The sequence below is a fragment of the Stegodyphus dumicola genome, chromosome 1, assembly GCF_044657685.1.
Source record: "Stegodyphus dumicola isolate Sdum_Otavi_A_Nest chromosome 1, ASM4465768v1".
Taxonomy (NCBI): domain Eukaryota; kingdom Metazoa; phylum Arthropoda; class Arachnida; order Araneae; family Eresidae; genus Stegodyphus; species Stegodyphus dumicola.
The window spans coordinates 241,993,685-242,137,863 of NC_140768.1; the positions used below are offsets into that span (position 1 = coordinate 241,993,685).

General features: G+C 32.4%; 1 protein-coding gene across 1 annotated transcript; it reads left to right on the forward strand.

The window, feature by feature from the left end:
• Positions 1-3,048: 3,048 nt before the first annotated feature.
• On the forward strand, positions 3,049-101,012 carry LOC118202709 (acetoacetyl-CoA synthetase-like). The gene is made up of 18 exons (XM_085826851.1): positions 3,049-3,277; positions 27,186-27,317; positions 30,129-30,232; positions 35,266-35,383; positions 40,143-40,253; positions 46,613-46,710; positions 47,676-47,790; positions 49,520-49,601; positions 55,242-55,395; positions 58,932-59,009; positions 64,055-64,247; positions 65,935-66,057; positions 72,276-72,389; positions 73,840-73,965; positions 84,141-84,210; positions 89,309-89,367; positions 92,023-92,225; positions 100,327-101,012. The coding sequence occupies exons 1-18, from the start codon at positions 3,214-3,216 to the stop codon at positions 100,471-100,473; spliced, it is 2,091 nt and encodes a 696-aa protein (XP_085682977.1). The 5' UTR covers positions 3,049-3,213; the 3' UTR covers positions 100,474-101,012.
• The last annotated feature ends 43,167 nt before the right edge of the window (positions 101,013-144,179 follow it).

Genomic DNA, 144,179 nt, shown 5'->3' on the forward strand with positions numbered 1-144,179 from the left:
TTATTTTCAACGATTGTAACACTAATCATAACTATGGATCATCCATAATAACACTCCTGTCATTAATGTCATTCAAACAATTAAATTAAGACAATTAAATTAACAAACAATTAAATTCAAACAATTAAATTAACATACAGAACATTAACTGCTATGACTTTGAAAACTTATATACCTCACTTCCTCTAGAAGAAATCTATACTAGTCTACTAGGTCTGCCTAAGCTCTTACCTGATATGCTCACGATTATGAATCTTAACAAATGGAGAAAATACCTAAAATGCACACTTTTTCATAACTACATCAAATTTCAAAATCAACTTTTTAAACAAGTCAGAGGTCTTCCAATGGAATCCCATTCCAGTACCTCGCTCTATAATATCTTTTTATTTATCAAAGAATTTAACTTCCAAAAAAATCTACAACCACAAGAATTAAATTACTACAAGCACACTCACAGATATATTGATGACCTTATTACAATCAATATTTTTAATAAAATTGAACACTACGAGATTTACGCAAATTGTCTTACACTTAATAAAACTAATAATTCAGAAAATAGCGTAGTCTACCTAGATCTTCAAATCATTAACTACAAAAAAATTTTAATTTTTGACAAAACAAGAAACTTCAATTTCATTACTAATAAATTAATAAATTGGAATTCCAACATATCCAAAAAAGTTATTTACAATACAATAATAAACCAAATACAACGAATTAAAAATATCTGCACAGATACGATAGATGTATAACGCGAAATTTTGCTCCTTATTAAAATTCTCAAAAATAATCTAATACCCAATCAATTTATTAACCATTGGCTTAAAAGAGCAGGCGTTAAATACTCACTCTAAATCATTTAACTAATAGGGATATGATAATTTGTTCCTAAACCTGAGAAGGCGGTATAAGTTGGATGACTATCAGTTGAAGGATTTGTACATAGTGTAATTACAAAGCTGCATATAATGTAAAAAGCTAAATGTCTTCAGACTTATGCTGTTACTAAAAAAATGGGCATATTTCATAATCTCTAGTCTGTCAAATAGCTCTTTGACAGTGAAAATTCTTTTTTTCCTTTTCTTAATTTCTTAATCGTTACGACACGACAATTAGCCAGATATTAATTAATTTTCATTCACTAGTATTTTAAAAAAATTAACAGACGTTTTCACTCAAATAAGAGCTCCACACCATACGTCCCTCAAGAATTCCTAGTCCCTCCTACTACCATAAATTACTTCGCACAAGGCTTACCGACTGATATAACTCAAACCCCCGCTGCCGATAAAGAATTTCGGAAACACAACACTTCTGAGTCAGACGCGAAGAAAACACTTTGCCCACTTCCCACTAGAAAGAATGTAAGTTAATTAATGCCTTTTCTGGCCTTTTAGATCTTCATGTACATTCCCTTTTCTTATGATATATTTTTTAAATTAAAATTTTTATTTTTTATCGATTTGGTTTTGCAAAGATTGCATTATATTTCTTATATTTTGTAATTTTCTAATGTTTATTTCAACTACTTTGAATTCTATTTCATAATGCCAATTTCCAATGTTTAATTTTTAAAAATAGTTTTGAATTAAAATGCATTACCACGAGGGTGTCGGGGGACAATTACTCGAGCAATATCAATTTTACTGCAGAAATTGCTCTTCACTCAAAATTGAATTAGCTAAAATGTTTAATCGGAATGAGTTCTTTTTTTATCTGCATTGGTTCTTAATCCCTTCTATTCACGGAAATATTTGGCCTAGCTTGAATTGCCAGTTTGGCATCGCCTTATTACTCGAGTAAAGGACGAAACACCTTCGTATTTATTTCTTAATTATTGTTCATTGAACGGGAGTTGGTTTGTTCCCCTTGAAAAGTCAACTAATTTCCGATCAATGGTAATGATTACTTGCATTTAATTTAATTAATTGCTTATTTATTATTTTTAATTTATTTCTTTTTACAATTGAAATTTTGTTATTCATGATTTAATTCAAGTCCCCGTTAAACATTTTTAACAATTTACATTCAAGGTACTTTAAAGCAATTTTCGAAATTGAACTTACTATCTATGGATTCACTCTTTTAAGATAATTCTGCTAAAATTAATCTTAGGAGATAATATAATCAATATTTCTTTAGTAAATAAATTATTATTAACTTACTTTACAGCAATTGTGCAAGTAGTAGAATAACTCCATTTCGCACCAAGTGAATTTAAGATTATATATATATATAGCTTAAATAAATATGATATATACATATATATATATAGCTTAAATAAATATGATATATACATATATATATATAGCTTAAATAAATATGATATATACATATATATATCTTTGCATAAAATGGTAAGAGAATTTCGTGGAAATCCCAGCTAGGGAACTTAGTTAACTTACTTCCTGTAAAAGCATCTGCATAATGCTAACGGAAAAAAATATTTTGGGATTTTAAGCACTTAAACATAGGACACAAGCTTCACCAAAGTTTAATATGCTTGTGTGCCTCTTCGTGAAGTAATAAGAGAATAGGCTATTAACCACTACCGATAACTTAATTACTTTTTAAACACACAATTGAATTATGCAAATGCTAGCAAAAATTATTTCCGAGTTTTAAGCACCTAATAATAGCAAATACGCTACACTAAATTTTAATATAAAGCTAGAGAATCAAATTTTCTATAATCCATATTTTATAGAATTTAGAGACAAACAGTTTCAAATGCGCGAGTCTAACTGCAAAGAGAAAGGTATAGGTAAGACAAATCCATGGTCCCTTTTCTTAGAAATGCAATAGCCACGTCCGCCCACCCTTCTCCCAGACTGAAAAGAGAAAACAAAATATAGCTTAATCTGATGGTGTGAATGTATTCTATAGCAGTGGGTTTTCCACTAAAAATAAAATAACCAAAACAAATACACCATTTCTCGCAATCTCTACGTTAGTGGTGAAAGCGAAGTCATTTCATTGTCGCGATCAAGGGACCGTAACTAAATACAGAATTTCGCGACTCCCAAGAAGCAAGTGGAAGGGGGGATGTAGAGATTAACGCAAAGCGTTGCAAAAAGAGCTTAAAGATCAGAGCTGTGAAACTGATTTTATCATTCGCCGCGGTGATCTAGTCCAAGACACTTGAGTTCTCTCTCTTGATCTTCTTACCCTCACATCGCATCTCGGATTACAAAGGAGCACAACAGGATGCCGGGGTCTATAGCTCGCACCAACTCCTACGAAAATGGACACGTTAGTGAGACATTAAAAGGTAAGCAGTAATAGATCATACAGGAGATAAAAATAGCTAGGAAGAAAATGTGATAAAACAGCTGAAAACGGCATGTAATAGCAATAGTATTTAACTGAAGGAAAAGTCCATATCAACTCATAAATTTAATTATATATTAAATTTTCAGACAAACCTCTTCTGCTGAGTAAAACCAAATAAATAATTGAGGATTAATATAAGCATTTTTAAATAAGTTAAAAATTAAAAATTTGTATGTAATACTATAACCAGTAATTAGAAATACTTTATTACTAATATTTACATAAATTTTTATGAAATATATTGTTTCAATATAATGTTTTACACTTATTAGTGATGTATTATTATAATGGGAAAAATACAGAAATTAAATAATGCTATAAATTATTAAGAAATGTGTTTCTATTTTCAAATTTATCAGTTTAGTTACATGATAATCAACTCACTGATATAAACGAAAGGAAAAATTAAATGATCTTATGTCTGTCAACTAGAAACACTGAGAATAGATAATTTATATTTCTGAGTAAATAGTTAATGCTGTGGAAGGGTAATGAAATTTGATGCATCAATCATGACGTGAGAAACAAACGCTAAACTATAAAGAAGTTTTTATCTTCTAAATGCAAAATGTTTGCATGATAAGCATGAAAAGAAAGGCTAGACTCTAGACGTTTTTATCTTTTAAATGAAAAAATCTTTTTATGATTGCATGCGTTTCCTTCCTACGTCTGAGCAAACTGAAAAACAAATCATAATACATATTGATTTAATTAGCTCGCGTGCAGGAAAATTAACTTTGCAGATATGATTTGAAATGTTCTTTCTGTCTAATAAGAGTTTTACAACACGTTACACAGAAAAAAATCCAAATTTTATAGTTCATGAAAAAAGAAATAATTTCTGTAATCAAATGATGTTAAATGTAAACGATTGCAACGTAATGTTAAATACAACAAATAAAAAAGTTCGTGTTAAAGTTATAGAGTACATGTAAGAAAGAGGTGTACATTACATCTCAAATATAACATCAAAATGCATTAAATGCTAAATATAAGCTATATCACCCTTAAAGCGCGCTTTCTTGCTTAATTAAAATTTAATAGTTGATAAGGTTAGTAAAATGTTATAATCTGAAATACGAACGCATAACATCTTCAAAGGGGAGAAAATTTGCCCATATCTACTTGGTATCATGTAACAAAAGCTTTAAATTTTCACATCCTTTTTAATACTACTTAAATTACCATATTTGCACCAAATATTAGCTATTCAGTTACGCAAATGATAGGGAATTCCGACTTCGATACGGACTTCGTTGCCAATAAACATATATTGTCTTCTCAGGCAACAAATTCGAACTTGAAATACTTAAATCCAACGCAGAAAATTAAATTTCCCAAACCTCAAACGAAAAACTCACTAAAATTGCAACTGTAAGATGTTAGGCAATGATCAAATACAAAACATAAATTCTTACAGCTATGAAAGCTACATTTCTAAGCAAATATATAAGTAATAATAAAAATATTGACTACTAGTTATAAAGGAAATTTGAGAAAAAATTATTTTCTGGTAACGGAGTGTTGTGAAATTAAATTATAATCAAGACGGGAATGATGTACTCTATAAAACCATTTTGACTTTGTATAAAACTGAGCCATCTTGAAATTAGAAAAATAAATATTGTTACGAATTTGGTATTTAAAAAGCTAATGTTAGTTCAATTATAAATTAAATGGTTTTATTTCTCGCGCAGTGCAGCGCGTGACGAATATTAAAAAAAAGCTAAGCCGGAAAAATTAAAAATACAAGAGCGCGTGCGTTAAATAAATAAATATCTCTTTTTGATTTCGAGAAAGTACTGGAAAATTCTAGCGCGTGATTTTAAAAGCTTATAAAAGGAGGAAAACATCTCAGTTTGTAGTAGTTGCTTAGTTTGTTGTTGTTTAGAAAACTACTGTTGTTGATTGTAGCGAATTCGCGGATTAGCGTTCTTTAGCTGTTTTGAATTACGTTCTATTGACATTTGAGTAGTTAAAAGAAAACTACTGTGAGATATTGTAATACTGCATGATAATTTGAGAAAATTTAAGCATTTTTGTTGTGATAATAATAAATTTTTGTTCATTTTTCATCGGACTTGTGCATTCATTTCATAACGAACCCGTACGCACGCAACAATTTTTGGTGTCAGGAGTGGGGTTTGAATGCCAATAACAAGAGCGATGGAAGAACAATTGAGACAGCTCATTAGTGCTTTTGCTGCATTCCAAGAAAAGATGGAAGCTGGCCAAGCATCATTTAAGGAAGAAATGAAATTGGGCCAGGAATCCGTTAAGGACGAAATGAAAGCCGTTCAAGCTGGTCAAGAAGAAATGAAAAGAGAAATTACTTGCATAATAGAAAATAAATTTGAAGCTATGGAAGGCAGAATTGACGCAGTTGAAAATAAAGTTGGACATATTGAAGAAAGAGTTTCTTCGGTGAAAGAAGAAATAGAAGAAAGAGTTTCTTCTGTAAAAGAACAAATTGATGAGAGAGTTTCTGCAGTTGCCAAAGAAATGGATACTTTAAAGAAATTCGTAGCGTCAGCAGGGAGCAGGAGTGATGATTTTAAATTCTTACCAATGCCTGCTCGTCCACCTCTGAAGCTATCCACATATTATGGGAAGACCTCCTGGCAGGTGTATAAGACACAATTTTCTATCGTGGCGGATGCGAATGGATGGGATTCCCAAGCTAAGGCCTGTCATCTCGCCGCTTCTCTAAGAGCCGACGCAGCGGATATCCTTCAGACTCTTCCCGAAAACAAAAGGTTAGATTTCGAAGCTCTGTCCGGCGCCTTGGAGTTGCGCTTTGGGGAGAAGTGTTTAAAAGACTACAGCAGGCTCCAATTAAAATCTCGTCAACAGAAGCCTACCGAAACACTTCAGGAGCTCGCCGCGGATGTTGAAAGGCTGTCCCATCTCGCCTTTTCGGAATGCCCGACAGAAACAAGGGAAATCCTGTCCTTGCAATACTTTATCGACGGCATCCGAGATACTGAAATACAGAAAGCTCTACGAATGGCGGATGTAAAAGATTTAAAAAGTGCTCTAGTGTACGCCATGAAATTTGAGGCAGCCCAGCAAGCCACTCGTCGAGACCGCTACCCAGTTAGAGCTGTGCGAGTCCATGAGCCAGTGGATCAACTGATGGCTCGTTTAGATGATTTAGCCAGACAAGTCGAAGATTTGATACGGAGTAGGAGCGAGAAGAAAGTGGCTCTAAGGTGTTGGAGATGTGGTAGTGAAGGTCACCTAAGGCGGAATTGCAGAACACCCCAGGGTACGGAATATAAAGCAGATGATTTTACCAGACAAGTCAGTGGCTTGAGACGGAACAGAAGTGAAAAGAAACTAATTCTAAAGTGCTGGAACTGCGGAGTTGAAGGCCACATACGAAGAAAGTGCAGACCCCGAGGTACGGAAAATAAGACCATTTCCCAGCAACAACGCAGTAAACAAATTAGTGACCATATCGAGGAACGGAGGTTGCCAGATAGTGAAAAACCTTGTTTTAAAGCTCTTAAAATTTATACAGTGAGTGGCAACAATAACGGACTGTCCATCAATATATCGATGGAGTTCCTTGCAGTATGATCATTGACACAGGAGCTAATGTTACCATCATTAGGAAAGATTTAGCTGAACAGTTTAAAGATAAACTTATTTGGACGCCATCCTGTGTTACCCTTCAGACTGCGTCTGGTGACAAGATCGACATAACTGGGAAGTTAAACGTAAACATCACGTTTGGAAGTGCCGCCTACCATCACACGGCATATGTGGCGGATATTACAGATCCATGCATACTCGGATTGGACTTTTTAAGGAAATACAATTTTTCCTTAGACTTGAAAAACAACAAACTGCTTTCAGGATCTGAAGACATGACTATCCATCCTAAGAAGGGATCCTCACCTGGAAATGCCGACGCTTTGTCCGAAAGAACCAGCTCGAGAAACAGTCGAAATCATGCTAGGGTCGAAAAGAAACACCAGACTACCAGCTATTCTCCATCTCAGATGCTCTTCGGTCGAGACCTTCGTCTGCCTTGTGACCGCCTGTTTCATCGCCGTACGGATGCGCCTTCATCGCCTGAGGAACACATCCAAGATGTCAATGCCCGTTTTGAAGTGATGCACCGTTCCGCACGAAAGCGAGTGAACTTGGCGACGGAGAAAGTGAAGACCAGATACAACACGAGAGCTGCTGGACATAGATCCAACGAAGGAGACAAGGTGTGGTTGTGGAACCCGATTCGACGAAAAGGAGTCAGGCCTGATTTACAGTCACCTTGGGATGGTTCGCACACAATCCTAAACAGGCTAAATGACGTCATGGTTCGGATCCGTGAGTCTTCGAACTCTTACGACAGGTTAACTCATTACTATGGCCATAGTACGTAATGTAAATAATTGTAAATAGTATCAGACCATGGTCCTTTTTGTTTATAAATGTGTATTTAGTATTTGATTTGTATTTAGTATTTGTTTTGTATTTAGTATTTGATAGCATTTGATTTGTTTTATGTATTGCATTTATTGTTCATGTTGTTTATTATAGTAATGTAATGCTTATTAATGCATTTATGCCACAGTTGTAAGTTTAGCTTCCTGTCCAGGGATTGTACTGCCCGGGACGTGCAGTCCTTGGGAAGGGGGCAGTGTTACGAATTTGGTATTTAAAAAGCTAATGTTAGTTCAATTATAAATTAAATGGTTTTATTTCTCGCGCAGTGCAGCGCGTGACGAATATTAAAAGAAAGCTAAGCCGGAAAAATTAAAAATACAAGAGCGCGTGCGTTAAATAAATAAATATCTCTTTTTGATTTCGAGAAAGTACTGGAAAATTCTAGCGCGTGATTTTAAAAGCTTATAAAAGGAGGAAAACATCTCAGTTTGTAGTAGTTGCTTAGTTTGTTGTTGTTTAGAAAACTACTGTTGTTGATTGTAGCGAATTCGCGGATTAGCGTTCTTTAGCTGTTTTGAATTACGTTCTATTGACATTTGAGTAGTTAAAAGAAAACTACTGTGAGATATTGTAATACTGCATGATAATTTGAGAAAATTTAAGCATTTTTGTTGTGATAATAATAAATTTTTGTTCACTTTTCATCGGACTTGTGCATTCATTTCATAACGAACCCGTACGCACGCAACAATATTATTTTTTCATGGCAAAATTTTTAAAACTCGTCAGTAAAATTTTAAACACCAAAATTCTTTTAACCGAAGGTCACATTTCAGGACCATAAGAGCAGCTATGGGTGAAAACCAAAGGCTTAAATTTGGGAAGAAAAAAAAACAAATATTCTGTTCCATTACTACACAATTCACTTTGTACTATATTGCTTTTGAAATTAAATTTTAATTAATTTAAAATACAGTAAATTCTTTTGGGATGCAGTTGATACTATAAATTTCTTTGGGAGCTTATTAGTTCATTTGTTGTATAATTTTGTAACACATGACGAAAAAGCCAAGACATAGACGTAGAATAGAATAGACGTAGAGATTATAAATATTTAAAAAACATTTTAGATGCTTAAATTTTCTAGAAAATACAGCACTTTTTTAATTTTGAGATTATTCTATAAATGAACAAAAATTCTATAAATAAATAAATATTCTTTATTTTAAAAGGCAACTCTGTACCTGACTAAAGTAATTAAAGATTCTAAATATTCTTACCAATGATCACATCCAAAAATATGAAATTCATTTAATCTTTGCACTCCGTTGAAAACGTCTGACATTGAACAATTCCGATTGCTTGTATTTTTAACATTGAACTGATTTATAAAGATTTCCGCCAATGGCCGAAAGGTTAAGACCGCTAAAAAATAAGAGGTCAACCCGCGTTGCATCCTAGGGACTAGCTGCTGAATGAATTTCGTGCTTTTTCCCATACTAATAGGTTTTCTATTCATTTCGTGGTTATTTCCGTGAAGACAAAGAATTTTCTACAGCTTTTACTTGGAAATTCCTTCACGAAAGCATCTTTACCTTTAGGCAGGTAGGCCTCATGTGCTTTGCCATATTCAAATAAACTAATCTTCGAAAGTAGTTTAGGAAAGGTAACTTCTCTCGTTTTTTCCCTTAAAAAATGGAAGAATTACATCATTATTAGAAAAGGCTCTGTGCTTTCAGAACAGCGTGCGCTTATTTATCTCCTTCTGAAAAAAAAAAACGAGACAAAACAATATTTTTATTTCTATAATATTCACATTAATATTTGACATTCATTGAGTTATTTTTTCTTTTCACTTTTAAATCAAAAATAATAGCATACTAATTTAAATAATTTTATGCTTCTATTAAATTACTAGAACTTACATTAGAACATTTATGTAATGCTTACTCGTCTTTTGCTCATTTATCTAAAGAATCAAAAGGATTTGTAGAATAAGAACAAGTGTTTCCCTTATTGATAAGTTAGGAAACGCATTATCATGTCAATCAATCAACAGAACGCACTTTCAGCCTTCTTAAAAAAAGTAAGAAACACTAATCTCATAATCTTGTTTATCTGAAAAAAAGAGGGGAATAAAATTTCTCTTTCAATACGAAATGCTCGTTTCAAGGTCAAGATAAATGCTGTTATCGATATGTGGTTTAAATTAATGCTATATTTATTATATTTAATAATATAACAATAATAACGTATCCGACGGAGATCTTAATAACATTTCTCCATACCGATACAAATGTATACCATTAATTCAGAGCGCTTGCTTTGGTATTCCTAAGAACCAGATGTGTTTTGCCCCGGACTTAAAATTTGAAATTTGGCAGAGCATTATAATAATAATGTTAATTATCGCAAACTGATGAGCATGTATACGTATCTTCATCTCTGAAGCAAACATTTTTTGCAGTATGTTGCTTTATATTGAGAAATAAAATGCTTCAGTGCAAGATGAAGAGGTGAGAAATAACTTCATAATAAGACGTTAGTTTTCTACCCGCATTTGCAAGGAATCGCCTCACAACAGTATGACGTTATGCAGACGCTGGTACGTATTTCAAAAACTGATTTAAAAGGTAAAAATCTGCAGGTGTTCGCCGAAAGCATCGCGATCAAAAAACGTCGCAGAGAAAACAATGCAAGACAAAATCCTCGTGGAATAAAACATCATCGGAGAAAATAAAGCAAAGAGAAAATATCGCAGTTCTAAAACATCGTGGTACAAAATATCGTCGTCGAAAATACAGCGGCTCAAAAACTTCGCAGTTTAAAAATACTGAGATAAAAAATAAAGTACCTACAAACCATCGCATGCCGATAACATCGCAGATATGCGTTTTTCAGACTTTAATAACTGTAAAAGAATGCCCGCATAATGATTTGTGAGCGCAAGATGGAAAGAAGGATAATTTTTACTTTCATATTTTTATTAACTAATAAATATTTGTTGAAAATGTAAACTGGAAACTTAAACATAGAAAATAAATTCAACTTATAGCACGTAATAGAATTTTAAACTGACAAAGTTAATTAACAAATGCCATTAATAAATTATTTTTTTATAAAATTTTACTGGTAATTTTTCATGAAAAGTATAATCTAAAAGAGAATAGAAAAAGTAAGATAAGTAACTGCATGACTATCTATGAAAAAATTGCTAAGTTAATTATTAGAGATTATTTTCTTCACTTTTGGTAATCTGATACTCTTAAAGTGAAAATTATTTCTTGTTCTGTTTTTTAAAAATTAATTAATTAATAAAAATATGAAAGTAAAAATTATCCTTCTTTCCATCTTGCGCTCATAAATCATTATGCGTAAATTATTATTTACAATGATTTGTTGGTACTTTATTTTTTACCACGGTATTTTCGTCGGCGATGTTTTTAAATTGCTAAGTTTTTAAACCGCTTTATTTTCGACGACGATATTCTGTATCACGACGTTTTAGAACTCCGATGTTTTCTCTTTGCTTTATTTTATATCACGATGTTTTGTATCACTACTACGTTTTCACTTTCCGTTGTTTTCTTCGCGATGTTTTTGCCGCGATATTTTCGGCTGTAACCAGTCTACGTCATGGTGCCAGATTTAAAGTTAGGGCCCATTTTGTGATACTACTGTGCAAGTAGAATATTTATTTGCCTTGTCATGTCTAGCAGTGAAACAAAACTCTTTTTGCATAGCGGTGCACAAGCATAACTTTAAAAAAAAAAAAAAAAAAGTTGCTTTCTACAGGAAAGAAATGAACTTTTTTAAGGTTACAGACACCTTCACCGCAACGGCGCACTCTTATAAAAGTTCATATCCTTCCAAAGAATTTTAGAATTTCAAAAAGGTACCAAAAACTTTATGCAGGCATGCTATTATGAAGAATCACTACAATTTATATCAATTGTAGCCTGATTTTCTTGATTGAATTAAGAGTTTCAAAAGACACTCGAACGCTGTGCGGACCATGCTGCCCGTGGTTACGTAGTTCTGAGGCAGAAGGCTCTTTGGCTTGTCGCCAGGCCTGTAAGATTGCATCTGCTTCAAAACATTCGTCATGTATTTGTTCTACTGAGCGAAATATTCAGTTCAACACATTTCGTAAGGCGACAAGGAAATTAGAAGTATTCGACTATTATTTATGCAATATGTGTCAAGGACAGAAGATTTAAATTTACGAAAGAAATTAGTTGCGTCATTAAAATAGAATCCCTAAACTTGATTAACATCCAGCCAAAAACTCGAAGGGCGGGGTGAATGCTACCAGATGTTCGAATGTTTTATGCTTAGCAGCAGGGCCCTATTTCTTGAGACGCAAAAAGGAAATTTGCCCCGAGCCTTGAGCGCCTCCAAAGCTTCTAACAGTATGTTAAATGCGTACAATTTTGCATATTTTTCAATTCTATGTTTTAAAAACCTTAAATTAGAAGAGGAAGGAAATGTTAAAATTATGTATGTTAACCCTGATTGCGGTACTTATGGACCCGGGTTGGAATCCCGGAGAAGGCATGGTTGTAACTGTCCATCCTTCATAGGAGCAAACGTGGTCATCTAACTAGGTGCTTCCACAATAAAATGGCCCTTACCACCGTCTCTTGTAGTGGCGCAAGGCTAATGACTATTAAATAAAGGACCTGGCCGTTTAAAAGATAATTATGCTTTCTTCCTTATTTTTAACGTTTTATTCATATACCTGATTATCAAATTGATAAAAAAATTAATATCATGAATTTTGTCCTCTCTCTATAAGGCTATTAAGTTTTGCACTAAAATCAATCAGAATTCCTCAGACTATTCATTTTTTGTGTTTGTTTTCCATTTCTTTCAAAAAGACCAAGAAACCGGTTTGAAACGTAACTTTATATTTTATTAAATTATGGAAACAAAATGTACAGACCGGTGATTTTCTTAAATAACTTTCAATAAAGTAAATATTGAATTATAAAAGTACTTCATGAAATATTTTAATGAGTGTTATTATATGAAATATATTTTTTATTAATGACATCTACTATACTGAAAAAAATAACAGGTGGTGGAAAATCCTTCTAGCAGATTTGCACCGGGCTCGATTTTGCAAATCGGACCCTGCTTGCGAAACACAAAAACAAAAATTCATTTTTGTCTTAAAAAGATGGGAAAATCAGAATGATGGATGGGAAAGATGGGAAAATCAGGATTTACAGCTGCAAAATTTATGAGACATTTAGAGGAAGAAAAAAGATTTAAATGTGTGTTGAATTGATTAATTTCAAAATATTGCATAAATCATTAATCAATATTTTTAATGATTTATGCAATATGTATTTATTTTTTAATCAATAAAATATTTAATCATATCAATCATACCAATCAATTTTTCATCATTAAAAATTAATTAATTTTTTAAATCAATTTTAAATTATTAATCATTTTTAAAGATTACGCAATATTTATTTCTTTCACAAATCCTTATGCAATATTTTCAATGATTTATGCAATAAATCATTATGTAAAAAATCATTTAAAGAGTAATAATATTTTGAAAAAGTATTAAACCAAAGTGTATTTATAAATATCAGCCTTTGCTCTTTTTGTTTTTGTCCTCAGAAGACTGAAATCCGAATACTGGAAAAAAATTACTTTCATGCCTTTATAAAATACTTATATATGACCATTTTCGATTACGTACTGCATTCGAAATTTGAAAGTCAACGCAAAATAATTATAAATATTTTATCATAAAGATAGATAGATGAAATATAAGGTGTGAGATATTTTAGAGCAAAGCAACACTTGTAGTGTCATAGATTCAGTAATAGGAATGATGCAGGGATTGAATAAACCGTTTTCTTCTAGAAATTCCTGCTGGTAGACACATGCAGTTTCAACTTCAAAACATGCTGTTTAGTAGACGCGTCCTCAAAACAAGCAGTTTGAAGATGCTAAAATGACTAGTGACATTTTAAAAGATAATTAGCCCATCCAGCTAACAACTGCAAGATCCAAGGCTCAAAGACCAATAAGGTTACAGTTAGCTTTCAACATGTCTTGTCTCCGGAAAACTTATCAAAGGTTATAGAATTCTATCAGTCGTAAGCGTTACTTAATACAGAGGTGTTTTTTAAATAGACTGAACTCGATTCGATGTTTAATGATGTCATAGCTTTAAGAAGCGTTTATTTTATTGCACTCAAGAATGTTAATGTGCTCTAAAATAAATGTAACAAATCTCCATAAGAAGCAAATTAGAAAAAAATATTGTAAATTATGTTATTATTTTAATAAAACTCTATTTTAATCAATAAAGTACATCTCCTAAAATCAAGCGTGTTTATAAAAGGACCTCACAATAGCCTTTAACCTAAGGTAAAGCCTAAGTTCCGTTAATAGTTAGTTATTGGAGTCAGTGACTTAACTGGAAGACAATACCTTATTACGGAATACTAGTCAAACTCCGCAGCAATACGGAGCAACTACAGAGGAGGAATCTATTTATTTATAAAAGATAAATTGACGCATTTCTTCGCGACTATCTCTGAGTTGCCTTGATCAACAATTTGCCTCCATAGGAAAAATTCTCGCCGCAACGTTCATTCATCTGAAAAATTATTTTCTTCGATCTCGCTGATACATTGGGCCTAAAACGCACTAACTCTCTGGCACAGAAACAGAGGTTGTTATCATCACGTGTTTTGAAAGCAATGATGGCTCACACTGATTACATGACATTGGAAATTATTTTGACTTTACTTCTATTTTTATCTCCTTAATATTCAATACAGTTTTCATCTACCCCATAATATTTGATTACGATTTGAAAAGCAAATTATAGCAGATTTATAACATATTACTTTTAAACTAAAAAATGGTATATATATATATATATTACTATCGCATTTCTTAGCTTTTTATAATACCATTAACTATATATTAACCCATTATACCCTTTTGGCCTATTTTAAATTACGTTTTTATTCACTTAACTCAGAGAGAAATGTTTTAAAAAAAGTATCGCCTGTTTCCAGTTCTTCGTGTTTTGCAGAAAAGCGCTTTCACAGAACATTTCGGGTCATGTTGCGAAGTGCTTAGTTATTAGGTTTAGTTATTATGCAACGCATCTCAATTAGAACGAAACTTGTGTGTTATTTTTTAAAGTTAACACATTTTAAAGTTAATACGTATAAAATTTTAACTTACTTTAGAATATTACTGAATTAGTTCCCTTTTCAATGTGCATATTTAAACTGCCGCATTTTTGGTCTATCTTATGAAAAATCTTCTGTTGACATAATGAGTTTAAGGTAAATTCTGTCAACTAGTTCAAAATTCAACAGAGTTTACCTAGAAGAGGTTCTTCAGTTTCATTTTTCATTAAAATACTTAATTTTAATTTCCGAAAATTTTTTGATAACTCTGGCTTAGGCTACGTCAGAAGCATTATTCAGTTTATAAGCAAAACTAATTTTTTGATTGAACAAAGGAATTAACATCTTTTTTACATTAGCTGGTAGCTAAATCCAGCCAAAACAAATAAAACGCCCTTGCAGATCGTCCGTTAACTTGGACTCGAGCTCCGGTCACACCATCAGTGTTCAGTGACTTTAGCGCTCCGCCAACGAGCGATTGTGTTCAGAGAATATTGGCTAATGCACAAGAACTTTAAAAAGTTTGTAACTGTTGATAAACATAAGATCAACCAAATCGGCACTGAATACCTAAAGCAGGGCACCAGTAAGAACTTATTATGCAGGAGTGCTTACCATATTTTCAAATTCCAAGCAATTGCATTAGTCCTAAAGTAGATATACCAACAACTTCCCTGAATAGAAAATAACGAGAAGGAAATTAGCGTTAATTAAGAATTATTTTTATTGAAATAAAAAGAAAAAGTTTGCAAATTAAACTTCCAGTTCAAAGTAATAAGTGTGTGTATTTAATTATGGCATAGCACACTAGGGCTATCTGCCTAAGGGGAGGGATGCCTTCGTGGAGGACTTTCTAAGGGAAACTGGCTCGTATACACGTTACACATGGGGAAAACCACGAAAACACCCCTGCAGCCAGCCCGTTCGCGGGATTCGAACCTCGGACCGAACTACCAGTGTTCAGCGACCTTACCGCTCGGCCGCTGGTGGGCTCAAAGTAATAAGAAACCCAAGCTTAAATTAGATTCATTAAAATTACTTATTGTCTCTAAACAGTAAGCTGACCGGATGATATCATGCAATAAAAACACCTAGAAATTACTTGCAGCATCCTGCAAAATACTGATTATCGTGAAGAAGAAACAGATCTAAAAGTTTCGAAGATTTTTAGGAAAAAAATGTTCAGATCAGTTTGTTAAACACTATTTTGGCATGTCTGTGAATTCCAGGAATAAAATTACGTCTTCCAACGACTGCATATTTATGAAACTAAATAATCGCTAAATATAGGGTGTTGCATAACTGAAGTTATAATTTAAATAATGATCAGCATATTTTCTTTCAACATTATTTAATTTTTATCCTTGTTAATATTAAACTGTTTACAAAAACAAACTTTTAATATGATTTAAAAATAATATCTGAAAATGGCAGTCATTGTTAGTGTCAATTAGACAGGGAATTCTATCCAGGAAATTCTTTATAACTCGTATTAGAATTTCGCCCCTAATGCTTGATTTGCTAATCGAAAATTGCGACTAAATTGTTATGTAGTCCATGGCTTATTTGCATTCAACTTTCCTTTTGAGTAGTTCCAAAGAAAAAAAAAAAGGTATTATGTCATTAAATTTGGCAATTGCGATGGACAGTTAAAATTCAAGTTGGAAATATGCGACTGCCAGAACTTTCCTTCAAGGAAGCCATTGCCTAAACGCAGTGTTGGAGAGACATTAGATTATTTGAAGCAGGAGAGATGGGAAATGAGCAATGCCCTCCCCAGAACTCGAACCACCGACCTCCCTAATATGCGCCAAGCGTGCTGACCTTACACCACGAAGGCATGCTAAAAAGGCGGGCGAATTACCTTATAATGTATGCTGACATTGTTGAACAAATCAGTAAATTGTTGGACGGCTCAAGAGCTTCCTCGTATGAAAGAAGTTGCTATATGCTCGTTTTGTTAATATATTAGAAAGTTGATCTTCAAAGTGAAAATGAACAATGTTCGTTCTTTATTTGAACGAGACGTTTGGACTACCTGCTTTTTAAAAGTCCAAAAGCTAAAAAATACATTGGTGACAGATAAGGAGAGTTAGTAGTTTTTATTTAGTAGTTATCTACGCCCTTGATACGTGTTCCTTGTTCTATTTTTTCAAGAAATTAACTATACATTTTGACGTGTCTCTACTTGCTTTGTCTTGACGCAATTCTACTGATTGATCACACTGTGTGTAAAGAGAAGGTATTTCATATTAGAAAATTAGATATAAAATATGTTTTGTTAATATGTGGAGGTGATTTTAATATTTTTCTCCACTCTCTTTATTTTTAATTTGCCGTCATATGAAAAAACAGCAACAATCATAAATCTCTTAGAAAAACTTTCTTTAGACACCTTGAGCCATGTTTGAAGATTTTTTCTCGTCTTTGATGATATTAAATGGATCATTTTTATTGCAGTCGCTTAGGTACACCCAAGATTCATCTATTGTGACAACAGTTTTCCATTTTTGCCCGGATAAATGTTTCTCATAAAGAATTCTGCAGCGCGTTCTGCGTTCGGCGATATATCGTGGAGAAAGATGATGCGCATTATATGTTTTTGCCTTTTTAAGATTCAAATCAGCATTAATCACTTTGTTTACAGCTGACGCTGAAATGTTTAATAATTTTGTAACTGTCCTTTAACTTGGCGGATGTTCTTTTGACATTAAAGCTCTTACTAATTCAGAAGGCAAACAACAAAAATTTTTTGTTGTTTGTCTTCTGAATTAGTTCTGAATTCGGCGTGTTATTGTGTCTTAATTATTAAAGCTCTTACTTTTGCAACATTCAAAACATTTTATTTTTTTCCTTCGATACGTAATTTGGAACAATTTTTCCACTTGAAGCTAAATTTTGACGCTTTTCTCCTTCGTTGTTGACAACATTGCCTACCACAGCTTTAAATGTCGGAAAAACCATGGCCTTCACAACGTATTTTAATAACTAGATAACGAAAAAATTTCTTCGGAAAAAACACAAACATGGCCTTCCATCCATTGCTTCTTTAAAAGTGACATTTTACATGAAAACCAAACATTCAAGTAGCAGATGATAATTTATACTTTAAAAGTTATAGTTGCAGTTAAAAACAATTCCAAGCAGAAGATTTTTTTACGGCAAATCAAAATCGTCAAAAAGTGTACGAACATCCTCTGTAATATCATGGATGATCTCTTTAGACATACCACACCAAAGTTTAAGAAAGTGAAAATTGTAAGATTAACGATTCATCATTTCTTTTCCGCTATTCATTGGTATTCCAGAGTATAGCTTGATATGTCAAGATTATTTATTGAGTCATGTTCTCAGGTAATTGCTTAAAACCTATAGTCACCAGATTATAATCCCAAAGAACATTTATGACAAAAACGTGAAAATCGGATTTTAAAACAAACTATCACATCCACAAGGATTTAATATGTAAATCAAAAGAAGAATTCGACGAAATTTCTTCATCTAAGGTTGAAAAACTTAACCAAAGAACAAAAAATTAATCTAGCGTAAAAGACACATGCAATAAGTTGCTAACCAGCCCGATATATGAAATAATACCGCAGAAAACGCAACAGAATATTACCTACGCCTTCTTTATCTTATGTTTTTGTATTTTATTATTATTTTTCATTTCAAGTGACATCTACGTGACTGTAATTTCATCAAATAGTTATGACTGAAGGTATTAACTGCATGATTAAAATTCGAAAATGAAAATAATCTTGTCTTTAATTAATTTTTTACTGTTTTCATAAAGTTTACGTCATCGAAAAAAGTCGGAAATGAAGACGAATATATATTCATCATTCTTTATATTTATCATTACAATTTGTTTACTATTTTTATGAAGTTTACGTCATCGAGTACAACAGTTTTGGAGTGGCCTTATCTAGTAGACTTACGAAATCATAACAGAAACAATGTAACTCCTAAAGAACATTCTTAGATTCATTTTAATTAACTCGTTATTTCTAATGTGAAATCTCTCCTGCATTTCTGTTGTTTCGTTTACTTCGCCAGTAAACGCAGATTAAAATGGTCTAAATGATGAATGAGAATCTAAGCTTGGAAACAGGGCTTTGGCATCTTAGGCACTGAATGTCTGACTTTGTTTTATCCTGCTGGAGTTCTGCAATTCTCGTGAATTAGTTTTCGCTTTGTAGTTACATGAAAATGTGGAGCACATGACCTATATTCCTAGTCTTTAATACTTGTATACATAATAGCTCTATTATTGTTTCTCAAGGCACAAGCATTGGAAGCTATGTTTTTGGCAATCTCTTGAATAGTATTTTAAGCTGGAATGCTCGTAAATATTTGCTTGCTATTTATGCGTTTATTGTCGTCAGTCCGCCTTGATGACTGCGTGTTAAAATGAAAAGTCATCGTGTAGTCTAAGAATGGTCATTCAGTATTTAGATTAGATGTAATTTATATGAAACTTTATATTGTTTTAACTCTGAAAGTAACTACTTATCACTAAATCATAATAATAACAATACGGCTCCTATAAATTAAAATTTGTATACACGAAGAATGATGTATGATTTCTATTCAATGTTTCGCTAATCCTAATGATTAGCGATCCCTCTTTTGAGTTTCAATCAAATATTTAAGCTACTGTTGTCTATATTCAAACACGATGGTGCTGGTTTTCCTTTTTCGTAATTTTAAATTTTAATAAAATGTTTTTTTATTTAATTTAAATTTGATTGCATTCCATTAAAAATACGTTAAGGATCTCAATAAAATTTTTCTTTACGTCCCCGTAACAGAAACAATATAATTCTTTTTAACTTTATCTGTTAGTTGCTTACACGAAGATTAATTTATGATATCTTTTTGGCGCTTTCGTGTTCTTGCTAATTACTTAAGCATATTCCATCATCTGCGTTCAAATATGCTCATAACTTTTTTTAAATTTTGAGTAAATTGTTAAAACTTACTTTATTCCATTTTAAATTTTACTTTTAAGAAATATGTACAATATATTTCTAAAGGCTTCTTTTCCTTGGAGATAATATGTAATATTGTATTGGAACTCAATTTATTACTCATTAACAAAAGTTTATCTACAAGTATTCCTAACTGGGACATTTATAGAAAATTATTTCAATTACTTTTACTTCAAATATTTTAAAATTTGTTTATTTAAATTTTTAGTTGAGCAAGTCACCTTGTTGCCACGTGGTAGGGAAGCCGAGTTCCATATCCTTGGGACAGGCTTCAAATCACAAAGAAGGCACGGAAGTTTGTACTTAATTTGTGATCACGTTTTTCCACGTCTATTTTGATACCATTCATTGAATAAGAGCATTAAGCGATGAGAAAAAATATCCTTCAAAACAGCAATGGAATTTAACTAATTTAATATAAATGCAACAAGAAATACAAAAATAAGTACTTTCACAGAATTTTAGTTAGAAAACCCAAAAATTTATTTATAAACCGTTCATAATATCTTAAATACAAGAGTTCATTTATGAACTGTTTTTGGAAATTATTTGACCGATTTTTACATCTACTCGGAGGGCGTCCCTTGTTTACTGGCAGAGAACAAGCAAAAGTAAAATTTGAAATAAGGAAGAAAAAGCAACCCTAAGTTTGGCGTAGAGGATTTCAGGAGGCTTTCTTTGTATTTTTTCCTTTCACCTGAAGAACAGGAGTGTAAATATCTGCAGAATTGTTTTTGCAAGAAAGTGCCTAAAATCAAAATCAGGCTGTTTGGCGATGTAATTCCTTACTTGTAGACGATATTTTTCTGATTCTTGGCAATTTTTATAATCCATTTTGGCCTTATTTGACTACTTCAGTTCAATTAAAAAAAAATTATTCGATAGTACTTTGAAAGTATTAAACGAAATGTTTATCACAATAAGTGACATATTTTGGTATATAAATGGGCAGTATTTCGGTAATCCGATAACACTATCCGAATGATAACATTAACAGCGATCACATTAAGTAGCGTTTACTATAACTGCATAGTATTTCTGTGGTATAGGCAGGGCCGGATTAACGTATAAGCTACGCAAGCTATAGCTGGGGCCCTAAGATATAGTGAAAAATTGAAATATAAAATAATTAAAATTAAAAAATTAAAATATAATATAAATAGTATTGAAATACATTACAACAGACTTATAAAGGGTCCCATATCTCAAACAGCTTAGGTCCTTATCAAGTCTAAATCTGGCTCTGTGTATAGGGTCTTTAAATTTCTGTCGAGTAGAAAATCTTCTCAATTGGTGGAAAGCGAATGGGAGTGTAATACCTTGTATTTGTCCACCACGGAATTCTCCTTCAAGAATGGTATGTAAAATTTTACTAGGATCTATAAGGTGTCCAAAGTCTAAGCCAACGATAAGGCGGAACGTCGTTTCTTCGTCACCATAAAATTTTTGGACTTGATCTGGTGTTACAATCATTTAAGTAAAACACATAACAACTACTTGAGTACAGCTCATTCTTAAAATAATCTCTTTAATATAAAAAATAAGTATATTTTTACTTTTGTTGTTACTGTTGTCTTGTCCATGTATTTCATGAAAGAATGGTTGCCAGGGCCTCAAGGATGTTGGACTTTTCTTCCACCCCAGTTTTGAAGGAGAGCACCTCAGAGGGTGGTCCGAGGTTCTCCCACCCCTCTCCTTTACCTCCAAAACCACATGAGGGGACTTTCGGCTCGTCATATATTTAGAAGTCCCCCCCCCCCCACGCCGGAAAGGCACTATACATTTACAAACACCCATGCCTTCTCCGAGATTCGCGCTCGGTCTATTCAATACCGCAGTAGGCTTCCCTGATCAGTTTACCGTGCGAGCCGCATTTTTACTTTTTATTTATCAAAAGTAAAAGTTCGGGATCGTTTTTGAATTTGCTTACAGGAAAAAATGGAATGAAGTTCAATTAAACATTTAAAAAATTACTTGTTTATTTTATTTTATTTTATTTTCTAATTCTTATAATTTACGAACATGCAGTATAAATTAGTTCATTTGTCAACGTGTTAGCACGAGCTAGAAACCGGTTTAAAAAAAGGGAGGGGATTCTTCAAGAGCTGTGATTCTTCTCGAACTAGATGACTAGAAGATAATACCTCTTTCTGTAAACGAATTTCGAGAAAGTTAAATTCCATTAATTTAAACTGAATTTTAATTTTAATTTCTTTCCACTTAGTGACATCCATGGTTTGTTTGTTTTTAAAATTTTCTGTCATATCTGAATTCTTGGGAAATTTATAAAATCTTTTACCATTTCAGTCTAGTATATATAGGTTAAATTTAACTCGCTTTTATTTAGATTTTAGAAACTTATATAATATTAGGATTTAGAAATTTACAGATCTTTAGCCAATGTAATCTCGTATGCATATTGCAAACTAACTCTACGCATGGATGGCTTTTAATCTGGCATACTAATGCATTGTCTAGAATATGTGAAATATATAAAAAGATCTATGGAATTTAGTATCGAGCAACTTAAATGTAATGTATTCATAAAAATTATAAATTAACCTCATAAACAATCACCTTAATATTGAGGACTATTATTAATGTATTATATGTATTAGCAGTAATGTTTTCACTATTTTAATATTTCAGCCGTTCATACGTACCATTAATTCAAATAAAAACATTCGAAATTACACAAAATTTAAATTCCCATTTGCTGTGTACATAAACTATATGCCTTTTGTGAAGGATAAACGCGAAGATCTATCTTATTCAATCAGAAAAATATAAGATTATGTATAAACAGCATTATGGTTTAAATAATTGATAATTTTTTCTTTCAATATTATTTATTTATTGAAGTCTCCTAATACTGAATATAATTTATGAAAATAAGTTTACATTGTGTTAAAAAATAATATTATAACTAATAACGGCTATTATTGGTCTGGACTTAAAGTGTTCTCTCGTGAGAATTTTCCAAAATACATATCAGAATTTCGGGTTGTAACTCTTGAATTGTTCGTCGAATATTGATTTTAAGCTGTTATATGGTTCATGCGCTATATGCATATAGCTTTCCTTTTAAACAGCCCCAAATAAAACAATCTGCGGTCCTTAAAACTAGAAATTGTGGGGGCCAATTAAAATTCAAAAGATACTTACGTATTAATGCAACCACCTTGGCGTAATTTGACGACATTTTACAGAGTTTCTGTTGCGTACATTGGTTCTTCCCATGGATACAATGAAACCTTATTTTCCCATGAACAGAAACCTTATTTTCCCATGAACAGAAACCTTATTTTTTGCTTACGTTAAAAACAAATAAATAACAGAAATGCATAAATTGGCAGCACGTACAGCCTCGGAATCATCAGGATCGTCTGAGAATGGTTAAACGAAAATTAAATGGCTAATACGTACATTGAAGTGTACAAACGTATTGAAGTAAACAAACATTGCAAAATGGCGACGTATCTTGACTGAAGAATTTTATGAGCATGGTTGCCAAAGTTCTGCACATTCTAAAAATTTAGAGACTTCTACTAAGTTGGTTTCGATAAAATGCAAGTACCATTCGAAAATCTGGGATTGGACCTATGATTGCCAAAAATTTCCCTTAATGCAGCCATTGTTTGGCTTTGTAAATATTGAATCAATCGGAACACTGTACGCATTCCGCGCATAAAAGACTCTATAGTATGTTTGTTGTACCAAAAATCATAGAATGTTATTCTCAAAGTAAAATTCAACAGCTTTCTTCTTTACTTTCCATTATAAAATCTCTAACTGTTGGTTATACATTCCTAAAAGGAAAAAATACAATACAAGAAAACGTTTTTTCAACTATTTAACTTAACAACTATTTATGAACACTCTAAACTTCGTCAAAATATAATGCATGGACACCTATTCTTTCATTGGTTCTCTTCCTGCTTTTACAAAACGAAAGTACAGATCATCTTAATCAATGTAAGTAAAATATTTAATAATAAATTTGTTTTATTAATGAATTTAAATAATTATTATAGTAGAGCTATAAAATATCTATTTTAAGTTTTAATTTTAAAAAGTCTGCATTTCATTAATCTTCTTATCAGATGAATGGTTGAAAGAATCTGTTCATAATGTGCAACGGCGCTAACAAGTAAATCCCTTGTTAAAGGTTTCAAATTCCAACAGATGTTTATGCAATCTATACATAGCACCCCTGTGACCTAATTATGAGCCCCCGTAACATTGGGGACAGTCGGTCAAGTGAGAGAATTTCTGAGGGCCAGACTTTTTGGCAGTCTGGCAGAACATACATTTTGTCTCCTAATTTGCTTAACATGCAAAGCAAGTAATCCATTAGATCATTAACCGTTTAAACTTCAGCGTCCGGTTGTTGTGACTTTTTTTATTATTATTTTTCTGTTCTCAGTGCCGTGAAAGTTAATTCTACTCTTAATGTTGTCACCCAGCTTCTAACGAATCGGAGGATTTGGATAAAATCCTTTCAGTCTGGATGTATTTAAAATGTAACGCTTCATTGCATCTGTCTAATTGACACGCCGTAGCAATGGCCGTTCAGTGGAGGAGAAACGTAATCGGTCGTGATTACTAAAATAACACCATTATTTGTGAAATGAAAATTTCTGGTTATTGTACATCAGCATGGTCCTTCACCTTTCATGAAAGCGACATGTGTTTTCTAAATTCGAACGCTTCATTGCTTTTATTTGTAACTAAAACGCACGTGAGAGTCATGGCTGTTGAGTGGAGTGAAAAGTTTATACATCGTTGTATATACTATAATGATGCAATTTCTGGTGAAACGTAGGTTTCTTTATTGTTAATTTTCATTGTCATGAACAGTCAGAGAATTTCATGACGAATTCACTATTTCATGATTAATCACAGAAAGCACTACATGTTTTTTAAATCAGCTCTCTGCATATAACGTAGTTCATCTTAGTTACGACTATTTTTTTTTCGTCATAGAAGGAAAAAATTATGAAGGGCTGCAATGAAAATCAATGAGCACATCTTTAACGTAACACTGTGACAAAGACTATTAATAACATAGCTTGTTATCAAATAATAATTATAATAACTATTAATAATATATCTTATTATCAAGGAGATTGTTAATAACATATCTGTTATCGAAGAGTAGTGTAATTATCATTTATAAATAACAGTCAAGTAACTATTTATGCATCTAATTTCTCCAGTACAAGGTGGTTTCATACATTTGATATAACACGGAGAGAAATATTACTCCTTTTTCTTACGATTTATTTTTACTTAACGCTGTTTAAACTTTTTAAAAATTCACTTTCTAAACAATTTTTAAAAATTCTAAGACTTAGTCAATTCTAAGAAAATATTCGTACTCAAAAGACTTTAAAATTTAATTAATAATAAAAGCAAAATTTTGCTTACGATTTGATTTTTTGAATTAGCTTGGATATTAGATTCAAATTGTGTGTATAAAAATCCCAACGGAAAATTGCACTGGTATAACATATCTTGTTATTTATATTCCTACATAAAAATATTTTTCGTCGTCAAGAACGGGAAAATGCGTTTTTTACGACATTCGTTTGAAATCATGTGTACTAATAACAAAATTTTTAAATGATAATAAGATCATTACTGGAATATTTCATATCCGTATTTTAAACAATTCATCAAACATAAGCTTGGTTATTTTTTAAATGCATAGCCTTCCACAGAAGTATCCTTTTTTATGATGAAACAACTGACTATCGTGATTCCATCATGGAATCGTGATAGTCAGTTGTCTCATGATTATATGTCAGATATCATGATCATGATTATGTCAGATATCATAATTCCATGATATCATGATTTTCTAAGAAGTCGAGTATTGACTCTCTTAATTAGACTCCTCTATTTAATCCAGGTAATAGGTGTTAAAAGCCATGATATCATGATTTTCTAAGAAGTTGAGTATTGACTCTCTTAATTAGACTCCTCTATTTAATCCAGGTAATAGGTGTTAAAATCTAGCCCATAATTAATGCCATAATTTAAGTAATGAATAAAAATATTTATTTCAACATTACTTATTTTTGCGTTTTTAATATTAAACACAGTTTATATAAATATGTTTACATTACGTTTTAGATATATCATTTAGGAAATGCTAATCATTTTTAGTGTCGATTGGATGTGCTCTATTCCTGGAATTATTCAAAACTCTTGTGAGAATTTCGAATTCTTAGTCTTGAATTACTCTTCGAATATTGGCGAAGCTGTTGTAGGAATAGTGGCTTGTTTCATATGCATTTCTCTTTAAGCAGCCTTAAAGCGAAAAATCTGTGGCTGTTAAATCTGGCGATCGCGCTTGTCAGTTAAATTTTGGAAAACGAGAAATTCTACGATTGCTAAAAATTCCCTTCAAGGGAACCATTGCTTGTCTCTGAAATTATAGAATCTATCCAGTAAATTATTTTAGCACTATGTGCATTCCAGTTGTTAAAGATATTGTGGTATTATCATTACGTAAAGTAATGCAGGTTTGGTTTTCAAATTAAAATGCAACAATTTTGGCCCTTGTTTGTTGGTGAATCTTTCCATCATAAAATCTACACAGCTATGGCTATACAGTCCTAAAATGTAAAAGAAAAATACAGTATGAGAAACATGTTATTCATTAATTAAATTATAAGACTAATTATCCGCTATCGTATGCTAATACTCGTATGATGGTGCAAATTCACTCATGGCACTCGAACTAAATGGGTGTTGGATGATGATTCTCCTCATCCAGGATTTGGCGATTGGGTCCGCTAAAAAAAAACAGTCGCCCCTTAAAAGGGGGAGTATAATTCTCCCGCCTTCTTAGCGAGCCTTCGTAGTGTAGTGGTCAGCACACTCAGCACGTAATTGAGAGGACCGCGGTTCGATTCCTGGCAAAGGCGTTGCTAATTTTTCATCTTGCCTGCTTCCAAAAATACCTAATGTCTCTACAACTCCTAAAACATTCAGTCAATAGACAGCTTTTTGCATCAAGAAGCAAAATCAGGAGGGTTACAAAATCGATAAGTTTTTGTATAAATCCTTCGGCAGTTTAAACGTATTATTATATATATTCGACAGATATTCACTAAAGTATATTTTCGAAATACTCAGCGTAAGATCTCATATTGTAATAGACCGTTATATTATTTTTATTAAAACCACAAATCTTTCGTTTTTATATAAATTTTTAAAATTATGTGTAAAATAATGAAATTTTTTTATTAAATAATGTTATATTTTAACACAGTGACAACAGGAAAAAATGGCCTCATAGATGCAATGAAAGCACGACCCACACTGGTATGGAACAAGAAGGTTCCAAACACAGGAATGGAAAAATTTCGAAGACTGATCGAAACGAAATATGATCTTCGTTTTGGTAAGTAAAATTCAATATGTTTTTACCCTAAGAAAAACTTTAATATGGAATATTAAAACAATATCATGCATGTTATTACAGACAAAACTTTTCTTTTATTTATTATTATTGTTAAATTTTTGAATTGAATAAACCTTTTTAGAGTTCTTACATCTATTTCGAAATTTTTATGCTGTTAATGAATATAAAAATTTTTTTCCTACTAAATATTATTCTTCAGTCTTTGCCCAATTCATATAAATGTTGGTAACTTTTCACAGATCTTTTTCTTTAAACAAATAGAGAACTAAACACATAAAAACCTTATTCCAGATAGCCGTCATATACAGTCGTACATTTTTACAAAATTTAACAATAATCAGAAGGCAGAATAAATTGCGGAATTTTTTAAAACTAATACATTAATAATTTCACCTAACTTTTCAACTGCTGAAACGTTTTTGCTCCTAAAGAAGTGGAACCTATCTCTCATTACCCTCGAAATCGTTAAGGCTTTGTTCAAAATGTACGCGACTCTAATATTGCTGTTTTGCCCAATTTAAAATTTAATTTTAGAGAGTAATAATTTGTTTTAAAGCAATTTATTAAAACTAAGGGATATGTATGTGATGACTTCGTGGTTTAATAAGGCACCCTTTAGCAAGACGAAACGAACATTTATTAAAAATATAGTTCAAAGCATAATAAATAAACTCAGAGCAGTACGTCGCTCTTACACCATAGCGAAACCTACTACCTTCCTCTTCCGAGGCTAACATGCAACTCTCTTAAAATACATTAACCCTTCTTGGAGAGAAGCTACATGCGCCAAGCACGCTCTGTTGATCGCCAAACAGTCGCCAGATATCACAATGTATTTGATGAAAGCCTAAGAAGTTTTTATAAAACAGACATCTACCTATTTTTATCTGCGAGTGAGAACCTCGAAATTTTTGCCAGGATAAATATGATTTTCAATTCAACAGAATCAATTTAATAAATCTTTTAGACATTTATTTGTTAACTATATAAATCATTCTTTACACTTTCAAGCTAGGATGCTGCTGCTTTTAGCGATTCGATCAAGCAGGTATTAACTGCAAAGATGAACACCTAAGTAAGACAAATTAAGATGTTTATTGAGATTTATGATTGATAGGCATGCAAACCTAAAATTACAACTCAAAGTATTAGCTACAATTTTCAGAGCCTAAACATATGATTTCATCATAGGCAAAATATTATTTCACTTTAATGTGTTCGAAATTCAAATAAAGCTTGAAACTAAAATTCACTCATCACTTGAGTTTACAACTAATCTTTATAAGGAATTTCTCCCTCCTTCTTAGCATGCCATCGTGTTGTAGTGATCAGCACACTCGGCGCGTATTTGAGAGGTGCGTGGTTCGAGTCACGGCGAGGGCATTGCGCATTTTTTCATGTCTCCTGCTTCAAAATAACCTAATGTCTCTACGACCTTATTGCTTTTACATTTTTTTTTTTTTTTTTACCATTCACTGTTTAAAACTAATCTTATCGATTTTACGGACTGTTTCTCATCACTAACTTTGACTAACTAACATTAGCTTATGTCTTTTACACTTTGTGTCTCACTGGTCATATTTCACAAATATTTTTATATTTTGATTCTCACTCATTTTGTCTTTTAACAACTAATTTTTAACTTACTACAGCTTTTACGTTTTTGTTTCTCCCACTAATGTTTTACAGCCAATTTAAACCTACCTTTTATAAAGGAGGTGTCGCCAGGGCCGGCGCTAGGCATTTTGCAGTCTGATGCAATCTCAATATCTGCTGCTCATTCCCTACCTAAAATTCTAAATATTATTGCCATTCCTAAATTTTGTTGCTGAGTTTTTCTTGTTTCTCTTAATTCTAAAAATTTTGCCGGCCTTAAATTCCGCCACCCGCTGCAGCCGCGCAGGTTCGTCAGTTCTAGTGGTAGCCTGGGGGCCACAATATTTGGGTAACCATTCATTGCAGTCAGAAGCAACTGCAGAGCTTGTTAATGGGCTCTTTGAACCTAATGGGCAGGTCTCGCAACTGGCTGTTGTTCTACATTCAGAAACAACGCCCTCTGTGCTAATAAAACTTAATTTATATGCTCTGAACAAGGTGGAATTAAAAGGGAAAAGTAAATGACAACGATGCATTAAATTAAATCTAGTTAGCTAAGCTAAAACTTTATAATTTAAAGTGGTAGATTATTGTAGGGATTACAGTTAAACTTATCCGCCTAAATCTGTAATACATGCTCAGAAATAAACTGGAAAAATTTCAGACAAGTTTTTCTAGCTTCCAATTTGTTCTGAAAACTTTCTTAACTTTATTTTAAACTCATACATTTAAATTAAACGGTAAGTATTAGGTGGCCTTCTTGTTTCTATATAACATAAAATAACATAGCCTTCTCTTTGACCAGAATAGCCATTGACATTTTATGGCCTTTCAACATTTTGTGATAGGACGCGTCACATTTTACCCTAGACGGAGCAGTTAGTACTCAGAACTTTCGCATATGAGGTACTGGAAGTCTTAATATTGTGCATGAACGGTTTTTGCATCCTGATTATATTACTATGTGGTGTAGTTTTACTGCTGATTTTATTCTTGGTTCTTTTCTCTTTGAGAATAACATATTTATCCTTAGAGGTGATCTACATTATGATTTTTTTGAATTGTTTACATTTTTTATTTTCTGATGTAATTTTTTTCTTCTTTGATCTTCTGAAAGGTTATCTAACTGACATATTTAATTTTCCATATATCATTAGGCTATACTAGTATTGCATATGACGTTGTTTCTTGCAGGTTCTTACTGGGAATTTCACAAATGGTCCGTAGAGAATTATATAGATTTTTGGGAAGAAGTATGGAACTATTTTGGAGTGATAGCTTCCAAGCCTTATGATGAGGTGATATATAATTTTTAGCTTACTAAATAATATAAAACGCTTTTATTCTTAGTGCATACATGTGAAGCAGGGTAAAAAAGTATTTTAAATATATTAATAGAAACGCAGGGTAGCTCTAATTAAAGTTGGCCTATTTAAACCTATGTAGAATCGTTCTAGAAGATCTGGTTCATTGAAAAATAGGTTTACATGTTATATGGACCATGGAGAAAAGAAATCTGCGATAAAAATTAATAGTTCAAATTTTGGCTGACAGATGGCGCTTTTCATGCGATGCCGAAGGGGTATTATGCAAATATGGAGTGTTTCAAAACCCAGTATTCAATGTCGTAAAATTATTCTTTACTATACCTATAGAAAAGAAAGATCGAGCTTTACTAACCAAGTTGTTTTATTAGAACGGCAAAGTAATTTTTCAACTACACTGAAAGAATATCGCAGCGTAGTAGGCTTTGCAGAGTTTGAAAAAAATGATTACTAAGTTTGAATAAACTGGGGAGTTTTGTGTCCACGAGGAAGAAGACGGAAACGGATTTCAAATAAAACTGTAGGAGAAGTCACTTCTTCAACAGTACGAAAAGTTCCGAGATCCATTTCAAACGGGTAATCATACAACATTCAAGTTATGCAAAAGTTGCATCATATAGACACAGGAAAAAGCACTGATTTTGCTAAACTTTATGTAATGCGTTTTACTTGAGCTAATTTAACGCTGAAAAGTAAGAGTTCCATTGAAGCCACCGGCGGTGGCAGAACTTGTAGTGTTGGCTGGAGTCACAATTTCACCACGACTCGAGGACGCCGGAAGGTTGTTGGTTTTCTAGATAGTGTGTGGGGCTAATACCTACTTACTTAGGGTACGTATTAGGTGGCCTCTTTATTTATACATAACATAAAATAACATAACCTTCTTTTTGACCAGAATAGCCATTGACATTTCATGGCCTTTCAACATTTTGTGATAGGACGCGTCGCATTTTACCCTAGACGGAGCAGTTAATACTCGGAACTTTCGCATATGAGGTACCCATTTCGGAACCATTACTCTCTCTTAATACTGTGCATGGACGGTTTTTGTATGATTATAACATTACTAGGTGGTGTAGTTTTACTGTTGATTTTATTCTTGGTTCTTTTTTCTTTGAGAATAACACTCCTCAAGACGCTCAAAGGTGTTCCATCACGGTTGCCTATTTCTGCGAACATCTTCAGCAACAAGTCCTTGTCTTATAACAATGAGAACGTTTAGAGATTGTCTTTATGAAAGACTGTGTACCACCTCACATTGCATAACCAGTGACGGCACTGCTTTTTGCCGCTTTGGAGATGATAGGATAATTTCAATTTCAAGAAGTTATCCGACTGCTTGGCCTCCTCTTTCTCCAGATCTGAAGCATTATAACTTCTGGTTGCATGGATTCCTGAAGGATCGTGTCTACGGAGGAAGCAAACGCATAGCACATCATGATGCTGCAGCTGATCGAGAAATCCTTCGCGCTACCGCTGAATACGCTGTAACAGGCATTGAGTGCGTGATTGACATATACGGAATGTACATTGAACAAATGCTGTAATCAAATGTAAGTTTTATACTTCCAATTTGTGTTTTTGCTCTTCTTGGGATCCTTCTTACTTTGGCGGTCAAAATTTGAACTATTATTTTTTATTGAAGTTTTTGATTCTCCACGGAACGTATCATATTACAAGTTTCAACGAAATAGGTCTACCAGAACTGGCTCTACGAAGTTCTAAATAGGGTAACTTTAGTTACACCCACCCTGTACATTATATGTTCTTAATACAAATACAGTATTAATGAATTTAAATACATTAATAAAAGACATTAATAGAAAATGTATAAACATGGTTGAAAACGCTTCTTTCATTTTAATATAATCCCAATTGCTTTCTTTGTCAATCCTTCATAAAAATTTGACTTTGTGTAGGTATGGGCAAACAGTCTCATTGCCTGCATTGAAAATTGCGCGCCAGCATCTTCATTACGAGTGAACCCATAAATCTGATGCTAGATCTGAAGCCTTGCTCAATGATGCTTCTTAACCAGCCCCTCTCAAAGAAGAATTCCCGGATGACTGCTACCTCCCCAGCATGGCACATGTGCCTTGATAAACCCTCGGTTTGGTATACTTGGCAGAAAGCGAACTTTGCTTGCTTCTTGTTGAAGCATTTGCATGTAAAGTCATTGGATATGAAAGATTCAAATATTCGTAAAATTCGCAGCGGTTGTTAACGTTTATCATTCAGGATTTGGCAGCATTATACTTTATTTACAAACGAATTTGTACGCTTTACATTCTACTCTATTCTGTGTTATTATTTTGAATACGAGTCAGACTGACTACGCACGTGGTTAGTGAACTAACTTATTTAGGGTTTTTATGATACAGTAAGGTTTTTTTTTTTTTTTTTTTTTTTTTTGCTGACTTTCATTTAGCAATAAAAAGAAAATTCCGAACTGCTAATAGGAATACAGATGAGTTTATGCGCTTTAAAGAAAATTATTTTTTCTTGCGATATCATGGGGATGATTTTTAGCCTTCAGAATGTTTTTCTGTTGCATCTACATGTCCACATTCCTGAATAATAGTTTACAAATCAGTCATGGTTGGTAAATGGATTATGGCAAAGGACGCTATCGCTATCTTGCCTTAAGAAGGATGCTTTCGTAAAATATTACTTAAGCATAACGGGATCAGAATTATGCGACAGATGAAGAAAATCACAAAATAAGAAACGCAAAACTGAAACTGAACCGAAATACTGGTAATAAAGGTTCTTATGCATTACATTATAAGCAACTCTGTCTTTCAAAGTCAAGGGAGACAGTTGATCCTATTAATCTAGCTGTACAAAAAATTGGATTATTCGGATTATGACAAAGCCCACAAGGGCTACTTACTAAGAAAATGGATGCTTTTATGACTGACCTTTTTAAGGGAATCTCGCTCGAATTCACATTATGCATGGGCGAAACTGCGAAAAGCACTCACGCAGTCAACCCATTAGTCGGAGCTTGAGCATAAGTCGACGACTAATAATTATTCAGCAGTTTTAACCACTCGACCCGTGGTTGAGCCGATTTATTTTAATCAATTGTGCTGTCGTCAAAGAACTTAATTGTTTACTAGGAGTTCAGCGACATGTTTTGCGAAGAAAACCATGAAACGCCCCAAGTTGCAGTCTGTTTGCCAAGATTTGAACCCAGTCCAACTACCGGTGGTCAGCGTTTTTCCCTATTGTTCCCAATTGTTCCCAGATAGGCAATTGCTTTCGGATTTAATCAATATACTTTGCTGCTTGGTAAAGGTATACAATCTGACAATACTCGAGACGATACTAGTTTCAAAGGGCCCCCCCCCGAAAAAAAAGATCGAAAATGTGTAATTCACTTAATTTTAATTCCATAAGTAATATTGTAGGGTACTGCTATATAGAAGCTTAACTCATTGTCCTTCAGACCCTACCAGACTGACAAGCGAGTTACCACACTAGTCCGAATTAAGATGACAAAGTCTTGAAGTGAAAATAATCTATTGGATTCTTTATATTAACAGAAAGAACTACTTTTGCTACAAAATATACCTCCGTTATTTGCATGTATTTAAAATAACAAGAACAACATGAATTAAAATTCAGGTTGCGTAGTCTGAACCTACCCGCCAAATAGTCTACTTAAGCTGGCTCAAGTAATATTACTGACACGCTTTTAACGCTAGCAAAATGGCTGAAGCCAGAATAAGTATTCTAGAACTAATTTGCTCTAGAATAAATACTCTAGAATTAATTTGCATTCTGGTGAGAACTATTCAACGAAGAACTTATTTTAAATAATAATAATTGGTTTATAAACATAAAATCCTACAATATATTATATCAATATTTCCCAAACTGGGGGCTTGAGATAAATTTTAGTGAATCGTGGTAAGATCTGAACTGGCCATTATTGCAATATTTTCTATTGAATTATTTTTCTTCCTCGTTTGTGAGTACCTATGCGCAAATGAGTCGTGATGCTTAAAAGTTTGGGAAACAGTATATTGTATGAGTAGAAAAGCCATCCGTTAAAAGAAGTCATACAAAGTATTATTAATAAATGAAAGCAATGAAAAAAGAACCCGTAGAATATATAATTGTTCCATTTTATACAGTTCGTTTATAGGCTATTTCCTGACGCCAAAACAGATTTTAATAATGAAATTATTTTACTTTAAATGATATATCAAGGGTTTAAGTCATCATAATCACTCCATAAAGAAGTACATTGCTCTCGACTCGAACTTAACTTTTAACATTTGGAAATTTTTATCTAATTTTAATAATCACCTAGCTAATTTCCTATTTTTCAATCCTCTCAAAACTGAAGGAAAGTGTAGAAACTGCGAAGGCGAATGGCTTGTGGATTGCATACGGCTGGCTTCCGGCTACACATATGTAGGCAATTCACCAAAAATTAATACGATTATAATATATTACTATCCCATAACTCATTAAAGAATAACAAAATTATTTTTCGAATTTTCTGCAAAGCTCGAAAAACAATACCATTCCACCAGAAGAGCTTACTTAGTAAGGACCAACCTCAAAACCCTTTTTTGCTCATCAGGTAGAAAAAAAAAATTAGTTTTCATGTGTAATAGCCGGAAGTATCAAAGCCAAAAAGAAATTTAATCAACCAGTTACTGAACCTTAGCATCCATGTATATACTAAAACTGTGAATGATTTAGAGTCTCAAATTACTTTTGTGCTGAGACCTGTAGGCAGCGCAAATAAACTTTTGTTATGTTACTTAGTTGTAATTCCAAAAATATTATAGTTTATTTTATATGCTTTCGGTTTTTTTTTTCTTGTATATGCTAAGTTAGAATAGGATGAAAAGTAACTCGGCAGTCTATTGAATGCAAATAAAGTGTAACTGGAAAATAACTTATATATACATCCTGAATATATATTCATAGCAAAGTTTGGATGACAGAATAGTGTTTAATACTTTGTTTTATTTTTTTGGAAACAGGTGTTGATAAAAACAGGACCTGGTTTTTTGGATAACGAATGGTTCAGTGGAGCACTCTTCAATTTCGCAGAAAATATTCTTCGAATCCGAGATAACAGAGTCGCTCTTATATGGGCAGGTAAATAATTCTGTGTTATGTTTTTAGTAATGTTTTGTTTTCATTTTCAGCGTACAAGTTTATTCATCTATCAGCAAACGTTGGTTAACAGAAGAATATTACAGTTCGTTTATAGGTTCGTTTTTCTGTTACAGAAGAATATTTGACGCGTTATTTTCTTATTACATTAACTACCGGGTATTTTTAAAACATTCTTTAAAAAATTTTCTTTTGTCGTTGTTGTTGTTACTTTATTTTATTACTCAAAAAATTCTCAATCGATCGGTACTTCTAGCAGTATACTTTTGTGAAATTCAGTTTCTTTAAAGTTGTATACAGCTACTTAAATCTCTCATATCTTTTTACTTGCCTTATTTGTAGCTATCTTCACACAGCAGCTTGACAAAAATGCTATTAAGCCAGAATTTACATGGTAAATTTAAAAGTATAATATAAATCATTTATATTAATACATTATAAAATCATAATTTTAATCACATAAAATACCATAATGGCTTATTATATTTTTTAAGATTAAAAGTTTTTCTGTGCATGACAAATGTTGAGACAAGGCAAGCGTAGTCAAAGTTTGAGGTTCTATAAAAGAAACGCACATTCAGAAGAACTGCTCTTAATAGAATTAGATCTAAATTCTTCAATGTTAAAGTAATCTTCTTCAATAAAGCTAAATTTCATTTATTTAAAACACGAGATAAAATTGCAGGATAAAAAACCTACAGAGCACGCATTTTGTCTTATACAGTATTCTAAATTAAATGATTGCTGTCGCAAAATCAAATTTGCGTTTAATTACAGTTCATCAAATTTTTGAATTTATAAAATCAAATTTCATCTATTGACTATTCTGCATATGAAATAGTTGCGGAAACGTTAAGAATGAATAGCGCAATAATATTTGTTGATTCATTTTATGAAGAACATATCTCAGAAAACGTACAGATCGGAAAATCGTTTAGGAATGACCGGTCTTAATTAAGCAGGTGCTGGGCTAAGGGGGAAAATACATAGCCTAAAATAGAAAAATACTTTCCGTTTCAAAATTTCTGAAAATTAAAGTGAAGAATTTTTTATAACGGTTTTAACACTGTGGATGGTATAGTTCTGAAAATAAAAATTTTATATTACCTGCTTAGAGCAATTCTTCCGATTAGTAAAATGTCCAGTGTGCATTAATAAAATTTAAAATTATAAAACTATTGTGCTATTACGTAAAACTTTAATGTTTACTATATTTTAATAGTTCTTGCATTGGCATATATATGTAATAAACTGAAAAATATCATCGTTAACTGTGCAAATGTTGAAACATACTATAGGAATACTTGAAGCTATGTAGATACGTTGTGGTTGTGGATTCATAAAGAATCAGCCTGCAGATATGGCAAATTTAAATACCCGTTTCTGTTTTGTTGATCAAACTTTCCAATAAGCCAACAAAAATAACTGAGTCGCAATAAACAGGCCTGTTACGTAATTTATTATATTTTTGAAGAGAACAAGGGTATATGAATCGACATATTTAATCAGATTAGTTTATGTATTTTAATTTTATTAATGTATGTAAACATATGTAGTCCTTGTGACAGAAATTAAGTAATAACGGAGGATATCAGCATATGATTATTAACTGGCATGGCCATACCAGTGTTAGTAGAACTACACTGGTGTGCAAAACTTAAGCAACAGGTGTTCCTTTTGGCATAACTCTACTAGAAATCATCTGAGAGACATGAAATTCAGAATTAAGACACATCATTTTGTATTTAAACGATGACGAAAGCATAATTGCTCTAAAAATGAATACAATGCATATAGTATGGAATCAAACAAAAACAGGCTTTATTGAACTCATAGTATCGTTACACATGATTGTCTGTACAAGAGGAAAAACAACAAGCAAGAGTTCCTTAGTATGGGATATGCCCTTCCCTTACTGCAATGGTTGCTTCGAACGGTCTCTCCGTACTCAGCACCAGATTTTCCAACAGATCTTGAGGTAAGAGTGCCCATTCCTCAATCAGCATCTGTTTCAGTTGTTGGGTGTTCCCCGGAGGCTGTAATCGTGTCACGAGCGTCTCCCCAAAGCATCCCACACATGTTCTATGCGTTTTAAATCAAGGGATCACGCTGGCCAATCCATTCGAGTGATATCTTCACTTTTCAGTAGCTTCTGAACAACAAGAGTCCAGTGTGGCCGTGCATCGTCATCCATAAAAACGAAGTCTGCTCCAATGGCACCTCGGAACAGACGCACATGGGAAAGGATCACCTCCTGACGATAGCGATCTCCGGTTACAGAACTTCTGTCGAAAACGTGGAGCTCCGTCCGCCCGTTCAGCATAATGCCTCTCCAGACGAGATCTTCAGGACACCGTAACGGTCTCTTTCCGTAATGTTACTGAGATTAAACCATGTACCTACCTCCCGACCTCCAATCAAATCTCCAAATCAATTTGTGTTGAGAATCGCTTGTAACACTAAAACGATTCTCATCGGTAAGGAGGATACGACTCCATTGATGAGATGCCCAGTTTTTGCGCTCCTTGCACCACTCACTGTAAACGGTGATGTTGATGGCCAACTTTCAAAGGGATGCAGCGTTCAGAACGGCAGGCGCGTAGGCCACATTTGTGAAGGTGTTTGGACACAGTAAACCAGGACAATTGTCGCCCGTTGCTGTTCACAGTTGTTGAGCTGTGGCGCTGTGGCGCTTGCTGACTGGTTTCGGACACTTTTCGTCTGCAGGACTATATATCGGTTATTTACTGCAGTTGATTTCTTGGGACGGCCACCACCAACTTTTCTAATAGCTTTACCTATGTTATGGAAGGCTTTCTAAACTCGCGAAACGCCACTTTGTTGATTCCGAACTCTTCAGCTATACTGGTCACACTTCGCCCCTACTCCAGATTTTCGATCATTCTTCCACGTGTGAAGTCATTCAGATCATTTCTTCTAACCAATTATTTCACGAAAGAACTCCTTACACTTGCAGCAAACGTCTTTAATTGCAACTCCATCCTTCCTTTTATGGTAATCTCGAGTTGAGCGCGCCGACCGTACGCGTTTTGCGTACGCTCACGTAGCCTGTGACCTTTTTTTCTTGACATTTGCGTACGCATGACCTTTCTACTGAATTCTATGTTCACTGTGAACGCAAGAACCTCTTTTCTACAATTTCATGGCTATCTGATTAAAATTTACATTGTTGCTTAAATTTTGTACACCAGTGTATTACAGTAGAAGAAATTTCAAAATCAGGTTGTGACTTACATTACCCCCCTAAAAGAAAAATTGCATCTAGTTTCAATTTAATAGCTAACCCTTTTCTTTTCATACATTCATTCTCTTAAAACGGCAGACCCCGGACACATGACATAAGAAGAATAAGATACAGTTAGAATGATCAACACAGCTTAAACAGGACGACAAGCACCTGTCGGAGAAGAAAAAAAATGGCAACGAATATTCCACATAAAACTACGAAACCTTTTATTCTTAACTACCTAAAGCATATAGAATATTTTAGAAACTGTAGCTTTTAGTATATAAAACCGCAGCTATTAATGATATATGGGTTAATGGAAGTGATATCTAGCTCAGAAACGAAGATTGTGGGTTTGACTACCATATAAGGCTTGCTGTATGTGCGTGTTGTCTTTTTTTCTCCTTTTGTGGGTGTGGTATCCATTGCCTACTCTGGCGCACCTTTGCCAACTTTTTTGGTAATGCATTGGAAAGATATAAAATGGTGGTCTGTGTATAAGCGAACCGCACATTTCCTTCAATGAAATTTTCAACTGTACACACTGATTTGTATTTCTCAGTGTCACCTTCAGTTTTCAGGCAGATTATACATAAGTGAATTGTAAGAGAAATGTAAGTAAGTAAATAACACAAGTGACTACTATGAATGCGACAAGCAAATATTACTCAGGAACTCTGCAAATATGTGAACAATACATATGATGTAGTACTTTAATATACCCAGTTTATATTATTCAGTATAATGCAGCTGAATAACTTCTTATATCCAAGTTACCACTGACTTCTAGATTAAACATTCTCTGTAAACTCAGAATCACAATGCATAAAAAATTGCTAAATCCTCATTCAGCACAGTCAGAGTCTTGACAGGGTTTCTTTAATAACCATAAGTCACAAATATCCATCTTCCGGAGTAACTTTATAAATTCCGCTACAAATTTTAATATTTCATAGATATTTTTGGCTGGGCCTAGCGACAATAGAATGCTCCACCAACTGATTTGGAAAGATGGTTATTCTTGATGAATGGTTAAGAAGCAAGTGTTGAGCTATTGAATAGAAAACGTAGCAGTACGCAGAGCACAATTTTATTGGTAACGGAGGTTTTCACATTTGTAAAATATCAGAAAAGAATTTGAAATTTATAATTGAGTAATATGCAAAGAAATAGAAACTGTAGTCTTTATATTCCTTTAATTTTTAATGGTATTGATGCTTCACATTTTTTTTCTTCAGTCTGTATAAAATGTTACAATTTCTTTATGAATATATGTGTGTAATATATAATTCCAGGAAGATATTAAATCTTCGTTTCCCTCCTAGAAGTGTTGGGAAATGAAGAGAGTGTAACTCCAAGATATCACTGATTAAAAGATTTCTTGATAATTTTCTTTTCTCCAATATGTATAAAAATTGTAATTTGTTTAGCAATGTATTTGTTTATTAATCAGTGTAACGAAGGAACTAAAAATGATCCATTTCCTTTTCCTAGATGAACTGGGAAACGAAGAAACTATTACTTTCGCTGAGATGTTCGAAGAAGTGAAGTTGTACGCCGCAGCTTTCAGGAAGCACGGTTTAAGGAAAGGAGATAGAGTAGCTTGTGAGTACTAAAAGTTCTTTTAAATATGGAAATGATATTTACGGCATGCATTTCATAAGACATCCTTATCGCGCAAGATCTAGATCAGCGATTCTCAACCGGTGGTACGCAAGAGAAAAATATATGGTACGCAAAGAAACAAGGTATTTTTAAATATTAACTTCAAAAATCTAGTGAAGGAAAAGTACAATTGATAGAAATTTCCTGCGATCGAACTCGAACTAAAGATTTCAAAAATAACACACTCGTTAACTTTTGGTTGAATCGAAAAAAGAATTTAAAGGCGTCTCATATAAAGCTATTAATTTTTCATTGCCTTTTTGCACAACCTATTTCAGTGAACAAGGTTTTCTTCGATGTTTTATTTGAAAAATAAATACAGAACAAAATTAAAACAGGATTATAATTTTAATTAGCTAAATGAAATAAGTCCAAGCATAAAGAAAATTATCTTTCTTAAACAGACCCGAATTTCTCATTAAATTTTTGAATTTAAGTATTATAGCGTAAATTTTGATAATTAAACTGGCAATTACTTTTAATCTAACATTTTTTATGTGTTCATATTTAAAATAGCCAATAAATTGTGCAAAGGCAAAACATGTATTTTTAAAAAATATTTCTATTGAGAATTTGAAAAATAATCATTGTAAAATGTAGTGGTGGTACTAAAGTTTTTCAGTTTTTGTTTAGACGGTACGCGTTATTCAAAAGGTTGAGAACCGCTGGTCTAGATGATAAATTTGTAATGGTATTACAACTAGAATTTACGTTTTGAACATAGTTGTTGATTTGCAGAAAGAAAGGTATTGTCCCTGTATGTCGATAAACCAAAAAAAATGTATTATCACTGCATTAAAGTACTGTCGTGTCCATTAGCACAAACATATCACAGTGTCATACCAACTATAAATATAGCTGCAGGTTTGAAGATACTTGATAAATACTCCTTACTTCTTCATAAGGTCAACAAAATGTCAAGAACTTTTCGGAACAAGGTCAAGATATATGTAAGCAACGACTGTAATATAAAAACGTCCTTGCCTTTGTTTATGTTCCCATCAAAAATAACAACTATGTGTAAAATTTTCAAAAAGGTAACTAAGGGCCTGTAGGATATTCGCCTGGATCAGAAGCATCTCGGGACATAACCGGTATCACTTTAAAGGCCCTGTATCCGATATGAAATGTCCTGTTCTGTAACTGCCGTTCTGACGAAAACACAATAGCTTTATTGAAAATTTTATGCATCCGGAAATTCTGAAGGAGAAGTAAATAAATGCTGTAACTTCTTTTCCGCATATCTTCCGTAAATTGTGAAGGAGAAGTAAGTAAATGCTGTAATTTCTTTTCCGCATATCTTACGCAATCGATCATTTTTGAGAGTGTCTTTCAACCGCGCTAAATGTTCGTTCTTGAAGCTGAAGGTCAGTCGTAAAACTCTTCGTTTCTGTTCCGTTCATCTAATCATAGATTTACTCATTACAAGTGCTGCTTGAATTAAACTGAGCGATGATAGTTGAACTTTTCAGTCTTTAAACCACTGAAAGTTGTAATTTTAGTGTCCGTAATATTGCTAAAAAGGCAAGTATTAATAAGGTAGATATAAGCTTAATAGAGCTTTAGAGCTTAACAGAGCTTTTAGAGCTTGGACAAGCTACATTCAGTTTTAGAGCTCTAAAAACATTGTTACTGTTGCTGTTACTCATGTTCACTTGGCTGACAGTAACATCAGGCCAAGCAAGCAAGGAGCGCAAGATTACGTCTGCCGTTGGCACCAGCCTTGAACACCTAACAGGTGGCAGGGCTGACTGGCCAGTTTCCCTCAGAAAGTCCAGTTCCCCTTAGAAAGTCCTCCACGAAAGCATCTCTCCCATTAGCAGATAGCCCTCGAGGCATTGCTGTAATCACATGAACCAAACCGAACCATTGCGTCGATGTGTTTCAACATACTTCAGTCACCTTCTTTGAAGAACTAAAATAGGTTATTCCAAATATCAGTAACTAAAATTGAATAACTGAAATTATTTAGATAATTAATTTAAAACTAGCTTTGTTTTAACAAATTATCGAAGCAGCAAAGATGTGAAGCTATCTGTACGAAGTTATATGCAGCATTAATACACAGGATTACTGAGAACATTATTTCCTGAAATACTGATTTCAGTTATTTTATAATGTTTCTTAAAATTAAATATAGAAATTAGTGTAAACATTTCCAACACTTGAGAGGGATGTATTTTGTAAAACACAAAATTTGATAGTTTGTGTGATCACGAAACAAAAAAATTGCAGCTATTGAAATAGAAATTATACACTTTAAATTTAAAAATTATCCGCATACTTATTTGTAAAATGCGCGAGGATTAGAGAATGAATTTACATATTATTATTTATAATTGTCAATTATATTATTTGTCAATGATTGCCAACTGATACCAATAGAAATTCAACATTTAGAATCAAATGTATGGCGCAATTGTAAAATTCCTCTTTTGGTGTTTAATCCACGAGATATCTAAAGATTTAATCCAAAACCACTGAAGTTCCCGTTAAAAAAGATATATTTTCTCGATTATAATTTAAAACTTTGTATGTGTGTATTTGTATAAAATCCGTAATTTAAAATTTTGTATTTTTCCTAATGATACGCTGTCTTAATAATTTGAGCGCTATTTAAAATTCACGCATATATATTTCCGCAATGTATTGAGACAAATATGTACTGTACATTCATTTACGGCTTGAATGATTGGAAAGTTTTAATGACTGGTGTTTAGTAATATTATCCTCGTTATAATATTTTCGCCGTCTTTTTGAGAATGTTAACTGCATATACCTCTACATATTTTCCATGCTCCTTTTATTCAAGAAAGTATAATAATTATTTTACACTTAGAAAACTTTGAATTCAAACATTTTGTTTATTATTTTATAAATGGTGTAAATGTTTACCATATATAACTAGACAGAGTGGAGGACAGTATGAAAATTTAGATTTTTGTAATCTCTGCAAAACTGATGTTTAAATTTTTAAAATGTTGAAATAAGAATATTTTCTTTATTGAAATCATTTTTTGGGGTAACTAACTATACGTACATGTCTACGATCAACGATTGCGAAATTAGGAATTTTATGGACACTGTGAATAAAAGATCAGTTATCACCTTTCTGTATTTTACTTAAAAGAAACATTTTGTATTTCCGCTTGAATTTTCCTTTCCGATTCTTAATAAAAAGATTTTAAATAAAAACGATTTTAAATTACTTATTACTTAAATTTTCGACGTATATTTGATGAACAGGGTGGTTATAATTAAACTTCCACTTTGAAATGGTCATAAAAGGAAAATTACTGGACCAAATGTTATCAAACTTGCTAATCTTGCAAAGGAGGTCATGGGAATTTATTTTCCGCGAAGAAAAAATGTCAAAAACTCACCATCAGGGAGGAAATGGCGCTGTATGCAATATTGTTAAACGAAATAAGACATGAAGACATCGGTATAAAATGTATTTAATCGTTTCTGAAACGTTGTTACAAAGCATGCTGAATGTGGCGTCCACCATTTTCCGAAAACAAGTTAAATTGTATTACTGCATTCTCAACAGCAGCTCTTAGCATATCAGGAGGAATGTTACGGACATGTCGGTGTACCGCATCTTTCAATTACGCCAAACTGTTTAGATTATTTGCATAAATCATTTGCTTCTTTCTGCGGTAAGCTAATTACAAGCCATTGCTGTTTTGCCTCACACCACAAACAGCTTCGTTTTAGAAACGATTAAAAACGTTTTAAACCCATATCTTTATGTCTGAATTGTCTTAGGGCTGAATTCAGGCTTCAAAAATCACAAATTAGAGATCTGAAAGAAAACGATTTCCGGAATGCGCACACTTTTGCGAGTGATTTGCGATCTCTCATTTTTCTAATCGCGTTTTCAGGGACGAATTTTTCCATTACACGAATGGCGCACTCGACTTTTAGCGCCTTTAATGCATTTAAATGGTAATTTTGTGTAGGTCAATTTTTCTAAAGGTATACAACATGTTAAACACATACAACAAAAGGTTAATTTAGATTCCGACTACTTTTTTTATTTCATTTAACAATATTGCATATACTGCCATTCCCCTCTGGTGGTCAGTTTTTGAACTTTTTTTTTTCGCGGAAAATAAATTACCATGACTTCCTTTACACAATTACCAAGTTTGATAGCATTTGGTCTAGTAGTTTTCCTTTTATGACCATCTGAAAGAGGAATTTTAATTATATCCACCCTGCATATTCGAACCCATACATAAAATCCTTCCCAGATACAAGCTTTTATAACATTTACCCACATAACACTAAATAAATAAAATTATAATTTCAGTTGACTGAGATACGGCTCGTGTGAATCATCACCCGGAGATTAAACGGATTTTTTTTCTCCTTATGATGTCAGAAATTTTGCGCGTATCAGCAATCGGTTTTATCGCCGAATATTCTATGACCTTGAGATAATTAGTATAAACACTCTCAAGGAAAACATTTTATATGGTGATGTAGTTCAAGACCGATTGATTCATGAAAAGAAAATGAAAAAACTTCAGCGATGCATTTTTACTAAAAATAAATATATGAAATGTCATTACAGCGACATCCAAACTATTTACATGTTATAATGATGTAAGGATTGTAATGTATGGGCCCTCATATAAAACGAAATTACAAACTTCAGCGATACATTTTTACTAAAAATAAATTTGTCAATTCTCATTACAGCTACATTCAGACTATTTACATGTTACATGATGTAAACTATGGGTCCTGATATAAAAAACGAAGTTATCTTTCTTTGAAAACTCATAGCTACATCAAAATTCTTTATATGTTATATAGTGAGCCATACTGGTTCTGGTATAAAACAGCTACACAAATTGCAGACTGATTAAGACCCCTGAATACTGGGAGTCCGATCCCAGGAAAACGGGTTGGCTGTATGTTTGATATCCGTGGCTTTTCGTGTGTAACGTGAATAGGAGCCAGTATCCCTCAGAAAGCCCTCCATTAAGGCGTCCCTTTCCGTAAGCAGATAGCCGTTATGTCCTTGCTATATTTGAATAATCTAACCTAACCTAACTTAGAACGAACTTTTTTCCTTGAGAAGGAAAATTATTAAAAAGCACTTCTATAAATGATATTTCTCAACTTAAAATTTAAAAAGTATAACAACTTTAAAATAAACATCTCTGTCTAGAGGCTGTAGCCAATTGCTTTGGAAATAATATTAATATAAACAAAATTTAAAAACGGGGCGAATTCTACATGTTTTCAGATTAGGATTACATGTTTTCAGATTAGGATTGTTTAGATTACGGTACAACACACGAGAGTTATCTGCTTAAAAGCAAAGCCTTATTTCTCTCCTGCAGTTATATATAATACGCATAATAATAATAATAATGAAATAAACTATTTTTTCTTAAATTCATATTTATAAATATTGTTACTCTATTTTCTTCCTTCACGTTCGTACGGGGAATAACGACGACACTTGACGGAATATCGAAACACACTTTATTTACCAATATTAATCAGGACAGCTCAAAAACACTTTTACATTCGCCGAAAATCTACTATAAACACGCTAGAACAATCAGCGACACAGCCTTCACACTGTCAGGCAATGCAAAGCACCAGAGTACAGCTCCCGACTCTGCTTGGTCGATCTCGGAGCTTCACGTACTCTCGAGACTCTCCACGCTACAACTCGCCATGCACTCGACGACACACAGATCACAGCTCCCGACTCTTCGGTTCAATCGTTCCCTGAGCTTAACACACTCTCTCGACGATGCACTAACCGCGATACACTAAAAGACTCTTCGATGCACTCGACGACCCACTCAGCATTCGCTGCCCGGCTGTCAACTTGATTGACTCTGCACAGACTGATTATCTCGAGACTAACTATCTCGCACTTTAGACGAGGTACTCTCCGCGTTGGCTTGTGTTCGAGAACATTCTGAGCTAAACCGGTAAGAATTCGTTCCAGAAGGTTCTCCATCCGTCCATGGCATATCGCCAATTATGTCTTCAAATGGGCGATTTCTCTCCAAATGTGACAACCTTGCATTCCCTTGCCATTTTTTGGCAACTTTAAACCTGCTTTGCGGGGAAGCTATCTTACCGCCTCTGTACATTTCGTAACAATATGATCATGTATCAATGAAAAACCATATTTTTATAAAGACCATATTTTTTATATTTTTATAAATTTTGTAATATGCGTTAATATAATTATATATTAATGGATTAAATTCTATTCCAGTTACAAAATTAGACAACTATTAACCATTGCTACATTTCAGGTTATATGTCCAACGTAAAGGAAGCTGTCTTTGGACTGCTGGCAGCAACGAGTATTGGTGCCATCTGGGGTGGACCCTTGCCCTTTTATGGAGCAAGAGTAAGTTTGATATTCTTTAAATAAATCTTTCATATGATTTACGTTTAAATTGTGTATATAATGTAAGAGAAAACTTAAAACTTTAAGTAAGATTTAAAATTATAATGAGCATTTACCAAATCAGCTGCTCATTTTTTTTGGATATTTCTTTTTCCCTGAAAACTTTGTAATAAGCAAACATCATACCATATAATTTTCGGTCTTTAATATAAACAACGCCAGACAAAACTTACATTTCGTTAAAAATATTGAAGATAAAAATTTTCATAATATTCTTTTGATAACGTAAGTGGAAAGAAATGAAAAAATTAAGACATTCAATTTGCGTTGCTATAATTATCACACGGTATAGAGATGAAAAGCACCGCAGTTCAATTATAGTTACGCAGTGATATATAAAAATTGATGTATTTCAATAATCCTAATCACAATAATACTGTCACAGTTTTCTAAACTTAACATATGTAGTAATTAATTCCGTTACTATATAACATTAATTCCAGAGGTAAGTGATCATTCCGTCTCGTTATTATTACACACACGTTTTATTTACAATATAAGACATACAAACGCCTTCATCATTATTAGGCTTAACGCCTTCGATCTCCCATCAAAAAGTAAGTTACAGAATATCAACAGAGACGAGACGTTCGGAGCGCCATCTAACGGCGCGAGCAATCAATTTATAACAACATGTGGTTTATTTACTAAGAGAACCAATAATAGCATGTAAAGTAAACAAAATTTACCTACTGAAATTTAAAATGCATGCAAAATCATTTCTAGTTTGAAAACATTAATGAATGTACTCTTCCTCCTCTTATTTTTATTTAGAATATATGATTCGCTATAGTTTTACAAAAGATGTATAGTATTCAAATATGGAAATTCTTCAATAAATTTCCAGTATTCAAGAAAGCACTTTTTATCATCTTAACTTACCGCAATTCAAATTCTCCCTTTAGGCTGCTTCTAACATTATAAAAATGATGGATGCAAAATTTCTGCTTGCTGTTGATCACCATCAAGATTATGGACAACAGTTCAACACATTTGAAAATCTCCAAGACATTGCTGAAAGTAAGCTGCACCTTATTATTAATATTAAAATAACACTGATACATTTTTTGCCATTTTTGAAATAACACAGCACAGTTAAGCCAGTTAAAATGATGGATTTTATCTCTTGTAAAAGCAGGTATGCCAAAGTTTCGAATAAGATAGCTACGAAATTTACTCGTATATCTTCAAATATATATTTTAGATGTATGCAGAACTCCTAACATCTGAATAGCTGGGACCAGAGCCTAAAACGTTTAGTAATCAGTTACCCTTTTTTTCTGAAGGTCAAATATATGTTTGCTATGTTCATCATATTTTATTTTGGTAAAGATTATACGTATCTTTTCTGTTGTTCTATTAACACGTGCCAAAAAATTTTCCACAGAAAGATACATAAGCGAACATTGCCTGTTGTCCACCGTTAAATTAAATGTGTTGTTATAACACTGTTCTTATTTTCTAAATAAAATGTTTTTATATAACATGCCATTTCCTTTCGTTCCTTTTTATTGAAATAACTAAACCCAATAATCATATATTTTTTATGCTTAAAAGAAATTTACCAAAGTCGTTATAGGCTGGTTATCTAAGTATATTTTCTCGTTGGATGTTTGAACATAGCGCATATATATTTTCTCAGAAGATTATTTGCGCGTGTTATTACTTAGTTGAAAAGATGTGATTATACTGTATAACAAAATACAAAGCCTGGATCTTTCCTCGTAATTTATTGGACTAAAATCACTATTTATGAAAATGAAGCCAATAGCCATGTATTTTGAATGCTGTCCGAAACAGTGCTGTTATTTTCAGTATTAAATTGCTTATTTTAAGCTTATTATTTGTATGTGATAAAGTCAATTTTTAATGTTACAGCTATTAACTTTGTGAATCCAATCTGAGAATATTTATAATAGGGCAGTCTCACGGCCTGTTTGTAACAGCGTTTCAGACTTTAGACACTTTTATACACATTAATACTAAGCATGTTGCTTTAAGAGAACGCTTGCTAAACATTTTCATCATTTACCGTTAATTTTTAGCTGTCTTTTTTATATAAATATTTAAACAGTTAGCATTATTTCAAAGTGTTATGAAGAATGAAAACTAATTTAAACTACTCAATACTAAGTGTTTAATATCTTCTAAATGGTTTGATTTTTTAATTTGTCTTTAACTTTTAAAATTAGAAATATATTTTGACTTTTCCTAAATGTTTGCTAATATTTACCATGAAAATGAAATGTCATCCTTATTTTCGAAATTATGAAATTTATTTACTTTCGTAACTGGGAACGGTTTAAATTAATAACTCGAATATATTTCATATATAAACAGTAGATTAACTTTTACTTATATGCAACTAAGAAAAACTAACCATTTTTACTTTTAAAAATGAAGTATCGCAGGTAATTCTCACAAGCATCAGAAAAACAACAAAATTTAAGGAGTTGTACACATAATATGTATACCAGTTTAAAATAAATTGTTAAATAAATGTTTTGGAATACTAAATTAAAAGAAAATTTTAATAACATGAACTTTAAACTTTTCAAGCGCTTATCACACTATGCATTTATATATGAAAAACAACGTTAACATTTTAGCTGTTAAAATATTTATGAACAATGCTTGCATTTTAATGCTTATAATTAAATACTTATTTTAAGTACAGCATTTTAGATAACATTTTCTATTTTTATAAATAAAATCATTCTGAAATGTTAATTTTAATTTTCTGTTTTAGACTGTCCAAGTTTAGAAAAAATTATTATCGTGGCTCTCAAACCAGAAACATTATCCAAAGATATATCTCACATACCTAACAGGTAATTATTTTCAATCTTTTATACACATCCCTATATATTCAGTGTTGTTCTGTTACATTTTAAATATAGTTGCCTGATATCAAATAAATATAAAATTTGAGATAAATTACTAAATTTCTTGCTCTTCTTCAATCTGAACTTAAGTAGGTTCATATCAAATAAGCTAAATTTATTGCTCAATTAAACAAACATCAATTGTGATTTGAATTTTATCACTTTGGCAAAGAACTTAAAATTTTTTTAATACTTAGAATTTTCAAATTTCTAAAACAGTTTTTAGGTAATATTAAAAATCTTTTTCATTTATTGCTTGAAAAATAATAAGACGTTTTTGTCAGTAGTCAATCCATAAGCTGTGAAAGCTATTAATCTAGTAAGCCTTTGATTAAGTGACATGTGAAAATAACAAAATAGTGTTAAAAAAACAGAACAAGAAGGAACCTCTTCCTGCCTTTTATTTGGTTCTTAATTAATCAAAGAGAGAACTGTGTTTTTATTTCAAAGACAAATTAACATTATTTTGTTTAAAATTGTTCATTTTCATAATTAATGTGTTGTTGTTGTTGTGGATTATCTCACTTGTCTGACAGCACCATCAGAACAAGCCCACGAAATTCATCGAGGCAAGTAGAGCAAGATTGCGCCTGTCGTGAGCAAGAATCTTGAGCACTATGCAGGTAACAACACGACTTCACTCAGTTTCCTCCCTGTTTTGATGGAGAACACACAGGCGAAACGTCCGAGGGTCTCCCACCCCTCTTCCCCTACAATCAACCTCTCGAGAGGACTTTCGTGTCGCCATGTATTTAAAGTGCCTCCATACCGCTATTAATTATTTAAGCTTCAATTCAGCATCGTATGGGGGATTACTGTGATACTCCTTCCCATTTAGGTAAAATCTAACCACAAAACTTCAGGAATCACTTTCTACTTTTTGCTTAATCCCTATTTCTAAATCAACAATACTTGATGATGTATATCCCACCAGTGGCCAAGTAGTTAAAAACCGCTTACTACTTATACTTCGACATGAACTGTATTTCCATTCGAACGGGCTGACAGCAGTTTGTTTTTCGTTTGTTTTCTCCATATGTAAAATAATTATCAGCCAGTTTCCCTTAGATAGTCCTCCACGAACTCATACATCCTCTTAGTCAGATATCCTTCATGTAATTTAGGTTAAAATAATGCTTTGCCATATTCTAATAACATGACTTTGGTGATGCGTATACAAATCATTTAAACTTTAAATAATTTGTATGCACAACCTCAAGTTTTAAGAAATCATTTACTTTGACACTGTATCGCCGAAAACTGGTTCCATTTTGAATATGCATGGATGACTGATATCATTTCTGATTTTAATAAACGAGAGTTTTGTTCAATATGTTTCTAAATTAGATTATATATGTTAGATTTATTGAAACCTTCAAGGTTTCACATGCATGTAACCCAGATTAATCTTGCTGAAACATACATTCTTCATTTTGATCTTGCTTCATGAAATTTACAACAGCAGCTTCTCAGCTCAGTATAAAATGCAGATGAAGTGACTAGAAAAGAATGTCATTGGGGAATGTAAATCGAACGGCTCAGCAGAGGCATAATAAATAGACATGGCGGAAGTGTGAAATAGAATGGATGAGAACATGGTCAACTAGAGCTTTCCTTTTATTGTTTCCGAGTAGCCTGAAGATGAAAGCATTGTAAAGAAAGTGTAATGTTGAACCAAAGAAGCTTCCTGGTAAGAATGAGGACAGAAGCTCGCTGATAATGAGTATTACACTGATTAAATACAAGCCAATAAAGATAGAAATGAAAGTTTTTCAATAAATATAGTAAACGTTTCTTAATATAATACCGAAAGACGCACATTGCGGTGAAAAGCAAAATACTCAATTATCAAAAACAACGATTTATTGAATTGCATAACAGTGTGAAAAACGGAGACATTGAAATTAATTAAATCTTAAAAAGGTCGTGTAAAAAGAATCAAAGAGGTCTCAAAAACAGTTAAAAGGAATCTAGAGGAGAAAACAAATTTTTTATGTGTCAAATTGCTCGAAAATTGAAAATATCAAAATTTTTTTTCATTGACTTAAAGAAAATGTAACCCTGAAATCTCATGCATAACAATATGCTTTCACAGATTCAGATAACCTAGCCTAGTCGTCAAAAAGCATCACAAAAATGTATACAATTTTGTTCTGGTTGATTTAGTTACTAGACATCATATTAAATAATAGAAAGCCCGATGGTCATACGAAATGACCGCTGTTCTAGATGTTATAAATTGTAATTAAAATGATTTCTGCAAAGGTGTCTGCTAATTCAAACTGAATTACCAGGGCAGGCGGCGAGGTCGCCCCTTTGCTTACTGCCCCACGGGATTTTCCCCTTCTACTTGCTTAATTGCTTAAAGTAGAGTGCAATGAAGGAAACCACTAGCGGTACATTTCTTAAGAGCCACCGCTAGCTCAATAAATAAAGGTGATTTAAATAATAAAATGTTAATTCGCATGTCAAAGATTTCTTTGTACACAACATTTCTTGTGTAGATCTTTCCATCATTGTTAAGCTCGCCTTGCAGAGGACTATCAATTATTTTTAATTTTACGTCTGTTCTTTCACGAACTCTTGAACCTGCCACATAAAGTTGACTGTGTCCAAATGCAGGCTCAGGTAAAAAAAATGCCAACACGCTTAAGCGTTTGGCTCTGAGACTTATGGATGGTCATAGCAAAGGCAAGTTTTACAGGATATTGCCCACGACTCAATTGAAACGGCAACCCTGTGCCATGGCAACTTCACCCCATTGGCTAGTAGAGTTACGCAAGCAATCAATAAACTATCGCCGACAAACAGACACTTAAGCCACATATAATAAAGATATTTATTTATTTCATTTTATTTGTTTCTTCATAGTTGCTGGTTTTTGCCAATTCCATATTTCCAGATTCTATTATATATAGATGTTAAATTTATTTATTAAATGTTGAATGCACGTGCTCTTGTATTTTTAATTTTTCCAGCTTAGCTTTCTCATAATATGTATCACGCCCTGCAGTGCACGTCGAATAAAACAATTTACAGTTACGCAAGCAACCAATAAACTATCGGCGACAAACACTTAAGCCGCTTATATATATATAGATAGATAGATGTTAACAACTATTTGAACAAACAAAAAACTGATTTTGTGACCAATTGGAGTAAGGTTAACATTATCAAAAGCTAAAGATACAGAAAGGACTGGGAACAATATCAACAGTTAATACAGTAAAGAAAAATAAGCTTAAAATCTTTAATCAGTTCAAAAGATGTTATCTTCGATGATTAAAGTCTGTTTCTAAAGGCATAGTACAGGTGAGCCGAAAGAAATTTTTGTGAAGCCGGCCATTAAGAAATTTATACAACTATTTAAATGTCATCATCGAAAAACTGAAAAATAATCTCATGTAAATTTTAATTTTATATGAAATATAATGTTAACCTAATGTTACATGTACTTAAACTATTATGCTAAAAAAATCTTAAATTTGGCTCATTCTTATAAGCTGCTTTTTAGTCAACTATTAGACAGTAACATCGATATGAACTTCATTGCAAATAAAGAACTTCAAAATTGGAATACATTTCTGAAATGTATTCCATTGTAAGACTTATTTATATATAATTCTTCATTGTAAGACTTATTTATATGTATAGACTTTCCATTTTTATTGTTCTATATCTTATAAGGTATTTTTTCGTGTCTCCTGCTTCAAAAAACTTAATGACTGTACAGTCTGAAGAAGAAGAATCTCTGTTACGAAGAGTGAAAATATTCTGGCTTCTCCCTGAAATGATTAAATGAAGCGATAAATTATATAAACAATTTAAATCTATTTTTTAAATTTTGGCATATAATGAGCATGAGATAGTTCAATTACTTTATTCATTTTTAATTACCGTATTTACGCGAATCTAATGCGCATCGTTTTTGGCCAAATGTAGTATTCAAAATTGGGGTGCGCATTAGATTCGATGGCGCATTAGATTCGAGTGCAAAGTTCGCCGATGATGTCAACCAAATTTCTCGACTACATTTACCGTTACATTTATCGTTGACACATTATTGCGTAGAGGATACAAACTGCAGAGTACGTAGTCACGAAATGGAGGGCAAACAGAGAAGAATGTGATATGACGCTACTTTCAAACGTAAAGTAATTCTTTATGCTGAAAAAAACGGCAATAGAAAGGCAGGGAGAGAGTTCAACGTAGCTGAGAGCAATGTTCGCTTGTGGCGGCAACAGAAATTGGCACTGTTTGCAACTAAAGCTAGTAGAAAGAAATTCACTGGCCCTCCCAAAGGAAGATCTTTGTAGATCTTTGAAGATATTTGATTGTAAAATCTTTCAAGAAATGCTGCATTTCAAATTCATTGAATGGCAGTGACGATGACGTGCTCTGGAACGCCGAGGATGACGATGACGATGATGAGGAAAGAAGAAATGAATCTGCTTCTGACGAAGAGAGCTGCGAGGATTCCAGTGATGAAAACATTAGTGAATAAGGACGTTTACTATTAAGCACTCATTGTAGAAACTGTTAGCTAGATGGAAATGTTACGATTTATTTCATGCTCATATTTTACGATAGGTACCGTATATACGGTACTAATAACAAATTATTATATACGGTGCTAATTAACAATGATTGTTTCACATGACAATAGCCCACTAATAGGTTAAATCTATGTTCTGCTACTTTATGTATAAATCCATTGTTGTATAAAATATGGTATCTAAATTTAAATAAAATTATCATACCATTAATTGATAGTTTATATACAAATCCATTGTTGTATAAAATAAGATTCAATAAATTCCTCATATCATTGATGCGCATTACATTCGCCGACAAACAATTTTTTTATTATTTAAAGTTTTAAAATGGGGATGCGCATTAGATTCGCATAAATACGGTAATTAAAATTATTCTTTAAAAAAGATAAAATCAAAGAGGCAAAGCTTCTTTTCATGGATACTTTAACAAATAATAAATATTTTCGGCATTTATTAATAAAAATTACAATGTAAAGTTTTTATTTATTGTTTTTTTCTTTTCACAGTTTTTCCTTTCTATATTTTGAAATATTAATTGCTCACAGCATTTCAAAATATTAATTTTCCATGACAGATTTCCTAAATTTTTGTCATCTCGGCATTTTATCATTTTTTTTAATTAAAGCGTACTTTTTTTCAATTCGCTATAATAATAGACTGATATAATGCTCTTCTACACCGGTATTTTACTTTAATTCGCATCAAAAGCTTTAGATAGGACAAAAACTTATGGGAAATTACTTCACAAGAGGCTAAAATTGTCCAGAAGCCTATGTTAACATTTTGCTGTAATTTGAAACCCAGTTATGTGAATGTTATAAACCAATATAATTCTGCCATTATAATTATAACATTAAAATTAAAAAATTGCACTATTACTGTTATTTTAGCTCTTTTCCACTTATCTGGTTTGTACTTGAAAATAGTAATGCTTTTGTAGCAAATTAATTTTAAAATTTAAAGCGGTAACATTACAAAAATGTTATAATTAATGTTTTTGTATATTTCTGATGAATACTTTATCTTTCAGCTGCTTCCTCCACGAATTTTTGGAGGACGGTCGAACACCAGACGGTACGGTACCGGATATCGCATTTGAACAGCTACCATTCAATCATCCTATTTGCATTAATTTCACTTCTGGAACAACGGGACTTCCTAAAGGACCTGTGCATTCTGCTGGAGTAAGCGAATTTTCTTAATCAAATTACATGTAGCTTCGATGTGCCACAGCTCAAAATCATTAATTGGCTATCCAATCATCAGGCTGATTCATTATTTAATTAATTGCCCTAATAAAAGGTTTTCCAATAAGTATGATATGATTTAAGAATAAAACAGTACAAAAACTATTTCAGATGCAATCAAATTTTTTGCATATTGTTTTGAATTACAATATATGGCATTATCGTTTACGTGTCTTTCCCGACGTAGCGCGTCCAAGCAAATTCGATGAACCCACATTTTGATGACTGCATGCAATAACTCGGGCTTAATGTCACGAACGGAGAAATCTATGCTTATCCTAAATGCTTCAAGGGTCTTAGTTTGGTTACATAAGTAATTGATTTCAAATAAACACAACAGTGATCTACAGTAATTAAAAGGAGTTAAATCAAAACTTCTGGGAGGGCAACTAAGAGTTGCATTTCGTGAAACCTGTTACTAAACTTTTTTTTGCAATCTATGGATAATAGAGTTAGTAGTGTAACTCTTGTGGCAAACTTTTGTTCGAACCACACGTTTCCCCATATCAGTGTCCTCCAAACTTGGCCGCAAGATATTTGGTTATCATCAATCGGTATCTTTCACCCGCCACTGTAACTGCATCTCCTTCGTCGTTTTTGGAACAAAAGTGGTAAGATGATGCCATTATGCCATAAACCACAGCTTATAATAGTATTTATGAATGCAAGGGCTTCTTGTGCAATTCCTTTCAATTACTTTCGCATCAAAAACAACAATTTTGTTTGTTAACATAGCCACATAATGTATCCAATCAAGCACAAATAACCTTCATCTGGGAAGATAATTTTTCGCGCAAAAATTAATGTTCTTGAAACGCCATGATGAATGTCACAACGTACTAAACAGAAATAAAAGTTAATGACAGTGATAGCTTCTTGAACATGGTTGCCATAATACTCTGATTGAAATACCCTATAATTCTTCTTAGAGCCCTGACTCTCATTCTAAAACAAATTCGAGTCATGCCTGGAAATTCTTCTACATACGAGCTGTCTCGTTCTCATATGCTATACAAGCAGCTGAAATGAATTTTGTATCTTCCTTTATTATTGAATTCTTATGGAAAGTATGAGAGAAGCAATAAGAGACTTTAATGACGTTCGTGTTTAAAAATATGTAGAGTAAACGTGAGTGCGTGAATCGAAGTGTTAAGATAGATTGGTTGCAATAGATGGCGTTCTTAAAAATGTTAACAGTTTATTTGGAAAAAATATTTAAGTTAAAAGCAGAATGAATAAAATTAATCATGGCATTTACACGTACTAGAAAAGTTAGATCATAAGCTTATTCAAAAGTCTGCTGAGATGTATGATAAAAAGGATGAATAAATGAAAACGTCTAAGATGATTTAATGACCAACGATGAATTAAATAACTAAATATTAGTGAATTAAATTATATCATATTACTGAAATAATAATAATATACTAAATAATAAAATTAATAATTCAATTCAAAATAAATCTTAAAGGTTCATTTCGAAAACCTTTATAACTTTGATAAATTTTCGCTTTGGATCATCATGAAATAAATTATACTTAAAAATGAATCAAAACTAGTCATTAAAATCCAGCCTTTAAAATGGTTCTTCATCGTATGTAATTGATTCTTAATTTCCACAAGATCTCTTTATTTAATATGGGGGTACGATCACATAAGATATATATAAGATTCTTTCAATTCAATTTAATTTACTAAAAGAAAAATTTCATAATGTGTTTATAAAGATACAGTAAATGAAATCAATAAATCCCTCCATCTTAATTGCATAAAACAAAACGATAAAAAATTATATTAATTCTTTATAACAGTCTAAGATGTAGTACAAACATAATTTCTTCCCCCCCCCTCGATTGTAAGAGAAGATGTCATAACTTTATTTTCCATGTTTTCTTGCCTCTAACTACTCCAAGAAGGAGCTATTCCTTCTTGCCTAGTCTTCCCTTATTCGTGTACTTCTTTTCATTTGGTAAGAGATATTTATGGTTTCATAATTTCATACTTTCATTTACATTTAATATTTTGATACTTACAACAGTTTTTCTCATACTGCAATCGTATAAACTCAGTAGCAAGCAGTTCCCTGAATAAATGTTCTTGACATATTTAGTGTGGCTTTATTTTAATGATATGTTCTTTTATAATCCCGCTGAACCTGACCTGCAAGGTCGCGCTCAAGAACTGTTTGGTACTCAGAATTTTAAAATTCCCATATAAGCAGCAATCAGTTAATGGTTAACATCAACTGAACTGTTCTTTAGCAACAGATTTTCTGTCAAGCCATTCACCCTAGCCAAAATTCCTCAACTTTAATCAATGATTTTAATTTTCAATGCTTAACGTGCCTTAGCTATCACGTATCTTATTTTATCAATTTTAGTTTCATTTTTTAAATGAATGTTTCACTGTATACCATTTTTCTTTTCATACATCTTTATCATATTTCAATCAATGTGTTTAGCGTAATATTTTTGCTTCAGATAAAAAGAGATCACAAAATAACACGTGCCTTTATAACTCGTGCCGCCATGCTGAATTTAATCGAAATATGGGAAAGAATGTCTGCTGGTGCTATTGTGGGTCAATTAATAAAGTAGCTTTCGATAGATCATCCTCTAAACATGTGATAATAAACGAATCTGTAGAGCAAGTCAACAACTTTATGATAACGGATGATTTACTTCATGATAAGATATGGTAACGAATATTTTAGAAATCAGTTGATAAAAACCGTATTTCAGTAAACTTAAAAAAATAGAATTTTATTTAATTTGCATTAACGGATATTGCATTTGTATCTAAGAAAGAAGTATTTGAAATTTTTCAGAGATAAATACTTTACACAGCATATATTATGAAACTAAAATATCACTTCTTTGTTACGAAAGAAAAAAGTAATATTAGAAAGCTAAACATTGGTATATGGTACTAATTCAGAAGTCAAACAACAAAAATCAGCGTTATATTCACAAAATTTTCACAGGACTAGTTTCGATGGTTCGGTAAAACCATCGAAACTAGTCCTGTGAAAATTTTGTGAATATAACGCTGATTTTTGTTGTTTGACTTCTGAATTAGTATTTATTCGGCGTGTTATTGTGTCTTAATTGGTATATGGATCTACAAATTGGGATTTGAGAAAACATCAGTATTGAAAAAGTTTCCTAAACAAAGAATACCAATTTAATTGCTTTAAAAATATTTGACTCGAACTTTAAATATGTCTTAATCATTCTATGTTTAAATAAACATAAATTAAGTAAACAAAGTTATAAACAAATAGAGCATATTTGCTTAACATCAGGATAATTTTTTCTCTATTTGCAGGTATAATAAATAATAGCAATTAAATCTTATTTAAAATTTGACACTGAATTAAGTCTTTAAATTCAATATGTTTCGAATATAAAAAAATTATCATCTTGGCTGTTAATTAAACAATGAGATTATTAAAACTCTTTTCTTCCTTGCAGTCATTCATTGCTGAATTAAGAGACTTCGCGTTTCACCTAAACTTGAAAAGTGGAGATGTTGTATTGACTTGTTACCCGGTAAATATAATTTTGTTGCGTTTTGTCTATTTTTTAATTACTTATTAAGATATCACTCTTCATATTATAATTTGTTTACAAATGTATTCTTTTTATCACGAATTTTTATCCCTATACATAGCTCCGTACATTACCCGTAAAGATAAGCCCTAAAATCTACTTTACACTTCTGAATTATTAATATTACCATCAAGTTTATATTTAAATATCTCACTCAGGATTTTCTTTAAAATCTCTTTTTTGAATAAAAAATTAAACTAAAAAATGCTGATATCTGTATTCAACAAATAATTGCGTTTAAATATTTCATTAATAAATTTTCTCCAAATTTTTATTTGCATAGTTTTCAAGCAGAATTTTATTTTACTTGACTGAAAAAAATATCTTAAAGTGTTACTTTTATTTTTGCTGAATTTATTAACTTTCAAATTAAAATATCTAGGGAACTGATTTGAAATTTTTTTAAAGGTTGCATTAATGCACTTATATACATATATGTAATAAAACAGAAAAAGACATATAAGGTATTTCTCCCACCTTCTTGGCGTGCCTTCGTGGTGTGATGGTCTGCACACTGGGCCGGTATTCCAGAGATTGCTAATTTTTCATCTCTCCGGCTTTTCCAATTAACCTAATGTTAATTGGAAAAAGCCAGAGAGATGAAATTCAGTGGCGCCCGAACTAAAGGGGTGGTGGTTGATGATTTCTCCCTTCCCACTGTTTGGCGGTTGGGTCCCCTAAAAACCCCAGTCGCCCTTTAAAAGGGGTAGTATATAAGGTTTCTCCTACCTTCTTGGCGTGCCTTCGTGGTATGGTGGTCTGCACACTGGGCCGGTATTCCAGAGGTCCGTGGTTCTATCCCCGGCGAAGGCGTTTGCTAATTTTTCATTTCTCCGACTTTTCCAATTAACCTAATGTCTCTACAGACGCAGTAATTTTGATGACGTAGCTCGCAGATAGCTGAGAACGTATAGATATATAGAGAAGAGGACTAATTCTGATTGCGTAGAAGGGTAGAGTGTTGAATCCGTAATGAACAGCACACTTAGCAGTCGAAGCAGAATACCTAAGTCTTCATTTTTATTTCAATTTACATTTGTGGCCACAAGTTACTTGGCATTAATCGGACCTGTTTCCAAATTATTTCCGTTTTTGATACTCCGGCGATAGAAAGAGAGAGAGGGAAATAGCGTCTTAATACGAAGAGAGACAGAAGTTAGAGTGCGCTGTTATCCAGTATGGAAGCTGACCAAGAGGAAGGTTTTGGTTTAGGTTAGACAGGTTTCAGTTCTCAAAATTTTGAGATCAAGTTCTCAGTTAGCTACGTCATCAGCGCCACGCAAGCCATGTGACATAGATTAATCTAGAAATGGCGCAGTTCAGAAAAATTATTTCTACTTTCAGAATACAGAGAGGAAATACCCAAATTTCAATATAAACTTGATGGTAATAGAAAGCTGATTTACATATTTTTTATCTTACGCACACATATATATATATACGTATGATTAGATAATCTCCTTAGAAATGAGAAGAAAATTTAGATAGTAAAGGTGTACTATTACGGAAATCAAAAAATGGAATTAAATGCTAAACTAATGAAAATTAAAGGTAAAAAAAGAAACAGAAATTTTTAATCTTTGCAGCTATTGTCTATTGAGCAGGAATTTACTTTTTAAGCGATTTTAGCGATGTTGATGGCGTTGAGCGTAGATCTATATTGAAGAGGAAACGTAGGTAGTAGCCGAGTAAGATTAAATATTCAACGTTATTTCAATTGACATTTGCAGCCACAATTTACTTGGCACTCTAATCGTGCTTATTCGAGAACATTCACATTTTTAATACTGTTGCGACAGGAACAAAGCAGAGCAAAATAGCGTTTGAACGTGAAGAAGGGTGAAAGCTAAAGTGTGCAATATCTAGTTAGTATGGAGACTCACTAAGAGAAGGTTTTGGTTTATGGTACTTATTAAGAGAAAAATTTCATTCTCGAAATTTTGAGTTCAGGTTCCGAATTAGCTATGCCATTAGCGTTATGCGAGCCATGTCACAGAGATTGATCTAGAAATGGCGCAGTCCAAAAATGTTATTACTATTTTTATAATACAGAGAGAAAATATCCAAATTAAAAATGGGAAATTAAGAGGCTATTATTAAATTAAATTATAAAGCTGATTTACATATATTTTATCTTACGTATTACCCTCCTTCAAGCAGAAAAAGGTTTGGCTACAGAAAAGCCTTTTTAGAGGAAAGCATTAACGCATCAGCGGAACAAGAAAAATAAAATTTTGGGAAGAAAAACATAAATCGATCTAAATAATTTTTTAAAGTAATAAAATCTTGTGGGAACCATTTTTAAAATTGTAAATGCAAACTGAAACTTTTATTGAAATTTTAAAGTATGCAAGTTCATTTTTCTGTGAAAATGCTGTTAAGAGTGTCCTAGGTTTTTCAAGAGGTAAATGGAAATGTTCACAGTTCTGGAAAATCTTTGCTTGAGTATCATAATTATGATCATAATATTTTACAGGCCATGTCGTGGAAGTCATTCGTATAAATAATTGTTGTCATAATAAAAAAAAATATTTTACATATTCATGATATTTGTACCAAAATTAATTATTTAACACTTATAAAACATTCCACATTTTCTTAATTGTAAAGCAACGTAAAATGTACTTTAGTCATTAATAACAGAAACCTAACAAACACAACACAATAATAGAGCTACTTTGATTAAAATGGGCAGGTCCTCACAAAGCGAATCACTTTGTGATTCTTGCTGATAACTGTGAACTTGCTGATAACTGTGGAAGCTTAAATACAATAGAACATAAAAAATTCCGTTCCTTAAAAAAGTAGCTGGCATTTAGTATAGTATAGTTATCAAAGTTTGCATTAATAACTCACAGCCATAAGAACCTTCAAACTAGTTTATTGAAAGAAAAAGATATATAAAAAATTTTAATTTAAGACGAATAACTTTTATGCAAGTTAGGACTTTTAAATTGTGTAAGTAAAACTCTGCCTTACAGTAATAATAATAATATGGACCATATAATATTGTGAATATAAAATAAAAAAAATAAACAAACTTCATAATTAGATCTGTTTAAGGATGGCTTTTATAACTTTTCAAATGTAAAAATTTTAAATACATCTACGTTACGAATACATTGCAAAATGTTACAATATCCCAAGAAATTTCAGAACATTAAATTTTAGTTCATTTTTCATTAGAAACATCATTTTAAATAATATTACTAAATTATGCTTTCTATTATTATCGACGTTTCCAGTTTGCTTAGTTTGTACAAACTAGAAGACCCTAGAGCTTACTCTTAATAACAAAAAGTTCCATGTATAAGCAAATTCACATTAACGAATTGATGTATGAATTTTCACTAATAGTTAAAGGACGCTTGTAGCAGTTATTTCAAAAGGCCTCCGTTCCTCATTTCAAGGCAACTGGCCTTTATGAACTTAGCTAAAACGTTCCATTTATATAAAAAAAATTAAAGTTCATTATGAAAGCAATAATTATTAACTATAAAATTATAAAGTGGGAGCCTTCGAAGTTTATATTCACTTCAATCTTATAACAATCAGAAAATTCTTAGAATTCAAATTTGTAAACAATAATCTCATCGTTAAAACCATTCAAAATAATTATTCAAATATATTTAAACGGTAATACAAAAGTAGATCAATCACATTAATAACCTTCCCTAAATAAAATTTTAAAATTCCTTAATTTGTTAAACCAAATTTACAAAATTCGAATTTCTAATGCCATATAATGTTATGCCTTTAATCCAGTAGAAGAAACAGCATTATGTATTCAAAATCTCAAAATAATAATAATCATAATTAACAATTTTTCTATTGTGTAACATGTTTTAGTTACATTAATGAATGATCAAATAATTTCATGACCAAGTAAATTATTTAGTGTAATTTATGATAACATTAAAAATACATTAACGAAATAATATTTAAAATACTCACAAAAATCATGCATTCAAAACTATTTAAAAATATTGAATTGTTATGATGCTTTCATCTCTTGAACAATAATTGTATGTTATTTTAAAACCGCACAATCCAATTTCAGAAATTTTAAGCAGAATGTAGACACAAAATATAGAATCCGCAGCATATGAAATAATTTTGTCTTATTGGAAAATGAACCTGAGTAAGTTCGCACGAAGATAATAATTTTGAGTTTTCGAAAGACGAAATGCTATTAGGAAAAGCGCAAGCGCAAGTAGTAATTTTCTGTCGCACATAACTTGATGCGCATTAAACTCAGATCGATAACCTTGAACCCACTGTAACACTGAATCTCTTATACTAAATATATCATATATTAAACATAGCTTACTAAATATATCTAAATATATATACTAAATACATCTTAAATCTCTTATACTCTTATACAACTTATACTCTCTTCACTAAACCACTGATGATTTAAAACACACTTTTGTTTTTCTTCTAAATAATGAAGTTGTGATGCCACATTAAAACGATAATTAAAGCAATATTTTCCCCTTTCCTTTCTTGATATTGCTTTCATAAGATTTCAATTAGAAAGAAAATTTATCATTTTTAAACTTGCAATTTAATTCGTGGACCAATTTTCAATGAAGCAGGGTTCATTTTTCACAAGATAGATCCTGTTAGTTTTCATTGTCATAAAATAGACATCAAAGTATCTCTATATAGGACAGACGTCTTTAAATTGTTAATATCATTATTAAAATTATACTGTGATAGTATCAAACATACAGTAAAAACTTAGAAAATCTTTTAACTTAAGCTTTATTTAAATTTTAGGTATACATTTATCGCGGAAATTTTCTGTTAGAACTTTCTAAACATTCATATTTATGCTCTGCACGAAATTCAAGAGACACGAGATTTGGTATCTTCATTAAAAACGTAATTGCAATAATATGTTTGTACGTTTCGAAATACTCTTTTCCTGTCCTTCATTTATATAGCATATTTTCTTTTATATTTTTCTGGCACCATAGGTTGGATGGAGTCTTTGGGACTACTTTATACCAGCTTTAGCTTTAGGAGTTAAGATCTTCTTATACAGCGGCAGCCCATACTTTGAAAGAAAAGGCGCCAATTTTTGGGACATCGTTGCAGAATACAAAGTCACACTCGCCTTTTTGGTTACAAGCATGGTAGACAAAATGGAAAAGCAGCAAATGGTTCCTAGTAAGTGAAAGCTACTCTCATTTTCAATAACAGAATTTTAAGTATTCACAAAAGCGTCAGGAACTCATTTACGAAAATTCTGTATGAATCTAAACTCTTTCAAAAGGCATTCGATGCTTTAAAAAATTTACTTATTCATGTTCTCGGAAATTTAGTCTAAAGGCACAATTTCATTCTATTCAAATTCGATTTGCCCACCAGCGCCCGAGTGGTAATGTCACTGAACAATGGTAGCTCGTTCCAGGTTTCGAATTCTGGCTAATATGTTCCCTGCACAGGTATTTTCATGGTTGTCCTCATGTATAAGTGTATATGAGTCAGCTTATCTTAGAAAATCCTCCACGAAGGCATCCTCCCGGTTTGTCAGATAACCCTCGAGTCCTTTGTCGTAATAAAATAAACAAACGAAACCAAATTCGATTTATTAGCCAAGTAAAGCGTGCGCAATCTAACCATTCAAACTAATTAGAATGAATTTCAGAGAGACAAAGAAAAATCTAGGTTTCAATCGTGCTTTCTATATTGATAACTATACTGTTCCACACCTTTATAGCCCTAAATAATTTATTATCGTTTTTCTTCTCAAGGTATATTTTCAATAAATACGTCATCTAAACAAAATATGGAAAAACAATGGCATGTCACTTCAGAGAAAGTCATACTTTTGTGTCAAAATACCTATATTAGAACAATGCTATATATAAATCTAATACATATCTTAAGTCGCGCTTTCGAGACATGAAAAACGCAATTTGCTTTTCGTCAATTGACCGAGTAGAACGGGAAACAGATTTTCCCATTTTTTTTCCCGCAGTGTACATTACTACTTGAATTTGAATTTCTATCCTCATGGAACTAGATTACGCTTTTTAAAGTACAAAGCTTAGGGTCTAAAATATACAGCCTTGGTTACATATAGTCTTACAGCTGCCTAAATTACATCTCTAGTTTGACTGAGCATCATTTGAATGTGCTACCGTTTCCCATTTATACTTTCAGCCTTGATGTCTTGCCAGCAAATTAAATCTATTAAAAGAATGAATATAATTAGATTCTGGATACCAAGAGACATCTGTTGAATAAATCTTCATAAATTTACAAAGTCACACACAGTGCATTGTCATGCGGGTGTGTGTTATTTTATAATATAATAGTGGTTCACCTTAAGTTTGCAATGTACTCTGCCCTCCTACATCCTCGAAAGTAAAAGAAGATAGAAAATAATTCACAAACCTGCTGGTAGAAAACAAATGAACAAAGTCTAGAAAACAAAAATCATGCTCAAAGTAAGATTTTCCATTGAAACGAGATTTTCCTCACAAATTCTTAACAGGATTGCTGTTGCAAAAGAAATAAACGCAAATAACGGAACAAAAATCGTATTCAAAGTGCAGTTTTCCCTAAAAAAGTCATTTTTTCACGTAGGTAGATTTTAAAAGTTTTATGCACGTAATCTAATGAGCGGTACGCACTAAATAGTGCCACTGACACCGAATGTCCATTACTGCCTCGAATAAGAGATAATAATTTTAACTAAGACGAAAACCGTTTCAGACGAATGCGTCTTTAACAGGAGTCTGTTGTACTATTTTCTAATTCTTTTTGTTAATTATAGTTACTAATAATAAATGATAATTGTACTAATAATTGTATGAAGTAGATTCTTAACGAAATGCTTTCTTCCTAGGTTCTGGTGCAAATCTAGACAGTTTAAAAATTATAGGTATTGGTGGAAGTCCTGTAAAGAAGGAAAACTTTGAATACCTGAGAAACAAAATTAAAAAGGATCTCTTCGTTGGCAGCATGTATGGTAAGTAAGCAAAGCACCGATTTTCATTAATCTAATACTCCTGATTAAATTTTTGTAGACTATCATAAGCAGAATCTGCGTACTATGTCTTCGAACTGCAATTGAATTATGCCTAAGAAATATGCCTTTGAAGACTGTTTTATTCTTGCATATTTATTGTGATTCTGCAATTAAAAATTTAAGTATTTTCATACTTTTCTAGTATTTTTAATTCTTTAGTACGGTACTTTATCTTAGATTAAGCAAAACTTCATGAAAATTACGTAATATATTAGCAAATTGTTTTTTATATATTCTGAAGAAATATGAGATCGAAAGAAATCCGCAATTTCTTTGCTCCTGGTGAAGAACGACTTTGTTCGCCCTCGAAATCGATAATTTCTATACTAAAAATCTACGCATAACACCAGGTTGTTGCTTCACTTTTATGATTTTCAGTTTCTCTTACGCTGTAATCAGTTATATCATTATGAACACATTTATATTTCGCATTCTCTTTGCGAAAAAAATATTGTTTAAATAGCTATCTGTAACAAAACTTCGGTGGATGCAATAGGGTTAAATGCATAGATTCTGAAATATAAAGCTTTTAGGAAGTTATTTAAAATATATGGAAAAAGATCTTGCTTTGCGTTATACAGATTTCCAAATTCTTTTGGTTCAGAATACAGATTAATACAGGTTACCAATATTAATAATAATGTTTCCTTAATTAATTGTACTCGTGTTTGGTAATAATTATATGCCGTATTGCATAATAGTTCAGAATATTGATTAATAAAGACTCTCAGAATCTTTTGGTTTCACCTCCTTGCCCTTGCAATAAGGATATATTAGATAATCCTCAACACTTTTTCTTCTGCTGACCCTTTAAAAAGTCTTTGTAATTGTAGATTACACTTAACGTTCCTTTCGCTCAGGCGGTATAATGGTTAGGGGAGCCTACTATGGTCTTTGTAATTGTAGATTACACTTAACGCTCCTGTCGCTCAAGTGGTATATTGGTTAGCGCAGTAAACCGCTGAGTTGGCTTCCGACCCAGGTATAGATATATCCATGCAGAATTAGTTACCAACTCAGCGGGAGTTAAATGGTTAGGGAAGCCTACTATGGTACCGAAGGGCCCAGGTCCGGATTTCGGAGAAGAACCTGGATGTTTGTAAATGTATAGTGTCCGTGCGGCATGGCGGCAATCTAAATATGCGGCGAGCCAAAAGTCTTCTCATGTGGTTTGGTGGAAGCGGTGAGGGATGGGAGACCCCGGGGTGCTCTCACTAAAAACTGAAGGTGGAAAATTGGAGTAAGCTTTGGCAACCATTGTTCCATGTAATATGGACAAGACAACAACAACCTAACGTTCTTCTTAAAAATGTAATAAACGGCAATGAATGAGGTTACAAAAATATAATCAAACAATGACTGTCTAATTACATTACTTATTTCAAATAAACACCATTAACACATATATTTAACATAAGATTACTAATGTATTGAATTATTATATATTAAAATCAGTTTTTGTAAGAGGAAAGTGAGAAAAAGAATGGAATTGATAATGGTTACAAACTAGATCTTTCTACAGAGCTGTAAAATCAAAGCATTATTGAAATAGCGCTGTACCTCATTAAAATGCAAAGCGTATAATAAATTTTAAGTTAATGACTACGTAAGTTTTTCTTATTAAATATAAGTATTTCATATTAAAAAATAGGCAAAAATTAAGACTTGTCAAAAGACTTATAGCCCATATGACATTTAAGCAAATAATAAGTAGTTCAGTATTATAAACCTAAAAGTCCATAAAAATTACTTTCAATACTAACTTTAATAAGATAGTCCTCTTGACTGTTACGAATAGTCCAAGGTAGTCAAGGTGACAGCCGTCATTATAGACCTAATTCTTCGGTCCACCTCCTTTTTTTTTTACTTATTATGTGCTTTACCCTCAGGCACTACACGGAAGGAAAGGATGCTCCGTGGAGGTCTTTTTAAGGGAAATTGGTTCGTATCCACGTTACATACAAGAAAAACCCCGAAAACACCCATGCAGCTACAGCAGCAACGAACCCATGCAGTTCGTTGGGACTCGAACCCTATACGAGCTACTAATATTCAGCGGCTTTTACCGCTCGGCCGCTGGTGGGTAGTCCACCTCATTGAGTTCAATTTTCTGAAGTCATGATCAATGGTAGAAATAGTTTTATTTCAGGACTAGTATTCCGTTTATTACGGTAAACATGAGAACGCTGTTTCTACAAATTCACAGTTTGTAAATGGAAGCAAACATTTTGTAAATGACAACAAGCATCTTTCTCCGAAAGAACTGCGCAGTACATTTTCATCAAACATTTTCTTATTTTTTATATCTCGCAAAAAATGCAAGATCGAAACTTTCTATACATCGGCGCACTCATCAATCTGTACAGAAAAAAAAGGATCATTTTTTTATTCTTTTAATTACTGTCTGTTCAGTATCATCAGTTCAGTATCATGCCTTTGTTTCTCAGAGAATTTCACATTCTTTTCGAATGGCATGCTGTTAAATTTTCGAATAATCACTTCTGCAGACCAACATTGAACAACATTTTCAGTACAAAGAGCTTTCATCTGCTATATGAAATTTACCGTTCTTAAGATAAGATAACGTATTTTAAAGGACGCTTAAATCGCATTTTAATTGTCTATATTAGATGACAAGAAAAAATATTTTATTTGAAGACCTTTATACAGGCATTGGAAAAAAGTAATTTTTTTTTATTTGTAATCGGGATTTTTTTTAGCCCAACGGTGCGTTAGTCCAGAAGGGCTTTTAGTCTCAAAACAGCATTTTGCGTTGAATCACTAAAAGCGTTGTATCACTTTTTAAATTTTTGCCCTATATTATATTTAAAGAATTTAAATAATGAAGAATCTGCATAAATACATATATGTTTCTCGCACTGCAAAAGAACAACGCTACCTAGGGCCATCAAATTTTGAATAACGTAGTCCTCCACCCGAATACGGGTACATAGAAGCGCGAATTTGGAATTTAGGATTTGTTTTATTATCTGTTTCATATTTTGCAAAACTTTAACGAACTTCATTATGAAATTCAACGATTTCAAAGAGAGGAGTCTCAACACTGTATCGAAGAAAACATTTTAATCTCCAGCGCGGGAGAGTGTCTATCGAAAATTTTAAAGATAGGCCTTTTTTAAAATATTTTTAGCCCAAATGCTCTCGAAACGTGTATGTGTGAGTAAATTTAAAAAGACACCCCTTTGGGCGTACTTTTTTTTTTAAAAGTTACGTAACAGTAACGAAGTTTTCATGCTTCCGTTTGATGGAATATTTCTGCATGCTTTATAAAAAAACTGGAACTGTCCTCATGTCATGTGAGGGGGGAAAATCTATGTTTTAAATGTTTATCAGAATACATCTTTTTTTTTTTTTTTTTTTTTTTTTTTTTTGTGTTTGTGGGGACAGCTGTTTGAAGTTTCTTTACCACGGTCGGCCTATATCATGCAAGAGTAGCTTCAACCCAGACCTCTACTGATAAACCCGCCGAATCCTTAAAAGTGGTTAGCGCTTATCAGAGTTGTTATCCGCGGTAGTTTCATTTCTGTGCGAAGATCAGCTTTTCAACCACATATCTATTTCAATATAAACAAAGTAATCACTTGATGATTTTGTAAGAAGTGCCAATATGTTATATTGACATTATATTTTCATTACTGAATGAATCATCAAGTTTTTTTCTGATATCAAAGTTACGTCTCTGATATAAAAAAATCACATTTTTAGTACAGAGAGATTCATCAAGTAAATAATTTAGTTATCTTTATGCAGTGACATTCAAAACAGCTTTAGTGTGGATTTTATATTGAACTGGCTTTTGTTTTTTTAGGATTTTTAAAAGGAAAAGTGTTGCTTATGTATAAAAGAATTAAGTAGTTGAAAAGTAGATCCTCGCGTAGAACTAAGAGCTTTGATTTGGCATTTGTGCTAACCATTTTGAAGACTCAGTGGTTTTGGCAAATGGGCTGGAATGAAGGCTATTGTTTTTGAAAGAGAATTCACCTTACTGAAAATAGGTTTGACTGCCAATTATTTTATCGATACTCAGTGGGAGAATGAGGAAAATTGTAAACTACAAGTAATACGAATGGAAAAGAAACTTATGACTATTATTACTCATTAAGATTTTAAATTAAGCATATGAGAGCTATCATACTAAGCGAAGGGTTTTTTCTTAGAGGACTTTCTTGAGAAAATTTGCTCGCATTCCTCTTACAGATGGAGAGAAACCATAACTCCTGTATAGTTAACCCGTTCGTTGGGATCAGAACTTGGCCGAAGTAATTGCGTTCAGCTGTTCTACCGCTTATCCGTTGGTGGTTCATTATTACTGTTGTGAGCTAGACTAGTTACAACTAATCACGGTACTTTGGAATATATTTCTGCTAGTAACGGTCGCACTGAAAACTTTTGGAAAATCAAATCGTATGTAAATTATGAATAGCATCTATGTAATCTCTTCCAGATGAATAAAAGATAGTAAGCATTTATAAAAAGACCTAAGTGAATAATGTATCATAGACGAATATGTAGAAGCTATCCTTTTCGCTATGCTAATGCTTGGTACGTATCAACAACGAATGTGAAATAGGTATCAAGAAGCCATGTATATCTACTTCAAGTATGTATAAGTATGTATATCTACTAATGTCTTGTACGTAACACTTTGAAAATTCAATAATCGCTGAAAGCTCAAACGAGTGTCGGTGACTCGCAAATGGTAGCAGAGTGCGAAGTTGGTTTCCCAACTCTCGAGATCCTGAAGTCAGATACTCCAGGACGACCTCAGGATGCTGCGGGAAGCATGAAGGTACTGGTTATCTTCAATTTATGCAAGGGACCAATCACTTAAGGCGAATTCTAGATGGCTTCTAAACTTATACATATAACACAGAAAAGCACCACAATTATTTTTGATTTAATTGTTAAATTTTAGCATTTTTAACATTTTGCTTTTCGGTCAGCATTTTTTATAAAACTTTTTTTTCCCGACTTTACTTTTTTTTTTTTTTTTTTTTTTTTTTTTTAAATAATTTTTTTGCTTATCCTGTAGAGTATTTCTACCACGGGTTGGTTTACAATATTAGATGTTTTCTACTTGTGATACGTGAATACTGACTGAAAAAACTTAAAAGGTTTCAGGTATATTTATTGCACTTCGTTCAATTATTAATTAAAACTCGTCATACAATGAATCTTTGGTTATCAAATTTGTGAACATTTTGGATCTTGGATCATATATATGATTATTTTGGATTTTGGATCTTATCTTTGGATCCCATTTGTAACGTTTTCAGAGTATTAGACTGATAGTTGACAATTCTATTCCCTTGGAATCGAAAAATAAATCTACATGCAGCTTGAACCTAATTTAATATCATTCACTGACATGATTTAGTATGATTCGTGTAGAGATACATGACAGAAATATTTGTGCAAATCAAGTGAATGTTTGAATATTTGTTTGAAAAAGTGTTTTGGCAAGAAAATTTTTAAGCGTTTTCTTATTTCCCACTTGTTTAACAATATTCCGTTACTGACACTAGAAACAGTAATGCTCCTCTAAATCTCTTCAGTTCTCGCCAAATCGGCGATACTGAGCATGTTGAGCAGTTAATGTTTTATATCTCCGTATTGGAATTTATTTTTGATTCCGATCTCTGATATTGAGGCGTATTACTGATCGAAAAGAATTGAGAGTATTTTTATGAATGATCAGAAATAATCATAAGCATTTTAATGAAATAATTATAAACGTTGTAAATTATTAAACGTTTTTAATTATTATTTCTTCTTACGACCTATTTAAATGTAATTTACTTTTTGTGTATTTATGGTTACATAATATACAATAATATAATGTAATACTGTAGATATTTATAATATAAATTTTTACTGTGTATCTCAACTTAAGACATGATATTTTTTATTTATTGCGTATTTAACTCCGCATTTTTGTTGGAAACTCGATTTCTGTCCATAGTTGCAATAAACTAAAATTCTAAATTTCTGAAATTGAGCTCCCGCTGGCTGCAGATCAACAACACTGCAAAGAAGAAGTACATAATGATTAAATAAAATCTAATATATTTGACCTTAGGTCAAATCATACTATTTACTTTAATTAATTAAATTTATAATTTCATCTTATTTGGTAGGTGCTACAGAAGTTTTTGGTGCTTTTTCTGGCTTCGATCTTAATTCTCCATCTTATGGCGGTGAAATTCAAGGACCGGCTCTTGGAGTTGATATTCGATGCTTCGATCACAAAGGTAAATGTCAAATTATGCTCATTCATTAGATTGACATGATAATTAATGACCTGTTTTGCAAAGCAAGAGATAAAGACATAAATATTTTTTCATAGCTCTATAGTGTTTATAAATGTGCTACTAAAAGGATCAAAGTTTTCATAGGAAAATGTAACAGAAAGCATAACTGACTTCCTGCAAGAAAGGCACAAAACGTCAACTGCAATGATTCGGAGAAATTTTCTGGAATTAACTCGAAAAACCAAAAGGCACATTCTCTATTCTTTACAAACATAGTATTCTGCGCAGACGTTTCCGAAATGACATCAAAGACCAACGATTGGTTCTTGATTGTGATCTCAGAAACTGGACGTTATTTTTTATATTTCCACATCACAGATAATTATGTAAGAAATAATTAATGGTCTTCCAATATAAAGGGTGTTTCAGCAAATCAGTTAGAATTTTTCAGGAGAGACAGAGACAATGGAAACACACACAGCATGGTCGGAAACTCTTTCCTGGCGTGGTAGTGACGTAACAAAACACAAGAAAGGAAGGACATGAACTGAGTGAGAATAATATTTATGCTTACTGCCAGCGGAAACCAAGAAATACGAGCAAAAGCAGAAGATCGTCAGCAAAGAAGGTGTTTGAAATTACGACCCGATCCGGATTGTCATATAGAAACCGTGCGTCATGCATCTTCCATACGATCTTCCATGCGCCGAGATGTGAGGCCTGCATCACGGTCCGGATTCGTAATTTCGAACACCTTCTTTAATATCGATCATTGCTTGTTTTTGTTCTTATTTCTTGGTTTCTGCTATACTAAACATAATAAGACATGTTTTTTCACACTATTTGTGTCGTTCCTTTTTTGTGTCGTCACAACCGCTCTAAGAAAGCGTTTCCGGTAATACATTACTATGTAATTTTCCGTCGTTTAGATGTCCTGCTCCTCTCCTGAAAGTATGTAACCTATTTGCTGAAACACCCTGTATAAAGATTTTAATTAAAATTTATAAAGAAATTTGGCGTCTTTCTGTGTCAAAAGGTATAGAAAGATAAGCAGAATCTTCATTTATTTTCTTGTTTCAAAATTTACGTTATTCTAAACTGGCGCATGCTGTATATGCTTAAATGCAAAGATCCACGTGCTTTACCATTTTAATTTAATCTTTGTAATATAGTGCAGTAACCGCTAATAACCAAAACAAATATTAGTTGCTGTTCTCTATTCATTAAAATAGCATTAAAACGCTTCGCACATATTTTATTCTATCATTTTTCACCAGTCCGTATTTTTTAAACTAGCACAAACTTACAAGGTTATCAGATTTATTTTGCCAAACAATCTGGTTCACACTATTGCCACAGAAATAGTAATTTCTGTGTTAAACTTTCATCACATCATAAATATCGTGAAAATATACTTTCTTTTACTTAATGTGAATGTTTTTGCTTGTAGGAAATTCTATTGTTGGACAGAGGGGAGAACTGGTTGTTGCCACTCCTACGCCCTCTTTTCCTATTTGTCTGTGGAAAGACGTGAACCACTCTCGACTGAACGACACCTACTTTTCTAAATACCAAGGTGAGCTGTGGTTTCAATCACATACCAATGAAAGTAAGATTATTGACATACCTTGACATGCTTAAAACATACTAGATTTGTATTTCACATCTCCCCCCAATTAAAGAAGAACGAAAAATTTTTCACAATGCCAACTATGGCCACATAAATTTCAGAAAAAAAAAAAAGAGGGGAAAAAAAAAACATTTTTCATATTTTTTTTTTTTTTTTTCAAAACGATGATGGAACCTGCTAGACTGCTTAAATCTTAACAGGAGTTCATGATTTCAAAACATTAAAATGTTGAATCAGGACACAATTTTCAGGATTAAAAACCCTCAGCAAAGCCTCTTATTGAAGTGTATTCTCTTTTTTAATTTCAGAACTCATGCAATTATATATTATTATTGATGCGAATTAAAAAGGATACTTCGTGGCATAGCCTAATCTCACTACTTTTTTTTTAATTTTAATTATTTTTAACGAAAAATATGTTAGACTTCTCTTTATTTGTTTTTAACTTCCATAGCTTCAGTTTATTATCTTTATAACCATTTTAAACCATAGCCTTTTTTTTTACTGATTTATTACAAGTCTTGATTAATTCAATTACAGAGAGAAGATTAAAATAATGCATTTATATTATTATTAATTTAATTATAACGTTGCGCGCCTACAACTTGCACGCAACCAAGAGGTGACTGTGAAAACTTGTATAAAAGATAGAACCTTGTGAAGGGTTTAAGTCCCTTTTTATTCAACGTAATAAATTACAATTGCGTTCTCTTGACGCTTACAGACTGTGCCAACTTGGCAGTCAAATAAAAATAATAACCTGAAAAGAAAGTAAAGACAAGATTCTAACTACGAGGCTCTCTAAAATAACTAACTCACCGTGTTTTACAATACCGCTGCTAATTCAGCAGACTTGAAGCTCACTGGAACAATTTCCACTACTTCCCGCCAAGCACATAGGCCGCAACGCGGGGTTCTTCAATTCTCGCTAACTACCTCCGCGCTCGCTAAGTAAGAATCTCACACCGAACTCGTTTCCTTCTATTTAAATCAGAATACTTCCGCTGATAATTTGAATCCTTGCGCGTTCTACTAAAATTTACATATTCTGGCATTGGCAGTTCCAGGGGAAAGTAAGGACTGACAGGAAAGATAGTTTAAACTTAAAATAAATGTTAGTTAAAATAAATATAAACCCTACATTTGCCGCTGCCAGAATTTGGAAAACTTGGAAGCAGGTCCTACAAACGACCTGTTGTAAGTTTATCTAATTCTGAACTAACTGGCGAGAACCTCGTTTACACAAAAAAAAAATCTTATGTAACAATTATATACTACAATTCTGTTGCTCGTTACAAAGCTTTCTTCTTACAGCAACTTTTCCTGGACTTCATCAATCAATCTTGGTCTTTCCTTCCAGCATCTGGAAGGAATAAGTATCAGTATCTTTCTACATACATTATAATTTACACTTTCTTGACACAATAAATTTTTGTTTTTAAACGATTCGTTTTTCTTAGTTATTGCTTAATTCACATTCATTCAATTTTTCATGCATTAATTTAACTTTACCCTGGCTCTCCACCGTGTGTGGTGTCAAACGGGAATATTCGTGTTTTAGTCTTACAACACTTCCCCTAACCACCATGATTTGTTAGAATTCAACGACCAAATAGACACACCTTACTCGACATTCTACAACTCAATGAGCTACTTTAATATTCTTAAAAATTCAAATGTAGGTGGAGAACCCTACAAAACACATTCATTCTAACTTCCCCCTCATTCATCTTTAAACATGCAGGCTTTCGCTCTAAAGCATGACTTTACAGTTTAATACTTAAATTTTGACTTCATTGCTTTTAAGCATTCACTTTTAGCATCTACAATTTTATGCTTCTAGACTAAATTCTACTTTTACATAACCTTCAAAATTTTAATACATATGCTTTTTACAATTTACTATAAAATGAATAAGAGAAAATAAATTTTTACTTTACTCATTCTTCGCCAAGCTGGCGGCACTGAAAGTAAAATTCTTACTAATACAAGAATACGAAGTTATTTTTATCTCCGGCCAAATTTTGGCTTTAACATAACAGAATTAGTCTTTCGACCAACAGAAAATGCTTGTTTTTAGCTTTTACACTTAAAGAAAATAGTACTTTTGCCTTAGCTAAATAAAGTAAAACAAAACTAAGTCTCAACCGAGACATATTGACTTTCGTCAAAACATAGAACTTCGTACTTATGCATAACATTTCGGAACAAAAGAGAAAAAAAATTTATAGAAGGTTTTAACTTATCTTTGAGTTTTCTATGCTTGAAATTCCGTCATCCGTTTTTGGCAAAATTGATCCCAAGTTAGAGGTGTCATGGATGTCAATCTTCTCCTTATTGATCTCCGAGTGTCGTCCCCGTTGCTTTTTCTTTTGCGTCCTCTACATGCTGGCCTCTTGACGGAGTAATCGTCTGGTTGTTGGCCTTTGCGTTTCTGCCTGGGACGGCTGGTCTTGACGTCCTCCGGTCTGGAGTCCTTCTTGAATTTCTTCTGTTCGTCGTATTTTTGTGCCTCCTGTTGGCGTTTCAGTTTCCGGAACGGCGGCCTTGCTGGCACCTGACTCTGTGGCCGTGTGCGCGTTCTCCTTGATGTGTAATTTCTCCTGCTATCCTTTGTAGGTGGTGTTTTTCTTTTTACCACGGTTTCTTTACCCGGTTCATCTGTATTTTTGTTTTTCTTAAACGCCGGAGTTTGAAAATCATTTTTTCTTTTTGATACCGACGTCCTGGTTGTAGAAGTGCTAGGTCTCTCTTCAGTTCTCTGTTTCTTGGGTGGTGGAATAGTTGTTGTAGTCTCTGGCCCTTCTATTTCGTTTAGACTTGAGTCCTGCAAGAAACTTTTAAGGATTTCAAAATCATTTGGATTATAGTATTTTTTCACCTGGTCGGGACTTGCTTTACAGATTTCCCCTCTGTCGTTCTTAAGATATAATACTACCCCTTTGATTTCCTGAATTACATAGGGGCCTTCAAACTTTGGAGCTAGCTTTGCCATAAAATTGTCTGGGGCACTTGATAAAGAAAATTTCCGCTTCAATACTTTATCCCCAACTTTAAAATCTGCTTCACGGCGTTTTCTATCATAATAAAGTTTCTGCCTATTTCTTGCCGTATCCGAGGTTTTAAGCGCCTGATCAATCAACTTTTGCACATCTTGTTGTTTAAACTCCTGCTCTCTTTGTTGCACAAAGAATAATTTATCTAAAGGCGTAATTAACTTTCTGCCTAAAAATAATTCTGCTGGAGTTTTTCCCGTAGTATCATGATGTGCCGTTCTTAAAGCATAAGCTAATTCATTTATGTAGCCATCCCAGCGCTTGTGATGTGTGCTAACGTAACTGCGAATTATTTTTACAATGTTTTTATTAACTCTTTCTGCTATGTTAGCCTGTGGTCTATACGGGACCATTTTGATATGGCGTAGGCCATGTCCAGTGCAAATGGTTTCAAATATTTGGCTAACTAATTGTTTACCGTTATCGCTAATGACTTTTATCGGTGCACCGTATTTTAAAATGTATCTGTGTAAGAATGCATCTGCCACTGTTTTGGCTGACGCGCGTTTAAGTGGAACGATTTCTGTCCATTTTGAAAAATGATCTACTATTACTAAAAGAAAACGATTTTTATTTAACTCGCTCTGGGGGAAAGGACCAAGAAGATCTATGCCTGAAATTTCTTTCCGAAATGTAGCGCAAATGCTATTTAAGTACCCGGCCGGGCTGTAATTAATATCATTTATTAACTGACATTGATTGCAGGACCTGACATACGCCGTTACTATTTTGTATACTTGCGGGAAATATACCGCCTCGCGTACCCTTTTTATAGTCTTTCTGACCCCGAGGTGGCCCGCTGTTTTTTCTTCGTGCAACTCCTTCAAAATGCTTAATCGAAGCGAGGCTGGGATGACTGGTTTATACTCAAGATTTTCGTTTGTTGTTTTCGTATAGAATAATAAATTATTTATTATTTCATAGTTTTTTGCTCTATTTCTTATCGCATCGATATCTGTATGCTCAAAGCTTTCGGGGTCTTTCAAATAAGCATAGATATTTCCAAATTCAGGATCAGCTTTCAGTTCAGTAATAACCGTATCTCTAGAATCTAAAATTTTTGAAGTCAACACAACGCATTTAAGTTCATTTCCTTCGTCGTCCAGTTTTATACGAGAAAGTGCGTCAGCTACATTATTTTCCTTACCCGGTTTATATTTTATTGTGATATTATATTCTTGGAGTTTTAAAGCCCATCTTATTAACCTGGGCGTTAGGTTTTTTCCCGAGTAAAGTCTACCAAAAGCCGCATGATCCGAAAAGACTGTTACTGGCGATTTGCCGAAATAAACTCGAAATTTGTGTACAGCCATTAATACGGCTAATGTTTCTCTTTCTGTAGCTGTATAATTCCTTTGTGTCTGATTCAATGTTTTACTAAAAAATGCCAGCGGATGGTTATTTTGCATAAGAACCGCACCCACCGTATAGTCTGACGCATCTGCTGCAATTTCCAGGTTTTCGTCCCCCTCAGGGAATTTTAAAACAGGGGCATTAATAAGCGCTTCTTTTAATCTTTCAGAAGCTGTGTTAGCTTCCGCTGTCCACGTAAATTTACTCTTTTTTCTTTTGATTACTAAGAGTGGTTCAACAATATTAGCGAAATCTTTTATGAAAGATCGATAGTAAGAACATAATCCAAGGAAAGAAGAAAGTTTCTTGGCGGTGTTGGGCGGTGGGAAATTCTTAATAGCTTTTATTTTTGAATCTTGCGTTTCTATACCCTTTTGCGAAATTTTATAACCGAGATATTTAAGTTCTCTAGTTGCGAACTTGCAGTTTGAGGCGTTAATTGTAAGACCGGCCTCTTTTAATAATTTAAAAACTTGTTCGAGGTCATTAATGTGTTGTTCCAACGTACTACTCGTTATAATTATATCATCTAGATAAATTAAAGTTGATTTTCCTAGGACAGGCTTTAGAACAATGTCCATAGCTCTCTGGAATGTTGATAGGGCCCCACACAACCCAAAGGGCATGCGTAAAAATGCATAAGTGCCCGATTTTGTTATAAACGCGGTTTTGTGTATATCTTCGGGTCTCATAGCTATTTGATAGTAGCCAGACGTTAAGTCCAAATTAGACATATATCTTGTCGATTTGATCTGTCTAATGATCTCGTCTATAACCGGCAAAGGGTAAACTGGAAATTTAGTAATGCTATTTAGTTTTCTGTAATCAATAGCAAACCTCCAAGCCCTTTTATCCGAAGGAGGAAACTCGTTCTTTTTCCTACATAGTACGACTGGACTCGCGTACTCACTATTTATGGGCGTTATTATTTTATTCTTTAACATCTCCTGAATATGTTCTTCGATGATTAGGTCTTTTTGTTTATCATAACGATACGGTTTAGTCCTACAAGGTTTTTCGGCATTTAATTGATTAATTGTTAATTGGCATTGAGTCACGATTTGGCAGTTTCCTGGTTTTTCTGAAAACAAATGAGAAAAATTACTCACCACTTGCTGTATTGCTTTACTTTCCTGGTCATTCAGATGGCTAAGGTCCACTTCAGGTGTCTCCACAGGTTCCACCACCCTCTGGTCCATCTCCAACACCATGGAACTATCTTGAAAATTTAATTTTGCCCTCGCGGCCCTTAAAAAGTCCATACCTAAAATAAGAGAGTGTTGCAGGTGTTTCACCACAAAAATTAATACTTTGAGATTTTCCTCTTTTACCTGTACGTTTAATAATACTTTCCCGATGCAGTGACATGTTTTTCCTTGCGCCGCTATAATTTCCGTATTTCTGGTTTTAAATAGTCGTATCCTATAAAAATTCTTTTTGAAGAACTTTTCACTCATGAAATTTCCTTCTGCTCCTGTATCGATGAGGGCTTCTACTGGTACATCGCCAACCAGGACTTGTATAATTGGTAGCTGTGAGTTTTTTACGATGACTGTATTTAAATGTCTATTTGAGGGTTTTTTTAAAATTTCCGGGGTCTGGACCCTCCCTTTCACAGGCCCCTCTAGTCGTTTAAAGCTTTCCTTTCAATCTGTGTCTTCTGGGTACGCGGATGCTTATTTTCAAATTTTCTTTTTGGGCCTTGACCTTCGAGTTTCGATGCGTTAGCTTGATAGTTCTTTCCCCCATATGAGCGATTTCCATTTCTGGTTTCCTCCTTCCTTCGGGTATGTTGAGAATATGTTTCCCCTCTCGCGTTTTCCGCTATTCTGCGATTTTGAAACTTCACCACCAATTCGAAAAGTTCCTGCAATGTGTTTGGGTTTCTAATTTCAAAGTAGTCTTGGACAGCGGGTAACAATCTTGGTAATATTATTTCAATAATCTCCGCATCGGGTTTTTTTCCATACAGCATATCCGTTAGCTTGATTTTTCGTAAAATAAAGTCCGTCAATTCTGCTGTATCCCGTTGGTAGAAACTATATAGTTCGGCTTCCAGCCGTGCGCGATCTTTCACTATGGGGAAGGCCTTTACTAACGATTTTTTGAAATTTTCAAATGTATACGTCGGGCTTCCAAATTCACCTAGAAGAAATTTTCCTATGTTTTTCCATCATAGCGCGGCCTGTCCTCTTAGTGCTGATGTGGCGATGGCAACTTTTTGTCTTTCAGGCACAGGGTAGAGCTGAAAGTGGTTTTCTATACCTTCGAGAAATACCGCCACCGAATTTTTTCCGTCGAAATAGACGTTTGGCTTGATTGATGCTCTCAAAGTCTGGACCAGGTATCCAAATCCTTCTAACTGACTTGTCATTTCTTGGTGTTGCCCAGCGGCTTCCATCCAGTTTTCGGCCATTTCAGTTCGATAAGTGTTCGGGCGCCAATATAACGTTGCGCGCCTACAACTTGCACGCAACCAAGAGGTGACTGTGAAAACTTGTATAAAAGATAGAACCTTGTGAAGGGTTTAAGTCCCTTTTTATTCAACGTAATAAATTACAATTGCGTTCTCTTGACGCTTACAGACTGTGCCAACTTGGCAGTCAAATAAAAATAATAACCTGAAAAGAAAGTAAAGACAAGATTCTAACTACGAGGCTCTCTAAAATAACTAACTCACCGTGTTTTACAATACCGCTGCTAATTCAGCAGACTTGAAGCTCACTGGAACAATTTCCACTACTTCCCGCCAAGCACATAGGCCGCAACGCGGGGTTCTTCAATTCTCGCTAACTACCTCCGCGCTCGCTAAGTAAGAATCTCACACCGAACTCGTTTCCTTCTATTTAAATCAGAATACTTCCGCTGATAATTTGAATCCTTGCGCGTTCTACTAAAATTTACATATTCTGGCATTGGCAGTTCCAGGGGAAAGTAAGGATTGACAGGAAAGATAGTTTAAACTTAAAATAAATGTTAGTTAAAATAAATATAAACCCTACATAATAATAAAATATATCACCGCGCCTATAAGAGTCAAAGACATTCAATTTTAAACCATATCATGAGCTTCAAATATGGTATTTATGCACTCGATTGGCTATGCAAATTAGTTTCTAAACTGAGGATTTGCTAAACGATACCAGTCCTCAGCGAAATGGCAATATGACAGTTCATCGCTTGATTTTTGCAGAAAAAAAGTTTAAAATGTAAAATACGAAATTCCTTTCTTCTTTTTAATCTTTTTCATTTTTTAAACCTTGATTTGAAAATATAATTATTCAAAATTATAGGTGTTCCACCTACCACAAAATAAGTTGTAGAACCTCTGAAAGTGTAGGCTTGGAGCATATGCCCATTTGCCAGTGTGTAAATCAGGCCCTGTGCCACAAACTGCTAAAAAATTAATCGTTTGGACCGGATGTCAATACTTTGCTTGGTTCCCTCAATTATATAATTATTTGGTTCCTACTAAGGCAGTTTTTCTCCCCATCTATGAAAGCAACTGTACAGAAGAAAGTTTCAAAAAAGCCTTTTTATTTAAATCTTTCTTTAAGTTCAGTAAATGTACTACTTAGGCTCACATATAATGCTCAGAACTTGCGGAATCCTACATAACATAAAATGGAAATTAAAATTCAAGAGAATATTAACATTAGATATTTATGAGGTAAAAACTTATTAGATATTGCTTCAATCAAATTACTGATAGTAACTTGGCTGGCGAGAGGCTAACGACGGAAAACGTAATTCTCCGATCGGCGCAAGGGAATAAATAGCTCAACGGTCAGCGTCGCTACCAAAGCTCTCTCTTTCAGTAAATCTCTTCTTGTGTATATCGTATCTTATTTGCATTCTAAAAATAATAATTTCTGAAAGATTATTCACTTCAGATTCGACAATATAAGTTATATTTAGAATTGAAAAAGGAAAACGTTCATCTATCTGTCTAGAACTCGTAAGTATAGTGCTGAAATTTAAAATGAACACTATTAACGGCTTTATAAGCCTCAGCGGATCTAAAAAGATTACAACATGGGAAAATGTTATTCACCACTGCATTTTGATTTGTATTCCTCCGTGTGAAGGCCTAGAAACTGTTTAGCCCCCCTAGAGAAAATGACTAGTACAACCACTAGATACATGTTTGATTATCAAGGGCTGCGCTGGAGAGGCATTAGAAAAAGGGGAACAGATATGAAAATTTTATTTATTCTTCATATAAATAGCAATTTGTACCTATTTTTAAATTGTGCTTTCAGAAATAAATCTTTATTTCTGTTTTTAAAATAAAAAAGCAGATGTGAATCAGTAAAGAATAAATATAAAACACAATATTTACCCGCATTTTATGCTAGAAATTTCAACTTGATCTGGATAAGTGTCCAGTTTTATTACTATTTAGCATTTTCTGCTTAACTGAAATAAAATCACCTACAGATTGCTCCGTGTTGTAATATAAGCGCTGCTTGTGTTCGCCAGTGTTAGATCGAAGCAGTCGAAGGCTAAAACCGGGAGACACTAATAGTTCGATCCAAGTTTTATTTCAGATCTCGGGTGAGCGGGCCGCCAGTATTTGTTCTTTCGTCTTTTGTCCATGTGCAACGTGAATACGATCCCGTTTCCCTTGAGTCCTCCACAAAAGTATCCATTCTCTTAGGCGGACAACCCTAGTGTACTTTGTTATAAGTCATACTTGTGCCATATAAATTAACCAAATTCCAATAAATTAACCTCTTAATTGCATGAATATGAATTATCATTTTATTAACTTCCCTTATCTGTTTATATTTCTTTTAATAATAACTTTTTTGTTTATTACCAACCGATTCTTAATTGTTATATTGGCATTTAAGCCTATCAAAACTCTTTCTATATTTAAAAGTTCAGAATTTTCTGTCTGTATGTAATATTGTCCCAAAATAGCAACCTTAGCCACATGTAGTCATAGTTCAGTTCAAGAGAGCTTCAGAAGGAAGTTATCTGTGTAAATGCGTGATAATTAGTAATGGTAAGACTACTTTGTCTCTTAAATGATGGAAAAGGTTCTTTATTGTTTCGAGAAATTTCTAAACTTTATCTTAGAACGCATAAATATGTAATTTCTACTCTCTAATGTTATTTAAATACTCGACATTGTCATTATGGAGATCTTCGTTTAGACAAGAACTACTTACTACACTCTAATGGTAGAATTCTGCATGGAATTCATAAAATTCAATTACCTCATACCCTTGGACCCAGCAAAATCAGCTGAAGACTTTTAGTTCTGATCATTAGTAGATCTGAACTCTAGTAGTTCAACCCAGATTTACTTGGGAATTGGTTGGCTTCAGGAAATTTTCCTATTTCCCCGGGTTTAATGAAAATACGAGTTGATGTCTTTTGAAAAACTTATTGTTGTTTCAAATACCTTACCTTTTGCAACTTAACATTCGTCTGGAATTATCAGTACCCGTCGGTCATTTAGCCGACTCGTAACTGCGAAGTTACCCAAGTGGAAATCAAAAGACCACAGATTTTATACCCAAGAGAACAAGATATTTTTTAAAAGGCTTCCACGAAAGCATACCTTCCCTCAGAAAAGAATCCTCGCATGTTTTACCATAATCAATAATCCAATCCGCTTCAGTCATAGATCTGGATATCTTAGTTCATTTATGTCATTCCTAATTTTTCATAATAAAAAATACTTTGTTGTTTCTTGAACAGGTGTTTGGAGTCAAAATGATGAATGTTGGATAAATCCCAAAACGAATGGCATCATCGTAATAGGAAGGAGGTAAGCCATGATCTTCACTATATTGTCTTACTTTAAAATGTTACAACCAGAAGTTAGACATTAATCTATCGGACTGAAGAAATCAATTCCTCTAAATTTCACCCCCCCAGCCCCCAGTGACGAAAATATGAAATGGTACCAATTTCTAATATTTCAAGTATGAATGTTACCTACTTTAATTTAAGAAGCTTAATAAATTCAAATAAGAATTACACGGATATTAACTTCTCTATTTATATATATATGGCATAATTCATAATTTTCATCAATTTTTTCAAACTCGTTTGACCTTTTTTTTTTTGAAAGCTTTCTAATTTTTCGTTCTGAAATCAGATATTTATTCGTCATCTATCTAAAAATCTCTACTTTTTGCTGAGTAATCATATTTATCCCTATGAAGTATTATTTCTTTAAAACAAGTGGCTGTTACAAATATACGAGTAATTCTCAATAAAGTATGTAAGATTTTATTCCAAACTATGTACATACTGCACTTAATGGTGTAGATCACCAGCAAGTGCATCATTGTACTGGATACGCGGACTATAGGAGAAGGAGATGTATACCCATTCGCACATTATGAATACCGTGATCATAATGCTATGAGAAAAAGCCGGAATGGTCAGAAAAGACGACTTCACGCAATTGATGCGTCGCTGAAAGCACCATTTTAGGCGTTAACTCCTGAGTTGTACTGTCAAAAGAAGCTGTAACAATGCGTAACTGATTAACAAATTGGTGGCGTCGTAAATGTCGTTACACCATTTATGCGGATACTTGTTGTGCTTCCAATACGGTTTCCTGACCCAGGATATATGCTATGTAATCCTAAGAATGATGCGAAGTAGATTTTTATCTTATCCTTGGTGATCATTGATGAGTGGGGGCCGTTAAGATCTCTGTGTGGTCCTCTTGCACGCAATCTCATAACAATCAGTATTATTTCGATTAACATGAATAACATGATGTTATTTGCTACGATAATCTGCAATCCCAGAAGACTACAATTCTTCCAAGTTTGAATTCGAAAGCATGCTGGTATTAATTCCTCCTTTTTACATGCGGTATACCAGCGTTTCCAAAATATAAACAAATAAACCAGTTTTCCGAATGAAAAATCCACGTTTCAATTCTGTTATATTCTTAACTACTTCGAAATTCTTATAAATGGAATGGCACATGCTAGGTAAAGCTAATCATTTGGATATTCCAAGCAAGCTCTACTTTTTCATGCAAATTTCAGATCTGGCTGACGCTTTCTTCATCGTACAGCAATTTAAATGTCCAGCAATGTATAAGTTGTCCGTGTCATTCATGAAGCAACCACTTTAATGGCCGCAATGGTGTACATATAACGATAGCAAAAATTTTTCTTTAACTTAATAGCAATAAAATTGGTTAAATTAGTTTTAAAAAGTAATAATATTAATAGAGTATTTGCTCTCTTGTGAAAAAATTCGGAGAGATTTACAAATTGAGAAGAACTTCCTATTATCTTAATTCATATTTGCTTTTATTCTGAAGCTTGGGAATGTGAAGTATTTCGTTAGAATAAGGAATGCATCAGTGTGTTCTCTTTGTGCCTCTGAATAAGCTATGGACAACGAACATAAACACATACTTTGAAGTTAATAATTTTAATTCCGTCCTCCAAGTACTGAATAATAAGACGGCTAGTAAACGGCATTAGACGGCTTAAATCCAGGCACTAGACGACTGAACTAGACGGCTTAAAGCCAGGCATTTGTAAACAAATAAATAAGTATTACATTACTAAATTGCCTCTACATATTGATCATCTCCTAATGATCAAAATTATTAAACCAAAAAATATAATAAAAATTAAAAATAATATATATATATATATAAATCTGAAGGGTTTCAGATTTTAAATTACGCCCTTTTTTTAAGGGACCTTTTTTTAACGTTTTGTGTGTTATCTTTATTTATTAAATATCACGTTCTTCACAGTTAAACCACAAAATTTAGTTCAAGAGCAATATTGTAAAATAGTTTTAAACTGAGCATATCTTTCGAATTTCCTATACGCAATCTCACGCGCTGGAGAGTTTGTTAATCAAAAATTCGTTAAATATTTACAAAATATGAAATCGATAATAAAACAAATTCCAAATTTCCTATTTGGGCTTCCACATGCCCGTGCTCGCAGTAGGATTACGTCATTCAAAATTCGATGGCTCTATGTACCGTTGTTTTATCACAATGCGAGAAATATACATACATTTATGCAGAATTTTCATTATTTAATTTCTTCAAATATAATGCAGGACTCTAACATTTGGTGGTAACAATTTGAAAAGTTAAACGGACATTTATAGTGATTCAACGCAAAATCGCAAAACGAAAACAATAGTCCTTCAGGAACAAAGCCCCTTTGGATTAACAATACACCAGATGTGCAATCTATGTCTGCCACAAAGCTCCTGCTTTATTCCATTAAAATGGAAATTAAAGCTTCATTTCATATAAAAATTCTCAAAAATATTTTAACTGAAATGTAATTATTTTTTATATGTCACTTCTGTAACAGTACTTACTTTTCCTCGAATTGCTCATATGTCTTTCTTAATACAAATCTCAATAAAAAAAAATATATATAGATAGATGTCGCATAATACAAACAACATTTTACAAAATTCTTTTAATCTTCAGTTGCATGTAATGCGTCTGTTATTTATAAAAGATAACGCTTAGTCAAATATTATTTTACATCTACCACTTCAAAAGCAGAATTTTTTTCCTGTTACAAATGTGATGTTTTCCCTGGTTATCGTAAACTACAGCAACAACTCTATGTCTTACTGTGAAAAGATTAAGCAATCGTTTTAAGTTTGTAATATCTCTGCTTAAAGTAATAACTGATTTGCAATAATGCTAAATTATTAATAAATTAATATTCTCTACGTTTTACTGAAAAACTAGTTGAAAGGATTTAGCTAATAAAATTATATATTCATATTTGTTACCAAGAGGTTTATTTAATGTAAAATATATTTAAAATAACTGTTTAAATGTATTAAATCTAAGATTAAATTTCGCAATATTTTTGTCATATTTGATTAAAAATAAAATTTAGGGTTATTTCTATCCTATCCTTTTTTCCCTTAACTTCTATATTTTATTAATAGCATTTCTATATGGTTGTTCCACAATTTTAATTTTAGCCCTTTATGACCCAGAAAAAATATAATAGTTGAAAATGTGTTTTTTTTTTTCCTTGGTGCATTTTTAAGTATTATATTTAAAAGTATGGCTTTTCAGCAATCAACTTAAAATCGACTTTTTCGCTTATTTTATACATTATAATCTACATAATGTGGGAAATATAAATATAAAAAAATCACCTTCTGTGCAAGTTAAAATAAAAATGTGTAATTTTCACATAACCCAAACATTTTATTAATCATATCTGGATTCTGAGCCGAAATTAAGATTGGAGTAAAGTACCTACATAATCATACTTAAACTATCAATAAGGCTCATTGAACGAAAAATAAAACAAGTTCAGAAAGTGCATAATTTTTAGTCCAAAAGGGCAATTTGCCCAGAAGGACTATTAATTTCGTTTTGGAATTTTGCGTTGAAAACTATAAACGGCGAATCACTTTTCAAATTGTTGCCACCAAATATTAGAGCCCTGTATTATAGTTAAAGAAATTAAATTATCAAGAATTCGCATGAATGTATGTATGTTTCTCGCATTGTGATAAACAACGGTACCTAGAACCATCAAAATTTGAATAACGTACGTTTCCACCCGAATATAGGCATGTGGAAGCCCTAATTTGAATTTGAAATTTGTTTTATTATCGATTTCATATATGCATTTCATACACTTCAACGATTTTTATTAACAAACTAAACGATTTCAAAGCGAGCAATGGGAACACTGTACGGGAAAAAAAAAAAAAAAAAAAAAAAAAACATTTTTATCTCCAGCGCACGAGACTCAGAAATTCTAAAGATATGCTCATTTTAAAATTCATTTGCGACATTGCTGTTGAACTGAATTTGATGGTTTGAGTACGTATAACATGATACTTAATAAATAAAGGTAACACACAAAAAGTTTAAAAAACATCCTTTTAGACGTAATGTAAAATCTGAAACCTTTCAGTTTTTTTAAATTTGTAATCAGAAATTAAATCGAATAAAACCAATGATCATTAAGCATCCGTAAATTCTGAAAGTAGATGCATTTTGCTTTCCTATTAATTTATGTATATAAATCGGTATGCATATAATCGGTAACTAGAGAAAGAAGGAGTCTTAAAATATTCTCGAACCATGTGAATTCTTCATACAAGAAAAATAACAGAGAGTTTAATAACTTAATAAAAAAGTTTTGTTTAACAATGAAAGGTTTTTATTAAAGCAAAATTTGAAATCATCACTTACAAAAAAATGTGTTTAACCAGACGATTTTAAATGATACCCCTACATTTGCAATAAGCGAATGAAATTGTTTAATTGATTAACTACGTACTTATAATTCTAAAACCCCTATGTTCATTTTCGCAAAAGAATTGGGGAAAATATATTTGAATAACAGCTCAAAGTTTTAAAATTTTTCCTAAACTCTTTTTTAAAATCAAAGCATGTGTACAGAGGGTATGTATTATTTCGAGAGTTAACAGGGATAAACATTAAACGTAAACTCTAAATTATCTTTAAAAAATTAAGATAAATCAAAAAGTGTTCGTTTTAAGAGTTCTTAAAAGCACACTTATAAAACTGCACTCAGAGTTGCCACAAGAATAATGTTGGTGATTCTGATACCATTGATATTGCAATAATCGCTTCTTTCTTTTTCTTTAAAAACATTTCTATTAAATCTCAGTAAAATTAATCCTTTGTAAGTTTTCGGTTAAAACGTTCAGTTTTTCTAAATTAAGAGTTCAAAAAATTTAAATGATCCAAATTGCCTAAATTCGAAGTTCCGAATATTTTACATATCCGTAAAATTGATTCGAAAGCACAAATATCTTATTAATTGTTAAAGGGGAGGGTATATATAATTTATGAGGAGGATGTATAGACAATCCATTTGATATTTTACGCAATTTTTCTCTTGCAGTGACGACACATTGAAGCAAAACGGAGAACGTTTTGGTTCCGGCGATATCTATTTTGCAAGTGAGTATCTTTAATACACATATTCTTTTAACATAGTTAAATAAACTTTCCGTCCTCTGCTTTAGTTGTCTCATATTTGATAAGTGCGATAGTAATTTTACTGTAGAAAAAGTTCTGAGACCTGTGTAAGGATATGTGAAATTTCACGAACTACTATTAATTTCGTGATAACAATTCGCATTAACATTTCCTGTGGCCAAGCAAAAAAGTAAAGAAAATATCAAAGAATTCATAATTTAAAGTTGTACCGGATGGCTTGTTAAGGTTTTTTATGCTCTCGCTGAACTCGTACTTTACCAGTCTGTTCTTGGAATCACTCCTGCTACCGCAAGTTTTGTTTTTATATCTCAAAAGGGCTATTAACTAGATACGCGATTTTGCGTTGTTTCACTTTTCATTCGAGTCTTCTGCCATTCGGAAAAATTCTTTCATACTTAATCTATCTATTATTAATTAGCAAACTAAGCAATTTAAAAGCAATAGATGCAATTCGTAAGCGTATTATTTTCGTTTACTTTTTAATCTGATTAATTTAAATATAAATACATTTAATTCATAATATATCTAATTGAAAACATTCTATATTTTTTCACTTTTTAATTATACAGAAGATACAACGTGGGGTTTCACTGGTGCCAGTGGGAACTTGAAGGAGCCAAAGTAAATTTTCCACTTTCCAGTGATATGGTTCGAAATATTTCGGGCGCCAAATATAAGATTGTAGCTAAATTAACTTAAAATTGCTGGCTAGAACATTACTTGAAGTACTTAGTGACTATTCGCTAAATTCAAACCTTTTCAACGACAATACGTGATAAGGGTGAAAAGGCCCTTCAAGAAGGATTTATAGTCTGCAGTCCTGGTGCTTACAATCTAAGCCAATACTTCGAGCTGCAACTCAAACTAGAAATATAAAATTAAACCTAAGTTAAATAATCAACCGAAGCTGCACAGAGTTGATTAACGCGAATTGGCTCTTAGCTCTACCACCGATGTAGACAAACCGGCAGCAATTAATGTGCACGGCCGTAAAATAGCAAGCTTAGATATCAGCGAAACAACATGGCCAACACTCTATGTCTGAAGCAACTCAGACGCCAGCTTTACTGGTATCTTACCTAAATTTGCATTTCCTCGCAAAACTGAAATAACATTCTGGCAGAAAATGGAAATTATGAAAGATAGAAAAGCTACTTAACTGAAAAAACTGGTTAGTTTAAAACTAAAAATAACTTTTCTTACATAATCAAATAAACCAAACCATGATGCACAGACCTGGCTCCAGCATTTTTTATACACTCTGTGTACACTTTACACTCTCTTCCCGTGTAAATTAAACAAATTAATAATTCAAAGCAAAATATATATTTAGTTTGTTCCTTGCGAAAACGGCTATGACGCTTTAAAAAATCGCCGCCCTAGGCAGCTGACTATGACTTTTAAGCATAGATGACGCAGCTTTCTGAAATCATACACTTTATACTCTCTCCCCGTGTAAATTAAACAAATTAATAATTCAAAGCAAAATATATATTTAGTTTGTTCCTTGCGAAAACGGCTATGACGCTTTAAAAAATCGCCGCCCTAGGCAGCTGACTATGACTTTTAAGCATAGATGACGCAGCTTTCTGAAATTCTTATTACTTCCATTGTGTACATACAAGAACCTGGCACTTGAAGAAACCAGCGGACTGTGCCTGGGCAATGTGGAAGACTAACACACTCAAAAACAGAATAGCCCTTGATAAAATAGAGAAAATCTCAGAACACTGCCTAAGCAGAAACAACCGTGGATAATATTATAATGTTTCAAAAGTTCAGAACTTAAAGCAGATAACCAGAATAACGCTTAGTGCCTTGCAGTTAACAATATGTAAAAACTATTATTAGTTTATAATATTCAACCTTGTTACTCTGGAGTCTTTCCCGCCGTGATGGTATATAATTCCGTTTGGTTCATGTCCGTGGTCGGAAGCCATCATAGCGGTGCACTCACTCACTCTCTCCCCGTGTAAATTAAACAAATTAATAATTCAAAGCAAAATATATATTTAGTTTGTTCCTTGCGAAAACGGCTATGACGCTTTAAAAAATCGCCACCCTAGGCAGCTGACTATGACTTTTAAGCATAGATGACGCAGCTTTCTGAAATCATAAGCAACCATTTTCCTTCAATATAAATACAGAAAACATAGAATAAGATACGAAATTTCAAGCTAAACGTGTTGGATATACTCCACGGAATTGCTACTACATCTGTCTATCCAGACTTATTACTAGTATTCAAGTAACAGGATGATTGTTCACATAAAAATTATACATTTATTTATATTTTTTCTAATCTTTTGCATTAAAAGAGAGGTATAATTTTATCACAGTAATACATGGAACACAAAGTAGCCATTCATTAATATTAAATTCACTTTAAGGTCCTTGAGAGATCTTTGTTGATCATGTTGATACACCTCTGCATTTTAAAAGACTAAACATGCCTGACCTGATGATCGAAATAAAATTTTCTCAAGTAGCTTCACAAAACATGATAAATAAATCTATAACAATGCTATGTTGCTGGTATTGCATTTTCCTGTTTTTTTCCTGACTGTATTTATTATTACTGTAAAACATCTAAATGTCCATTCTGCATTTCATTAGTTCACAACATAGAGGAGCTACAGGACTACATTTGCGTGGGTCAGGACAGAGACGATGGAGACACAAGAGCTGTACTTTTCGTCAAAGTGAAGAAAGGCTACGCTTTCACCCAACAACTGAAAGAGAAAATAGCCCACACAATTAGCAGAGAACTGTGGGTAGATTACGTACCTCAAGTGATTCGTGAAGTGGCCGATATTCCGGTAAGGAAAAAAATCTATTCGGTTTCAGTTAAGACAACTCCTGTCCAAAACAATATTTCTCAACTACTAATGGAAATCAACTCCTTGATAATTAAGAAAGAAGTTCAATGTTGTCTAGTCTCATGGTACAAACTTTACACGATCGACCTCTATTTTAGATATTATGACACATGCAAACTTTTTTGATAGTAAAACAGATTACGAATATAGAAATGTTTCCTTTTAACGTAAAACCCTGCCTCTGGGTACATATTGAATTATCTTTTAAAGCTAATTCCGAGCTTATGTGGTTAACACGTGTAAAGAATTCATTTATCTACAACGCTTCGGATTTTGAGTTAAAACTTGAATGTACACTGGTGTGCAAAAATTAAAGACAAAGTCGAAAATTTAGCATATCAGCTGAACGAAGAGGCAAAGCGGACAGAAAGACCAATCAGGAGATTAAGTAAGGTGATGTACGGTAGCACATGCGCAGATATGCAGGTAGACGTAATGGGGGAATGTCTAAGTAGTATAAAGCATGTTGTCGGTGTAAGATCAGTATTTCTGACAAAGAGATTGCACGCCGTATAGCAGCTAAAATCACACCGAGTTGCTGCCTCAGCGAGAAATGGCGAATAATCAATCTGTTAGACGACATCTGGATGCTTTTACCCGAGGTCGAATCATTGGGAAGTTGGAGGAAGGCCGCAGTGTGACAAGTGTGGCTGCAGCGTTCGGAATTGCTCACAGCATCGTTTCACGACTTTGGAGACAATTCCAAACTACAGGAACAGCTATCCGGGGGTTTAGTAGTGGTCGTCCACGAGGAACCACACCCACAGATGACCGGTATATTGCCTTACAGGCCAGAAGAAACAGGCGGCAGACAGCGGGAGAAATCGCTAGACACACGACACAGGCGACTGGACGACCGATATCCCGTTTTACCGTGGCCAGAAGACTGCACGGTGGTGGTCTGTTTGCACGACGCCCTGTACGGTGTGTACCTCTAACGCCTGCCCATCGGAGAAGGCGTTCTCTGTGGTGCCGGGAACACCGGAATTGGAGAGACAATGAATGGGGACGAGTACTCTTTACAGATGAGAGCAGATTCAGTCTGAGTAGCGATTTTCATCGCATACTCATCTGGAGAGAGCGGGGAAGCCGCAATCATCCCTCGAACATCATTGAAAGGGACAGGTATGGAGGTGGCGGTGTTCTCGTTTGGGGAGGCATCATGCTTGGTAGTCGTACAGACCTTCACATCTTCGACGCAGGTTCAGTCAACGGGACCCGTTATTGTAACGAGATTCTTCTTCCATATGTGCGTCTTTTTAGAGGCGCTATGGGTCCGCAGTTCCTTTTCATGGACGACAATGCACCATGTCATCGCACAGTAGCTGCCGAACAGCTCTTAGAGAGTGAGGATATTGAACGTATGGATTGGCCGGCATGATCTCCGCATTTCAATCCCATCGAGCATGTATGGGATTTTCTAGGCAGACGCTTGGCAGCTCGTACCTTACCACCAGTAACGATTCCCGAGCTTCGATTGGCGCTGCAAGACGAATGGGCAGCAATGCCTCAACAACTCATTGACACCCTCATTCTCAGCATGGGCAAACGCTGTGAAACCTGCCTAGCAGTCAGGGGAGATCATATCCCCTATTAAAAACCGGATGTTTCTTGCTGGACACCCATCACAGGGATGTTTCGGCCTTCAGTCGCATTGCGCTCCATGCTACATTTTCAATAAAGCTTCTTTTTATCCCTCTGATTTCTCTTTTAGTAAGTGTTGCTTACATTACTCATGTCCTTACGTATTGGGGATCTTACGGTATTAAATGTGTTGATTTGGAAAGCTTTTGTACAAAGTTATATTGAAAAAACCGTCTCGTCCTTAATTTTTACACACCAGTGTACTTTTAAGTAACCGGTTTGTAATGAGTGAATATCTTCAAAGACAATGAGCAATGGTTTAACTTACTCTTGCCATTTTACATTGCACATAAATTTGCGAATAGACATTGCACATAAATATGCGAATTCTTAAAAAATAATGTTTGCAGAGATTCTTCTGACTTTAAAACATGAAATCTTGAGGAAAAAAAAAAAAAAAAGGAAGGTGGAGAATTTTTTTTTTTTTAAACCCATTGCTTACACAAAACAAATCTATATAACGCATGCTGAATATCTGTAATCCAGGAATAATGTGCCCTATAACAAAATAGCGATTTTTCGAAGCCTCAGATTTTTTTTTTTTTTTTTTTTTTCGTTAAGTCGGTAAATTCCGTTAAAACTATGTAGTCATCTGAGATCAAAACTTTAATTTTATATCCAATAAAAGTCAAATGATTATCGAAAGTTTCCGAATATTTTTCAATAAATTATTTTATAAAATATGAACATGAATTTCACATGTACTTTATTTCTGGTTTTACAAATTAGTTAACCCGAAAGTTAACAAATTTGTTGCGTAAACGTTGCTTTTCAACAACCCCCTTTCCCTGTAAAGAAGTCTAGAAGTGCTGTGGAGATCGAGATAAGCAAGAAATCTCTCCATCTTATACCCCTAAGTTTCTTTAATTTGTAAAAGGTCATGTTTAAGCACATGATTAAGTTTTTGAATTTAAACAAAAAACCGAGATAATTATTAAAACCATAACGAACAAAATGCTGATAAGCATAGAGCGAGAAAGTGAATATCAGTCTGGGTAATTTATTTTTCTAATATATATATATATATATATATATATATACCATTAAATGATCCAAAAAAATTGAAAACATTTGAACTGCTATATTATTTGATGCAACACAAATAGATAGTTTCGTTTTAGGTCACTTACTATTCGTCACTAAAATTCCAAATTCGTATGCTCCATTATTTATAACCACTCTGTATATTAAGTAAATAAATATATATGCAAATGACGCGATTTTGATTTATATACATAACACGTACGTGTACAGAATAATAAAAAATTGCTTAAGATGTTATGTCTTTAAGTAGCCAAGAGAGATATTTACTTTCTTAAATATATATCCTAGACATATAATTTCAGTTATATTATTTTTCAAAGTAAGATAACAAATTTTAAACAGTTTCAACACAGAACCATGGCTCCGTAATTCAAAACTAAGCTGTAAAAGTATATATTGTGCTTTAATAAGTTAAACGCAAGAAATTTTTATCATTGCGTGTGAAATTCACAAAGATATATGCAATTAATAACTTTATGAGAGACAACTAAAAATTTAATAATGTGGTCTATTTTACTCTAGGCACATCGTTAATTGGTAAAATGAACAATGTATTTTTGCAATTTCTCTCAAAATCTGAGCAAAGAATATTTCATTTTCTTAGACATGCGCATTGAAAAGTGAGATAAATCCGTAAATTAATTTCTTTGAGAAGACTGAATATCGCCTCAAATTTTTCACGCAAATGTGTGGAAATTTTTAAGTTCAACTCATGAAAGTGTAACGAATATATTACTGATTGGAATTTTTGCTCTACTAGAAGCCCGCCATTCACCGAGCAAAAAACGGGCTGGCTACATGCGCGTTTTCATGTTTTTCCTCGTGTGCAACATACTATTGTAGATACGAGCCAGTTTCCCTTAATAAGTTCCCGCTTGCTTTGCCATAATGAAACAAACCATATTCTAACCAAATGCTCAACGAGGATTACATAAAAAAGACTTTGAAGATACAGAATCCTCTCACCCATGTTACCGAACTGATTTATAAAAAACTTTCTACCTTATTTCTAAAAGTACGTAATTGAAAGCACATGCTATATAGTACATTACGCTCCAAAAACATTTCTATAAAATTAAAGTGGTTTAAATTAAATGTGTTGTTCTCATGATCTCTTTTAACAGTGTTACTGTTTCGAAGGTAATTGTTGTCAATTAAAAGTTATAAAGTGTGTCGTTATTTTCCATTCTTAGTGTATTGAAATAAATAGCTTATAAAATTTGTTTCTTATTTAAAACAAATAAATAAATAAAAGAAATACCCCATTCGAAATAGGTTGCAGTGTGGTGCTTATGCTTTCTATAGGAAACTATGTAGCATGTCTTTTGCTATAACATAAAAAGTCCGAAATCCGTAATCACCTTTTACGAACACCCTGTATACGAACATGAACTTTTAATGTTAAAATGTTATGCAATTTTTAATAACTTGTAAAATGTAGTGTAAAGGTATTAGAGTTTAGCTAAATAATCAGAGCTTCTTCGCCTTCCTTTTTTTAGAAATAACATTCAAAGAATTTATTCAATTAGTTTAATTTATAGTTTCAGATGCTAATTCGTTAGATATCAAATTAAGAACTATTTCCGTAAATATTATTCTGGTAGACTTCAAAGTTTTTTATTATTATTATTATTATTGTTTCAGAAGATAAGACCTTCAAAAGTTTACTTTAGGGTTAAGAGTATTTTTTGAAAAATAATTAATTTTTTGCCGGAAACCTTCTTTATAATCTAATTGCAATGAAGTATCCATGCAAAAGTATTTAAAACATGAATTTTTAATTTGCATCAATATACTTTCTATTTTAATAAAGTTGTTTAAAATTATCCAGCTTAATTGTAAAGGCATGCATTACGCTGAAATAATTAAGGTACGTAAATTAGTATCACACATAAGGACTAGATGGCAGCACCAGCAAATATTGAAATTATTTATTATTTTTTGGACCTCGCCTGTAACTATGGGGTAACCAGTGCACAAACGGTGACCAATCGGTAAAAAATATTTCGCACTAATGGGCAAGGAAAAAGGGTGCTAGCTATGGAAATCAAGTACTACATTCTTATTTGCGTGTTTAATTCTCTTCAGGACATTTTACGATGTTATTATCTTATTACCATAGATGAAATCAGCATAAAATTGCTAAATTAACATTATATCCAAAAATATAAAAAGTAAAATTTCAAAACTCACTTTAGTTGCCTATGAAAGTAATACTTATGGTCTTTTTTTTTTTTTTTTTTTTTTTTTTTTCCTATTTACGTATAATAAAAGTATGTTAGCAGAAAAAAAAGTTTTCTTTTTCTTTTTTTTTTAAATGTTTTTGTTATTCAATATGAAAGCAACATACAGATATTTCATGTGATATTTAATATACTAATTACACATTTTCTTACATGCAAGAGAAGCATTTTAATATTAATCATTATTACAAGCAGATTTGCTAAAATTAATTAACGCTTAAGTAGTAAAATTTGATGCTCGCCAATATTTTAATTCTTTCTTAACCAGAAGGAGTCATTCTTTTTCTTCAAAATAGTATAGTGGGTTTCTTATTTTAACTTAATTTACTGCTGCTACTGTAAAGAAGGTGATCTTTCAGTTGCTTCTGACGGATGAGGGAGGCATAATAACCTTTTAATGAACATTGTTGCGTCAGGAAGTATTTGTTCTTCTACAACACTTTTCATTTCAAAAACTTTATTCTTTAAAGGTACTATGAGATTTTTACATTTTATTTCCAGTACTTCTATTTCCTAAATAGATGACAATCTCTGTCAATATCTTCAGAGCTATTTTCTCCAATAAAATATAAAAAATCAAACCAAGTAACATTAAAATGCAAAAACAGTCTCATTTCTAATTTCTGAATTCAGCAATGTAAACTTTTTTAATAAAAGATTTCTAAATTTCATTCGTTTAAAAACTTCGTTAAAAGCTTTGTGCATGTATTAGGAAAAGAAGATTCTGCAAGCAGAATGCTGCAGTGAAAGTGTGCTGGGCCTATAACCCAGAAGTCCGTCTGCTATCTACTATCTACTTTCTGCCCCTTAAAATTTTAACATGTAATGTTACTGTTCCTGTGAAAGGTAAAAGACCGAATATTTGGTTATATTCTTATACATTCAGAATATCACCGATGTATGTCGACAATCACATATGCTCTGTGAAGGTCGAAACAATAAGACGAGAAGGCAAACAGAGAGACGTTGTAAAAGCAAGGGACTCTCGTGCAGTTCAAAGTGTCATAACATTAAGTTTTGGAATATTGTATAACGTCAGTCACATAATTCAGTAAGTGTATTATTGGCGTTACTACCTTTTCTCATTTAGAATGTACTCTTCGTTTTAAGTTCAACAGTTTATTTAGATGTGCTGTTGCTTAAGCTTTTTCCTATTTTGACATTTATCACAATACGTTTTAATAAAGTAAGATTTGAAAACGTAACAAAAATATTTTTATTCAACATTCACTAACAGTGCATTACGAATGTCGACATTTTCCGGTGTAAGTGAGAAGTAAGAATATTTAGTAGATATTTCGGACCGTACCAAGCGATTATGTGTATGTTGACATTCACCTGAAAATGTCGACAGTCACCAGATTTCGGTCTTTCATGGTAATATTATAGCCTAAACAAATCTTATTAATTTATGAAAAATATCTCTACTTTCATTTTTTCCCATGAATCTTGTGTAGTTCCAGCATCTCAAACTCCATGAGACTGGATTTTATTACCATATATGTAGAGTTCTACACATCTTATTTAATGCCCTAAGAAAAATATTAAATAGAGAACTTATTCTTAAAGGGCATTTATATCTCTCTGGAATTTCACTCTCATTTCAGAAGAGCCCTTACGCCCTTTGGATATACATTTTTTGTTTCTGAGAAATGAGCATTGTCGATAGGATTTATTTCTGAGGTGTTATTTCTAATATTTTTAGATTTCATAAAATATTTCATGATTATTCGCATTTTATTTCCTGTTGATGAAATTAGAAGACGAAGGCGATATTTAATCAAAAGTAATAATCTAAATTTAGAATTACTACTTTTGGTAAGACGAGGAGCGTGAGTGAGTCAAAAGCACCATATTATTCTTCCATAAGTATTGTCGGACGGAAAGAATTTTCTCAGAAATCTCGTGAATGATCTTTCAACGATTGGTAATCGATCAACTCAATGCATTCCTCGGTTCTGCTTAGCAGTGGATGTCCAAGTCGTAGCAATCATATAAGTCGCCATTTTCGAAATTGGTACATTTATGATTGAATGTGTAGAGGCACAGCAAGGGTCTCAGCTGATATTAATTTAAAAAAAAAAAAAAAAAAAAAAAAAAAAAACGAACTTTTGCTCCCATGCTTTGTTCTTTGTGATCGCACATTATAAAAGTTGCTGGACACTCTGAGCAAGAATACGCGTAATGAGTAATGAGGATGAAACGCTTTATTCAGATTGATGCCATTTGACATATTAGTGCCGAAAATCCTAAGGTAATATGGCTTGATGGCATGTTCTGTAACTACGAAGTCTTTGCTTCCAGTGCTCTCATTCCATTTTTTTTTAAATCGTTTGGACGCCTACGTACATGTAATAAACTTTTTGATGCTGTAGAATATTTTGAAGAAGTAGACACTTTTTCAGAATATCTTACTGAAGCGTAATTCATAGATAATCATCACTTAAGATTTACTTCGTGCAATTATATTTGGAAATGGAAAATGTGAAGCTGCAGCTAGCAACATATTATCTAGACAGACGCAAAAGTAACTGTAGTAAAGATTGTGCTTGCCGATATTAGATTAAGAATGTTGTACTTACCTCACTTCTCAACAGGCAGACATAATATTGCTTTATTGCTGTTGGTTTAGTTTCCATTTATTTCTAATTGGGTAAAAGATTTTACATCCTATTTAGCCATTACGCAAGTACGAGCGTCATTAGAGTTATGTAATAATCATATTCCAGGGATTAATTTTGAAATGAACGCCGTTTAGAAAGATTTATTATAAACATATATTACTATTTTTATGGTAGTAACAGTGCATTACATTCACTAACAGTGCATTACGAATGTCGACATTTTTCGGTGTAAGTGAGAAGTAAGAATATTTAGTAGATATTTCGGACCGTACCAAGCGATTATGTGTATGTTGACATTCACCGGAAAATGTCGTAATTTATTATCAATTAAAGTAACATTTTTCTTATTTAAGTGCATTTTAAAAATAAACATTTATCTTTTTATTTTTATGTGTTTCAAATTTTATTTTAAATCTTTACGTCAGTTTTAAAATGTACGCGTACTGTAACCGGTACAAAAGTCTGTATTTTTTTTCCTTTTGTTAGTACAACCTGAACAATAAAAGGATGGAAAGTGTGGTTCGAAAAATCCTTGCAACGAATAAGATTCCAGAAGTGAACAATATCAAGAATCCAGAGTGCCTGAAATACTACGTCAACATTCCTGAATTGGTCAACTACTACAAAAAATAATTTCTTTTTAACAAGTTTTGTCAGTCAAGTGAACTAAAAAACGTGATGTCACAGATAATATAAATTTTATGGCACAAAATGCATAATTGCTGTATGCACATTGGCCCAAATGTATATCTCAACAAAATGTTTTAAATATGTTTAGCTCTTTGTGTTTAGTTTTGTTATACATTCACATTTTTAAATACTTGTTAATATATTTATCACGTTTTTCGTTAAGTGTATAAAATATTCTTTTTGTTATATGATTATCATGATTTGTAGCACATTTCATTTTTTAAGGGTTAAATTCGAACTAGTGAAATATCTTGAAAATTATTTGTTTAAAACGTGTACATACTTACTGTTGTAATATATACTTTCTCAAATCTATCAGTCATTGTTATTTTAGATGATTAAGAATAGTTAGTATATAATCATTTTGCATAAAGGAAAAACATTTAAAAATAATTATAAGGTCTTTTGAAATGTAGAAATAAATATTTATATTTTATTGTTACTTACATTGTTTTGTAAAATAAATTGTTTTTTCTTTTTAATTTCTTTTTTCTGTGTATTACAAACATGTAACTTGTTAAACCACAATTAACCTCAATGATGAAAAGCACAAAGGAATTAACATTGATGAGCACAGTTTAATTGCTGTAAAAAAATTGTAAGAATAATTAGTTTATTGATGGAAACTAATTATTCTTACATTAAAACAGATGGAAAAAATTACAATAAATACAACCCGTAGATACATACTAATAAAGTCGCTAAGCTCTAATTTACGTGTTTAACATTCAAATATTCCTCTCTACTTATGCTTAAAATATTCTGCTTCCTAAATTAAAATTTATATCGAATTAGATTAATTTAGATTAAATTATAATTAGATCGTTCTTTATAGAACGTTTCATATATATTATATAAACCCCCTGTCATAGCGTTGCATCGAATGTCGTATGCGAACGTTGTTAGTAGGATAAGAAAGCTACTAGCATCGGTGAACGACGCGCTGTTGGCGTTAGAGAACTGTAACGTACATATATGATTTAGAACGTTTTTCTAAAACGTTACCGACACCTTTTCCAGTAACAAACGCTGTACATTTTCTGAACATTCTTGTGCTGGTTGAGTTATGCATAGGTTACTGTCCAATTATAAAACAAAGAGTCATAAAATACCGAATCAAATTTAGGGTATTTAAAAAAGGAAAAGTTCCATTCAAAAAGACGTACGGTGTTTGGCAAATATGGAACCTTGCCAGAAATATGAAACCTGAGCAATTGTGGAACTTCTATTATGGAGACACAGAAGGAATCCAATACTAATGAATCCTTTTGTGACTACTGTTTTTGTCTTGTTATTTAATTTTAAATCTCACATTAGCCTGTTTTACTTGCATATTATGTATCTAACCAATACCAGGATATTCGCAGTAAATGTGTTGAGAATGACATATAGTTTTTGACCCAGTTAGAGAAAATTACATCATTACTTATCGAGTAAATCACTTTATTGAGCTCGTGTAGTTTGATTTCACAGCATTCGAAATGCTTTCTCTCCCTCTCTTTATCTTTTTACGATTCTTTACATCTAATCTACAGGTTTTTCTTTTTACTTTATTGGAATTACATTGTGCACTTTTCTTGTTTTTATTGACCGAAATGCGTCAGAAAGTGAATAACCTAAAACATAAATTTTCTACCCTCGTACTAACACGAAACATTTACTTTGTTGGGTTAGCTTTGCCAAGCTAATTAGCACACTTTATATTGAAAGATATCCCCAAGCAATTGATTTAAAAGAACATCAAGATGAATTTAATGATTTTCTGATTGTCAACAAATAAAATCCTTTAAAGTTGTTTGTATTAGAGAAGTAAGTATATAAAAAGCACTGCAAATAAAAACTAAAATCATAACGCAAATAAAAAGCGCACTACTTTAGGAAATAACCCCAGAAATTCAAAGAACCCCAGAAATTATATTTAAACTATTATATTTAAGCCATTTGCATACGTTAAAAAGAACATTCTGGTAAAATAAGATTCGAATTTTTTATTGCTTCATTGAAGTAGTAGTATCCTAAGATTCCAAAAATGGTTTATTTTTATGCTTATACCCAATTTACTGCAGATGTACCCAATTTACCAATATATACCCACTTTGTTCCAACGGAAGTGAAAACGGAATGATCGAAAGTGCCATATAAATGTTTGAACTTAAAGATAAACACTAGTGTTACCAACGTTTTATTTTTTACCTATTGAAAATTCTACTAAATCATTTTATTTTAATACTGGATCTTTTTTCTTGTCCCTGGTGATTATTACTTGGCCATTTGAAAAAGCACAAAAAAGACAAAAAATGGTTAGGCGAAAAAGGCAAATTAAGGAATAAATATATCAATAAATTACAGAATTATTTTGTAATTTGTATCCGTCGCAATGAAGTAAATTTACAGAATATGCAGTCGGAAGTTATTGCTGGTTTTTCAATTGATACTCTAATAAAAAACAAAGACATGCACAGACAATGCCCAATAAGAGCAAACAATTGGTATAGATTATGAAAGAGGATTGAAATTTTCAGATAAATCTTCTGGTATTCCAGAATCTGTTTTGTTTCGTCTGTTTGTTTTTGTAAATATTTGAGTTCTATATGATAAAAGCTTATCCTCGAAATGTTTACATGTAATGACTTAAAATTGCAACGAGAGTTTTAATAATGAATTATGGACACTTTTTTTCAAAGAAACTTTTCTAGGAGTGGAGACTTCGCTACTGGATACATATATAACAGTTTTATTTTTTAATTCAGGGTTTCGTGAATTTGAGTACTTAGATACATCATTTGAAGAAGAAATTATTAAAAATTATTTGGAATTGACGACGAATATATAAGGAACTCGAAAAGTTATTCATTCCTCGTTTTGAATAGAACTACAAGAAATTTTAAAAGTGAAAAGGAAATAATAATTACTTAAATCTGAGGATAAGAAGAGTTTGATGTAAAGAAGGAGTGGATTTTATGCAAGTAAGCACAACGAAACAGTTTTTCTCCTAGTGGGAAATCTTTAAGTGCGTTTTTGGTGTTTTTACACCCAAGAAATATAGCTACTCTATAAATTTTAAAGCTATTTCTGTGAAATTTCGTTACAGTGTTATATATAAAATTGACTATGTTTGAAGCTAAACGCTAATCTCTGTCTATTAATATGACTATTTAATAGACATTTCTATGCAAAATAATAAGAATTATAAAACAAAATCTATGCTTTTTCATGTAATTTAACATATTTTAGTAAATTTTAGAACTAATGCAAGATTTTTATCCTATAATACAAGTGAGTACTATATCAAAGAAATTTAAAATATATGCATTTGAAAGAAATATAAAATACTTAACATAAGTATTAAACTTCCAAAAACCATTTGTGTATAATTGCCTATTTTTCAGAAATTTGTGAAGTAGTTTTTAATCTTTTACTTATTTTATATCAAACTCTGATTAAATAAATCTATATTAAATCAATATTTGTGTCTTAAAAAATGTTTCCGGAACGTATTTTTAACCTTTACATTAAGGTTTAGAAAATAGGAGTGCTAAATTATAGTTTGAAAAACAATAGAATAGAAGAGCTTGTTAAGATATTACTCCATCTAAAATTAGCCCACGTGAAGACTTTTTTCAGCCGTTTATATATAATTATGATTTTATTTCAATTATGTAAAGAATTTTATGGCCATGAGTGCTCCGTCCGAAATGCTTTGTCTCCCTTTCTTTATCTCTTTTCGATTCTTTATATATAATCTAGAGGTTTTCTTTTCACTTTATTGGAATTGCATTGTGCAATTTTCTTGTTTTTACTGACCGCAATGCGTCAGAAAGTGAATAACCTAAAATATAAATTTTCTACCTTCGTAATAACATGAACATTACTCTGCTGGTTAAGCTTTGCCAGGCTAATTAGCACACTTCGTCTTGAATGATATCGCCAAGCAATTAATTTAGAAGAACCTCAAGATGAATTTAATGATTTTCTTAGTGTCTGCAAATAAAATTCTTCAAAGTTGTTTGTATTAGATGAAGAAGAGAAATAAATAGATAAAATGTATTGCAAATAAAGAACTAAACTCTGTATAAAATAATAGCATCAGTTTTACATTACTGAAAATATCAGTGATTCATCTATGAAGTGTATTATTTGAGATGGAACGCAGTCAAAAGTTTGATTTTTGTCATCATTACTACTTCCACTTCTTGACTAAAGGCTTGATTTGAAATTTCCCAATCGTCTTCACTGCATTTCGCAATTAAAAGCGACACGCGATACGAAGCTTCTAGAATTTTTTTACTCTTCTCAAATCTGGCATAACATTTCGAAACATTTAAATCCTTAAATTGTTCTTAGAAAATCCGATTCGTTTATCTTTGTATTGATTGCGATTTGTCTCAAAACGACGCATTAAGTTGGATATATTCGTGCTTTCACTTATTATATTTTCAGAACAAATGAAGTAAAGTGGAATAGACTCTTCTTCAGCACTATTCCAAGAGAATCCAAACTTAAGATATTCTTTGACGTACTTGCGAATTGTCTTTGCTTTTTTCTTAACATGTTCGTTCAGATTTAAAGGTGATTCACCCTCGTTAATTTCAATGTTTCTGTTTGTTGATTGTTACTATAATCGCTCCTTTCTTTCAATTTAAAAGTTCCAGATTTCAACCAGCAATCCATAATCTTGAATGTTAAGGTTAAAAATTGTATTTAGTATAAATTAGAGCCCAAAAGCGATCGAGCAGTAAAAACCGCTGAACACTTCGTTTCGGGTTTCGAATCCCAGTGAACAGGCTGGCTGCTTTGGCGTTTTCGTGGTTTTACGCAGTTTCTAAAGTGATACGAACCAATTTCCCTCGAAAAGTCCTCCACGGGACATCTCTATCTTTCCGACTGGCGGAGCATGTATTAATAAATAAATAAGTAGTATGACTTATGAAAATCACTGGGGCTTACTAAAGCAGATAACAAACTTTTCTTGTTAGAAAAATCGCACTAAAGCCAAGAATACACTTGTCTGGGTCGTGGAGTGGTGCATAATGCACAGAAACACAGCACCCGGTGACGCCATCGCTGCTACGCATGTATGCAAAGCGACACAAACGCAAAGTTTCAACGAAGAATTGTGTGTGGTAGCCAGTCCGTCATCTTTCCTCCTCTCTCTTGTTCCACGGGTAACCGTCACTTGCGGTTTCTTGCGGATTTTTTTTCCCCAGTTACGGTGTGTGTTGTGGTGTGGTGTATTTAATTATAGCAAAGCACACGAGGGCTATCTGCCTAAAGGGAGGGATGCCTTTCGTGGAGGACTTTCTAAGGGAAACTGGCTCGTATACACGTTACACATGGGGAAAACCACGAAAACGCCCATGCAGCCAGCCCGTTCGCGGGATTCGAACCTCAGACCGAACTACCAGTGTTCAGCGTCTTTACCGCTCGGCCGCTGGTGGGCGCCTTTCCCCAGTTACGAGTGTTCTTATTGGTTCATTCAGTTTCTGCGGGATTTTCAACTGAGAAATTCTGGTTCTGATATCGCATGTACGTCTTACAGATATTTTGAATTCCGCCAGTTTGTAAGTTCCCCCCCCCCAAATTATTTCTTGTTGCATTACGGTTTTGATTTCCCCTCATTTTATTGTTTTCTCTTTAACCGTGCACATTTCCCCAAATGTTTTCAGCCCGGTGGTACTCCGACCAAAATTCTTTCCCTTTATCATCCTTTGGAAAAAAAAACGAGTTACGGAAAGCATACAAAGTTATTTAAAATACAGTTTGTAAAGCCAACTAAGAAATTTTTTACTTTAAGTATATCTCACTTCAGTAACCTGAAATTACTGTTTTCTAGTTTTCGACTTTAAGCAGAGTATATTTCTGCATTTGGCATAGTTTAATACATTTCCATAACATGATAGATGAAATTCACATTATTTGAAAACTTCTGATGTATTTACAAGTAATATTTCGATGCAATGCACATGCATACATTCTCCTGAGATCCTATATCTATTAAAATAGATGTAGCGTTTTGTTCTTATTACAGTTTCAGATATTTTTTTCTTTATGGAAGTCTAAGCTCAGCCGGTGTTCTTGAACGTATATTTCTAAATAGTAATTTTATTTTTAAAATATTATTTTAAGTTTTTTAATGGGTCTTTTTCTGTTATGGAGATCCTGTTTTGGAGGACAGCGAGTAGTATTTACCCCATTAAGGTTGCAAAAACTATGAACAATTGAATTTTAGTTCTTTCTTCAATTAAACATCATTTTACTAACGTAGAACTTTTATTAACACCAGTGAAATATTCAAGATAAAGCGATGATTATGCAGTAGATATTGTAACGAAGTTTTAAAGAAATATCGCTATTTTTGAACGAACATTTATTAGTCAAAACTTACAGAATAACTGGAAAAACATTTTTAAGCGTGCACATCGTCTGCGGTAATTCACATTTCTTAGTGGAATTGCGTTGGTAGCGTAGCAAAGCAAATGCGTTACATTATGAATGAAATTAACTGAGAAATGAAAGCATCAAAAATAAGCATGAACTTAGAAAAGATCCTTGATATTCAGATAAAGAATATGGTTCTAACCAAGTGGTTTTTGAAAATCATTCAAACACAGAAAGCTTCAACAAGTAAGGTAAGAAAAACAAATCGCCTAATAGTTTTCCAAGAGTTTATTAAAACTCGTTTCGTCTTTTGCTATTTATTTTAAGATTTTATCAGCTACTCCGGACTAATATTACATCAGAACTTAAAATAATAATATAGTTATGTATAAATATAGTTATATATGTGTTTGCAATAGACTAATTGCACAAGTCCAATAAAAGGTTAATAAACTTTATTCTTATCAAAAGAAATATAATCGAACGCAGAATTTTTCCCCAGAGATATTCGTACAATATCACGCAATATAATCATTAGTTATACTTCAAACTATTAAAACGTTAAATAGAACGCAATCCACGGCGCAGAGAAAGCTAATTCGATCAACAATAATAACACTAACTAAACAACTGAGCTCAGGTGTCTCTCACCGGCTTTTTAAAGCTTTCAATCGGTCGCGAGAACGTTTTAGTAATTTCTTTGCTTTTCGAGATTTCTGAAAACCAACAATAGGATGGAATTATGGTTATAGCTAACACAGTAGTCAATTACATTTATTCAGTTTCAATACAAATAAAAGAGATATTCATTTATTTCAATGTTAAATTCGCTTGCTCTTTTATTTTACTATTTCGGCGCAGCTTTCTCTTAAACGTTTTCACGCGCTGCATTGTGCGGGGAAATAAAACAATTTTAATTATAATTCTACTAACATTAGCTATCTAATTACAAAATTCGTAACAAAATTAATTCATCTAAATAACATTGCTAATGAAATGCGTTTAGTGACTTCTCTCAGTATTAGAAGAATTGCAAAGATTGGTGAATCTCATGATATTAGTTCTGTAAGGCTGCAGTAGCAGTGGAAACTGAATTGAAGTCTTACAACCGTACGGGATAAGCTAGCTAGTTCTCATTATGTCTGGAAAAATATGACAGACTTGCGAAGGTTGAAGGTTTTTAAATAACGTTTTTATTAATGAAAAGGTGAAATTTGCCCAAGAGGACTATTAATTTCATTTTGGCATTTTACGTTGATTCACAATAAGCGTTGTTTCACTTTTCCAATTGTTGCCACCAAATATTATCGCCCTGTATTACATTAAAAAATTAAATAATGAAAAATCTGCATAAATGTATGAATGTTTCTCGCATTGGGATAAAACAATGCACTCGGTACCTAGAGCCATCAAATTTTGAATAACGTAATCCTCTTGCGAATATGGCATCTGGAAGCCCTAATTTGAAATCTAGAATTCGTTTTATTATCGATTTCATATTTTGTAAAGTTGTAAGGAATTAACGTTCTCATTATGTCTGGAATTTGATTAACAAACTCAAGGATTTCAAAGCGAGCAATGGCAACGTTGTACAGGGAAATTTTAAAGATATGCTCAATTTAAAATTATTTTGCGATATTGCTGTTGAACTGAATTTTATGATTTAAGTGCGAAGAACGTGATATTTAATAAATAAATGTAACACACAAAATGTTTAAAAAACGCCACTTTAGACGTAATTTAAAATTTGAAACATTTCAGATTTTCTTTTTTATTTTATTTATTTGTTTGATTTTTAAAATAGAAATGTCTTGGTGGCAAAATGCTATAGATGAACGACCAAAATGCTATAGATTACCAATTCCAAGATGAATCAGAAAAAGATAATCCGAAAATATTATTACCCATAGCAGAATTTTACTCATAGCATTTTACCTAAAGTGATCCATAGCAGAATTTTAAATCATTATGCTAAAATAATGATTTTAACAAATTTTTGTCCGTTTAAATTAGTTTGCTTTTTTGTTATGGTTGATAAATTACTTAATTATGGCAAAGCATACGAAGACTACCCGCTTTAGGAGGAATAATTTCGTGGAAGATAAAGTAAGTTAGCTTAAAAAAATGAATTCAAAATGTTTGCGAAGCTTTAAAAATTACACAAATACTTCGGTTCTTAAAGTAATAATTCCTGTTTCAAAATGACAAGATGCAATTTATTGTTTAATTAAATCAAAAATAATTTCAGTTTTGTAAATCTGTGGCACTAGTTTCTTCCTTTCCTTTTCTGAATGCAAAATGATGTTGTAATAAATATTGAAACATTCAAAAAATATTTTAACCATTCAAACAAAAATAGAGATGATTTTTATTTATACATTGTAATCAAATTTCATCAGAACCATTAAATCTAATTCAGACTTCTAACAATAGTAGCATTATTCTAAGAAAATTTAATATGAGCAAATTAATATATTCTAAGAAAATTAACTTATTCTACCCAAGTAATTAAATTATATTAAATAATTAGTTAAATGAAGTTATTACCAACAAGAAGTAGTTAGAAATTTCATATTTTATTGATGGCACTCATGAAAAAAAAACAGACCTTATTGCAAAATATTGTTAAGAAGCTCAGGTAAAATGACGTTTTGAATGATTAACTCAATATTTTGTTCAGAAACTCACTTTTACAATACAGAAGACAAATTCTTAGACATCGTCGACTGCAACATTGTCCTTTCATATTGGATGCGATTTTATAGAAAATGAGAAAGTTACATCTTAAAAAATCCTTCTCATTTTTTAAAAAATGCAAAGAAATTTAAAATTAAAACTTTTAAATTTTGCAGAAATTTAAAAAATATTCAATATTTGTTAAAATACTAAAAACAAAAGAAGCGTACTATTAACTGTTTGTCGCAGATGCGGTTACGATTAAGACAGAAAGATTTTCTTTTTCCATTTCAAAACTACCTACTTAAAAACAAATAACTATTTCAAGTTCATGAACTTGAATTCGCTTATTTACTAAAAAACTCATTTGCCGTAACATTCATAAATATCACATCTGGAACTTCATTAAATAATTAATGTAATTATTTTAAGTTTTTTTAATTCTGTAACTCCTATATCTCGAATTTTGAAAGAAATCAGAAACCTCCAAAGCCTACGCTTACAAAAAATAGCACATTTTCTCTTTCTCCTGAAGAAATTTATTTTAAAAATCAGTGCTATTCAAACAGCAATTGAAAAAAAAATACGGTATTCGCCGGCGTATAAGACGCCACCGGCCTATAAGACGCAGCCCCTTTTCTATGCACCTTTTTGAAGGTCAAAACTCTATTACTCATCATTATAATGAATTTACAGTATTTTAAATATAAAGTAATAAAAATGCAAAGTAATACTTTCTGAAAATACCCAATCTATCTGGGAAGAACGCCTTTTAACCTCCTTCGTCAAAACCCATACTCTCATCTGCAGAGCTAAAATGAAGAATCATTTTCTCAGTTGGGGATGGCCCGAAATGCCTCTTTGCAGCTCTGCTTCCATGTTTTTTAGCATACGGAACCACACTTAGCTTGTATGCTATTTTATAGCAATGCCGAAGTTGGTTTTGAGCCATAACTTGTCAAAACATTTAAGAAAATCGAACAGTAAAAATTTCACACACTTTTAAGTCTTTCACGAAAATTGGGAAGTTTATACGAACTCAGCTGCGATCGTCGATGACAGCGCATGCGCATTCACTGAACTCTCCGCAACTAATATTCCCACACTCCTCAAGGAAAAAAGAAAAAAATCGCATAACTCCGAATAGGGAAAATATCCAGAAATGAATGTAATCAAAAACTGAATATCGACGTATAAGACACAACCCGTTTTTCAGGCCAATTTTCAAAAAAAAATAGTGCGTCTTATACGCCAGCAAATAAGGTAACATATTGCATAAAACCCGGAAAATAACTCATCTAAATAGTTCAAGGAATTTTTAATTTCTCTGATTTCTCCCTCGGGAAACTTAAAACAAATCGGGAACACCTCAAAACCAATGAATAATAACGCATTTTTATTATTATTATCATTATTATTACTGTTATTATATATGAACCATTTTGTTTTAAAAATCAGTTATACTGAATCAATAATTGATACAAATGACTTTTCAAGTAAAATTTGGAAAATAATTAATTTAAATATTTTTACAAACAAATATAATATAATATTGGCAACTAAACGTTTAAAAAGGATAATTGTGTTGTCTGCCCAACCCGAAAATGGACTACACAAAAAATTAATCTTCATTAGCCGATTATAGATCATATCTGATTATAGATCATATCATCTTCACAAGCCGATTATAGATCATATCTGAAAACTTTATGTCCATCTACTCATTCTGCTTGTTCCCAATAATCTGCTTAAAATCCAGTTTCCTTTTAGTTCTGCTTCAGTATACTTGAAAGCATGTCAAAGCGGTAGCAGTGCCAGGTACCACTTTGTGTGTCCAAATTAGATTAAAGGAATGTGCCTCGTATGACACCTCGTCCGGCGCTTGCAAAATCTCTTCCCCCACCTTCCCAGACCATTACGTTGATATTTATAATCCTTTCTTTTTTTTAACCTAGAATGTGGCAATAGTCCGATGTTTGGAATGCTGAGACATTGAATGAAACGTCGAGGGTCCACTGGGTGTATAGTCCTTATCCTTCCAAGCAATAAAAGTGATGCAAAACTTTGTGAAAGACATCCGCACGTCAAACCTTGATCTAGAATCCCTTCAAGCGTCAAAAACTTCCCGTATTGTCTGTCTTTTGGAAAGCGCCACTTGCGAAAACGGACGAAGAGGAAAATGCTATGTAGTAATAACAAGGAAGAGAGCAACCAATTTTTGGTGCTCAAATTATCATTAACTTGAAGATGTTATTGAACATTCAACGGATGACACAAGAGCTACTTCTCACATTACGAAACTACTGAAGCAATGAGAGCCTAATCGGTTCATCTATTGTTCATCTGTCGACACTTACTTGGTATCAAGCAATAATCCACCAGAAAGCTTAAAAGCGGCTATTATTTCCTATAGAGTTATTTTATTACTTTTATTTCCCAGTTAGCTAAGAGAAAGGACATTATTCCTAGAGAACTAACTGCACGTAACAACGAATTATAATCTAGTATACTAAAGAAATACTATTTAATGATGTAGATCTGATTTATGTTTAACGTATCTTAATTGAAGCGGAAAGAATAAATTCAGGACGCAGTGAAAATTTTTAATTTGGATTTAAAAAGGAAGGAAAGTCTTAGAGTAGCCAACCTAATATTCTGAAATAAATACAGGTTTTTATTATGTCTGGTTAAGTTATTCTCGAAAATAGTTCGAAATTTTTTCGGTAGCAAGCATAATGGAAAAAAAAGGCAAGCTCTTGTTACGTCTATTTGTTCTTCGTTATTCTCCTTTAGTATACTGGGAACTTAGACGGCTTTAAAACTGCCTGACCTAAAAAAAAAAATTTTTTTAATTAATACAATAAAAGGAATGTAAAACGTGCTCACTGCTATGAACCTGCATCTGTTACAGAATAACACTTTGTTTTTCTAATTATTTTATTTTTACAGTGCCAGAAAATTGAAATGGACAGTTTTAATTGTAATAACTTATGATGCTGTTGAACATAAAACGTAGCTTTCAACATTTACATTAGGAAATATTAAGCACATCTTTCTTACGTAACAAGCAAACAAAAATAAAGAATAAATCACAGTGTTAAAATGATTCTTTAATCGTTTGTTTCATGTGATTTCCACCCCGTTGAAAAACTACTCGTAGTCATAAGTTTTATTTTCCTCAAAGTATTACCGATTATCCTGATTAAGGCAAAGCATATGACTAGTATCTGCCTGAGGACGGAGATGCCTTTCATGGGAAACTTTTAACATAATGCAATGCATATGGCTCGTATTTATATTACAAATAGGATAAACGCCCACCTGGGGTCGAGCGGTAAAAGCCGCTGAACACTGGTAGTTCTGTCCAGGTGTTCGAATCTTGGCGAACGGCTAGCTGCATGAGCGCTTTTGTGGTTTGCCCAGTGTGTAACGTGAATACGAACCGTTTTCCTTAAAAAGACCTCCACGGGGCATCCCTGCCTTTCCTAATGGCGGAGTACATTATAAAAAATAAAAACAGGGTAAACCATTCTCTGGGATTTAATTGAACTATTGGTGTTCAGCAAGCCATTGTCGGGAACACCTCAGAGAAAACCTCTTCCAAGTATTTATATTTTCATTTCGTGGATTTGGTGTTCGGGCAAAATGGAAAGTATTTCTCTTCGAAGGAAACATTCGTTACCAGCCATCTAAGAAAATAAATACATATTTACATCGATTAAGAATATAAGCATATTTCATATAGTTCCTTAGTTTAAACCAGTTTCACATGTTAAGCTGAAATCCTCGCAACAAGATCATATTGCAATTTTATTTTAATGTAATGCGAGTTTTTTAGAATTTTTAAAATGAATTTTGGTTTTCTTTATCAGTAAAGTCTGTGAACTTAACCCTTCGAAGTGTTATACTGTATTCTTAAGTTTTCAGATCGTACATGTATTTATTATTTTTAAATCATGTTTGGGATTTAAGCGTTGCTGAGCTATTAATTATGCTGCAAGATCAGACTAAAGTTCTATATTTCCCCTAAATGATTTTTCCTTTATTAAATTTATATATGATCTATAATTAAAAAATTATAGATTGCAATTTTGCAAGCATATTTATAAGAGAAACGTATTAGTAAATACGTTTATTCGTAATAAAGCTTTATTTATTTTCAATTTTCATTCTGAAGTAGAGAGCATAAAGTCTTTCAAATCTCATCTGCCTCAGAGAAGCTGTTCATTTTTTCTAAAAAATTCGATCTACAGAATATGAATATTCATTACTTTTCCAATTTCATATTTTTAATTCTTTTCGAAGATTTTCAAAATTGTATTTAATTCTTCATCAGCCTCATAGTGATCGTAGTTGAATTTTCTTCTAAATCATTTTAAACAAGTATAATGAAAGTCAGTAATATATGAGAGTGAAAATTGAAAGGACTATGGCACAAAGACTGGAAACAGCTCCCGAGACAGCGAATATTGCTGAATAAATTGATAGTAAAGCCGTCTTAACGGTTAAAATGGTGACGAACTGGTGAATGGCGTATTATCAGATTTTTATTGTAAGGCAAATTGTTGCATAATATTTAATTTATCAGTCATTCTCACCAGAAATGGTCAACTTTGCCTGTAGCATTTATATGAAATTAACTGAGTTAAGGTAACTCATGATTGTATTATTTTTAAACATATAAACAGTAATCAGTTCAAATTTAAGAAAAGAAAAGGCAACCTTAACGCACATTTTGAATAAAACTCTATCAAATACGAGGAAAATCAGAAAATCAGAAATACATGATCCTTCTTCAGGACTTAAATATACAAATAAGCCTGAGAAAGAGCAAAAGGCCTCTTCTACAGGCAATATTTTCATTCTCCGGAAGAAGAGAGACCATCCTCGAAATCAAAAGAATATTTTTTAACTCTACGGAAATTTAAGCATGTGTTTTTACGTAATTTAAACTTTACGTTGGAAAGTCGTATTTAATGAGTTACAAAAATATGAACAAAATTTGCATGTAAATAAAAAAAAAAAAAAAAAAAAAGATTATTTTTCACTGAAATTTGTAATTTAAGGAAACAGAAATATCCATATTAAATAGAATAATTATTTAAATGTTCATAAAAATTATTAATCTGATATATTATAAATTATGGAAATAATTAAATGTTGTCTAGATGGCATCGATGAGATAAATTATTTTTAAAATAAAAGCAATGATGTAAATTACAAAGAAGTTTATTTAATACGTTTGTTAAACAATTACAATTATGGTTTGAAAGATAAAATTCAAAATTTTTTGTATACTTCTTCTAAAGGCTGACTAATTTGCTCTCGCTTCTAAAAGACAGCTAATTTGCTCTGGGATCTAATTAGCTGTCAAATTTCATGGAAGATATATTGAAGACTTATGATCTCATGCAGTGGCAGTACTTGTCAGATTGCGTTGGTGGCAACTGCCGAAACATAAAAAGACAGCTCCAAAATTTGAAAACAATTCTGCTAAAGAGGTTTCTAAGATCAAATCATTGTCTTTTTCTCTTTCGTTTTGTTTGGTAGATGGCGCTACAGCTATTGTTTCTTTTCCTGGGTTCTTTGTTTTTATTTTTTAAGTGACGTATTTACAGTCAATCAGTCTTTCTCTAAATTCTGAATGTATAAGCTGTTATTTGCAAAAGTTGATCTAAACTGGAATTTCGCTTGATCTACCTTTATCTCCCTTTCACTGTTAAAAATGATTTCCTAAAAATCTCAGCTACGTATATAAACATGTTACTGAAAGAAAATGTTACTGTACCTTCCTTAACTTTCCGCTGTCGTAGAAAGTTTCAACCTCATTTACATGGTACAGTTAATAAGATAACAAATCATTTAATCTTTTAATCCCTGTTCTTTAACTTTCAGTTCAATGTTGATGTTATTTTTAAAATTTACTTCAATATAAACCAACATGAAAAAAAGTAACTTCTTTTTATTTCGATATTAAAAATGTGCGTAACTTAGGTGTTAACTTAAGTTTTTCAAGCGTAAATGCGTGTTAACTTACTGTTTTTCAAGTCCCATTGTTTATGTTACATTAAACTATTAGGGTTCTCGTACTTCACGTAGCATGACAGACTTCCAATTCTCAAACATTTTCCCATTCGAAGTTTCATAAAATCTTTAAATTAGCGTTCAAGCTAAATCGGTATATTCTTAAACAAAATGAAAAGTTCGAAAACTATTACATACTTACTTCTTAAGAATTTATGTCTTTATTTAATTTTGATATTAAAAAAAACTTGCATTTTTCGTTGCCAGCTACGTTACACTACCATGGTAACGCAGCTAACCATCAAGTACTACTATTTCAGTGCGCATCAGACTTCTAAGTTGACATCTACGTGATCTGCAAGCTAGTTACTAGTTTCAACAGGGTTGACATTTAGTTGTAGCCTAAGATCCTTAATTTATCATTTAAATTGAAACTGTGCGTTGCTGAATAAATTTGAGTAACTTAACAGCAATATACGTATATTTCTGGACATCTTAGCTTTTAGTAATAGTTCCATTTCATATAATTCATAATACATCTAATTCATAATTTAAAATAAATCTATTTAATAGTTTTCAAATGAAGCAGACGCTCCTTTGGAATTGCTAGCATGCGACGATTCTCAAAGCGTGATAAAGATGTCGTTAAAAACAGATATTAAATGATAAAACTGTCGAAAATGTAACCAAACGTAATTGCAGTTTTTCGAACTATTGTGTCACGTCTTTGCTACGCTAAAAGTTCATGAAAGTGTTAAATAATCAAATGACTTGAAAGCGTCGTGAAAGGGTTAATTAATTCCGCAGCGAAACGGTAAAATATTTCAGTATCAAAATTAAAATCTTTAAAATAAGGTAAGAATTGCAGTGTTTAATATAACTTTATTCTATGAGTTTTAGTCAAAATAATATTTAAAGTAATGTAATTCAAGATTTAATCCTCATATATCATCCAAATATCTATTACTGTTTCATTTTAAATAGCTGAAATATTCTCGTATTAAGAGTTTAACATCAAACTGAAAAGTTTGAAAGTAAAAAGCAACTTGCGGCTTTAGAACATTATAATTCATCACATGAAAGCAAACGATTTGTTTGAAATTCTTATGATGATTCTTATGATTTAACTGGTAAATAATTAATTTTTTTTCTTGTATTGCATTTTGCCCTTTCTTTTTATGATTACACAGCAAAAACTTTCAGATTTTATACTGTAACAGTACCCCTCCCCCAAGCAAAGGACAAAAATTGCTCAACTTTGCTCTAAGTGATTGTAATGAACAAATGTAAACATGGGAGAGCCAGTATTACAATCTGGTGGCCTAAACCGCCAGTGGTGTATGTAAAATATACTTTAGTGAAGGCTAGACGGATAGCTAAAAACACATCAATGTTTTTAAACAACTGTGAAATCATCTTTTATGACTTGTTCAATGATACAAACATAGATTGCATCAGATTTCAGTAAGATAAAGCACCATGCCACAAATCAGTGACTTCAGTGCAGTAGATCCTGCTTAATAATATTGATGTTTTAGGCTGGTTACCACTCAGATTTACGCTTGAGCAAGTTTTGAAATACAAAAGAGTGTAGTAAACTACTGGGTAGTATATGAAGCAGAGTGACTGCTATAATTAAAGCTAAAGGTGGAAACATCCAATATTAAAACTGTGAATAAATATTATTAAATGTCCAATGACAAAAAAATTGACTTTGATTTATCTCAAAACTGTTACAGAATAAAATGCTGTATTATAGAGTACATAATACTTTTGGCCAAGGCTGTATATTACACTATACTTATCTCTTTATAACCTGGCATTAAGCATGATGCATGTGTGTGAAACAAAATGATATGCTGATGTATTAATGAAACGAGAATTCTTCCACTTCTTTAATGTTCGGAACAACTTAGTTTTCGAGCAATTTACCGACGAGTTCAACACAGTCAGAGACAACTTTTGGAAAATTTTTGGCAGTGACATAATTTCCCTATTTTCGAATTATAGCTGGCCGACGCAAAGGCCAGATCTAACGGCACAGAATTTTTTTTCTCGTGAGGTCACTGAAAAGGAAAAATAACCGCAAACAAATTACGAACCACACAACAACGTAATTCAATTCAATTCAACTCAATATTCAACGAATAACCAAGTTATAATTCGAAATTTTAAAAAGAGTTATGGAGAATCACCTGGCATATCGAATCAAAGATAACACTGGCGGCCATTTTCAAAATATTATTTTTGAAACATAGCACAAACATATTTCCTTGAGTTGTATTAAATGTTAAGAAAACTGCAAAAAATAAAATGATGTTGGAACCAAAAAAGTGTTATTCATTATTTAAATTACAACATTAATCATCTTGCCAACATAAACAAAGAAACGTATTGTCATTATCAATTTACACGTATGTTATTGTTGAAAGGAGAGCTGCAGAAGCTATTTGTAATTACTTAAAATTTATATAAATGATAGGTCAGTCGTTACCAGAAAAGGTTTTAGTTCTCGTTCACTTATTTGCGTGTTTATTTAGTGATTTAAGTTAATTTCCGTGAAGGCGATTACTCACCCGTAGCAGCTGAAGGATAACCCGTGAGTAGTAGTAAAGTTAAGGGGATATAGCTTAGGGTTGCTTTACAACTGCTTAAGTAGCTCAATATCCTGTTTTTATTTTATATAGTAATAAAGAATGACTTTTTCCTACCCGATCCACAATGCATAAAATATAGGAAATTAGTTACACTAGATGAAACTCATCAAAATAAAATTTGCTTAATTTCTAGTTAAAATTCATGATTGATTTTAGTTGCTTACACACATTCCTTTGTGATAGAATAAGTAAAAAAGAAATTCGTTTGTTTTTATTAATAAAAGATATAGTTATAGTATAAATTATAATATTATAATTTTACAATGAATAATAAATAAATATTATATTGTAAAAATAGTTTAATAATTTAAAACTACATACACTGCATAGTACTATCTGTTTTTTTTTTTTTTTTTTTTTTTTTTTAAATCAGAGAATCAGTTTAGAACATGCAAATATATCAAAAGAAAAATTCATTTTACTTGTTCTAAGAAGAACAAGTCGTATGGATCAAGTCCTATGGAACAAGTCGTATGGATCAAGTCCTATGGAACAAGTCGTGTGGATCAAGTCGTATGGAACAAGTCGTATGGAGTTTTGAGTCTAGATAAATCAAGTTTTACTTATTACATTAGGTCATATATATAAGGCAGGTGTTTTATGTACTAGATCTTAGTGTCAATTGCATGGTTTTTTTATTATATAATTAAAAAGAATCATATTACCTGAAATTCTGGTCTTTTAAATTTTGGATTACTTCTCTAAATTTCCTTGCCGCTAGCTTTCCATAATATTTTGTACTGCTGAAAGTAAAATTTTAGTCAGTTTGGCAATTTGTTTGTATTAAAAAAAATTCCTTTTTTTCGTATCAATAACGTCTTTTCTTTCATTTAAATAAGTTCCCAGCATTTTTGCCATTTCGAAACTCAAAAGAGTAACTTTTCTAATTAAAATTTGGTGTTACCTTAATGAATTCGCTTAAACGATTATGAAATCTGAAGTTTGCATACTGATGATAACATATGATTACAAAACCTAGAAATCTGCCTTTTCTACGGTTGCAGAATATTTCTGTGCGGCTAGTTTAATTCTCTTTATTATTTATCGATATTATTTTCTTAGATTTTTTAATCAGTTTATTTTTATTTTTATGTATAATATTAGGATATAAAAAGAAAATCTCAAACAATATGTTTATATTTTTAATTATTTACATATTTAGTTTACATATTTATTATGAGGCTGATGGTTATAAACCTCGAAACTAAAATTTAAAACTGTGAATGTTATATATAACTTTCTGAAACTGCTAAACAAGAATTAATAATGGCGCAGTCAGTATTAAAGATTCCTGCAAATTTGCTTAAACATTCCTGCAAATAACGAAACTGAATTCCGAAAATTATTCTACTTAGAAATTCAAGATTCTAGCGTTTTTAATGCGCAATTGTTGGATGATCTTTATTATTCCCCACCTACTAAACCTGACGATGAATTTTTAAAGAGAGATAAACAAACACGAGCTATAATAAATCTACGCATAGACTACTCTCAGATTATCCACGTTAGAGATGAAACAACCGTCGGTACATGGCAAAAATTAAAGTCCATTCATGAGCGTTCCAATTTGAGCAGCAAATTATACCTTCTTAGAAAATTATATTCTATAAAAGTGGCTGAATACGGTGATATGATCGCACACATCATTCCCACGATGGACTTAGTCGAAAGCCATTGGTGAGAACATTCCGGATCAGCATGTAACCTCACTTTTATTAGTTTCAATTCTGGAATAATACAATAATCATATAATTGCCCTAGAAGCCAGAGAGGAAACTTTTAGAACTACAGACCTCCTAAAAACGAAACTCGCTGACGAATACAACAGAAGACTACAACAACAAGCAGCCAGAAGTTCTAATTCTTCAACGGCGTTTAAATCTGCAATAAATGTAAGAAAGTTTGGTAATAGTTCTGGGAAATTTTGTATGTATTGTAAAAGCAGTGGTCATACTCGTGAGCATTGTTTAAATTACAAAACAAAAATAACTATTATAACTCAAAATCAGGAACTCGCGTGATTAAACACGTCGGAAAATCGAACCGACATTGTATGATTGAGACTTCCGATGAAAGAAGCCGTGAATCTAGTGATAAATCTCAATCGGCGCCAGTCCAAAGTACTGTATACGAAAAGAACATAATATTTACACCAAGGTTTTGCTGAGAACAAAAAATAAATAAAAACATTTGTACGTCGATTCCGGCGCACGTAGTTACCTAATAGGAGATAAAAGTTTGTTTACAGAACTGTTATAGGAGGATTCTCAATCAAAAATCATTTTAGCGGATGGAAAAATTTTATATTTGCAATATTATATAATATTTATAACAATTGCACAGAAGTAACATTTATTCGACTAATTTTAGAATCAGATGGTCGACCGATTAGTGCTATGATAGATCACTGTTTTTGTAACAGTTGTACAAATGCTTCCATTTGAAAAGCATCTATCAGCTTATTAATTAGTTTGCAAATTGCTTTTAAACAGAGAACGCCAACAAGTTAACAGGTATTCAAGGTCCTTTCAGAATCATAGCTCGGTATGAATTTATTTCTATAGAAGGAAATTCTATTGAATAGTCTTATTATGCGGACAATGCACAAAATTCAGTTCCAAAGAATTAAATTATTTTTTTCATATCACTGGAGGTCAGTAGTCTATATGCTACGTCGCATTTTTGCTAAGCTAGTTTTTAGGTTGTGGCTGTGATAAAAAGCAAGTACTGTGAGAAAACCAAGGTGAACAAAACATAAGGTGTCTATTCCAAAATTTCAAAAAGATACGAAACATAAAAAACTCACCTTCATACTATTCAGAATTCTTTGTGATAAAATAGCCCAAAGCGTTCTTAGGGCATTTTTTATGAATCGGATTTTTAAATAAAAATTTTCAATGAGAAATTCAAAAATTGATACAGTCTTACACAATGAAATAGATCAGAAGTTATTGAACGAAAGTTAATTTCACGTACTAATTAACTAGTATGCTGATTTTAAAGACAACGATTTCATAAATAGCATGGGTTTTTTCCCTTTATCAATTTCCTTCGTCTGTGGGAAAAAACAGTATGATATTAGATATGTATGAAAAGTTTTTCAAGTTACACGATTTCAGTTAGATAAATTAAAAAATACTTTTAGACATCACAATAATTTTCTTCGCATGTGACTAATTTAGAAAGCATGGATCATCCATTAAACCAGTCCTGTATCAAATATTTTCTTTATTCTAAGCAATTAGATAAATCCACGCACATTTTGCAAGGTTTAATCGACAATGATGTCATCGCATTTTAATTCTTGAACAGTATAATTTTCTCTAGGTGAAAATGCAAGAGAATTCAACTTTCGTTGACTTAACCTTTAGTTAAGAATATAGCTCCGTTTCTATTGATTAGGAATGGACTGCTTTAAAATGGTGTTCCCCCAATACGTTTCAAAACTGAAAATAACTAATCAAAATCTATTTTTTAAATGCATTTCTAAAATTTCGCAGTTAACTTGCCGTCCCTCTTAGCTGTTCTCCTGAGACAAGTTGCTCACGAACCTTGCAATTTTCCTGGCGCTATATTCCGGATTAGGTCAGTTAAGATCTACTAGCATCCATCACTTGTAAATCTTAACTTTCCGCATTGGAAAGCCTATCCATTTTTCAGTTTTGAAAATCTAGGTTTGTTTTATTATTTTTCACACATATTTGAATGCACAACATATTCCGAGTTCTTCAAAAACAAATAACGATATTCTCAAATCGCGTAGAAAAGTAAGGAATGCAAAGCAACGAAAGGACAAAACACCTGTTGTTAGAGACAGTAAATGGATGTAAAAAATTATGCTAATTAAGAAGAGCAATATGAGGCCGGAAATGGTAGCGGCATAAAGTGTAGGTGAGCTAATTAATGTATCAACTCTAAAAGAATTAATGAGGTACTATTATCTTTTCATAGGAACTTTTTTTAAATTTCCTATTAAATTCAACATTTATTTCTATTACTCCTTTTAAAAACATCATTTGTGACAAATGTAGTTGTGTCTATGGCTAATAGAATATTTGTGAAAATAAAAGCGGATTATTTTGCTAAAGTCTATAAGCCGCTAATGACCTTGAACAATGCTCAGATCACATAAATTTAAGAGTGCTAGAGAAAAATTTAAACAGTATGTTGGGGTATTTACTTTTTGAATTTAATAGTTAAATAGTTGCTTCTTTGCGTACCACCTATTTTTTTGCGTACCACCAGTAGTATGCGTACCAACGATTGAGAATCGCTGTTCTATGCTATTCTATTAATAACTGATAATACAATGAATGTGGTGGTTAACAATGTAATCCCTTTCAACTTTAGTTTCCCTAATGCATTAAGAAGCCCTTGGAAACATGCATTTAAGTGTTAAAATATAAATAAAATAAACAGAGAGAAACCTAATATAGACAAAATAAGAAGAAAACGTCAAAGTACTACAAAAGAATCCATATCATATCTCCCGAAAACTTTGAACAGGAGCTCTTTATTGGAGCAGGTACAAAGATGGAGGTGATCAACAAGTCCATGGAGCCGAATCTGCGGAGAAAACTATCGAAAACTGCAATCCTATTTGGGAGGGCAGCCAAGAATCATGACCAAACAGTCAAAACACAGCTACGACTGTAGCTCGAAGGTAGTCTCTTAAATCATCAAGAACTTTGATCTAGATTTTGCTTTTAGTCCGACACTGAAGATAAATAAAAATAACTTTGTAATCTAAGAACTTGTAAGCTGTATTATGTCTTACAGAAAGTGCATTTAGTTATTTTGTATTCTTTCTTTGTCAGACCAACTTTCCAGCTGTCAGATTTCCAACCTTATTATGCATGCTTTTAGAATATGACTTTTTTCGAATCATTTATTCAGATTAAGCCTGCCTTTCCTCTCACATGCTTCATAAAAAACAATCATTTTCGGTCTATTCTAAGAAATCCTTGTAAAATAATTTAAAGAGATAGTATTATTGTAAAATGCTATTTCATTTCGCACTGTCTCTGATTTATAAGATGATGCTATCGGAAATTAATGAAACAAAATACAAACGCTTTTTTGAAATACAAGCAGAGAAAGGAAAATAGTGAAAGAAATTGTTCACCTAAGTTTTCACAACCTAAATTGAAAATTTTCTTATATTTTTTACTTTTGCTTGCAATGTTGCTTATTTATTTTTACGTTTTCAAATTTAGATGTCTGACGACCTTGCATTGTTCCTGCCAATTTGAAGAACTGAAATGAACGATTCACATTTCAGACTGAAATACGTGACCGCATTTGACTTGAGGAGGTGTGGTCGTGACTTGTGAGATATTGTAAGGGATGGATTTCATCAGTTTACTCCTTCTGAATGTAGCAATGAGTTTAAGGTCACTTGATTCTAGTTATTCTCAAATAAAAAAATTTTTCTTTGATAAGAGAAATAAAATTGGGTGTAAAAACCCATATCTTTTTTTTTATTATTAATTATTTAGAGGAAGTAAACTGAATCAGAATTAAATTAATTTGTTTAGCAACGTGACATGATTTAAAAAACTGTTTGAGGTTTATTCAAAAATCGAACTTCAAACGTCTAATTTGCAACTGTTACCAAGTTTAAAAATTTAAGAGAAGCCGAATTTCCTTTCTTTTTCCAAATTCCCCCCCCCAAAAAAAAGATTTTTTTTTTTTTAATTCCACGAAAAATTTTATACTTTTTTTATATATGAAAAATCAAATTACCATTTTAAACCCAAATATAGCCAACTTAATCCTGATTACTATACAAGTTTAATAGAACTATAGAGTGAAAGATGAAATGCAAAAAATAACATGTGTTGAAATAATGCATTAATGGAGAATTAAATTTAGAAAGAAGCAAATGGGCAAAACAACTCTTTAAAACAATAAAAACAGTCAAGTATGTTAAATTCTATATTATGGTTATAAACTTGCCATTACTGATTAGTCTGTGAAATGACATTAATTGGGTTCATTAAAATCATCGGCATGTATAAAGAAGAGTGGCCGTTTGTTTTTGTGTAATTCATACAACTCTATATTTTTATGGAGCTTGATGAAACTTCGAACACTTGACCTTCAGAACAAGAGGAAAGTCACTGTCTGCATAAGATTTCGAAAAAAACACCTCACACGGTCCACAAGGCATCTATATTAGTACGCTGTCCTTACGTCATCCATGTTAGGTTCACCTGATCATTGTAGCGTTCCCGCTATTATTTCTTACCGTTAGATAGCGTCGTGTTTCTTTTTACTTTTTAGAACAGTATAGAATTTTCCAGAACAATGTAGAAAATTTAAAGCAGAATTTAACTGCGCTGTATCAGTTTTTAACGAACATTTAGAAAACGGTGATGAAATCTGCCAAAGTAGATAGTGATTTTTCGAAAGATTATTTCCAAAACAGACATGAGCTTTACCAAGCAAGTACCAGTTTTTACTAACACCGTTACATAGCGCTGTATTAGTTCTACACTGTTTTACAGTTTTATATAAGCTTGGAAAAAATTTACATTACCTTAAACCACAATAAGAGGAAAATCACTTCCTACCTGATATTTAAAAAAAAACTACTCCTGTCCCCATAAATGATTACAGCCGAAAACATCTCGGTAAAAATACTGCGGAGAAAACAACGTAAAGCGAAAACGTCGTGGTTCAAAACATCGTGGGAGAAAAGAAAGCAAAGAGAAAACATCGAGGGGCAAAATATCGCCGTCGAAAATGAAGCGGTTAAAAAACTGCGCAGTTTAAAAACACCGTCATAGAAAATATTGTGCTAAAAAACAAAGCACCTAGAAATCAACGCACACATGCGTTTTTCAGGTTTTAAAAGTCGTAAATGCATATTCACATAAAGATTTGGAAGCGCGAGAAATGTTAGCGACAACGAATAAACGGAAATAAAACAAGATATAATTTTCACCAAAATGATATCAGATTAACAAACGTGAAAGAAAGTAATTTCATAATTAACTAAGCAATTTTTAAAGATGATATCACATGCAGTTATTTATCTTCCTTTTTCTAAACATTTTAGGTTGTATATTTCATGAAACATTATGAGCAAAACTTTATAAAAAAAAAGATTCATTTATTAATTTACAATGTAAATTTAGAATTTTATTAAGAGATATAAGTTGCATTAATTTTCTACTCATTTTCAATTTTTAAATGCTAAAGTTTCCCTATTACTTTTTTAGAAAAAAATTATTAGTTCATTCAAAAATATCAAAATCAAAAGTAAAAATATACTTCTCTCCTCCTTGCTCTCCCAAATCATTATACGAATCATAGCTTTTAAAACCTGAAAAACGCATGTGTGCGACGTTATTTATCGTCATGCAATGATTTGTAGGTACTTTATTTTTTACTACGATATTTTCGACGACGATATTTTATAACACGATGTTTTAGAACTGCGATGTTTTTCTTTGCTTTCTTTTCTCCCACGATGTTTTGTACCACAACGTTTTCGTCTTGTGTTGTTTTCTCCGCGATGTTTTCGATGGACACGCCATAAATGAAGCCTCATCAGTTATCTCGGTCAACGTCAGGTACTTACTTCAGCTATCGTGACGCACTTTATATTAATAAAGCGGTAGGTAAAGTGTCATCGGTAAAGGACATTGTAGGGATGTGAACGTGAGGGGGAAGAGTGATTGAGACGGGTGGTATTGCGCCTTTAAGGGAGAATTAAAAATGCTCGCCAACCGGAAGTAAGGATGAGGTCGGGCATACTCATGCCCCGTGGCTTTCTATGTTTCAGTTGTACTTTTTACGTTGAGAGTAAACCTTTGACTACTTATAAAAAGTGCTTGCTATCCTGGTGTAGAAAACTTTAGCCATTGTATATGTATATTGTAACGGTACTGTAAGAGATGAAGTTTTAACTGACACCCTGCCTGTCATTAACAGCTTCAGAAAGGCAATTCGGTCAGAATATTGGGAATATTACACATCCTGCGTAGCTTTATGGTAAGTTTGGCAAGTAGATGGCAACAATGCATTGGCTGTTATGAAGGATACCTCCAAAACGCTGTGTGGAAGAAATGTGGCCCGTTTTATGGAATCAAGATATTGGTTGCTCTCTAATCACGTTTATTTGTTATTGATTGCTGTGTGCGATAAATGTGTTATCTTACTTTGAAAATGGGTAACGTTAAACCCTATAGTAAAGAACACCCTACAGTAAATAATACCCTGTAGTAATATATCACAACCTATAGTAAGGAATACTCTGTATTAGTATATCATAACCTATAGTAAAGAATTTATGTGATGACGTACGTGCTTGTAAAAATATATCATGAAGTGCCCATATTAATATAGGAAATATTGAAACAACGAAGTTAATTACTTTCCGTAACTTATAGCCTCAGTTTTTACTATTTATATTAAAGTATGATCTTAAATTATGTATTTTCACTAATTTAAATCTATAGGTTATCTTAAGCTGGCGGTTTAAAAAATAATGATTAAATTGTAAAGGGAAAACTGAGTTATAACAAAAGATTCAAAAATTTCATTTCAGTAAATTTGCTAAGGCAGCTTATTCAGCACTCGTCGAAACGACAAGTAGGTCAGTTTTTAATGAAATAAAAATACATTTTTCCTCTTAAAGCATCGTCCTACGATATCAATATCAAATAAAGGAATATGAATAATTAAATTCATATATTTTCTTTTAATTTTCACTTGAAATTTGAACTTAACAATTTCAAATTAGTTTGCAATGAAATTTTTCTAAAACTGCAATCAGTATCAATGGCTTAATGTCAAAGCATTCTTGTTATCCTTGAATATATGAAAAGAAACATGAGATCATGTGAAAAGATCATTGAAAGAAGCAAGTTTCAAAATTTATTGTTTCTGTTTCGACCTCAGAACAACATGAAATTATTTGTGCTAAAAAATTGTTTTTCTCTCTTCAAATTTAATTGCCAATTGTTGGTAGAATCTTAAACATGTTATTAAACTACTTAAAAAGTTTTGAATATATTTGTTCGGAGGATTTCATTCAGTTCTTTTTATTTCTAGTCTTCTGAAATGTTAGGTCATTCAACTTTCCTTTTCAAATATATACTCCCTTAATTATTTTACTTTAATTGCTATATTCCCTTTCGTAGAATTTTGAATTTTTCTCCAACTTTCGTTTTCATCTGTCAAATTGATTTTTCAGGTTAATCGCAGTATTCCTTACTAAAATATCCTTTATTCTGTTTATCCATCGAAACTTGAAGTAATGCCATTAGAAAAGAATTTTATTCAATACTGACAGATAGTAGTTATAACGTCCACTTACTACTAAAAATTAAAAACTCTCTTCTTATGTGATCTATCATGTGAAACTTAAAGCGATACCGTTAGAAAAAGGTATTTATTGGTTAAATATGAGAATAAGTATTAAGATGATGTTCTAATCCAACGATCAAACATTATATTGATTGGCAAAATTTGCCATTTGACATGGTTTAAAATTATTAACTTGTCTCTCAAATTATAATCATAAAATTCTTTAAAATCTTAAATAATTTAAGGGTATATATGCATTTCTTTTTGTTAATAATGAATTTTTCATTAATAATGAATGATCGAATTTATAAGACATCTAATACATGTGATTGATAATATATCTAACTGATAAGTTTCATAACCATTTTAAATATTATTTTAATTAATAAAAGAATTTTAGCACAGTAATTTATTTCGGTATAAGACAATTTTTGCAAGCTTCCTAAAAGAACGACCCTTAAACTCTATTCATTGAATCGGCAGTCACTGAATGCATTGTAGCAATTCAACTACTGGGTAAAAATCTACACTAAGGATTACGTTAACTATTTTTTGCTGTTGAAAAATTAACCAATGGTTGAATTATGAAACGTTGTTTTCACAAGGAATTTTATTTTTTTCAAGAGTGATAAAATCAAGTTGAAAGCTTGATAGAGCTGCTGCTAATCCTTGTATATCATAAAATCTTCAATTTAGTTTCCAAATGATAGCAATGCGTTGATTTGAAATACAATAAACTGAAAGATTTAATTTCTTAAATATGTTTATATTTACTTTCCTTTTTAAATAATACTCCTATTTCTTATTAGCATCAGACGTATTATTAGTCTCGATCTTCAGTTTTGTGTCCGTATCACTTTTCAAATCAAACATATGTGTAAAATATAAAAAATTCGATGGCTTTGCTCTACGCAACCTCTAATTAACTTTCCGCAATTTTAGGATTTTACCCCTAGACCAGTACTTTCGAGAACATTCTGGTATGTTACGTAATCGCTACTATAAATTAAGAGTTCGCGCCATATTGCTTTTCTCCTCCTGCCGCTTTATGCCTTTGCTGCCGCTCTGTTTCTTCTTCTTTCCTTTGTTAGAATAAAGGCCCACCAGCGGCCGAGCCGTAAAGTCGCTGAACACTGGTGGTTCGGTCCGAGGTTCGAATTCCGCGAACGGGCTGGCTGCATGGACGTTTTCGTGGTTTTCCCCATGTGTAACGTGTATACGAGCCAGTTTCTCTTAGAAAGTCTTCCACGAAGGCATCCCCCCCTTAGGCAGATAGCCTTAGTGTGCTTTGCCGTAATCTCAATAAACCAAACCAAACCTTTGTTAGAATAGTTATCACGTCGAAAACTTAACTTTAACCTTATTTTAATTTAAATCATTATTGGATATGTAATGATTTTTATGTTTTGGAGAATCTGAAAGAATAATGATTTGCCATTTGAAATGAATAAAGATGTGAATGAAAACAGCTAACTTCTTCTGTGTCATCATTTCATGCCAAGCTTTATGTGTGTGCCCGATTGCCAAAATATGACATATATAAACACAGAAGTTCACCATCCTTGTGGCATAGAATGTAAATAGTGAAATTCTATCAATAACGCTTATACCACATATAACTCTTATAAATTAAAATTATTTTTATAACGGAAATGGCACATGAACGCTTATAACGCTAAAAAATATCATGCTGTCGATTGTTTGCTTTTCTGACGATAATGTATATCGTTTTATTATGCTTACAATGCATATAACGCTTATAATTTATCCTCACTTTTGCGGAGTATCACTTTTCAAATAACGCATGGACGCTTATAACGCCCAAAAATATGTTGTCGTGTGTTTGCTTTACGGACGATGTCAGATATCGCTGTAAAATATCTAGAATCCAGAGAGTGTAAAATCCCACAAGTACAAATTTAAAATATTAACCTTTTACATTTTTTTTTTTCATTTTTATTACGCCAAAGGGGCATTTTGCCCAGAAGGGCTATTAATTTCGTTTTAGCATTTTGCGTTGTTTTGCTATAAACGGCATTTCACTTTTCAAATTGTTGCCGCTAAATATTACAACACTGCATTATATTTAAAGAAATTAAATATTGAAGAACCTGTATGAATGTATGTATGTTTCTCGCACTGTGAGGAAACAACGGTACCTAGAGACATTCAATTTTGAATAACGTAGTCTTCTACTCGAATATGGACATTTTTTTAAACTTATTTCGTGCTCCGCCCTTAGGCACGACACGGCAAAGGAAGAATGCCCCGTGGAGGTCTTTTTAAGGTAAAGTGGTATCCATGTTACACATAGGGAAATCCACGAAAACGCCCATGCAGCCAGTTCGGGACTCGAACACCGGACCGAATTACCAGTGTTCAGAATATGGGCATTTGGAAGCCCAAATTTGGAATTTGTTTTATTATCTATTTCAAATTTTGTAAAACTTTAAAGAATTTTGGATTAACAAACTGAACGATTTCAAAGCGGCCAATGGCGATACTGTCTGAAGAAAAAAAAAAAAAAAGCATTTTTATCTCCAACGCGAGACTATGTATCGGAAATTTTCAAGATATGCTCTTTTTAAATTATTTTGTGATATTGCTATTGAATTGAATTTTATGGTTTAGGTGCGCAGACCATGACATTTAATAAAAAAAGGAAACATACAAAACGTTAAAAAAAAAAAAAAAGCTCCTTTGTGCGTAATATAAAATCGGAAATTCTTCAGATTTTTTTTTTTTTTTTTTTTTAGTTTTTATTTTATTTTGGTATTGTTATTGTTTATTTATTTATAACATTTTTGACACTCAGACAAAATCACAAAAATAATTGCTTCAAAAAATCTGATTTCAGAAGTGATAAATACCTTTTGTTTTGATAAATATTGAAAAGAATGTAAAGAACACATCTCAGAGAATATACATTCCTTTCTATATAGAGAACGTATCACTACAGCGGTGATAAATTTTCAGAAGAGATAGAGTACACCTAGACGATGGGAAATCACATAGGAATGCATGATCGGAAACGCTTTCCTGGCTCGGGTAGTGGCAACACAAAATGCAAAAAAGGAAGGACACAAAAACAGTGGGACAAAACATGTTTTATTATGTTTAACAACTATCGTTTTTAAAGAAGGTGCTCACTAATGCAGGCCTCACTTCTCTGGTGCATGGAAGATCTGCATCACGAATGGAAGATGCACGGTTCCTGCATCACGGTCCGGGTCGTAATTTCGAACACCATCTTTGATGATGATCGTTGTCTCTTTATTTTGTTTTTGTCGTACTCCAAATAATAAACATGTTTTCTCACCCCATATTATTCATGTCATTTCTTTCTTGACTTTTGTGTCGTCACTAACGCGCAAGGAAAGCGTTTCCGACCATGCATTCTTATGTGATTTTCCATCGTCTAGGGAATCCCTTTGTTCCTGAATTTCCATCATTCCTGCTCTATCTCTCCTGAAAGTTTGCCACTGCTGTACTGATACACCCTGTATATATACGTGTGTGTAGGACATCGGAAAACAATACTAGACATACATATGCAGATTTGTGGTTATGCGGAAATAACTACGATGCATCTAATCTCAAGTCATAAAAATCATTTCAGCGCCGTATGTTATATATCTTGTCCTCATGGTTATCATTTACACACCACTTAGCAACGGGTTTATAGAACGCTTTAATTGCAGTTTTAACATTTGGAGTAACTGGTCATATGCATAATTTGGCATCAAACTATTCAAAGGACTGATAGAATACTCTTTTCTTTCAAAATTTCGAATTCTGAAAATATTTTTAACATCCTTAAAAAAATCTTATTGCAGTGCAATACTTTCAGTTTCATTAAATTTGTGTCGGCGACCGAAGAAGATTGTTCCCAGTTGATGATATATATCAGATCTTTTTTATTTATCTCTGGTGTTATAAAAATGTATTTCTCAATGCAGCGTCTATCAGTTATTTAAAAAGTCACGTTACCCAAATTTTGGGGTAACATTTTGCAAAGCGTCTTATTTATCACAAGTATTATCAATAAAATAGATTTTTGACAATATATAAAAGATCACTCGCAAAATTTCTGATTTGAGCTCATTAACTACTGCATCGGAAATAAAATACGATTTCAAGGAAATTTTGTAACGAGAAATAATATGCATGACGTCTATAAAATCTTTTTAAGACCTTTATTGATCTCTGTTTTCGCAAGCATCTGTCATAGATATGTACTTTCAATCACAGAGATGTTTTAAATGATGCAAATATTCATATTTAGGCAATTTTAAATTTGAAAAATAAATTTTGTGAAAATTATGACATATAGTCTTTTAAACGAACTCTGAGTAGTTGCATTTATTTTTAATAAAAGTTTATAATCATTATAAAATTAAACACTCAAATTTAACCAAACATTTAATTTCAAAATTTTAGATATTTGCCGTCGTTATAGGATCATCCAAAAAGAGTTGGTTAAAAAATAAAGATTAATAATTCGAGGTTGGATTTTTTCTCATTTATTCATTCAGTGATATTCGTTTTTGCTTTACTAGTGTGTAACATTCTGATACCTATGGATCGAGTGGCTACCAGGCGCGTCAGCGGGTGGTGGATAGCCGGATGTCCTGTATTTTCTGACAGAATAGCTTCGAATAATAAATAAGAAGCTTCCAACTTCCTCCCGTAACCCTGGCATTATGCGACCGTACATAGGGTGAATGACACTGCGGTTATAGTATCTTAACAGAGCCTCTAGAATGCCTGGCAATTTCTAGAGTGTTTTGCCTCTCAAAGAGGAAATCAGTCGAAGGAGCAGAAATGAATCCTTTTTCGAGTGAGTAGAAATGACCTCTACTCATGTTACTTAATCAACATCTGATGAAGGGCAGGAAGCTATTAAAAGCATGACTGCCTCACTAGATAAAATCAAAATAAAAAAAGGAATGCCAGGAGCACAAAAAAAAAGTGCGGAGAACTGAAAATTTCCAAAGGTGCTTGGGTGGAAAAGGTTAAAAAAAGCAATTTCGAAGGGTGGAGAAGAATACAGCCCCGAAGACTGCCAAAAGAGACAGATCTGATTATTATACCTTCAGGGAGGTTCTTATAGTAGTCAAGATGTCTGTATTTATTGAAGGAAATCCTGAAAAAACGTTTATCGGAGGAACAGGCTACTAAGTTTGAATTTCCGATAACACTAACATTTTTAGGTATTCTCAAACACTAAAGAGTTCTATTTGAGCTCTATTAAGGGGCTGTTAAACTTTATAAAAAAGTGGGCGACCCAAAAAGCGGAGCTAGGAAGTATTGGGTTTGTGCGTTTGGCACAAAATGCTATTTAGCTGAGGTGCCTGATACCTGATAAACTCAACCTCAAGAAGAACTGGCTTATAAAGTTGTTAAATATGGTATGCCGAAAGAATTTTAGTCCATGTAATTTACAAGTTTCGAAATGCTATAAATATATTGTTAATGTTCTCATGCAGTTCTATTTCTTTAAAATCAGAATCAAATAATCATACTAAAAATTCACTTATATTAGGAATACTTTTCAGTTTTAATTCAAGTTAAATTAAGCTTGCATGACAAGGCTGAAACCTGTCGCTTTTTGTCATGACCACAGATTCTTTAAGATTCTGTACACGAGACTTTTTAAAAAGTTATTGATCAATATTTTTCATGGCGGTCTGCATAGTAATGTTTAAAACCTAATCTGTTAACGTCAGAAACTTTTCTTGAAACCTCGATTTTCATTTATTTTAAGTACAACTGCAGATATACTCATTAATTTGTGTAAGACCCCTTAACAGAATCGCTAACTTTAAATTAAATACATCGGTCAATGTTTGTGGCATCAGAGTCGATGTTTTTGAGTTTTATTTTCCATAATAATTATAATCGTTTGCTAAAGGCAACTATAGGACCTGAGATACTACATTATGTAGCCTCGCTGTTGAACAGGGCCTGCCCAAAAAGAGTTATGTTTTATTCAGTTTATTTTATAATCTTTTACTCTGGAACCGTGCAAAATTACTATCACAAACCACTAGAGAAAAACTCTATTTCCGAAACTAAAAGAAAATTGCATGTAGCTACAGCAAAGATAGCAAATAATGACACACTGGAAATTATCTTTATCCACGCCAGTAACCAATTTAATAGCACTTAATCTGGAATATATAAGCTTTGTGAGAAAAAAATAAAAATTTCTAACCGATTTTTTTATGCAAATCTAAATTTAATGACACTGATCACATTCTGTCTTAATCAATGTTCTTTAATCTATTTATATGACTTTATTTCTTCATTTCTAATTATGTTTATTCTTCTGCTTTTTATGATATGCCATTCTTGTTTTGAATCCTAATTTAATTTACGTTCCCAAATGAAATTATTCTCTGTAATAAATAGCTTCATAGTACAAGAAAACTGTTAGTAATAATTTTCTGTCAGCTATAATTTAGATTGATTCTCCTTCTTCTGTTTTTAATTGTTCTTAGTTAGTACAGGTTAACAGGGAGTCAACTGTAAGTGGGTTTCGTAATACTTATAAATTTTGAAGTTCCACAACGTAAGTGATATTTTCCTTACTTAAAGCATTTTTATAACTGGAAGTATATGTATACGGCCAACGATTTCGAAAGCAAAGGCCGCCTAAAACCTATTATGGACCTGATTTGTATATTCAAGTATATTCCTTCCCTCTATTTTTTTTCGTTCCTCTCTCCTGCTGATTATATTAAAGTCGCAATGTTCTGTTTCAATATTTTGATATTTTTCGATTTAGGCCCTTTTAGTTCAAAGTAAAATACAGAAAGAAACGACGAAGCTTTCAAAACTAAAGTTCTGCTTTATTTAAAATTTAACGTTACTCAATAGCAAAGCTTCGTTTTATTCTTTAACAGTACAGTATACTTTTATTTAAAAAGGAAAATGAAGTGTTTGCAAAACATTTATATATTTTTTTAAATTTTGACCACTATTTTATTAGTTTCAAACTGTAACAAATTAGCTGTATTAGTCTCAAACCTCACATTTTTTTGTTCTCATCACTTTTCAAATGCTACCACTAAATGTTATCGTACTACATTATTTTTAAAGAAATAATAAAAAAACTCTATCCGGAATTCTAAAGATATGCTATTTTTAAAAATTTTGTGATTTTGCTGTTGAATTTTATGTTGCGTAAGGGCAAAGAAAGTGGTGTTTAATAAACAAAATAACAAAGACAAAAAGTTAATAAAAGTTATATAGAGAAGATAATTGTTTTTTCTGCAATAAATATTAAAAATCTAAAGCTTTCAGATTTTATATTGAACCCACAGGGTTTTTTTTTTCGACATTTTGTGTGTTACCTTTATCTACATGTTCTTCGCACTTAAACCATAAAATTCAATTGAACAGCAATATCACAATATAATTGAAAAAGAACTTAATTCCCGATACATAGTTTCGCGCCCTGGAGATAAAAATGTTTTTTCGTACAGTGTTGCCATTGCTTGCTTTGAAATCGTTGTGTTAATAAAAAATTCATTAATTTTTTAAAAAATATGAAATAGATAATAAAGAAAATTCCAACGTTTATAGTGAACCAACTTAACAGCCCTTCTATGCAAATTGCCCCTTTGGGCTGAAAATCAAATAGAAATTTAAAAAATTAAACGAAATTTCAAGATTCAGATTTTCACATCTTACAAAAAGGCTCATTTTCTCCATCATATCAATTCTTCTTCTGATAGTGGACTTTTGAAATGCTTATCTGCTAGACCATTCGGTTTTTATACTGATATTTTTCAATGTTTCGTTTGTTGTTGTAGTGTATTCTCAGTTGTTTTTCAAGTGATACAAGCTTTTTCTCTTCGGTTAACCAACATCGTGGCATCTCTTTATTTGAAAAGTGATACGGGCATCAAAAGTGATATGACGCAAAAGTGCTTCAGCTAAAAACTGAGGTTAGAGACTAATAATAAAAAGACAAAGAAGTTGTGCAAGTCATTTTACTAGAAAAAGTTAGCATTGGTGTGATTAATTGAGAAAAGGAGTTCTGAATGCATGCTGCTTCTAAAGATCTTGTGATATTTATTACTGCTAAGTGCGAAGAAGCGATATACAACAACAAAGTTAAGATAAAAAAAAATTTCTTAGAAGAAGTGAGTCTTAGATCAGATTGCCAAACTGGAACTCAGCGAAAGCATAAACAACCTTAACGAACTGTCTAATGCGACGTTAAAACCTGAGTCCTTTTAGATTCTTTAAAATACTTTAACGGTGCACACAAACTTTTCAAAGACCGCAGTCTGAGGCTGTCAGATTCTAACTCTAGAGAGGGAGGATCAAAAATTAGAAATGAATATAACATTTATATCAAAATGAATATAATGAAGCAAATATTAATTTATTCTTCAAAAGTGTAGGAGGATGTTAATAAAATAATATCATTACTTTATTAATTAAAGCTACTTTTCAATAAGTAAGGTTACTGCTACTTTTCAATAACACTACATTTGAGCTAAGAATTTCATGTGCTTGGTGGAAATCATCTTGAGAGTTTAATATGTTCTTTTTCCTATACGCCGAATGAACTGGTGTGTTAGATGACAGTGGCTTTCCATTCAAAATGACGGTTTAGGTTTTTGCTGTTAAAAAGAAAAGGTTTTAGTTCAACAGACGCTTTTAACGAACGATAAAATGACCGCTACGTTTCAGCGAGTTTCACATACTTGATAGAATATTTTCACATCCAAATTCCATTTTTACTTGCAGTAGACTTTCCAAGATAGATGAAGTGTTTATCTTTCAAAATCACAATTTTCATTTTTTTGGAAAATATGTTTGAATTGCGATATGCATAAATTTGAAGTGTGATATGCACAATTCACAGTCCATATTCTTCAGTGACACTTCAACAAGGGATAATTTCGACTACGAATGGTCAGCGTTCCGTTAAGGAAACATTTCTAACCTTCATGATAATCATGATTCACTGAAGCGTAGATCTTCGGGCTGTCTGAGTCCTAATCTTTTGTCACTCTTAAACTAAATTCAAGGTTTAGCAAGTTTAGGATACTATAACTTTCAAATTCTGACTATAATACTGACTTGAAGAGAAACAAGATACATTACTTGATGAGTGGGCAAATGTAAAATTAATTTTAACTGGCATTTGGTAAAAATATTGTTTTAAAACGCAACTGTTAAATTCCTCGTATGTTTATATTCTTCTGTTGATCTTCAATAATAAGCTTGACAATTCTCCTGTCACATGCGAATGAATTTCAGTCATGCAGTAGAAGTATTACCGTGTTATAGATTATATCACGGGTAGATCATACTATGGTTACTATTTGGTTGCATTTAAATAGGTCAGTTTTTGCCAGCTGGTAACATACTAATGATTATTTCTCAGGGTTAGAGAATGATATCCTGAAAGATAAACATAGGTGACGTAAATAGTAACCAGTTTTATTTTAAACAAATTTTGGGTGTCGTGCTATCTATTTTTGCAATCACTTTTGCTAGCCGCCCTTGAGATATTAATTGATACTGCCCCTTTTCTCCAAAATAATGTTTTAATTCACTTTCATCTTAAGAATTGCATTTGGAAACGTTTCAAACTAACATTAATCAGTTCTTCCTAATTAATTTGCTTCTAACTGTAAAAGTTCGGCTATGCAAAATACATTTTAAAATAAATTCAGCATTATTATTATTTAATGAAAACCTTCATCTATATCTACAAATCAAAATAACTTTATTTAAACAAAAGAAATGCTAATGTTGTAATAAAACACAATCTTCATATTCTTGATTTATTTGAATACATAATAAATGCATAGCATATACAATAAGATTAAATAAACCAGAAGATGCGGAAACAAAAAATTATCCAAAATACTGGATTATTTTTCTTGTCAAGAAAACTCAAAAAAACAATTCTGTAAACCTAATTTAACCTATTGTAAGAATACAAATCTTCAAACCTATTGTTGCACACGGTAATTTAAAATGCCCTTAATAATTAAAAACATAACAGAAAATAAACTATACAATAAGCACAACTCATTATTCTCAACCTATTTCTATTTTAGAAAGTACAGTGTTGTTTGTTATCTTAAGAAAATCTTTCTGTCAAAACATTGTTGAAGAGAAAATGAAGATTTAATCCTTTGCCGCTATTTCGTGGTTGTTACTCTCTGTAACTTTTACAGATGCACTTATCGCTTAGAAATCCTTATACCAAGTAATATAATTAAACACTTTTCCTGCTCATTCTACACATTTTGACCCAAACGGGGTTTCCACAATTGGCTCATTTTTCGGTTCCTTTTATCTTCCGGAGAAAGAAGCAGCTTCGCAAAAGTACAATTTTTAATGAAAATTCTTTGAGTTTTTGTGTATTTTGCTTTGCCGCGAAGTGAGAACTGAATTAATTGAATAGAAGTATATCTCTAATGAAATTCGTGGTAATAATTTCAAGTGAAATGCAGTAAAAAATATGCATAATTTAACAGGTCGTAGAAGGAGTACATGGGGTGTACGCAACAGATTTTGTTTTCCAATCCTTAAAGCACCTCATAAAAACTACAAAATGTTGTGCCGATTAGTTGACTGATAGCAACTGTTTGTATAACTCTTACCGCGGGACCGTAATATTTGTTCACTGTATGTGAAAGATTCGGGTAATATAAATGTAAAATGACTTCGAAAAAAACTCATAAATTTTTAATCCTATTTTATTCATATTTCGCTACAAAATTTTTAGATCTCGATGAATGTTGCATACATTTAATTTATTATTAACAGTAAGAGTTTGAAGTTAATATGTTTTACGAACTAAAATATATAAACTAAATCACTCACTGAAGTATTTATGTATTTTAAAGTGATTAATTTAATATATTGTATTAAAAGGTACTTCCTTATTCCGTTATAAATAAATATTCACATATTATTATTATTATTATTATTATTATTATTATTATTATAAGGGCACAGCTTCGATCCTCCTAGCCGACACAAGCCGGCCGTATGATCAAAAAATGGGACTGGTCAGGAAAACACAAATCTAAAGTCCAAAATCTGAGTCTCAGTGCCGAATTCCAATTCTATCTTTATTCGTATTTATAATCTTCATTATTGTCTCTGCAAAATCTTTCAAATTTGAATAGTTCCTTTTGAAATCTTACTTAAAATTCTTTCTATATTTCTCTCTTGCACTCCGAGTAAATGTACATTCATCGACAAAGCGCCTGGGGTCCCCAATATTTTAGAAAACATAAAATGATATTAATACAACAAAAACGATTTACTTAGAGCTCTTCTCATGAAAGGTGGAATGTAAGTGACCATGCGGTTTCTGCTGTCTGGCAATAATTTGCGAGATATGTTGGCAATTTACGTTTGGAGCTGTTTAAGTAAGGCAGGGATAATAATTAGGAATTACCTATAAAAATGCTATTTTTATCCCTCCATTACCTATGAAGTAGTGAAATCATGCCTTTGATGGCCCTATTAAAAAATCTTAAAAGCAAATTTTGGTGGCTTTTTCTCATGAATAATATGGATAATTCGTTTACAATTTATATTTTGCCTTAAATTTCCTAGGATGCAGCCAGTAACGGGAAACGACGGAATTTGTCATTTAAAAAAGAAAACTTTCGCTATTTCATTATTCAAAGGTATAAGTTTCTTTGACTGCCAATAATAATTGTAAGCAAAACATTAAATTATCTCTGAAGTCTTTGTTACAGTTGCATTTAGCTCAGTGCGACTATGCTGCGGCTTTCAGGCTGAAGCCTTCAGCATTTGATCCCATAAATAAGATACTGAACCCGGAAACGTCATCGGTCAGAAAAACGAAGTAGTAAATGTAAATGATTCTGGGTATTTGTCAGTATCATCTGTTAAAGAAAGTATTCTTTAAAAACAGGTGAGAAGTTTGAGTCCTTTTCCTGCACCAATCTGACTAGTATGACAGCGAAACGTTTTCAAGATATCACAATTCGTTTTCTCTAAACAAAAATAAAATATATTCAAGCAATGCTTCACCAAACTCGAACTGCATACGAATTTCCTTTAAGATGACACAAAGTATTAGACGCCAAAGTTTGCAACAAAAAAAAAAAAAAAAAAAAAAAAAAAAAAAAAAAAATGAAACAAAAAGTTAGGAAATAAACACAAAGAATTTCAAATCAAAAGCACGAATAATTATTAAATATTAAGTTCAAGTCTGTAATAAGCATAAATGACAAATTAAAGAATCCTAAGAGTTTTCCACTTCATAAATTAATTTCAATATAATCTTTAAGGTTATTATTTGAAACTAATAAGTTATTTATAGTTTCAGCCTTACTATATAGCTTCTCTTTCCGTTCCCTCACCAGAATGTAAATGAATGTAGATAGTATTTAAGCTCAAGTTTTCGAATTTGAATAAAGAGCATATCTCCTAGCTCTGATAAGTTGTAATTATTCGGCTTTGCGTTATATCTTTGCAGACATTGGAATCTGATACGCCGGTAGATTTACTGAGCCAACTTAATGTAGATTTAAAGCATGTAATCTTCGCCTACTGTTCCACAAACTTGAATTTGATTTTTACTTTAGTTGTACCACCACAAGTTGCGGTAGATATTTTTAGCACAAGAAAGTGCGCCTATGTTCTAATTTCTGTTTAATAAAAAATATTTCATGGTTTGTTACTTTAGACACAGAGATAATTAGTTTCATGCCTGATAGGGGTAAAGAGTTCCAGGTCAAGTAAATCCTCATAAATCTCTCTTATCGAAATTAATTATATGAAAACCTGAAATTTATAATTCTTGCAGCCAACCAGTGGCCGAGCGGTAAAGTTGCTGAATGCTAGTAGTTCAATCTGGATTCAATTTCAGGCGAAAGGACTGGCTGCATGGCCATTTTAATGGTTTCTCCCTGCATAACATGGGTATGAGGAAGTTTCCCTTAGAAAATCTTCCACGAAGGCACCCCTCCTCTTAGGCCGATAGCCATAGCATCCTTTGTCAAAATCATATAAGTCCAAGTTTATAATTCATTACAATGCATAATTCTCAAAGTCATAAAATAATAATAAATATAAAACCAAATATTAATCTAATGTTTAAAATCTAATGTTAGTGATATGATTTATAAGCAGGGTATAGTCCTCTTTATTTGCCATGCTTCGAGTGTATGGGAAACACATTTAGAAATGAATATTAATTCCCGTATCCTTCTCAGAATTCAAAGAAGAATCTTACTAAGAGTTGTGCGTGGCTACAGAACAATTAGCTATGTAGCCCGTTTATTTTGAAGCTTCGGGGTTTCCTCCGATTGATCTTCTGTTTTAAATGACAAAAAGTTTAAAGATACCATCAGCAAATTTATGTTCGATATCAAGGTGTTGTTTGAAGATCTTCCTCGTCCTGCCGATCGTTTACCAATTCAAACTATCATTTATGACAATTCCGTTGATGATAACTTCCCAGTTATGTGTGACACAGATGGCAGTAAAATTAATAATCGAGTTGGATTAGCTTATGTCGTTTTCCATCATGGTTCTGAAATGGAATACAAACTTTTTAGAATTCCCAATGAATGCAGTGTTTTCCAAGCCGAATTACTGTGAATCAGTGAGTCAATTAAGTGGATATCTAACAACTGTTCTTTTTTTAAGTGCTAAATTTCTTATTTATACTGATTCTCTTTGCTCCTTACATTCTCTTATGAATATCTTCTCATGTAATAAATTAATTGTAATTTCTCATGCCATTCTTAAAGGCCTTAATAATAAAGGTGTTGATGTCATCTTTTTTCATGTACGTGGCAACAATGGCAATCTAGAACATTAAAGGGCTGATTGGTTGTCAAAACAAGCTACAAATCTTCACCTTCATACTCAATGACACTGCCGAAGTCCTTCTGCAAGAAAAAACGTAGGGATGAAACAATACTCAAGTGGAATAAATTAAACAGAAATTCTACTACTGCCTCTTTGACTAAATTATTTTGTCCTTTCATTCCTCACAAACTGAATAATAAACATTTTTTCTGCAATTTTGAAATTACTAAATTTCTAACTTTTCATATCTAAAAGTATTTTTGTTTATCCAATACAGACTTGTGTTCCTGCAGCTTCAGGGTAGTGCAAAATGTCGAACATTTGTTGTTCTATTGTTTAAAGCTTAAAGAACTCATTTCTAAATTAAAACTCCTGCGATCATTACATTTCCTCCCCCTCTTCATGTATTTGTTCAGGATAAAATAGCATTCTCTTTTTTCTGTGTACTATTTATCTCTTACGTGTCATCTTTGAATTTGTAAGTTTACTTTATTTTCTGTTATGTTGTTGTATTTGTTTGTTTTTTTACTTACCTTTGTAAGCCTTGTGTAATATTATGTGGTGCACAAGAAATTTAAATATTCTTAAATAAAATATATACATATATATGTATATATAAAACCAACGTATTAAATTATTATTAAATAATGTATTTAGAAGCGTTCTGATGTTAAAATATTTTGTATTAGATCCTTAAAAGAACAAATAAATAAAGGAAGAGCAAAGAACTGGAACTGAAAGACAATGTTTAAATAATCACTGTAATAATTTAAAGAAAGTAAGTATGCTGCTAGACATTAAAACTGCTGTCTTATGAATGCGGCATTCATCATCATCGCAGCGCATGCGCGCAAATCAGCTGGAGTAATGCCATCTACATTGTGTATAAATGGAAAGCCTGCACTTGGTCGAGATCCCATGACTGCCAGTTGAATATGGAGTCGATGGGTCCAGGAAGGCCATTCTGAACACAATGCAAGATTTCAGTGGCCCCGACCTGCTACTATGTTCCTACTTTGTTTAGATTAAATGTAACTGGAGAATAATCTTACAAGTATTATTCTGAATTAAATATGTCTCCAAGCGGTGTTAATTTATGATGATCAAGTATCACGGAAAATGCATCTTCCTACTGTTTGATATTTTGAACGGGTTGTTATAAATATATGACATTATAGTCTGCGCTTTGAATTTCTTTCTTTTTAAAGTTGTAAAATACGAAAACTGAATTTTTAAATTAAAATTGTACCTAGATACATAGATGAGGTTACAATTTCTAATGTTTTTATGATTTTTGATGTTTTGTAATTTCTAGATTTTTTAAAGTTTTAAAATTTTAATGGTATTTTTAATACTTGACTACAATCTGAAGTTTTTCAAAATGCAAATTTTCCTGTTTGTTATTATTATTTTTACGTTTGTTAAAGTTGTATACAAACTTATCTTACTAAACGTAATTTTGAAATTAAAAGATATTCTTCAGTAAATGGTTAAACAGTCGAAAGAGCATTGATTTTTATTAAGTAAAAAAAGTGCTCTCAGAAATTATCTAGCAATAAATGGTCAATATATCCTGCATTAAATTGTAAAAGTGTTAAAATATCATGCAATAAATAGTTCATACTTCAAAAGAATAGTATTAGTCATTTACTCTAAATAAAAATATCAAGCAACAAATAGTTAAAAATATGCAATGAAGTGCTTAATGTCAGAAAACTGTGTCAGTTACTGAGTTCCTCACTGAGTAATTCTAAGTTACTGCTGAAAGTGAAGAATTTTAAGAACTAGTAAGCGAATAATAGGTTCAGTTCGTGTGACCGGAAACAACAAGATGGAAGGGTAAAATAACCCTTTATTATTCAAAATAATATTTGACAGAACTCCGTCTTGGAGTTGTACAGTAAAGCCGACACTTGGGCTTGAACTTAAGAGACTAAGAATTAAACTAAACTAATCTAAACTATAGAGGTATAGCCGAAGCTATCAAAATTTTAACAGAGTTAGCCCCTTAAAGTTAATAGAATGCGAAGCTATCATGGGCCTATAATACGGCCGAGCATAATAATAGCTTACGAGAGAGTAAAAGGCAGACGCGTGCAGCCAGAATACCTAGTATCTCTCTCACTAAGACCGAAGAACTTCGCGATTAAATACTGCTCTTCCTCATTATGTATTCAGACGTGATTCTAAAAGTACGTTCTGGCCGGAAGTGGTAAGTTGAAGTTAAGAATCGATAGGAAAGGAAATTTAACTATTAATAAGAGTAACATAATCCTTACAACTTCATATGACGAAATAAAATAAAACATTGTCAAAAAATAGTTGAAATAAAAAGTTCAAAATTTTGCTTGACCTCAAAGAATATAATAAATTCATATTAAAAGTGAATGACTTCGAAACGTATATTAAACTCAATGAAAGCCTTAAGATTCTTAGCAATGTTCTCATCTGTTACAACAAAAACATTTCACGAAACCGTGAAATAAAGAAAGATAATATTTCATGTAAAAAAGATCGTTGACATTCTCAACTTCGCAGTGAGCCTCCTGGCTTTCACTTATCCATAGAATCGGTTGCAATGGTGGAAAATCCGTTTATATCATATCACACGTTCTCGAAAATGATTCGGATTATTTATTACCTGCTTCAAACATACCTGCAGGTTAAAATAAGCAGGATGCAAAATTGCAACATCGTTTGAGAACATTGTTATTTTCGTTTGATCTGAAAGTAATTTATTGAATTAACAACCACTAT

Excerpts from the sequence above, each read along its gene's own strand:
- LOC118202709 (XM_085826851.1), top strand. The coding sequence starts at position 3,214 with ATGCCGGGGTCTATAGCTCGCACCAACTCCTACGAAAATGGACACGTT. Across the intron at positions 40,254-46,612 it reads GAAAGGAGATAGAGTAGCTT|GTTATATGTCCAACGTAAAG; the intron begins GTGAGTACTAAA and ends GCTACATTTCAG. Across the intron at positions 66,058-72,275 it reads CTTCGTTGGCAGCATGTATG|GTGCTACAGAAGTTTTTGGT; the intron begins GTAAGTAAGCAA and ends CTTATTTGGTAG.